Below are 137,381 nucleotides of genomic sequence, written 5' to 3'. Positions count from 1 at the left end.
GCCAGGAGCGGGCTCGGGCTCGGGCTCGGGAAGGGGCTGGCAGAGAAGGAGTGCACCAGCGTGGCCTTCTCGGAGCGGGTATCGCCAGAGACAGAGTTGGAGGATATTGATAATATTGCCGCAATCTTCGCAGAAGGGTCGCCGGAGCCGTTGTTCTGATAATGGCAATTCTCCAGCGGAGAGCTCAGGCGAAGAACTTTGGGGCAAAGTTCGAGATTGGGAAAGAGGTAGGTCGAGGGCATTTTGGTCATACCCGTTCGGCAAAGGGCAAGAAAGGAGAGCTCAAAGGGCAGGCCGTGGCATTTTCTACCATAGTTAAACTCATATGGGAAAATATAAATCCCAGCCGTAGAAAAAAGTACCGTAGATATGCGGATCCCCAATTTAATATTAGTATTAATATCGAAATATTCTTAGTCATCCTAAGAAATTCTTTGGGTATTATAGATAAGATCGTTTATAATTATTTGTCCGAATTTAAAAGAATTAGGGCAAGTGATTTGTGAAAGACCACTTATAGGACCCGCTTAACCAAATAAAAATTGTGTTGCTCAACAATTTATTTGGTCATGTGGCCCTCATAAGTGGTCTCTCACAATCATCTGCTCGAATTCTATCAAATTCGGACAAATAATTGTAGACGATCCTAATTCGCTTGGGAAAGTTGAGCCCCACAGTCTTCCTCTTTGTGGGAGCTCTCCAAATTGAGTGCAATTTGAACCGCCAATTGCAAGTTATACTTAACTTTATTTATTTTTATTTTTATTTTTTTGAATCTTGATCCTAGCTAGTTATTCAGTAACATATTCTTTTGAAAATGTAATTTTCAAGAAGAGAATATCAATATTAATTTCCAATATTAAAATATTATAATTTATGTTTGTTCCCTTCTTTATTTAGTTTGGGTTTATTTTCACATTTCCTTGCATTTCTATAAATACATACCATTGTAGTACATGTTATCGCACTTCTATATATTCAAGATATGGTACTTGATCCTAACGGTTTCATCAATTTCTTTCTTCTCTTTCTCTTTCTCTTCCTCTTCTTCTTCCGTTTTTTCTCTTTCATATTATATATATATACACAGACACCAAGCACGTACACTACATGACATTAATGGTACGTTTGAGTGTTTAATTTTTAAAATTTGAATCCAATTATTATTTAGTTTGCAAAATTATAGGCAAATAAAGATGTTTGGATGACTAGTAGAATTTAAATTGTATTTTTTGAAATCATGTTTGGGTGACAGTTGTATGAGATTATTTTTTCACAAAAAACCATGGTAGGAAATAATTGGAAGTAAGAAAAGTTGTGTGGAATAATGATTGAAATAATTATTGTTTAATATAAATAAATATGAATAATTATAAATAAGTAATTATTTATTAATATAAATAAATATGAATCAGCTATCCAACAATATCTGGATTTTTTTTTTTTGGCATTTTCGCACTATTTCTTTGCTATTCCGTCGTCGTTTTTCAAACACAACTGACAACATATGGATCCGGCTTTTCAAAGTTTCTAAAGAATTTCTTTAAAAAGACATCCATAAAATCTCAACCACAACAATTTTCAAAATCACCCAATCCATAACCCAAACCAAAATCATAGACTAATCTCATCTTCCAAAATTAAAAATCCAAACCAAGCTATGAAATCAACCTCAAAATTTTTAAATAGAAATTCATCAAAACCTTCACCCAAAAACAATCCCAAATCTCAACAGAAACATACCCAATTTTTCACAACTCCATGAATCTCTCCAACCATCGGGAACCATTTCAAGCCAAACCCAAATCAAACTAAAAGAGATTAAAGCCTAAGGATTTCACTTACCCAAAAAAATGGACTCCAACTGTTTGGGTACCGAGAAAATACTGGAAAAAATGTGCTCATTGGCTTCACCAGCGTTGAGTCGTGACCCACTGGCTCTAGCGTCGTCGTCTTCCCCGAATGGTGGCTAGCCCACCGGCTGGGTCTCTCTCTTGGTCTCTCTTTCTTTTTCTCTCTGTGGTCTCTCTCTCACCCTTTCTCTTGATGGTCGATGAAAAAAAAAGAAAGGGGAAGAATGAAAAGGAAGGAAGAAAGGCAGGGGGGAAAAAGAAAAAGGAGATGTGCAACGAGTAAAAAGCAGACGTAGACATGCGTTGGAATTCGGAAACTCAGCTTGAAATTTGAAGTGAATTCGGGTTGAATGCGGGTTCGATTTTTTATCTGGATTTTCAAAAATATCCGAATATTGTAGCAAGTAATATATATATATATATATATATATATATATATATATATATATATATATATATATTTCCAAACATGCCATAAGAACCAAATTGAAATACTAAGGATGAATTCTTCTTTTTTTCTTTTTCTCAAATAATGGAAGAAACAGTAAGCTGTGCAACTTGAGCTATTATCTATTCTCTATATACAAGGACAAGAAGAGGATTTGTAAGTGTTAGAATACATTCAGAACATATTCTGAATATAATATTATTGATTTATATTTTTTAGTCTAGGTCGATTTGTGTTTTCTAGTATAAGTCAATTTAGATTTTATTACTTGTATAGGTCGACTTATTCAACTATAAATAGGAACCTATGTATTGTAAACAATCAAGTTATTAAGCGCAATGTAGCCCTTTGGGCTTTACCCTGTGGACGTAGGTCATAAACCGAACCACATAAATTCTTTGTCTCTTTTCTCTCTCTTGCTTCCACTATTATTCTACTTTTATTCTATTTAGATTTATACGTACACAAATCTCAACATGGTATCAAAGCCATTTTCATGTGGAATCCAGTGTTTTCGTTTCTTTTTTTCTTTTTTCTTTTTTCTTTTTTTTTTTTCTAGTTTTTTACATGGTGTAACTCCTCTGAAATTTCTGCTAAAAAAAAAGGTTTACTCTCTTTCCACAGCCATTCATCTGCTGTTCTGTTGGGCGTCCTTTCCTGCAACTCTAGTATCAAGCAATTCTGCTTTTGGGTTGTATTCCTCTTCTACAGATCCAGTTCATGTGCCATCTCTAGAATCTAGATACTCAAGCACTGATCAGTGACCTTCTAAAAAAGTCCACTGACGTTTTCCAGCCTGTTCAGTGCCTCCATGTGCCACCAAGCCTCATTGTCTATTTAGCCACGCGCCACCATAGTCCTCCAATTGGTGCGATAGCCATGCCATCAGAAAGATCTTTAACCAACGAGTCCAGATTAGCCCAAAACACAGCCGTCCAACCTTCAATGTGCTCATATGCGCCGCAAGTAGTTTCTGATAGCTACTCCACGCGCCATCCTAGGCCACCACGCGCCGCAAGTTTCTGATTGCTCCATCAGCCGTTTGAGGAAGAAAACCACATATCCATGATCGGAGGCTACCGATCTACCTGTTCATGGCCAACACGCTCCCATACAATGTTTTTATCAGTGGAGTTCTATATTATGAATATATTCTAACATAGGCATCCATTCTTAAAATTAGGAAATATGGTGAAAATACACAGTTCGTTAAGAGGGTTGTTTGGGTGAAAGAATCCTCCACTTCAAGTTGGAAAGAACATGCACCACAATACTTCCTTTCGAGTAGGAGAGACTGCAAATTAAACTCCACTCAAAGCGAGAGAATACTATAAATTCACAAATATTTTATCTGATTCTTTTATTGATCACAAATTAATCTTTAAATAAAACACACGCAATAAGAAGATAACACCTAAATTGATAAAAAGTCTTAATTAATCTTAATCTTAGTTTTAAATAACTAAATCCTAATGAGTTATAATTCTATTCCAACTCAACTACAAATTGTATCTCATCCATTAAGAAAAATATTGGAAGATGAAAAGTAAAGTTCAAAATAAAGGCCGTATTCTTCCACAGTACATCCTTAAAGTAATTAAGGTGGTTAAAAATGAAATGAAAGTCAAAAGATATTGCCTTTGAACAAGTTCTAAATATTTTATCACACCACTTGTAACTGGAACAACGTTATGTTAGGATGTTAAAAATTGGGTGCTCGACCAAATCCTTTAACCTTTTCAATTTTTAGCCCATGCTAGCTTGTATAAGATAATTGTTACGCTAGAGATTGGAGTAATGCTATATATCACACTAATACCTTAAAAATATTCTATTATGTTGATAGGATAGGGTCTAGTAGCAATTGATTTTTTTTTAACAATAACTAATTCAATAGATACTACACCCTGTCACATCAACATAATAGGATATTTGTAAGATATTGGTGTGATATATAACATTTACAGATATATAGCGTTTTATGTTTTAAACAGGAGTAAGCTTGTAAACCGATACCGTACAAACATCTCACAAAGTTAATGTGGAAAGTTCTAACCATTGGATATAAATATATTAACAAGGATGGATCCAAAAGCTACTAAACTTTGTCACGTCAACTTTGTGAGATATTTATGGAATGTTGTGTGGTATGTAGCATTACTTTCTAAACAATATTGTTAACAACTAACAACCTTATTTGTTTTGGTCTTCTTGGCGCTAACAATAAAAATCAATAGGTTTAAAAAATCGCTTGCCTAACAATCGTACCCAGAAGAAATCAAGATGAAAGCTTAATTTTAATTTGATATATACCGAGAGGTATGACCATCTTCAATAAGGTTGCCTCTGATTTCGTTTGTACGGTTAAGTCAGCTTAAAACCCTTTTCCAATTTGCCTGGCCTCGTTGTAGAATATATATATATTCTAAGTAAAACTATTATTTAGATGGTAAATATTGCATGTTATCACATTAATAACCAGATTGCAACCATATTTCTAGTGTCCTAAAACATGCAATAAGATCCAAAGTATAAATTATGAGTTCATGCATGCGTTAGAGGACATAATTTTACACAAGATAAAACCCCCCACTTGCCTCTCTGCATCAAATTTCTTTCTTTCTCTCTCCATCAAATTTCTTTGTGTGAAAATACCAAGAGAGGCAGACACCGGCATGGCAGAAAACAAAACCTTATTTGTTAATACAATTACCGGCATGATCACCATAAAAGAATGTACTGTATTACCCCCCACGATCCATTCACACGGATTGTGGAACTACATTCGCAGTGGGACTATGTCGTTTCTATTGCCATTGATTCAGCTAGAGATGGTTGTCATTTTCACCATCACCCAAGCGTCCCATTACGTTCTCAAGCATTATGGAGTCCCCAGGTTCACCACCCAACTTCTTGTGCGTGCACTCTTCCATTTCCTGATCTCCATCATGTTTCTCTTATTTGAACGTATTCACAACACTCACACACACACTTGATCAGATTGTCAAGTTGGAGACTCTTTTTATTTTAACTGAACAAGTGCCTTGATTTTATGGGAACCAGGCTGGCATGATCCTCGGTCCCTCTCTCCTAGGACGCTTCAGAATATTCAATAGTATTCTGTTTTCCATTAAAAGTCAGGAAATAATTGGTATGTTGTCTCAGTGGAGTTATGTACTCTTTTTATTTGTGATTGGGGTGAAAATGGATATAGCAATGATAAATAGAAGCGGAAGAAAAGAATTGTTTACTGGTGTTGTATGCATATTGGTGCCTTTACTAATTAGCTTGTTGGTCCAAGTAAAACTTAAAGGATATTATTGGCTAAATGAAGGTGAAGCATATGCACTTCCATATATAATAGCAGTGCATTGTCTAACTCCGTTTCTGGTCGTTGCTTGCCTTCTTGAGGACCTCAAGATCCTAAATTTTGAATTGGGTCGCTTAGGCCTATCTGTGGCAATGGTAAGTGATACGTTAAGCATGTTCCTACTCGTCGTTGTCACCTTGACTAGAATTAGCAGGGAGAAATCCAGTATGCTTGCCGCCGTAGATTTAGGAGTACTCATAATGTATCTTATCATCATTGTATTTATAATTCGACCATCAATGTTTTGGGTAATTAGGCAGACACCGAAAGGCAGGCCTATTAAAGATACATACATTCATATCATCATGCTAATGGTCCTTGGCTCCGGGTCACTTTTTCATTTGTTTGGTTTGAGTTTATACTTTGGACCTTTCTTTCTTGGTTTGGCAATACCAGATGGACCGCCTTTAGGATCAGCCATTGTCAACAAGTTCAACTGCTTCGTTTCGGGTGTGTTTTTGCCAATTTTCGTAACTACTTGTGGGATGAGGACGGATCTAAGTTTAATCAAATTCAATAGCACGTTCATGACAATCAATGGAGTCATCCTTGTCTTGACTTTTGTGACCAAACTGGCGGCTTGTTTGGTTCCTCCCTTGTACTCCAAAATGCCCATAAATGATGCTCTAGCACTCGCTCTCTTATTGAGTTGCAAAGGTGTAGTCCAACTTGCCTCTTACACAAGACAAAGAGATAATGAGGTGACTATCTTTCTTTTCTCCCTGGCTTTATTTATTTATTTATTGGTTATTATTATTATTATTATTATTATTATTATTATTATTATTCCTGAAAATTAAATGGAAGAGAAATGCTAAAAGCCATTTTTTTTTCCCATAATGATGATGTGACAAGGACTGATCAAATGATAGATTGAGATTGTCACATCAACATTGTTGAATAATTATAAGATAAAAATATAATTTCTAGTGTTACTCTAAATGGAATTACCTTTTTCTTTTTGGTTTTGTTTTAGGTGCCTCTAATTTATATATATTTGAAGGATAGGTGCCTTTAATATAGATTAAGATGAATGCCTTGTTTTTACATGGAGTGAACATAAATCCTTTTAACTCAAACCTACATTTCCCTCATTTCACATTGGTAGGATCGGCAAAATAAGAAGAAAAAAAATCCACTTACTCGAGATTAATAACTAGAATACATGGGTATTTATAAGATGCAATAAATTCTTCTAGTCTTCAAATTCACTATTTTACATCATATGTAACTCCCACCCGACAAATAAATTCCAAATATGCATGATAAATTCCATCTAACCCCCAAAATGATCATCTATATTTAATAGGAAAATGCTAGAGATACTATGATTTTATTACAATACCTCTACAAATTGATGTGGCATTCTACATGATAATTGCTACATCAACAACTTAAAAATTTCATTTCCACGTTAGGTTTTTATTAACAAAAATATTTATAAAAAAAAGATCATGAGAAAAAAACAAATACCCAAGCGCTCAATTCTCTTTCATCTTCATCTTCCCAAACAGGGGCAGAGCCAGCTTTTAGCTTTTGGGGGGGCCAAATTGAAAAAAAAATAATTTGGAGGGGCCAAAACTACAAATTTTTTAAAGAATAGGGGTAAAAATTATTATTATTATTATTTTTTTTTTTTAGATTTTTTTTTTTTTTTGAGGGGAGCCCTTTGGCTTGGGGGGGCCCAAGCCCCCCCAAGCCATAGTGTGGCTCTGCCCCTGTTCCCAAACCTAAACTCCCAACAAATCAAATCCTACACCCACAGCCATTTGCAGTGCCATTGCAGTGTCAACGACGCCGTTGCTCTGCACGCTACAAGAGCGCTCCAAACATGATCGATGATCTATCGAAGAAGATGCTTGTGGCTCCTATTTTCTGTATGGAAAATGCCAATGGTCATCTCTGTGTCTTGTCCTAGCTAAAGATCTTTATTTAAGATGTCAAGTTTGGTATTCCATTTACTTAGTAGTCTTGAATCTCAGGTATTCTATCATATGTCCAGAATTTTGATATCTTTCTTTTTTGTTAGATGGATGGTAACCAGCCCATTCTTCTCTTCCTCTTCCACATCCATTTCCATGTTTCGACCTGGTTCCCTCCATACTGATCTTTTTCTCATTCAAAGAGACATTTGTTTGTAGCATAAGGCTCTTGCTTATTCTTTTCCTTCTTCTATTCATGAGCTTGTAATGATCCCATGAGTTGATCAATTGTTATAGAAAACTTTGGGTAGAGCTTACCCTTGAAAATCGACTTGCAGGGAAAGGTGTCCAAGAGCTTATATACACATGCATGGTTAAGATTGTATTTAAGCCATGTGAGACACTTAGGATAGTAATATACCACCATGTCCTAGAGCTAATGTCGATGGCAGCCCACTTTATCGACACTAACCCGATGGTATCAATTTCTCTTTTGGCGACTCCACTCACCTATAGTATTCAATGGCTTAACACTATGCCCATATATAGTACCAAGACATTTTAATCCAACCTATATGTCACCAATTATGTGACTCGACTACAAAGCCACAATCCCCTCGATCCCATACTTGACGAGCTGCATCAAATCTCATACTTGAAGTGATGGCTGACTCTGATACCCAATGATACAACCCTTCAGTATAACTCACTCTTGAAAATCAGCATGCATGGGGAGGGTTTCCAAGAGCTTATATATATAATGAATGAAAGATTTTTCTACAACCCTCGTATCATTTAAATCCTTACCATACCTCTTTATTTGATCCACAATGCCTAACATGTGAAAATAATATGAAACTGGTTCAAAGTCCTTCATACACAAGGCTAGCTTCAAACTTAATTACTTTGCAAAGTTTAGATGCCAAAATTTCTTTACTTTATCAACTCCTTGATAAGAGTTTGAAGAATCTCCAAAGTTTTCTTGGAAATAGTTGCATTAGCAATTCTTTGTAACATGCCATCATCCAAGCATTGATGGATGACATGATGGCCTTTCCATCTGTAACAACTCACCTCCAATGACACAATATTGTCCGCTTTTGGCTCCCCAAACTAGACTTCTCAGGAGGTCACCCATCTTGGGATTGCTCTCACAGAAACACGCTTAACTGCGGAGTTCTGATAGGTTCATAACCATCACGGCTTTAATATGCGTTGTGTCATAAATAGTGCATTTATACATATAAGCACTGTAATGTCCGGGACATTATTTAATAATTAAAGTATAAATTTGGATAAATAATTGATTAAACTTAATTAGGTATATTTAAATGCAAGAGGATATTTTTAGAGACCAAAATTTATAAAATGAATTTATTATGATTAAATAAAAATAAATTTATTTAATGTGGTTAAACAAAGTGTTTTATTTTTATTTTATGAATTTGTAAATGGTAGTCCTAAAAAGAATAGTTTTGAAGTCCAAAGAAATAGAAAAATAAAATAAAATAGAAATTAGAAATATAAAGAAAAAAAGAAAAACAAGAATCAATTAAAGTAAAGAAAAATCAAATGTTTATTAAAAAGAAGAAAAGAAACAGGTGGGCTTGGGGCGTGAGATTGAAATGAAAAGAAAAGAAAATTGAAAAGAAGAATAAAATAAGTAAAGATGGAAAATCAAACAATAAAGAAACAAGAAGCATTGTTCGGATAACTGCAGACCATGTGCGCGTCTTAAGAAAGAAAAGGACACAAACGGCATTTAAAAAAAAGAGACACGGACTGCGTCATTTTAAAAGTGGCAGGAAACTCTTTCCACGCCATTTGTCCGGATCCTCTACACAATCTCTCCTTTTCCCTTTAGTTTTCCATAGAAAAATCGTGATCTAAAAAGATCTAACCGTCTAAACTCAAATCCGACTTCGGTAACGTGATTTGCGAAGCCCGATCTACGTTTTCACCGATCGTTTTGAGGTAAAACACTAAACTCGTGTTCTTGAAATTTTGGGTTAAAATCTTAAAATGTGAGTTTAATCTAGTGTTTTCTTTAGGTAATGGGTTACTTGGAATTTGCTTGAGGCTGCCAAAACCATGGGTTTTGGTTTGGGGAAATTTGGTAAGTTCTCTAAAGCCTAACTTTCGGGTATTTAATTTTAGCGGTATTTTTATTTGATTAACCCTTAGTAAATGCTATTGGGTTAATAATATTGTGTTTAGGGTAGTATTTTATAATTTTGGGTTTAAGTTTGAAACCCTAATTTGATGGGTTAAAATAATTTAGAGTTTTTAGTGTTTAAAACCTAGATTATTAATTTGTGGATTAATTGTAGTTATTGTGATGATTAATTACAAATTAGTTATGGGTTTTGTAAAAATAAGTATTTATGAGTTAGGTCCTAGTGTTAGTAAAAATAAATAATAATGGGTATTTAGTTTAAATAGTATGTGCGAGGTTAACCCTAAAACTTTCTTATGGGTTAATGTTATGTTAAATGTGTTAATGAATTATGTTAATAAGTTAATAATTATTGTAAAAGATTAATGAAAATAATTTTAGGGTTAATAATATTGAGAAAATGTTAGTGAAAAATAATCTAGAAATTAATGAATATAATTTTAGGGCTAATATTATTATAAGTATTAGTGAAAATAATTTATGGGTTAGTGAAATTAATTACAAGTTAGTAATTAATATTATGAGTAAATAGTTAAGTAGTTATGTTAATATTTAACCCTTAGTAAATACTTTGGGTTAGTATTGTTTGAGTTTTAGTTAGTATCTAGGACTAATGGGTAGACATTTGGGACTCTTAAAAATATTATGGGTTTTCCAACGGTTTAGCCTTGAGCGATTCAAGTGCTAATTAGGGTGTTAATTATTTAAAGTGCTAAATAGTGCAATGTGTTATTTCATAGTGATACATTGCAAGGTGGTGTCTAGGAGACCTAGTGATTAAATCCGCGCAGCCAAGGTGAGTATTCTACTCACTGAGAGTATTATTTTCATAAATGATGAATTGCAAAATATATATTGTTTTACAAATCTGAACCAACTGTATGTTGATTATGAATTGTTTTGGATGATTTGAGTACTTTGGAGTATATTGAAATATTGATGATGTTTTGAACTATGAATATGATTGGTGAGTTTAGAGTGAGTATAAAGATTTAAGTTATGCAAATTGTTAAAGAAATGACATGTTGAATTGATTATGTTTTGTAAAGAAAGCATGTGTTAAAGTCATGATTATGAAATTAAATGTATAGTATTTGAGCACGAGCATTGAGCATGGCACAAACAAGACCGGGGTTCAATTCCCTTAGGCATACGATAAGAATAAGACCGGGGTTCAATTCCCTTAGGCAAACGTACGACACGCATGCACAGCATTTGTTTCATGATAATTGAATTGTTTTCATGTTTTTGATATATATGGTAGTTTTGCTAGACGTATTAGTATGCATAAGAGTCTCAATAGAAAAGAACTTATGTATATTTATATCGGATGGTTTCATGTTTTAAATGTCATTGTTTTCGATCTAAGTCTTACTAGATCAAAGGTAATATAGTAGGTGAGGATGTATGTAGTTGTATCCAACAATGGAACTTCTACGTATAAACTCAGCTGCGTAATATGGTTTAAATGTTTTCTATTAGTCAGTGTCTACTATATCAGCTATGGGGGTTTTCAAACAAAAGTTTATAAAATTGGTGGCTGTTATAGTATACGCATGACTAGAAAAGAAAGGTTGGTTCTTTGCGAAAACTCAGTGAATAGTATACGTCTGAGGTCTTAGTGTATTTATTTATGCTAAGGCGGTGGGCTCATAATTCCACCTGTACGGATGCGGCAACCCCCGCAACTGTGCAGACATTGATGCTTTGGTTGCAGGTTCTGCGGATATAGATATTGACTCGTCCACCTAGCTTATGGGATATTATGATTGGAGCACATCGCGACAGTCATAAGTCACGGACTCATGGGTAGTCCGCATTTTGGGTATTTTATCTATGGCTTGTGTCCTACGTGGCACATGTATTTGTTGAGCCTATATTTTAGAATGTAATTAGTGTAATGTGTTATATAAGCCTTAAATAGATAGACTTGTAAATGGCTCTTGTTTTAATTAACTGTTGTATATTAGATGTATTTCCGCTTATGATATGTGTTTCGCTGCACATTGATTATTATATTCCGCTGTTAAATGTAACTCTGATTATCAGATGCATGTTATAGGACATGTGTCATATGTTGGCTGAGCGACATGTTGTCGTGCCATTGTGAAGATCCATTTGTACGTTTTCAAAAAAAAAAAAAAAAAAACGGGTCATCACAAGCACATCCTCATTCCCAGGCGATGTGTGACGTTACAATCACCCCTCTTTGGACCCAGCGTCCCCGCTGGCGTCCCTCATTAGCTTGTGCACGCTCCCCTCATCTCAAGCTGGGCAATGGCTCTGATACCATTTGTAACGACTCACCCCCGATGACACAATATTGTCCGCTTTTAGCTCTCTAAACCAGACTTCCCAGGAGGTCACCCATCCTGCAATTGCTCTCGCAGAAGCACGCTTAATTGCGGAGTTTTGATAGGTTCATAACTATCACGGCTTTAAAACGCGTTGTGTCATAAATGGTGCATTTATACATATAAGCACATCCTCATTCCCAGGCGATGTGTGACGTCACACCATCCTTTTTTTTAGTGGATTGTAAGGAGTTATTTTGAGTTTGAGATAAGGATCTTTTGTTCACCAACTCCAAGTAATCTTTGTCAATGATCTCCCATAAATCTTCTAATCCCAAGCTTACTTTCATACAGATATATAGTTGCCTTTGAACTGAGGCATTTGAAATGGAATCATTCCATTTTCTATTTTCCATTTTCTTTTCGCATCACAAGCAGCTTTAATACCAATTTGTTGGAAATTAAGAGGGTTAAAACACACGATCAATATTCTAAGGAAATAAGTGGAGAATTGGATAAATAGACCAGAATAATTTTGTATTCCACTCACTTGAGAATAATGACTAGATCGTATATGAGTATTTATAAGATTAGTAATGCTATTTATAGACTAGTATACGGCTGTCATACACCTTGATAGTGTGGCAGTGCAAATCAGTCTTTGGATCAGCACTTATAAAAAAAAATGAAAGGTTGATTTTCACTGCCAAGTTATCTCAGTTGAATGATAGTTGTATAACGGTCTACTAAATAACTTTACTCTTAAAAGATACAACGATGCTTCTAATTTTCCAATATTCAACTTACTCATTTACATCATATGTAGCTCTAATATGACAAATATATTTCATATAACTCATATGCGAAATAAATCCCATGTAACTCCCAAAATGATTATTCCTATATTTAACAAATTTATTTTCCAAATACATGTAAGACCTTTTAAATATGTGAATCTAGAATAAATTAGAAACGACTATTGCCAAATAAAGTTTAGTAAGATAATTAATGATATTTTTTGCCAATTTGATGAAATGATATTTCATGGTTAAGAGTATTTCAAGCATAAGTCCTAGAATTAAGAATGAAAGAAAATATTGATCTTCTCGAAACATCATACTACATTTCAAAAGACATTTTCTAGCACATAATATTTAGTAGTAAAAAACTATTGTTTTCGTGAACAAGATCACCTAATGGGTTTCTCCTACATTTTTTATCCAAGTGCAGATCATTTCAAAAGAGGTGTACGCTTTGTCAAGTGTTAGCATCCTATTGAATGCAATTTTTGTGCCACTCTTGGTAAAGTACCTGTACCATCCTTCAAGGAAATATGCAGGTTACCAAAAAAGGGATATTATGCATTACAGACACAATGCGGAGCTCAGAGTCCTAGCATGCATTCATAGGCCAGATGCCATTTCTGCTATAACAAAACTACTTGAAGTCATGTGCCCAACTAGTGAAAGGCCTGTTGTTGTTTTTGTGCTTCACCTTATCGAGTTAATTGGTCGAGCCTCTCCTATTTTTATTTCCCACCAAATGCAAAAAAAGACTATGTCCAATAACAGCTCTTATTCGAAGAATATCATTCTCGCCTTAAATCACTTTAAACGACACAATTCAGGTGTTGTATCAGTAAACGTCTTCACAACAATCTGTCCACTCATGTTCATGCACGAGGACATATGCATCCTTGGATTAGACAAACTCACATCCCTCATAGTACTCCCGTTCTACCGAAAATGGTCCATTGACGGTCTTGTGGAATCAGATGACAATACCATTAGGACCTTAAATTGCAGTGTGCTTGAACTAGCCCCTTGCTCTGTTGGGATACTTGTTGATCGTGGTCATTTAGGCCGCTCAACGGTTTCATCAAAGTCATCCTATTCTGTTGCCATGATCTTCTTAGGAGGTAATGACGATCGAGAGGCATTGACTTTTGCCAAACGCATGGCCAATAATAGGAATATCACCTTGACTATGGTTCACTTTGTTGCCGTTAGCGATGACGTTGATTCCCATTGGGACAAATTACTTGACAATGAGATACTGAAGGATGTTAAACTTAATAACGTGGGTGATGAATATGTGATATACTTAGAGGAGATGGTGAAAGATGGGCCTCAGACGGCATTGATAGTTCGGTCTTTGGTGGACGAGTATGACCTTATTATTGTTGGTAGATGGCATAATGTAGAGTCTCCGCAGACATCAGGGCTTGCAGAATGGAGTGAATTTCCAGAGCTGGGGATTATTGGAGACTTGCTCACCTCATCTGATCTTGACAGTAAATCTTCTGTTTTGGTGGTCATGCAACAACAACAGATTGATAGTTAATTATGCAACAACAATAGAGGAAAGAGAAATGATTTTTGTACATTTTTATACATCTCTTTTCTAAATTAACCATTGGATCTGTAGGACCCACAATAACCCACATGTGAGTCCTACAGATCCAATAGTTGATTTAGAAAAGAGATATATAAAAGATGTACATGTAACATGTCTTTAGAGGAAATATGTATTTTATTGTTAGGTCTTTTAGGTAGTAATATGCATGAGAGACATGAGATCAATGGGGTTGGGAGGACTTCTATTTATATTGATGAGTATGAAAAGGGCTAGCTCTAACTGTGAAGCCTGTCATTATCAATTCTCTACCAATGGTCCATAATTCCAATTAATTGTTAGATACACTTTACCCCCAAAGTATTATCAATTTGGCATTTTAGCCTTAAATGTTTAAAAAGTGACATTCGAACCCCACAAACTACCAAACTGTGACAATTTAGCCCATCCATTAAGGTTTCATGTATGTTTGGACGGAATGTAAATCATGCATCGCACGTGATTTTTTAGTTCCTAAACTTCAAAAAATGTGGCAAATGTAAAGTGTTTAAAAAAAAATTAAAAAAAAAATAAATACAAAAGGGTCAAATACAAAATAAAAAGATAAAATAATAAAAGAAGCCACCCCGTTTGGCTGAGATGGGGGTGGTTCATCCATCCCAAAATGGCCAAATGGGGGTGGCCGATGACCCCCATTTTGGCCAAAGGGGTGGCTTGACCACCCCTATCGACTTTAATTTATTTTACAGTTGTTTTTCTTGGACACAAAATTCATCATTTTCAAATTTGAAAACATACTTTAAGTTATTTCTTGCTATTTCTAGGAATAAATTGTTTTCTTGGAGGAAGTTAGGGTTCTCTAAATTTTCCTACTATCTATTTATTTATCTTGTTTATTGAATTTTAAATCCTTGGTTATTATCCTATTATGATTATTTCGATTAAAAGCCTCTCAAAATCGCTCTGTCAACTGCATGCCTCCGTGGATGATGTGCCAGCCATTGTAGCCCCTACATCTATGGTAATTCATATTCTACTTTAACCATGGGCCATAAAGTCAAACACTTACAAATAGTATGCACATGTTCTAGATTCTTAAACATTTTTTCCTATGGTAGCCATGCCATATAAGTTCAAAAATTATTTTATCAATGCATGAATTTGGAAATCACACAGTCACCCATTTTACAAATATTTCATTTCTTTGCACAAAATGTAGAGTTTACAGCATCCATAATAAGCATTTTATGTTGATATAAAATATGCAAGTTTGATATCAAAATGGACATGCTAAAAATGTGGGTAAGTAGTTTCACATGAGTGTTTAGTCACCTTGATCGTAAAGGACCTCTTGAAACTCCTCTTCGTACACTCTGGCTCCTTCTACAAAATATTCTACTATTAGTTGTACTTCTAGACTAAAACCCTAACTGAAAACCTAAAACTTAGACTTACATGAATTTTGCCAATCACACTGTTGTGATGGATCTCAGGCCATTTGGACGGTTCTCGGACCGTTAGAATGGTCTCTTGACAGAACCTCATAATTTCAAAAAGATCATCTTACACATTCTAAGGCCTAAAAAGGCTTCCTTTCACTAACCTAAGCACTTAAACAAACCTAAAATTGAATTCAAATGCCAAAATCTAAAGCTTTATCCAAAATGAAACATTTCATTCCAAAACCAAAACTCCTTATAATATTACTTTGGAAATCACAAAACCATAAAACCATAAACATAAACATAAACACCACAAAACCATAAACAGTGAAAGATGTACTCTTAATCAATAAGGGAGATGAAATAGTGCATACCATCCACACAACTTCAACTTTCTAACTCTAACGTCATCAACTTCTACAATAAAAACCTCATCTTTAACCTTCACACACCCACACACACAATCACATCACAACACTGAGATCGAAATTAAAACGCAAAATAAGACTGAAATATAACAAGGCTAGTGTGATGTCCCACATTGCCTGGGAATGGGGATGTGCTTATATCTATAAATGCATTTGTCTTGACACAATGCATTTTAAAGCTATAATGGCCATAAACCTATCAGAACTCTGCATTTAAACATGCTTCTGCGAGAGTAGTACCAGGAGGGATGACCTCCTAGGAAGTCTGGTTCAGGGGAGCCAAAAGTGGACAATATTGTGTCATTGGGGGTGGGTCATTACAGATAGGGTTTAGAGGTTACATTTCTTGAAGCTAAAAGCTTAGGAATCCTCCAAAAACCTCTTATTTCTCCTTTCTCTTTTCTCCTCCTCCTCCTCCCTCTCTCTAGATCCTATATATAGGGTTTGGGTGGCTGAAAGGGATTGGATGAGGTGTCTAGGGTTCAACCTAGACCCTTAAACATGCATCCTTCACAATACTTGTCATTAAATGGCTCTATTTGATTCACATGCAGACTGTCACCGTTCAAACGTTTTTCTGAGGTGGACTATTGGGATAGTCCAAGGATCATTCGGACGATTCTCCTACTTTACCATCACCTACCATTCGAATAGCCTGCGTAGAATTTCACTCTGTAATTAGGGTAGTCTTAATTCTAACTTAATACAAGGTATTACATCATTGTCTCAAAAATTCTGCCCTAACATAGGATGGGCATTTGCTACAATTTGGTTGCCCAAACTAGAGAGAGCGAGGTTGTTGGGCTGGTGGGCCTCGCATTCCGAACTGCTCGGGCCAGTTGTGCAGACTGCCCAAATATTATGCAATTCAGACTACCAATTGCAAGGGATCTTTTTTTTTTTTGTTGTTTTTTTTAATCTTGATCCTTATTCAATAACAATCTTTTGAAAATGTTATTTTGTAGGAGAGAAATCTCAATATTTCTAAGCACGCATGATTCATGACATATAGTACCAAATTGAAATACGAACGATATTTTTTATTTTCTTTTTGGGAAAAATATAAAAAATGCCCCTGAACTAATAGCCAATTTTAGAATAACCTCTTGAAATTTTAAGTGCACTAATGTGAACCATCAAACTACCAAAGTATGCCAAAAATGTCTCTCTTGTTGAAATATTCCTATAATACCCTTATTCTCTTAAAAACTAAAATAAAAAATTAATAAAAACTATATATATTTTTTAAATAAATAAATTTTAAAAAACTTTTAATATAAAACTAAAAAGTTAAAGAAATTAAAAAATTGAAAATTTTTAATTAAAACAAGGAAAAAAAAAAGAAAAAAAGAAAAATGGGGGGCTCGATAGCCACTGCTACCTCTAGGGTGGCCTTCGAGGCTCCCTCAATGGTGGATCTGGGATGGCGCGTGCTACTGCCGACACATGGGGGCGGCTATGGGTCACCCTAGCTTCCTCTGGGGTCGCCTTCGGGCCACCTCAGATCCACCATTGGGGGTGGCCCACGAGCCACCCTAGAGGTAGCCAAGGGTGGCGCGCGGGCACCATAATGGGCTGGGGGTGGCTGCTTAGCCACCCCTTTCTTTTTTTTAACTAAAACAATTTTAATTTTTTAATTTCTTTAAATTTTTAGTTTTAATTACATATATTAACAGTGACACGTGTCGTCCTTTTATTAATGCTAATGTGGCACACTAACGAAATCCGTTAAGTGTTTTAATGGAATTTGACTCCATTGAGATATATATTAACAGTGACACATGTCATTCTTTTATTGATGTTAACGTGGCACACTAACGAAATCCATCAAGTGTTTTGACGGAATTTGACTACATTGAGTGATTTAGTTTTGTAAATGTATATTTTTTTAATATATTGATTTTTATTTTTTTAGTAAGAGTGACACATATTATCATTTTATTGGTGTTGACGTTAACACTAATCAAATCCGTCAATTATTTTGACGGAATTTGACTACAATGACTAAATTGTTATTTTTCACCTATCTTGAAGACCTTCAAATTATGTTTTAATTTGCAGTGAGCGATTTATAATTAAGGCCTACCACATGGATTGATTTTTCATATTTTTTTTTTTAAAAAATAAAAATAGTTTAGTTTAGTTTTTTTTTTTTTAAAAAAAAATAAAATAAAAAAAATTAAAGAGAATATGGGTATTATAGGAATATTTCGACAAAAGTAGCCTTTTTGGCACACTTTGGTACTTTGATGGGTCACATTAGTGCACTTGAAAATTAAATGGGCTATTATAAAATTGGTTGTTAGTTCAAAGGATTTTTTATATTTTTTCCTTTCTTTTTTTCTCCTTGAATTATCGAAGCAACAATGAGTTGTTCGAATTCAGTTGTCATCTATTCTCTATATATAAGGACATGAAGAAGACAGACACCCATTCTCAAAAGGAAAAATATTGGAAGATGAAAATAAAATGAAAAATAAAGTACGAATTACTTCCAAACATCCTTTTAAGCATGTCAGAAGATATCCTTTTGAACAAGTTCTAATTGTATCACACCACTTATAATTAGGGGTGTCAATTCATGTTCTCATGTTGGGTTTGGATTGTGTTAAGCATTGGTATGAAACTATATATATAGGTCAACCATAACTCGACTCATTTAATTAAACAGACCAAACCCATAAATCATAATCCATTAATTTTGTGTTTAGTTTATGTTGAGTTCGCGGGTTATGTAATAAATTGTCAGATCTATTTATAACTAGGGCAATCTTATGTTGAATTGTTAAAAGTTAGGCCGGACACAGGCCTAATCAAGGCGCTCAACAGTGGCCTCGACCCAACTCCTTCAACCTCTTGAACTTTTAGCCAGCGCTTGTATAACGTTGGTACGCTACAAATAGATAGCGTTTTATATTTCTGAAAAAAAGAATAATACTACACACACTCCCGCTTTCTCACATCCATATGTGGCTTTTAAAACCACCATTCGATTAAAAACCAATAAAGATTCATCATAAATTCAATTATAGTTTTAACAGTCACATATGGGTGTTGAGAAATTAGTATAAAGACGTAAGAATGTGTGTAGTATTACTCATCTAAACAATATTTTCAACAACTAACAACCTTATCTTTCCAGTCTTCTTGGCGCTAAAAATAACAATTGACAGGTTTAATAAACGCTGGCCTAAATCTAGATGAAAGGATTGATACCTTCCAGTAAGAGAAACAACTAAGAGGTATGACCATCTTCAACAATTGTTGCCTTTGATTTCGTTTGTACGGTTAAGTTAGCTCAAAACCCTTGTGGCTTCCCAACAACTTTTGGATTCGGTATACACTATACACCAACACCCACTCCCTTTTTCCGTTGTTTTGAGAAATAGAAGCCCAAACTCAAATAATAGTTTACGGTTTTAGAAAAAGGGAAACAATTTTATGGAAATTTTTTAAAAAATTCTGGTTAACTGAAAATGTTTTCAGTTTTACAATGATTTTTTTTCGTTGTATCAAACACTAGAAAATAGGAAAAACTATTTTCAGAAAATATTTTACGTCGAAACAAATAGAGCAAAGTAAAATCTATTATTAGATGATGAATGCATGTTAATTATCACATTAATAACCAGATTGCAACCATATTTCTAGTGTCCTAAAACAGGCATTAAGATCCTACAAATTCTTATTTCATGCATTAGTGGACAAAATTTTACAGAAGAAAAAAAACCCCACTTGTCTGGTCTTTCCTTATACATTTCTTTCTTTCTCTCTCTGCATTGAATTTCATTGTGTGAATATACCAAGAGAGGCAGACATCGGCATGGCAGAAAACAATGCCTTACTTGTTGATACAAGTGGCATGATCACCATAAATGAATGTACTCAGTTACCCCCCATGGTCAATTCGAAAGGCCTGTGGAACTACATTCATTATGGTACTATTCCGTATACGTTGCCAGTGATTCAGCTGCAGATGGTTCTCATTTTTGCTATCACCCAAGCCTCCCATTACGTTCTTAAGCGTTATGGAGTCCCCAAGTTCACCTCACAACTTTTTGTAAGTGCTCTCTTCCACTTCCTCTCCAGCCTGTTTCTCTTATTTGCGCATATTTACATATATTTCATCAATTGTTGACTTGGGAGACTCTTTTTATTTTAACTAAACAAGTGCCTTGATTTTATGCGGACCAGGTTGGCATGATCCTCAGTCCCTCTCTCCTGGGACGCTTCGAAATATTGAAACATGTCCTATTTCCCGTTAAAAGTCAAGAAATAATTGGTTTGTTGTCTCTTTGGAGTTATATACTCTTTATGTTTCTGAGTGGGGTGAAAATGGATATAGGAATGATAAATAGAACCGGAAGAAAAGCCTTGTATACTGGTGTTGTATGCATATTGTCGCCTTTACTAATTGGCTTGTTAGTCCAAGTAAAACTTAAAGGATATTATACGCTAAATACTGAAGAAGCAGAGATGCTTCCATATATAACAGCAATACATTGTCTAACTCCATTTCCGGTCGTTGCTTGCCTTCTTGAGGACCTCAAGATCTTGAATTCTGAACTGGGTCGATTAGCACTATCTGGGGCATTGGTAAGTGACACCTTAAGCATGTTTCTTATCATCATTTCTGCCTTGACTAGAATTAGACAGAATGAAAGTAGTATGATTGCCACTATAGATTTAGTAGCAATCATCATGTATCTTATCATCATTGTATTTGCAATTCGACCATCAATGTTTTGGGTAATCAGGCAGACACCGGAAGGCAGGCCTGTCAAAGACACTTACATTCATGCCATTTTAATAATGGTCCTTGGCTCTGGGTATCTTTCTCATTCGTTTGGTCAGACTTTAGTCGTTGGACCTTTCATTTTGGGTTTGGCAATACCAGATGGGCCGCCTTTAGGATCAGCCATTGTCAGCAAGTTCAATTGCTTCATTTGGGATGTGTTGCTGCCAATCTACGTGACTACCTGTGGGATGAGGACAGATCTGAGTTTAATCAAATTCGATGACAGTTTCACCACAATCAATGGAATCCTCATTGTTTTGACTTTTGTGTCCAAAATGGTGGCTTCTTTGGTTCCTCCCTTGTACTCCAAAATGCCCTTAAATGATGCTCTCACACTCGCTCTGTTATTGAGTTCCAAAGGTGTAGTCCAACTCACTTTCTATACATTGTTCAAAGATAACGAGGTGACTATCTTTCTTTTCTCTCTCTCCCCCCCCCCCCCCCCTCCACCCTTTTTTTTCTTCAAGAAAATGGAATTATCTTTTTCTTTTTGGTTCCGTTTTAGGTGCCCCTAATATAGATTAAGATGAATAACTTATTTTTACATGGAGTGAACATATATTCTTTTTTAATTCCAACCTACATTTCATTCCTTTCACATTGGTAGGATAAGTATTTTTGTTATTTTGGATGTGGAAGGGTATTTTTGTGATTTTGGACATTGCAACCCTAATAGTAGATGAGTATGGTACATTAACCAAATTGAAAGATTGTAGATTGAGTGGGGGGGGGGGGGGCGGGCGGTGGGGGAAGAGATTGTAGATTGAGTGGGAGATTGACGGGAGTAAGTGAAATTTTCCCTTTCTACATACAACATTTGAAATTTGTCATACCTTCTTCCATGTAGCCTTAAATTGGTTTTTTTTATTTTTAGCCACTTCCTCTTGTTTGATATGAATTTTGATCTCTTCCTTCTTTGTTGGACGGAATGTGGCCAGCTCATTCTTCTCTTCCTCTTCCATGTCCTCGACCTCTTTGGTTTCCACCATACCGATCTTTTATCTCCTTCAAAGAGAGCTTTGTTTGTAGCATTTTATCTACAAGCTCTTGCTTCTTTTTTTCCTCCTCTTCATGATCTTGTACTTACCCCATGAGTTGATCAATGATTATGGAATGTAGATCTTTTGACTCTTTGATGGCAACAGCAATATAGTTGAATCTTTACCATATCTCTTTAGTTGATCTTTTCAACAACATTTGTATCATTTAAATAATCTTTACCATGGCTCTTTAGTTGATTCACAATGACCAACACTCGTGAAAAAAATATGAAATTGGTTAAGAGGCCTTCTTGCGCAAGGCTAGGTTCAAACTTACTTTGCAAAGTTTAGATGCAAAACTTTCTTCACTTTATCAACTCATTGATAAGAGTTTTGAATAATCTCCAAAGTTTTCTTGGAAATAGTATAGCTCTTTGTAACAAGTCATCATCCAAGCATTGATGAATGATCATGATGGCCTTTCGATCCTTCTTTTTATCGCAAGACTTATTTTGAGTGAGATAAGGAACCTTTGTTCTCCAACTCCTTGTAACCTTTGCAATGATCTGCCATAAATCTTTTGATCCAAGATTACATTCATATGAATATATAGTTGCCTTTCATGAATCGATGAATGTGAAATGGAATCATTCTATTTTCCATTTTCTTTTCTCACCACATCTTGCTTTGATACCAATTTGTTGGAAATCAAGAGGGTTAAAACACATTATCAATATTCTAGGGAAGATAAATGGAGAGAAGGATAAACACCAAAATACTTTTTTATTCCACTCACTAGATTGTATATGAGTATTTATACGATGAGTAATGCTATTTAGTAGATTGCTATAGTACTGTCATACAATTTGATAATGTGCCAGTAAACATTAGGTTAATTTTCACTACTACGTCATTACAGTGATGCTTCTAATTTTTCAATATTCAACTTTAATTTTCACTACTACGTCATTACAATGATGCTTTTAATTTTCCAATATTCAATTCACTCATTTAGATCATATGTAACTCTCATGTGACAAATAAATCCCTAATAACTCATATGCATCATAAAATCCAATGTAACTCCCAAAATGATTATTTCCTATATTTAGCATATTTATTTTTTAAATCGACTTTCAAACCAATTAAATAGATGTAAGACCTTTTAACTATATGAATCTAGATTAATAAATTAGAAATGAATATTGCTAAATCAAGTTTAATAATGTAGTTAATGATTTTTTTTGCTAATTTTATGAGATGATATTTCATGGTTATGAGTATTTAAGCATAAGTCATAGAATTAAGAATAAAAGAAACATCATACTATATTGCAAAATATATTTTCTAGAACTTTAATCTTTAATAGTAAAAACTATTGCTTTCTTGAACAACATCACTTGATGGGTTTCTCCAACATTTTTCATTTGTGCAGACCATGGCAGATGAGTCGTATGCTTTGTCAAGTCTAAGCATCTTATTGACTGCATTTTTCGTGCCACTCTTGGTGAAGTACATGTACCATCCCTCAAGGAAATATGCAGGTTACCAGAAAAGAGATATTATGCATTGCAGACGTAATGTAGAGCTTAGAGTCCTAGCGTGCATTCACAGGCAAGATGACATTGCGGCTGTAATAAAGCTACTTGAAGTCGCATGCCCATCTAGTGAAAGGCCCCTTGCTGTTTATGTGCTTCACCTTATCGAGTTAATTGGACGAGCTTCTCCTATTTTTATTTCCCATCAAATGCAAAAAAAGACTGTGTCCAATAATAGTTCCTATTCGGAGAATATCATTCTTGCCTTCAATCTCTTTAAACGAGACAATGAGGGCGTTGTATCAGTAAATGTCTTCACATCAATCTCTCCACCCAAGTTCATGCACGAGGACATATGCATCCTTGGATTGGACAAACTCACATCTTTTATAGTACTCCCATTCCACCGAAAATGGTCGATTGGTGGTTCTATTGAATCAGAGGACAATACCGTAAGGACCTTAAATTGCAGTGTGCTTGAACTTGCCCCCTGCTCTGTTGGGATCCTTGTTGACCGTGGTCATTTAGGCCGCTCAATGGTTTCATCAGAGTCATCCTATTCTGTTGCCATGATCTTCTTAGGAGGGAATGACGATCGAGAGGCATTGACTTTTGCCAAACGCATGGCCAATGACTCGAATATCGCCCTAACAGTGGTTCAATTTGTTGCCACTGGCGGTGACGTTGATTCCCGTTGGGACAAATTGCTTGACAATGAGATACTTAAGGATGTTAAACTTAACAATGTGGGTGATGAATATGTGATATTCCTAGAGGAGATGGTGAAAGATGGCCCTCAGACAGCCTTAATAATTCGGTCTATGGTGGACGAGTATGACCTTATTATTGTTGGTAGACGGCATAAAGTAGAGTCTCCACAAACATCAGGGCTTGCAGAATGGAGTGAATTTCCAGAGCTGGGGATTATCGGAGACTTGCTCGCCTCATCAGATCTTAACAGCAAAACTTCTGTTTTGGTGATGCAACAACAACAGATTGACGGTTAAGTATGGGAAAAAAACCCATTCATCTTCGATCTCATGGTGTAAGTATAAAATTTTATGTGAGGGAAATACGTACGTAGGTTATTGTTAGGTCTTTTAGGTAGTAATATCCATGAGAGATCTGAGATCAATGAGGTTAGGAGGACTTTTGTTTGTATTGATGAGTATGAAAAGGGCTAGCCCTCATTGTGACACTTATTATTAATTATCAATTCTCTACAATTTGTTCCATAATTCCAATTAACGGTTAAATTTTATGTTATTCTAAAAGATACGTCCATGACAAATAAAAGAATCTATCAATTGGAATGAATTCAAAGTAGAAGAAGGTTAACTAATAATTTCTTGATAAAATAGAATTATAATTTGTAATTATCCCTAACCATATTGTTAGTATATATATTTATAATATTCTCCAAGTTAAGTCTTGATTTATTTTCCTTGTGCTTTTATTTTCCATTTCTAGTCTATCTCACCTATCGCAAACTTCCCTTTCTTTTTTTCTTCTTGGCCAAATGCGGACACAAAACCAAATCAGAAAAAATAACAAAAAGAAAGGAATAAAAGAGAGGGGGGACCGGAGACAAGGCTAAGGGGGATTGATGTCACTAATTATAGTTACATCCAACGGGGGAACGGAAGAAATGGGAATGCATCCACTAACTAGTAAAGGCAGCCCATTTAGCTAAATTATGCGCAGGCCTTTCGGCACTGCAATGGAGTTTCCAAATAAATCATACATGAATCAAACTCAAGAGCTGGTGAATTCAACAATATATGTTCGAATTGCGAGTCCATGTGATTTATCTGATTTACAATTAATTAACTTCATGTGGTATTAAAATGACTTAGAGGTTCCTGTGGTATGCCCAAAATATAAATCACTCAATGCACGCAGTCAAATTTTGTGAAAAGACTTGACGGATTCCTTTCAATTGGCTAGAATAAAAAATTGAGCAAATCCGCATTATAATATGAGAAGTGATATACTATACACATACATCCTCTACATATCTCATACCGATCTCCGTACGACCAAGTTTCAAATCTATCATTGAATTTGAGCCCCATAAATCTAATAGTGAATTTGAAAATGAGATCGACATGTATGAGATGTATTTATATCATTTCTCTTATAATATTTCCTTTCTTTCTTTCTTTCTTTTTTCTTTTTTTGAGGTTATAATATTACCAGGCCTCTTGAACCTGCTGATGACTTGTGCCAAACCCGTGGTAAATAGTGAGATTAGGGTTTGACCACTCCGCACCATCCTCATGTCCATAGCTTCTCCTCTCCAATCCTTCAGTCTCATCTCAGTCCATAGACATATTCTCCTCTCTCTCTCTCTCTCTCTCTCTCTCTCTCTCTCTCTCTCTCTCTTCTCTCTCTCTCTCTCTCTCAATTTTGATATTTCAGTGAGGCCGTGAACCGTAGCTAGCTAGCTTCTGCATGTTCGAACATGCATAGATCTGCAGCATACAATGGCAGCTGGGTCTGCCAGCCACAAAGGCATATAAGAAATAGAGGTGTCTTTTATGGTGATAATCCGTTCAATTTCGCATCTCTTATCCTTTATACACAGCTCTCCTTATCCGCCTTGCTCACAGCCTTCTTACAGTTGATTCTGACCCCACTCGGTGAAAGTGCTTTTATTTCACAAATGTTGGTAAGCTTTTGAATATTCTTGCTCTTGCAATTCAACACATACTAGATTTTCCATGCATCTTCCTCAATATTCAAAAGAGACAAGGAAGAAACATACAAATATATGCACCAAAGAAACAAACAAAGGAATTAATAATGAGAGTTAGTAGTTAATCCCAGAACCCCTTTCCACCTACACCAATGCTTTGCTAACTAGTATATATATTATGCAACGACATTGATCGACAATATATATATATATATATATATATAATATTGCAATCATATTATCCTTTACATGTTGCAATATATCATAAATAGATGTAGAAATATATATAAAATAAGGGAGAAATAGCGAAAGCAAAGAGGAAAAAAAAAAAAAAAAGATAAGACATTTTAGAGTGGTTTAGCGCCTTAAAGGCCTACGTTCATCACCTGTATAAAATTGTTTTACAATGTATGGTATTTATGGAGAAGCCAGGGGTTTGGTAAATAAGGTAAGGTAGGCTAAATTAATAAGATAGAGAATTTGTGATTGCTAACTAGACCTACAAGGAAACTAATTAAATCAAGATTTAAGATATATGGAAAATAGCCGAAAAAAAAAAAAAAATTCTAACAAGATAGACGTAAATAACATTACCGGGAGATCGAATAAACTAACTGCATGCTGAATTTTATCTCATTCTTTGTGATTTTAATCGTGATCGATCAGGCAGGTATTGCACTGGGACCTTCGTTTCTGGGAAAAGACAATTCATTCAGACGTACGGTGTTCCCCATGAAGAGTTTTTATGTAAGTGAAACGTTTGCGTTCTTTGGATGCATGCTCTTTATGTTCCTCGTTGGAGTTAAAATGGATTTGAGCATGGTAAAAAAATCAGGAAAAAGAGCACTGGTCATTGGCTTCTGTGCTTTCTTTGTGCCGCTAATGCTAAACATAACCTTTGCTTACCTTTTAGAGCACAAGATCACAATGGAACCCAATCTACGTAAGTCCTTAATTTTCATTGCAGCATTTCAGTCCTCGAGTTCCTTCCATGTCATTGCATGCCTTTTAGCTGATTTGAAGCTTCTGAATTCGGAGCTTGGCCGACTAGCCGTGTCTTCTTCCATGATCAGTGGGATATGCTCTTGGATTTGCTCAATTATCACATTCACGGCAAGGCAAAGCTCGCTAAGAAAGCAAGCTAGTTTCCCATGGATGGCATTAATGTCTTTAGGCGCCATGCTGATTATCATAATATTCATCTTCAGACCCATTTTTTCATGGATGATTGGAAAAACATCTGAAGAGAAAGAACTGAGAGAGAGTCACTTCTTCTCCATCTTTGTCATGATATTGGGGTGCGCGCTATTTGGTGAGGTGATTGGGCAGCATTTTATGTTGGGGCCTATGGTTTTAGGCTTGGCAGTACCAGATGGACCGCCGCTAGGATCAGCGTTAGTCGATAAGCTTGATTCCTATGTTTCGTCCATTCTCTTGCCATGCTATTTTATGTTCAGCTGCGCCAGGATAAATCTTTCTTTGATAAATATGAAGGCTGCTGGAATCGTGGAGATGTTGGCTTTGTGTAGCTTACTGGGAAAACTTATGGGAACCATGTTGCCTTCGCTCTATTACGATATGCCTGTCCAAGACTCCCTCATCTTAGGCCTAATCATGAGCGCCCAAGGCATCACTGATATTCTAATATTACAACAGGGGATGCTCCTCCTAGTAAGAAAAACAACTCATATATATGTTCATGCCATTAATTCCTAGAGGATCGAGATTTACATCCATTTATTTTGTTGTCTAAATTGCTAGTAATTCGAATAGTAAATATGAGAAAGCATCTAATTTACATTGGAACCACTTTTCTGAAGAAATTTGAGAAGTTCACCCACTTACTTCGACAGGTGAACCTTATAAAAACTCTCTTACTTTTATTATTCGAATTGCTAGCAAAATATTGTTGGAAATCCGGATCCCTTAGCTTCTAGAGCTACATAATTTGGTGCCCTTGATCTGCTGAAAGAACTAGCTAGGCATTGATGCCCTCGTTCTACAGCCCTGCTTGGGGTACGTAGTAGCTAGCTCCCAAAATTTTAAAAATTCCCACAAAATTTTAGGTTTTTATGGAATAAACCCTTTAAAATTATGTTTTTACTCTCTAAAAAGTTTTTGTTTTAATTTTGCTGTGCCTTAATTTGCTGATATTCCGGTTCCGCCCCTGCGGTCGGCTTCATATGATCTTGTGCTATCTTGAACGCATTAATTTGTGCTTTTGACTTGCAGCTTATTGACGAACAATCATATAGCATCATGGTCATATCCGCCGTTGTGATAACGGGAACCATCACTCCCATGGTGAAATTACTCTACAAACCATCCAGGGGAAACATGTCCTTCAGAAGGAGGAGGACCATCCAACACGCCACGCCTAATGCGGAGCTCCGTTTGCTGGCTTGCATCTACCATCAAGACATCACTCCTTCAATCATCAATCTTCTCGAAGTCTCTAATCCGACACCCAAAAGCCCCATCGGCATGTACGTCGTCCACCTCATCCAGCTATTGGGCAGGTCATCCCCACTCCTCATAATGCACAGACAGGGCCAAAGGAATTCCGTCCACTCCAACCAGTCCGACCACATAATAAAGGCTTTCCAACTGTACGAGGAAATGATCAACAGCGACACCGTTTCCGTGAACGCATTTACAGCCATTGCGCCGTACGCAACAATGCACGACGAGATATGCAGCCTAGCTATAGAGAAGAGAGTGTCTATGGTGATCATCCCTTTTCATAAGCAATGGAAACCGCATGGCGCAGAGGAGTCGGCGGACAAACCCGTAAGAAGCGTCAACCTCAAAATTCTTAACAACGCTCCATGCTCTGTCGGAATCTTTGTTGATAGAGGGACGTTAAGTGGGAATATTAAGACTATGAAAAGCAGGCCTTTCTATAGTATCGTGGTGATCTTCGTGGAAGGGGCAGATGATCGGGAAGCATTAGCATACGCTATGCGCATGGCTGAACACCCCGATGTAAGCCTTACAGTTATACAGTTTCTGATCGAGGCTAAAAGAAAGGGCAAGAATTTGGTAAGTAGGGAGCTCGATATTGATATGATCGACCAGTTTAAGATGGCTACCATGCACAAAATGCGTCATTTGTATAGAGAAGAGGTGGTGTCTGAAAGCATGGAAGTGATCAATGTGATTCGGTCGCTGCAAAATCTTTATGATCTAGTTTTGTTGGGAAGACGGCATGCAAGTAATTCACCATTGTTCATGGGACTGACAATGTGGAATGAGTTTCCTGAGCTGGGGTCCTTGGGGGACATGCTGGCGTCGTCGGACTCCAATTGGGAGGTTTCGTTGTTGGTGGTGCAACAACAGACTTGTGGAGGTGAAGACATGGCTAGCTTCAAGTGCCCCATGGAAGACTCATTTGCAGTCGATATGTCCCGAGCTGCGGGGAAAGTGCGGCCAGTTTCCTCCCCGGCAAAAAGTCAAAAATAAAATGAAAGACAATAATGTTATGGAAACTCCATTTTTGTTTTTTTTTTTTTTTACTTATGTGAGAGTTGATCAGAGAACTCACGAAATAATTTTGATGTCTTAAGTGCGTCTATTTATATGTTTAGAAGAAAGTTAAGTGACAAGATGTTGGCATGTTGCAAGTCATGTATGGCCAAGATGTAGTATGTGTGAGAAAAAATTTAGAACAAAATACTGTAAAGGAGAAGGAATGGAAAGAGTAATTTGGATAGAGAAACAAGAAACAACTCTGTCCTCCCCTGCGTTTACTCTGTTCGACACAGAAAAATACTGACTTAAACGATCTCTGCATGAACTTAGTTTGTCTTATGCTTAACATCTTACTTGATGCAGCGTTGCATAGTGGGAATTCTTTTTGTAGTCGAAGCTGAATCTACAAGTACAATAACTCATTAATCTTTTTCACGAATCTAAAAAAAAAAAAATCAAAAAGTTGCAGAAAACTGAAGAAAAATCACTTTTTAAGTGCTTCTATTGAGAAAATTGAAAAATACATCAACTCTACCAACCAATCCGTCCTGATTTAGCTTTAATAGAAGTAGAGTCGTAGCCCAGAAAAGAAAAATTACAAAACAGCCTTTATCGCAAGTTCGATCGATCAAACTATAACAAAATGTCTAATGCAATTTTGTCTATATATATATATACACCATAAAGGGGCGGAAGCTGAATGTGGGAGAACATGTAAGTGAGTGCGTAAAAATAACAATAACAATAACAGTAACAGTAACTACAATAATAGTAAATATGATGCAGGGGATATGGCAATCAGGCGGTAATCCGCCTTGTGGGAATGCACTGCAACAACAAAAAAAATTTAAGACTAAGCGCAAAAATGGAGCATATAACAGAGTATTGAAACAACAATTTTACATAATAACAGGAAATATTACAAATAGGATAATAGGATAACAGACAGGTAGTGAGAGCAACAGGCAGATAGTGAGAGTAACTTAAGTATATGATTATACTATTACATATAATTATAATTAATTCTGGAAAAGAAAATGTTGTGGGCATTGGTAGTTTAAAATCTATTACAAAGAAAATGTCTCCATGAATTAAAAATATTTCTAGATTGATGTTTTCGCATAAGCAAAATTTATGAAACATGCATCTGTTTTAAAATGAAAGTTTTTAACTTTGAAAACCAGCCTTCTAAGATAACAAAGAAAGGGAGAAGTTTTAAAAAAATGACTTATGTCTCAAACATAACTGAGTTAGGATTGTATTTATTTACTAAGTCGTGGACTCATCATTTTCATTTATATATAAAATTATTATATTTTAAAGATATGATTGCCGTGGAGGAAGAAGAGGAATGGTATCAATACTTAACACTACCACCCATAAGGACCCGCATGAGACCTTAGAGCTGGTGTAGGCTAAGTTTTAATTTGTAACAGCCAGTCATGGCTAGAGCGGCCCTATGTTGCTCTTTTGTGAAAATTATAGGCGGGATTTTGGCCCTAATTTATTTGCAATCACTACCAAAAAAAAAATAAAAAATAAAAAATTTGCATTTAGCCACTAGCAGGTTGCCACGTGTATGAGATCCACACACGTGGCAAACTGTTAGACACGTGTAAATGGCCACGTGTGCACAGCGTGGTAGATCCGGCTGTTGCGAAATGCACAACTTGCCACGTGTCCACCAAATACATGTTGCCATTGTGCCACATGTCTCATAAAATACGTTGCGACACGTCAAACACGTGTAATACACACGTGGCTGACGTTTCAGCTGCGTGAATTTAATACACGTGGCAGACTGTGGCCACGTGTATCGAAGTACACGTGGCTGCCTGTCGACCACGTGGGCTTCGATACACATGGTCACAGTCTGCCACGTGTATTATAGTCCACGTGTATTATAGGCTTCGATACACATGGTCGACTGTTGGCAATGTGGATTACAGTCCACGTTGCCGACTGTTGCCACGTGGATTATAATACACGTGGCTACAGTTGGATGCTGGCATTTTGCCATGTGACCAATTTTTTTTAAAAAAAAAAATTCCCTAAAAGTATCACAAAAATATTAGGACAACATTTAAAATTTACCATGAACACAAAATCAAAATACACAAATCAATAATTTGAAGATTATGTACTAATAAACGTGTTTGTACTAATAGATTATGTACACAAATCAAATTACAAAACAATAAATTATGTACTAATAAACGTGTTTGTTACTAACAAAACAAAATCACACAGAATATCTACAAATCTGAAAGCCGTCTCTACGGATCACGAGCTCCCGTAGCAGGCGTGTGCTCGTCAATGGGCGATTGTTGCGCGAGGGACGGTGTAGTGGGCAATGGTGTCCAGACGGGGGAGTGTTGGCTCAGCTATCGTCCAATAGGCGACAACGGACCAATCGTTGTCTCATTACCTGCAAGTAATGAAAACAATTAAAAAATATAGTAATTATATGCAAATTTAAACAAGTAATCAAAACAATTAAAAATAACAGTTTACACAATATTAATCATACATGTAGAAGCACTACTAACAAACGACATACTACCTCCGTTTGCAGGTGGAGACTGCTGAGCACCTGGGCTCACATGTGATACTCCCATGGAGGTGTGGACGGCCTCGGGTTGTCGCAGGCGCTGCTCCAAGGCATCATTCCTCTGGGTCTGAGCCTGTAGCAACGTCTCCATTGTCGCCATCCTCTTCTCATGTACAGACCAATCCCGAGATGTGTCCTTCGATGATCTCCCTTGTGAGCGAGCCCGGTATGAGAAACGTGTCCCACATACAGGAGTAACGTTCAGGCCAACCTACCAAACCCTCCCCGCGTACTCAGGCCTCTCCAACGCCTGTTCGTACGCATCGTTCGGTGCCCAACGTACCGTGTCTTCTGACATGCTCTAAGCAGCGGCAGGATCACTGAATAAATTCTGTGTCATCCTTTCCTACACGTCGTCAACATAAAATACACAAAAATTCAATATATACTTTATCACACGCATAACTTAGAAATATTAGTAAAATAGATCAGTTGCATAAGTGTGGGGGCGTGCCAGATGAAGATGCCTATCGCCATCCAATTGAAATAAATAACAAACAGTATTATTAATGACGTTTATGTTAACATATGAAGTGTGTTTCAATTTAGATGCTCTGGTGTTTACTTTAAAATTTGTGAAAAAGAGTTTGTGGTTTCAAAAAGGAAGAAAAAAAAGAAAGAAAAGAAGAATAAGCAGTTTTTTATGCTCTAATAATTAGAAGTAGTAATGTCACGTATAATATGAAAGTATTTTATTGGCCATCTCTTTGTAAAATCGGTTGGGGCATAACAATAGTTGTTCTTGTATTCCACTAGTTCATATCCTTTCTCCCTTAATCATTTATTCTTTTCCTCGTTTATTGAAATAATTAACGTGTATTATTCATCTAGATATGGATTAAAATGTCCGTAGTGTCTTTCTTTTCTTATGAATGTTGTATTGTTGCACCATTCACACATCAATGCATAGTATCCCGTTGAACACCTTCTTATATACTGTACACATTAATTTGGGCACTTTTTATTTCCTCTTCACCATGTGGATTCCCTCGTGTCTAGTTGCGAGAATCTGAGCCTACGATGGATCTAGTTGCAAGCCTTGTTGCCTTGGTATCTGTTGATTTGTAGGATTAACGTGAATATTGGACTTGATTCCCTCACCCATCAAATAACTCGGGCCCAAACTCAAGAAGGCCTGCAACATCCTTCCTTCACAGTTTTCTATGTGATTCAATGTACAATCTTATTTGTCATATGATATTAGAGTTCAGGTTCTAAATTACCTTTACCATCATTCTTCTTCCTCTTTTCTGGCGTTATACCTAACATTGTCTCCCTCCCGACTTTCTTTCTGGTTAATCCTCATAGATGTTCCAACACTGCCTCTTTCGAATCTCTATCTCCCAAGCGTTCACTCCAATAAATAATCACATCAATCGAGAGATCAAAAGCCAATCTATCTACAACCACTGGAATTAGTCCAATAAGAGCCGGCCTCCAAGCTCCCTAACGCACCACCTAAAGATTCTACCCGTGCAGGCACTCGCCCCACGTCCCGACACACGCCATTGGAGATCTTTACGTGGCGTCCACACACCTTTCTCACTTTCTCCACACATTGTATGCCACACATCACCACAAGAGAGTGCCATGTCATCAGCTACTTCAACACAACAATAATTCAATGCCACATCAATAGTGGTACATCGCTCAACGCGACGATACATGGATTTTTTGTTTACATATTGAACCACTCGTAATTAGGGGTGTGCAAAACCCGCAATCTCCGCCCCACCCAGCCCGGCAGAGGACCGGGTTTTCAGGTTTTTTTGCGGGTTAGGATCTTAATTTGAGAAATTTATGCGGGGCGGGGTGGGTTGCAGGTTTAACCTTTTAAAAAATGCAGGTCCCCGCACCGCACAAAGGAGAAAAAAAGAAAAATAAAAAATCATGTTTCTTAGAATTTTATCTATAATTAATAAGGTTTTTAGTTTAGTTTACAAGGCTAATTCCATGGAAAATATTCTTGTATGGAAATAGGAACGATTGAAAGATATGTGTCAACATGTCGAAGGACTAAATTTAAGAAGCTTTGAAATATAATTTTTTTTCTTTAATGAAACAGAGTTGATTTCCTAAAAATTTGACTTTGCATTCATAAGATTCTATGAAAAATTAATATGAATTTAATTTTTTTATTAAAAAAACTAGTATTTTTTCAAATTTTTATTTTTTACAAAATAAAATCAAAATTACATAAATGCCACTCAAAATACCCGCCCCGCAATCCCCGCCCCGTGCGAACTCACCCCGCACGATTAGTCTTTATCAAGTGCGGTTTGCGGGTTGAAAATTTCCAACCCGCAAAGGTGCGGGGCGGGGCCAAAGAAGGCGGAAACCTGCACCGCCCCGCCCCATGCACACCCCTACTCGTAATAGTACGAATCAATTGTACTATAGTAAAAGTTATCGAACCACAGAGATTGAGGGTTTGTTTTGTGTAACGGGATATTCAAAGGAATGTATTTAACTTAACTTTGAAATAAAAACAAAAGTGAAGTTGTAGAATTGAAACTACAACGAGTAAAGTGATAAACGAAAGCAAAAAATGAAACAAATTTAAAAGAAAACTTAGGGTAATGATCTTATCAAATCTTCAACCAATGGAATGGTTAAAGTCTATAGGAATTGATATGAGGGCGTAATAGGCGTCAACCATTACAACAACCTAGACATGAAAATACTTTAGTTAAGACGTAATGATAAAGCATCTAATTACACATCAAGCACTTACCAAGTAAAGATTTAAACAACAATGAAAAAGCAATTATACTACCAAAGGTGTGGGGGATTGATGCTCCCTAGCTTACTACTCTATAAAACATCCTAATAAGCATACACAATACATGAACACCCTAGTTAGGCCACAATGATAAGATATCTTAGTTTTACACCGATCTATTCCATGTAAATATTAAATTACAATGGAAAGACGTTTTACACTACTAAAGATATGAAATGATCGGTGCTCCCTGACATATCCTATAAGGTAACTCTAATAAATAAACACATATCGTGTCAAATAGAACCATTGCAAAAGACATCGTTCTCTCGAGAGAACATTGGTTTTATTCAAGAAATCAAGAAAACTTATAGACAAGTATAACTCATTTTCATGAACAAATGGATTAGAATGTTCAAGACAAAATTTTTAGCATGAGTTTTGAAATCATCTAGTCTTACACAATCATCAAACATATTAAGAAAAACTCAAGAACGTCAAGAACACTCCATAGTTTTCGGAAAAGATTTCGATCAAACCCTTAGAACGGATTTAGCTAGACATGAAATAAACTGATCTAAGCATGAATTCTATGAAAAACAGTAAAGAAACAAGATTAAGATGAACTAAAAACCACTATATTAATCTATGAAATTAATTCGGATTACAAAAAGAAATTGAAAGAAAATAAAATAAACTAAGCTAGAACAAAGAAGAAAAGGAAGAAGAAGTGCTCTCTGGATTTTGGCCCAGAGAACATGCATCAAAGGAAATCACTAAGCACGAAAATTAAGCTACTAATGCCCTTGGAAAATCAAAACCCCAAGTAATGCATAAAACTAAACCCTAATTCATCATCTCATATTTATAGAAATTAGGATTTACAAAATATCATCAAGAATTGATTCTAGCCGCACAAAGAGAGAGTGTCGATGTCCATTTTTGCCCACAAAAATGCAACTTTTGATTTGGATCGCACAATGAATTCGAAATATCTGAACCTTCTAGAAGACGCCGAAGTTAATCGATCGATTAATAAATAGATCGATAGCATTTAGCTCGAGCGCATTTAGGGCTGTCCTGATTCGATCGATCGCATCTTCACATGATCGATTTCTTCTCTGACTGATAAGTGTCAATCAATCGATTATAAAGTCGATCGATCGACTTGCCTTAGCCGATTCTTCAATTGGCAGGAACAATCTTTAACTCTAAAAATGACTAAAATACCTTTGATGTATTTTCAGGTCTAATTCAAGTGTTTTGAACTAGATTTCAACTAAAACCTAAAAATAAGACAAAACACAAAACTACAACAAAACGATATATATATACAACACAAACTAGATATTACAAATGCAAATTAAGGGATCTTGAATATAATATTTTAAAGACTTATCAAACAGCTGCCACATCATCCAAACTATTACATCAGTAGTGACACATCAATTACCATGTAAGTGTCATGCCAGAACCTCAACCATGCCATCAGTTCACATGAGGTTGGTTTTTCGCGTTGACCGCTGACCATTGATTTTGACTAGCTAATTGTTTTCTTTGACCAACATTGACCAGGTGTTTCCTACTCAATTTTTGCGTTGATTTCATATTTCTAGTTTGTTTTTGCATTTGATATCTATAAGAGCATCCCTAGTGAGTTTTTCATTTCAAAATTTTTACCAAAATTCGGTGAGAAACTCAAAAAAGCATACTTCAACAAACTCTCTATAATTTCTCTATTTTACCTCTTGTCAAAATTTCAGAGCAAATTTGGCTCACAAATTTTATGAGCAATATGGCTCACAAATTGTATACCATAAGATCCCAATTCATTGATGTGGTAATTCAATGTATCGGATCAAAACCTGTTTAATATAATTTTCATTTTGAAAAAGTCTTGCTTTGAAGTTCTAAACCAGATGTAATATTATAATTAACCATGAGGACATTTATCTCTGCAGACTGCAGTTGCAAGACAATTGCATCCTTAAAGATACACGTACGTGTGAGTGTGTCTAGGAATGCTAAGTTCAGTTGAGAGATCTATAGACTATAGTAGTTTAAAAACATACATTGTGAAACTTAGAAGACTTGCATTTGACTGACATTGAAACTCACCCCCACATACTCAGTCATCCAAATGACCGGATGTCTCCCAATCTAGAGAGATTCAGCCAACTTCTACTCCGTGAACTACCCTACCGAACCCCGTGAGCCAAGCGTCGCGATCCTTTTTGTCCTATCCACGCTGCGCGAGGCTCGATGCTAACTTAATTCATGGGGATCCCCCAGCTTATTATTTTAATCAACCACTAATGGAACGGCCGTATGCGATGGGGATATATATATATATATATATATATATATATATATATATATATATATATATATATATATATAGAGAGAGAGAGAGAGAGAGAGAGAGAGAGAGAGAGAGAGAGAGAGAGAGAGACCTCTTTGTCCGAGTACGGAATCCACTGCTCGAGCAACTTGTTCAGGCAAGGACTCTTTGCTTGAGCAAAAAGTCCTTATCGGAGTAGAGGGGAACTTCACAATCCCCTCATATGATTCATGCCTAAAAGGAGAGGGCATGGAGATTTTTTTAAATCTCTCAATTACAAGGGATCATGGCCCGTAATGGACTCGGCAATGTGATTGAATTTTGATCATATATACATGAGAACTATTCAAAGTGCATTTGGTATTGCAATTTCATACTAAAAGTACGATTTTAAATTAAATCGCAAAAAATACATAGTTTGAAAATGCATTTTTAAAAATTGCAATTTGAAAACTTAGAAGAATATACGTTTTCAATTCGCATGCAAAGGGGGTACGTTTTTATAGGCTAAATTGCAATTTTACAAAATGTTTAATTACGTTTTTATAACATGTGATTCTTACATGCATTTTTAATATAATTAACAGAGCATGTGACAGTCTCACGTGCCCAAAAAATATATGTCAACTTAATAGATCGAGAGAAAAACTTTATCCTTAAATTAACCAAATTAAATAGAATGGTGCCTCGTAACAGGCAGAACAAGCAGATGAATATATGTGATTGTTGCTATGTGACAAACAAAATCAACTCGAAAAATGCAAAGTCTCTGATCTACAAAACTAAAACGAAAGTAAGGTTGTGGTCCAATGATTAAAAAATAGTGGGGTTGGAGTTTGAGAAAGGGAAAGATGTGTAAGCATTGTCTAATGTATTATTTGGGAGAGAGAAGAGGGAATCCATGTGATCACTTGGTTTATACGATACTATGGTCATGAGGATTTGCCAGCTGAGCTACTTGTAGTTTGCATTTATTTTCTCTAGCGTGGAGTTGTCGCCATTTGACGACTAAACTTTGGATTTATGCTTATAACATAATATATACCAAGCTATATATCCAGCTGTGAACATGAAAGATCTTGCAACTATTAATTAATAATAATAATAATAATAATTAAAATATATATATAATTGTTTGATGATTAAAGTTATAAGCGAGCCATAATTGCCGAATCGATTATTATAAGAGAAATGCTTGGTTGTACACTCTCATCCCACTCCTATCCCACTCTTGTCTACTTGGACCAATAATGTAAGAGATAGTGGAGAGAGTGTAGTGGGACCCATTTTTTTAAACAATATTATTGGTCCAAGTAGGCAAAGGTGGGATAGGAGTGGGATGAGAGTGTACAACCAAGCATTTCTCTTATTATAAAGAACTTGTAATAAAAGTCACGAGTCTTCTCACAATCATTAACCTTACTGTATATATATTAATAATGTAGTGATTAATTACTTCTATTAATTATAAAAATGCCTACCCGATATTCCCTCTGCTTTGTTGGCAAGCCAAATGCTTAATTTCTTACATTTGACCTTATTATTCGTTAAACAGACACTAACTAGTATGTTGTCCAATTGCAATATTATTTATAGCACATAGTAATGTCTGGACCCTTAATCTCTGAGTGCCATGGCACTCCGTTAATTACGACAAGGTATATTGATAATTTAATGAAATTCTATCAAGGGTCGACCCTTGATCCATTGTATATTAATTGGCTTATTAGTTGGACAATTAAATTCGATCAGTTCGATCAAAGTCAAAATGAACAGAGAAATTAATTATTAGGCTTATGTACAATACTCATGCCAATCATTGAACTGGATCTGACCATAAAATTTCTTGACAAACCATGAATTAATGGATCGGAATTAGCTACAATTTGTTAATTGAATTGCAATATTCTCGATTTCTTTACGATAAATGATTCTAATTGAATTTATTTGTCTGAGCAAGTAAGTTTCATCTGATAATACGAAGAGACTAGAACATGCACAAGAGCAATAGCTAATAGTACTACTAGCGACTTACAAGTACTGTACTTTTCCTCGTATCAATGGTGAAGAACAGTACGTGCAAACTTTGCTACAAAATTATTTTAAATCGCAAAGATTAATTATCATATATAACGAATTGCATTTTCATCGATCTTGAGGAGAAAAAAAAAAGGGATAAAAGCTGATCGAAACCTCAAACACACAACAAACACATAGAAAATCAACTGTGGCCGGGCAATTAATAGCCCAGTTATTTTCTTCTAAAGCTCAAGAAAATAATTTTAGAAAGAGAAAAAAGAAACATATTTACTTACAACTTGATCAAGGCGTTACAATTTCAATATATTCGTACAACTATTTCTCTCTCTCTCTGTCATAATTTTTCTTGAGAACCAAACAGATCATGACCTCATGAATATAGTGGAATCTCGATCTGCCATCAATATTATACGCAGACCGAAAAAACAAAAAGGCAAAGAAAGTGAAACTTATCCACAAAACCAATAACCCCACGTACATTAAAAAATCGGCCCCATTGCATGATTGAACCACTTTGGTCATACCGGGCCGGACATGTCAGATTCCGGCACCGGAAAAAAAAATAGTGTTAGTCTTCGGATATGCTCTGGAGATGAGGTCGCCATACTCCAACCCGGCCAGCCCTACGATCCCTACGTGAGGATTTCTTTTCGGAGACGATATTTGCTAGGTAACGATCAGAGTCTGAGACATCGGTGTCACACTTTTTGCTCTTCTTGGAGGACTTATTAGCGCCCTTTTTCTTCTCCGGTAGCGAAGTCGCTGGGATCAAGAAGTATATGCTTCCTCTCTTGAGCTCAGAATCTGGCGAGAGTATCAAAATTTTACGTGCAACACCTTGAGAGCATGGTTTGCTAAGGATGTGATTTGGGTTGGCCTTGAGGATCTCACCGGCCGTGACTGGACCTGTAATCTCTTCTACGTAGCCGTTCAAATGGACGACGCGGATCAAGTCTAGGGCTCCACAGGGAAGAACACAAGCCAAGCAACACCTTAGACTGTTACCCATGCCTATGATTTCTCTCTTCTTTGTGTGTGTGAAAGATTGGAACTCTTTTTGTGACTCTCTTTTCCTCTGTTCTTAATTGGAATGAATGTGGCCAAAGGTGGACTGTGTTATATAGGAACAACCGTACTCATACGAACAATATAGAATGTATTATTATTATTATTATATATAATGGATTGCAAATGACTAAAGTGTCCTTTTGAGTGATTTTCAATGTTTTGGGGCTCCTAAGAGTCTCTTGCTTCTATGTGTAATTAACTTAAGCCGTCTCGTGATGTATTTTGAAAATTATGCATTAAAAATATACATGAGAATCTCATACTTTAAAAATAAATATGACGTTAATAGATTTAATTAAATGAATTTCCTCCACCGTTTCAAATTAAGAAAATGTTGCCCATTATAAATAACCTAATGAAAATTCCCACATGGCTATGGCAACTTAATTAGTCTATAATGGTAGGCTATATTGTTAATTTATTAACGTGTAGAACAAGTTTCTCAATTGGCCGGAAGAGACTTTTGATGTCATTTATTTGAATTGAAATCTAAATTGATGTCATCACATACTAATTAATTTTATTAATATGTAATAGACAGAAGGAAGTAGATATAGATATCGGTGAATTGGTGAAATTTTTTTGTTCTCTAACAAGTTATCAATGCCAAAGAGAGGGAAGTTAAGAAAAAAGAAAGGAGGATTTGACTAACTTATAATTGTAATTAGGATAAAGTTTTTCCTCCACTGTTTCAAATAGGATATGTTGTCAGCAAGAATAGAACCAGAAATTCTTTTCAAGAGGGCCAAATCATGAAGACAATAACTTTGTAGCCTGGATGTTAGAATATGGAAATTTTCCGTGTCAAGTTTGATTTGTTTTCTATTAAACTGATTACCTTTGTTGTGAGATGTAATCAAATCATTGGGATTTGAATAACAATTTTGTATTCTAGCTCTCCACCTACTCCAAATCTATAGTAAATAGAGACCATTTGTATTGTAAAAACTAAAAGTCATCAATGAATAAAAGTAAAATGTAGCCATATCGAAATCTTTCATAGTGATGAACGTAAGCATCTAACAACAAACCGCTCGAAAATCTTTTATGTTGCTTTTCTCTCTACTTCTGTTATTTTCTCTCATTTTGTATTTCGTTACAAAACTCGTTAACGTGTGTTAAGAGTATATATTAAGTTTATGTTTGTTAATGTGTTTTAAGAGTATTTTTGTATTTTTAAAAAAAAAAACAAAAAAATATTGTTTTAAGGTTATATAAAGGTATTTTTTTTTCTTTAAGAGTGTTTTGTATTTTGAGTTATTTGTTAATATTTCTGTTTTTTTTTTTTAAAAAAAATTAATGAAAGACAAAACAAAGAATTTAACAAAAGGAGTCTCACTCTTTTGTTAGGCATGAAAACTTTCGAGATCGATGGGGCTGCATATCATGCATTTAATTATTTGGCTAACAGTTAGCCACGTATATGACTCCATACGTGGCTAATTGCATATGGCTAAACACAAAATTTTTTTGTAATGATTTTATTCCTCGATTTCTTATTTCAGGTAATCAATTAACCTAGAGTTAATTTTTTAAAACAGTAAAAAACAAAACATCATTTCCTATAAACTGACAGTCTGACACCTTGATTTCTTAAAATGGACCCCAAATTTTGCCATTGGAACTGATCAATTAAGTATTGAAACTCCAGACCTTGGTTACCAAAACGAAGAAGATCGAATCTCGGGCCCTTTTCAATGCCCGTTAAATAACAGTAACAAACAGACGAAACAATCATAAATAAGGGCGAAACTATTCTGAGGAAATATAATTTATTTCGCTAATAAAGCAGCTACAAATATATTAGAGAGAAAATATAAATAATGCCCAGTTCATATATTATATTTTTTATATAAATCTTTATATTACTCAACATTTTTTGCCAACTCTTCATTAGGTTTTATGTAATTTTATATGAAATGATGAAATCTAATCAAAACGTATGATATTAACAAAGAAATTGAATTAAGAGACTTTTTCATTGTTTTAATCTATTCTCTCAATTGTCACATACTTCTCATCCAAAAATCGAAGAGCCTTTCTTCTCATCATTGGCTATTAGAATGATTCGACCACCTCTAAGTAGCCAAAATTATAGCCGACAACTCCGAGTGAGATTGGTGGCTACAAGTGAAAAGAGAGAGTTTTAAGTTTTTCACTAACGTGACAAATATTAGATAATTTATTTAAAATAAATAGTTCAAATTAAAAATAATACTATTTTATAAACTATTATACAACTTAAATACAACCGATTAAGTATGAAATGGAAATTAATAAAAGATCGAGTACATGCATGTAATTATTTATTTTTTTGGAAATACATGATATTTTATTAGCAGTAGTTATGGTACCTCCATCAAGGTGTGCGCCATCTAGCTCGTACGATTAGTCTAGCCGGCCTTTTTTTTTTTCTTTCTTTCTTTCTTTCTTTCTTTAAATATGACTAGCCTATAACGCTGGTTTTTTTTATTATTATTATTAAATTTACATAAAATTGTTGATTTAATTAGTTAATTAATATTCGAGTGGGCAGGCGTACGTACAAACCAGCCGCAGATCGTTCTTCTTCTTCTTTTTCACTCTAATTATCATTTTACATTGATCTCAAAATGGATAATAAATTATTAGTTTTGATTTAGACAATTTTAAATTAAACACTTTTTTTTTTCTTTTTTTTTTTGTTCTTTGGTATTGTGCTAGTTGAATAATGAATATCACACTCATTTGCGCGTTTTCTGAATAAGCCGAAACGTTTTTAATTCAAGCCCTATAGTTTATTGTTTGGCACCCTGGACTATGCAGGTCTATTGCATATCTCAACAAGAATTAAATGTGAAACAGTTTTACAAAATCTGTTTTTTACATTACTAGATAACGTTGTTGTTGGGCCTAATGACCGGAATACCCGGCCCATCGGTCATACTGAGTTAAGCAATAGAGTTATCTCATGTCCGCTTGCTCCAACAAACAAACTCTCGTACTTATCTTTCTTCCTTTTTTGTAAGTACCTCGAATCACTATTTTGGCCCCCAAGGTTAACTGTTTTAACAGTTGTAAAAGACGTCTAATTAATAACTAATTCTACAAGTATGATGAAAGAAAAATATTTGGGATAGTACTACAATTTCTTTTACATTAATGTTTTACAGACTCACGTGATAATCCACATTTTAGTGGTGACACCGTAAGTGACTATTACTTCAGTTTGTAAACGTGGTAAGTGCCATATAGAACATGATTATGAACATGATTACAGATCACATTTTAGTAACTGACATGATAATTGACACGTGAATTACTACGCCAGTTTGTAAGAATTTTATATAAAAAGCTTAAACACCCCTAACATCACTCCTTATGAAAATAACTTTTACCTCTTTCTTTTAGTTAATGGTTCGTATCCGTTAACAAATGTCTTAATGAACATTTACTATTATACATATATATTCTCTGATCGATCAATAATTTTATACAATTTTTTAAGAAAAACATATTATGTTTGCCTTAGTTTATATATGTAAATACATAAAAGTAACCTAGTGTGAGGAGTACGTACTGATGAGAGAATTGGCCGGCCTGCTCGTGTGCGTGGTTGTATCCAGTGAACTGCCACCGATGCACACTAGGGGACGAAGCTTCGTGGGTCGGAGGTTTCGGGCACCGACCGCAGCTGCAGAAAGAACAAAAAAATGACAATTATGGCGAAGGAAACGCACGAGGTGCGCCATAAGATTCTGATCACGTACTGTGAGATCGAATCTAAACAGAAGATGGAAACTAAATATGTCTATATCCATATATAATTGTACAACGTGGGTTTAGCCTGTCTTCACACTAAATCCAAGGTGAAAGCTTGATTAGTTTATGTATATATTGCTCATGGAATATCATCATTGGTACTTGGAGTATGATTGAAGCTCTAACCCCTATCTACCGTGGTACTTTTTTAATCCCCTACGCCTAATCTTCTCGTACTTGCTCCACCACCGTACCCCCTCCTAATTAAGGAATAACCATTCTTAACATTGACCATCATTTAAGTGCTCATTATCGATCTCTAGATACCCGTATTGGGATTTTAGATAATTTTATTATTTGAAAAAAAGTTTTTATGAAATTTATTTGTCCGTATAAGTCCCGAACAATTTGTTCATTTATTGAGGTAGCTAGGTTGATCTCATAAAGACATCTTTATATTTATTGTTCGGGTTACTAACAATTCAAATTAACAACAAATTACTAATCAAATCTACCTTAGAAATTGAAATTAGAATTGTTAGATTTGAGACACATGTCCTAATTATGTCTTGGTATGAGACGTGTTTCAATCTCAATAGGTCATTTCAACTGAAAACAAGATCCAAGCCAAAACCCAATAAAAAAATGTTCATACTTTGTCTTTAACCTTAGATTCGTCCTTATGGGTGGCACTATGAGACAGTAACTCAAATGTAATTAAATTAGACATACAACTCTTAGGGGTTAAACTGACACCAATTCAGTGTATCAACGTACGTGCGGCCCAATGAGGCGGTGCACGGAATCTGAAGTCAATTAATTAAGGAGTAACATGTGCATGTTCAATTAGGGGAACTAATTAAAATTTGCATGCACACGACAGTTTTAAGATCTTAGCAAATCATGTTTGGTTATGGATTAATAGATTTATATAGCTATAGCTGGTCTTCGCAAACTTCTATGTGATAGAAACTCAATATACTTAGATATTTTTATAGAACACTTGTCACCGGGGACGGAATCAACAGGGTGGCGATGGCCTCTTCCCGTTTTAAATTAAGTTTGATTTTTCATTCATATTTGGACCTCCCAATAAGAAATCTTGACAACAGGAACAATTCTTGGATTTTGGAAGAAAACATTTGGTGAATGTTGTCCAAGAGAGAATTAGGTGAAATGTCAAGCTCTTTAATTTGTACGTAGATAAACATGCAAGCTAGGCTTCATTTTTATATGAAGCATCTAATTAAAATCTAAATCATGCAGGTTGGTAAGATCAGTATCCTGGAATGGTCCCCTGATAAACCATCACGATGTGTGGCTCATCTTTCTCATGGAGTACCCTTCTAAGATTCGTGTTGTTCACAAGAATTTAAGTATTTGGTAAATTAATTAAAATCGTAATTTGACATTTAAAATTATAGTTTGGCCTTCAAAACCGCGTGTTTTAAAAATGGGTAACGTTAGAAACTACATTTTTACCTTGCAGCTTTCTTACAATACTGATGTGGCCGTCTCAACTATCCCTTGGATCAATTATTTTTTAAAAAAAAAAAATAAATAAAAAATTGTAAGTTCGGGGGTTGGGACTATCACGTGTGAGGTAGTTGTGAGATAAAAATTGTACTATATATATAGCATTACTTTTTAAAAATAGACCCAGCCACTTGCCTACGATTTGATAACATAAAATTTTTTTTCACATTTTCAAACCTCCATTTTTTAAAATTGCACTCCCAATCAAGATGTTTACCTCAATATTATTTAAAAACACATTTATAATCTGCAAAATCGTAATAACAAGCGAATTATGAGTCTAATAAGAATAGCAAAAGCACTAAGAAAATGGAGGAGGTAAAAATTAAATTGGAAATAAACAAGGCAATAAATCAGGATATGGACAAAGAGAGAAGAAGCAAAGCTGGAAAGTCGTGCCTTAATTGAACAGCATAAAGCGTTCATGAGAGCTCCACGAAGTCCTCCAAGACACTAATGCTCATGTCTTCTTTTCCTTTTGAGAAACCATTATAATTGGAACACCAAAACCGAGTTGGATGCTTAACCCATATGTTTCAACACTTTCTGTTATCTTTCAGAAAATAGAGATTTTCAATAAAATTCATGAAATCCTCTTGTTAACTGATATTTTGATATTGATAAGTTACATTTTACCCTCTAAACTATCACTCTAATTACAATACTTACGCCTCTTAAGTACAACTCATTACAATTCTGACCTATAAACTATCAAAATATTTCAAGTTATACCATAATTCGGATTTAATTCTTGGATTTGGGTCAATGAAAATATTAACAAGTGTGCATGAACTGTTTATCTTACCAAAAATACCCTCAATTTGAAGAGTACATTTTCTCACCAAGCTGGGGCTTGGATTGAATGGTTGTATTGTCTTCTTAATTATGGGATGGCTGCGTGGCCGCCCCTTATTTTCTCTTGGACTAGTCGTGCAGCCACCCATTATTTGTTCTCGGGGGATGGGCCAATTGGTGGTTGTTTTCTCGTGGGGTCTCTGTGTGGCCAACACCTATTTTCTCTTGGGCCACCCATTGTTTTCTCGATCTCCACTCCTCTCTTCTCTTGGCCTGATTGTGCGGCCATCCCTGACTATCTTCTAGGGTGACTGCAACCCCCCTATCTACTAGGAGAGATTGAGTCATTGAGATAGTTTTATTTAAAAAAAAAAAAAAAAATTCTTTCAAATTGAGGTATTTTTGGCCGAATAAATAGTTCATGTGTGCATGTGATTGGGACGTGTAAATTAAAAACTTTTCATCCAAACTCACGGCCAAATGATCTAAGTAAGGGTGTAACTTGAAATATTTTGATAGTTTATAGGTCCCGAGTTGCAATGAATTAATTATAGTTTAAACATGTAAGTGCCGTTGAGATGATAGTTGAAGGGGATAAAGTATATATAATATATACCTTTAATATAATCTTCCTACATAAAATGATCGAGATAGCTTAGAGGCCAATCATCAAAAAGTTGTGGTAGGTATTCATGTCTGAATTATTTCCAATTAATTACGTACCAGCAATCCATTGCACCGAAATTTGTCGTCTTCCTTGCTCGATCAGCCAAAATCTTCATAATCTTTTTAACAATAGGTGTAAGATATAATAGCATTAATTAGCTCATATATATATGTTTGTTAAATCAAGCTCCTGTAAGATTTTCTCAGATTTGCAGAAATTTTTTTTATAAGGCTTCAATAGGGAGAAAAATCTATAGTTGGTGAGATATACTGTCTCGTCTTCAATATTATATGCATGCATGGTTCTGCGTGTTTGAATAAAAAGTTAAGCTTGAAATCAAGCATGTCATCGCAACTACGTACCAGCCGGTTTAAAATTACAATTTTTTATTTTGCTTCATGTTTCTGGACATCAAATAGTAAGGGTGACAATTTTTGTTCGGGTGTTGAGTTTGAGTTGTGTCGAAACAAGAATACAAGATCGACTATATAGGTGACGGAGGACAAAAGGAATTTTTCAGAAAATATATAAAGATCAAAAAACAGGAAAAATGGATAAATCTTGCGTTAATTCAAAGTTTTATCAAAATAACTAATAGAATAGGTTGAACTAAAGTCTCGATCAGTGACCTTGACAGAGTGTCAACAACAAAAGAGAAGAGAATCATCTCAAACAAAACAAATATTTAATTTCATTAATCATCATAATCTAACCCCCATTGGAGTACAGAAGAGCATTTAAATAGACAGTACTTACAAAACCCTAATTCTAATTAGACTCATTGACTAAACCTAATCCTAATTTGAATTACTTTTGGGCCAAGCCCATTATATATTGAATTATAAAATAATACAACTCTTAAAAATAACCATAACTCTATTTTGACTGACTTTGGGCCAAGTCCATTATTAAATTACAAAATTCATTAACTCTTAAAATATAAAACCTAAATAATCTAAAGACCAAATATTCTTTTTTCATCCTGCATCAATTTATAGGTCAACTATAATCTGACTCATTTAATTAAACTGGGTTAGACACCTCAACTCTAACCCGCTAATTTTGTATTAAATTGAATTTCTTGAGAGCTTTTTCAAATTTATTTGTGGTTATATATATATATATATATATATATATATATATATATATATGTGATCAACTACATCAGTCTCAGAACAAATTAAGAGTAATGCTAAAAGTTACATTTTTTATCTCACAATTGTCCTATAATGCTGACAATCCTAGCCAACTTTTATATTAGTTCTTGTTTAAAAAAACGAAAACAAAAAAACAAAATCAAAGATTAATTGGGACACAACCTCAACATTATGGAATGGATATTGAATAAGAATGTAGTATATAGAATTACTCTAAAATCAAATATACACGTTCATATTTCTAGATAATTTGGGTTGGAATCAAATAAAATAGAAGATATTGAGCACAACTCATGCATGCTAGAAATCCAATACATATATATATATATATATATATGGGCGCTAAGCTCGAGTAAAGATTGTACAAAATTATATGATTTCTTTTTAAAATTTTGGATAGTTGTTGCAATTCTTTTAATTTTGTAGTCTCTATAGAACCTTTATATTAACTCTTACTAAAATATGTGATAATAGTGGGTTAGACGTACATTGACACTTACCCAACAGTAAGTGTAGATGAGTAAATAAGGATTCACTAGGCATATGTTAATTAATTTATTGCAATTAAATAATATTAAGAGGATTTATTGGTACGTACGTAGGCCCATTCTAGAGTAAGTTTAGTTTGATCTATTAATTTTTTCTTCTTCTTTTTTCGGATTTAGCACCTGCAAAAATCTCTATAAAATATAATATTTGAACCCCTTGGAATAATTTAGTTGGTCTCGTTGCCTGCATCACAAGGTTGAAAAATATTCCAACAACATATAAACAGTGATTGAACACGAGCGGATCTTATTATAATGATTGAGATTAGGGATCATTAATTATCCAAAGAGTGAAAAAGGATAGACATCCGTGTCAAAGGGAATAAGATCTTTTCCATTTTCAAATCAAATAAATAGTATATATTTCAAGATTTAAAAATTAATGATGCATCTAACGTTAGCATGTCTTTTTTTTAAAAAAAAAAATTAAATAATGTATAATTATGTGCATCGTTAAATGCACAAATTTTAAAATCATCATCATAAAATGGATAAAATGAAATGGATCGAAGAGAATCCTTGTCCATGAAAAGAAAGTTTCAATCCAATGTAAAACTTTTATTGAAGTCGATTAAGAATATTGAGTTTGTCAGATTCTATATTTGTTAACAATTTTTCTTGATGTTACATCACTTTTTCAATCGCATCTTCACACTTTAAAAAGTTGCAATGTTGTCATGCTTGAAAACTTTGCAATGTCACTTATCCGTTAAGATTTTTCTGTTATGCAATGTCACTTATCCGTTAAGATTTTTCTGTTAAATCCTTACGGAGGATGACAAAATACCAAAAGTATCTCTATTTTATTTTTATTTTAAAAAAATATATATATATATATATAAAAAAAAAAAATAAATAAAAATAAAAATAAAAATTGACATTTCTGTGACCCACGGCCAAGTTGGCTGTGGGACTTGGCCGTGGGTGCAAGTTTTTTTAAAAAATAATAATAATAATTATTATTATTATTTAATTAAGGTAATTTTGTAATTTTATAAATTTTACAAAAATATAAAGGACATTTCACCTATTAACGGTTAGATTTGGACCCTAAATCCTAATTGTAGAGGTGACATTGCAAGTTTTTCAAACATGGCGACTACTCGATATTTCAACTTTTTAAAGTTTAACGGTACAATTGCAAAAGTGATGAAGCATCAAGAGAATAAGTAAAGTTTTTCTTTGTGCTTTTTTTTTTTTTTTTTTTTTAATTAAAAAGGCAGCCAAACAAGATCAATTATAGCTATTCTAACTAGACATGACCATAGTAGCACCTACTCAAAGATTCTCCTTTTGGGAGCTTGAACTCCTAACCTTGTGCCCAATCACTTTAAAAATTTCTTTGACACGCTACTAAACCATCCTATTTATAAGTTTTTTTTATTATTGCAACAAAACAGCTAGATCACACCATCTTCCTCCTCTAGTGTGAGAGAGGAAAATAGAGAGGAAATGAGGATAGGCCCATGGCATGTTACAATGAGAAGCCCAATAGGTTAAGCTGTGCATTTATGCACATATATATAATTTGAAGCACACAATATTCGGCCATGCATTGATTTTAAAATGAACACGTACAAATAACTAGATATGATAACAAAATGATGTAGATGATGAAAGGTGTGTAAAAGTAATATACCAAACAGACGTATAAATAACGTTATCCATAAAGCTAGGTACGTATTAATATAAATTGGAAGATTTTCCCTCTCATCTCAAATATTTCGAGCTTCATTGTCTATTTGCTCGATAATGGAAAGGATCTCTTCCTTCTTAGCTCTTCTTTGTTATCTTACGTACTTATACATATATATATATATATATATATATATATATATATATATATTTTCATCTTATTTTGTTAACTTGAACGGTTGATCAACGTACTTAATTATCTAATATGTACTCTTTTGCTTTTTGTAAGGCGGTTGCGTCCTTTTATAATATGCCTTATCGACCAGAAAAAGACTTATCAGACTGGCCATGACTCTTCCTCGATTATTCTCATTATGTTCCTCGTGGATTTCTTACGTGTTGCCACCCTAATCGATCATATCAACAAAATCTCATTGCTGTTTCTTGTAGAACTCATCCTTTTATCTTCATGCCAAAACTGTCGTGGAACTCCTTAATTAGTACGTTTTTCTCGACAACCAAATACATGGTGGATAGATCAAGATTTTTTTATAGGGTTAATTACGTACACTTAACCATCTTCAACTATCGCTCATATAAGTACATGTTGCTCCTCACGAAATACCACATGTCACACTTAATCTCTTTCAACTACCAATCATTTAAAAAAAATTAAAAAATTAAAAAAAAAAAAAAAAAAATGTTTGCCCATATCATTAAAATAGACGAAATCTTGACTGCATGTCATGTATGTACATGCATTTTTTAGACCGAATCAGACTCTTTTTATACCTACTTCTAGCCGGATCTATCAAAATTTGATGGAAATCATGTGTGATCTCTACAAACTGTAAATGATTTTTCTCACGAGCATTTGAAGATGATAAACTTCTATTACAAGATCCAAATAGAGTTTCTTTTAACATCAAAAGGAAAAGGAAATGGATATTAAGAAGAAAGTTGGATCCAAACCCCTAATTAATGGAAAAGGAAATCCCATACCAGTTACAAAAAAATCCATACGAGGGCCAGCTAAAAAATCCAATTTGGTAGTTTCTGTTCAATATATGGGGTTTAGGGTGTTGAATGAGCAAGACAAACGAAAATGATTTGGTATTTTCATATAAATTGTATTTTGTGTTTTTTGTTGACTTGTCAATCTCTAAGTGAATACCGTACAATAAAGGCTTTACAGCCCATCTTAATAGAAGGTATCCTCGTTATTAATAGGAACCAATGGATACTGATATAGGAAAGTTCTATTGAAAACAATGGCTGAGAATTGAAAAAAATCTATCCATTACAATATCCTAATAATTTTAGAGAATCCCATAAAACACCAATTTAGAATATTGATAACAGTTTCAATTACCTTTTTATAGGGCAATAAAACTACTTGGCTTCCGGCTGATCATTGTTTTCCCTTTTTTCTTTTTCTTTTTTTCTTTTTTTTTTTGTTTTTGGAAAAATATACATAATTCCCTCAAACTATTACTTTATTGTCAATGTCCCCTCCAAACAACCAATTGTGTCAATCTCCTCTTCTAAACTACCAAAAAATGTTAGTGTCCCCCCTAATGACAAAAATACCCTTAATAAAATCATTCAATTTTTTTTAAAAAAAAAATATAAAATAACAAAAAGTTATACAAAAAATAAAAAATAAAAACAAAAAACAAAAAATAAAAATAAAAACAGGTTTTTCTCTTTTTTTCATTTGTTTTTTTAATTTTCGGTTATTTTTTCGTTTTATTTTTAAAAAAAAAACAAAAAAATCGTTCTTTTTTTTTTTGGTTTTTTCTTTAATTTTTTTAATTTGTTTTTAAAAAATATATTTCCTTATTTTTCATTTTTCATTTTTAGTTTTCGTTTTTTTCGAATTTATAAAGACATTTTTGTCTTATTGAAGAAAAAAAAATTATGGTTATTTTTGTCTTTTTATTGGCCTTACGGAAGACATTAACATATTTTGGAAGTTTGAAATGGGACATTGACATAATTGGTAGTTTGATGGTGGGACATTAATAATTAAATGATAGTTTGAGGGGATATGTATACTATCTCCCTCCCCTTTTTAATTTTTTTTTCGTTTATGGTTCTCTTTCAAGTCATACAGAAATGGGTACATTGACTACATTAATCCATTAGCATCGATCCCAAGCTTTCTATACTGGTATACATTGGTAGAATGGTTTAGGAATTTTAAGAAATCCTAATTCTCGATAAAACACCAATTTAGAATATTATTGATAGCTATTTAAATTACCTTTATATAGGAAATTTGGCATCCAGCTCACTGATTCGATCTTCTTCTTCTTCTTCTTCTTTTTTTTTTTTTTTTTTTTTTTTTGGTTCTTTCAAGTCATATATATAAATAGTACGTACATTCATTAGCATCTCCATGCTTATTGCTGTATGAACGTAGACCACCAATCCAGCATCCCCCTAACGGAATTCAATCAAAAATGGCCTCCCTTATCTTCTTCGTCGGTATATTGGTACACGTTTCTATGATATCCTTCAAAGCATGCAACGCCATAACATTAACGCCCAAAATTTCGCCAAAGTTTCCTGCCATTTTCATCTTTGGTGATTCAACAGTAGATTCCGGCAACAACAATTATTTTGAAACACTAGCTAAGGCCAACCACAAGCCATACGGTCAAGACTTTCCGGGTCATATTCCTACAGGGAGGTTTTCTAATGGAAAACTCGTTTCAGACTTCTTGGCCTCCATGCTGGGGATAAAAGAAACAGTTCCTCCTTTCTTGGATCCATATCTATCAGATCGTGAACTCCAAACGGGTGTCTGCTTTGCATCCTCCGGTTCCGGGTACGACGATATAACGCCGGAAGTATCCCGAGTAATTCCGGTGAGGAAGCAGGTTGAGCAGTTCGAGATGTATTTGGCGAGGCTTAAGGGAATTGTGGGAGAAGAAGAAGCTAAGAAGATAATCAACGGATCATTGGTTATTATTAGTGCAGGAACTAACGACTTTATTTTTAATTTCTACGGCGCGCCGACAAGGAGGTTAGAATTCGACGTTAGTGAATACCAAGATTTTCTTCAAAACAGGCTGCAAAACTTTGTTAAGGTAGCATGCATGCAATATTTCTCCCTCTGTGTCTTACTTTTCCATGCATGTTTTCACGACAGTCGACGTTAATTTTCTGGAATGTTTTTGATATGATCATACAAAGGCCTGCAACTATAACTTCTTCCTTAAATAGAGAGACGTAAATCAATCATTTTTTTGTCGAGAAATGCTATAACATTAATGGTTATAGGCTTATAGTGGCTTAATTTCATTGATTAATCTGTTAATATATATTGCTTAATTTTCATTTATATGTATACTTGCAGCAACTATACGAGCTGGGATGCCGTAAAATGCTTATAGCTGGGCTTGTTCCAATTGGTTGCTTGCCCATTCAGATGACCTTGAAGTTTCAGAATCCGGAGGATAGAAAGTGTATAGAGAATCAAAATTTAGATGCCAAAATTTATAACAGCAAGCTTGTTAATCTATTACCCCAAATACAGGCACAGCTTCCAGAGAGTCATATTGCCTATGCAGACGTGTATGGGCCATTGAGTGACATGATTAATAACCCAACGAAGTATGGTAAGTTGATCCACCTGATCTCAAATTTACATTGATCTGTTATTCATTCAAGACATCCAAGACATCTCTTGTTATTGAATATCGAGGATCAAGATAGACATTTTCGAGCATTAAATGGGTTTATACTAAAAGTAGTGGTTTTTTTAATTCTGACTACCCTTGATTATTCAATAATAGGAGATGTCGTGTTATTAAATAACAGGATGTAAGCAAAACTCCTAACTGAAACTCTCCCAGTAACAGTGTTTATATGGCCTTTAATTTTGTATGTGGGGGCAATTTCATATAGTTTTTCCTTCGGGGGGAAACTACGTACATTTTTATATATATCTCCTCAAACTATCATCAAATTTGCAATATTTTCTTAAACTACAAAAAGTTGTGATTGATCCCCCAAACTTCCTAGCCCTTTCACTTAACCCTTCATTAGGGTTTTAAGTTGATCAAATTCAATGGAAAATGGGTCACGTGCCATATCAAACGTGCAAAAATACTTAACTTCACTTGTCATGGCCGGAGAGCTAGCCATAGGTCTTTGTCAGGCCAGTTCAATTCGCACGTGCCCCGTTTTCCTATTAAATCTAATGGAAGGGCTAGATAGATTGGATAGTCGATTGCAATTTGTTTTTGTAATTTGAAGATGTTACAAATTAGAAGGTAGTTTGAGGAGTTATATATGCAGTTTTCCCTTTTATTTTTGAGTGTTTTATGCTGAGAGAAAATTAACTTAATAGAAAGTATATATGCATGTCTTGCCCAACAGGTTTTGTAGAAACTAAGAGAGGGTGTTGTGGCACCGGGTTGATAGAATTCGGACCCTTGTGTACTCCGGAGACTCCAACATGCGAGATGGCTTCAAAGTACTTATTTTGGGATGCCGCTCATCCAATTGAACTGGCCTATCGCTACATTGCTGCAATTCTTGTAAAGCAAGTCATTCCCAAGTTAGTATGAACACAGTCGTCATTGGTTAGTTCAATCGGATAAATAAGAACAGTTTAGATGGAAAATTACGTACGGTTCTTATTAGAATATTAATCAAGCAATTAACTTAAATCCTTCGGCTTAAACTTTTGAGAAAAGTTGTAATTTAACTTATTATCAATATAAAGGCTTTAAATTCGAACATTTTTTTCATCATTTTCACGTAATGGGTCTCATTTTTTAAGATTTTGGAGTGTGAGGTAATTTATCACTTCTTTATGTCTCAACCAATTGTGAATTGTCCATGTAACACTTCTTTATGTCTCAACCAATTGTCCATGTGATATATATATATATATATATATATATATATATATATATATATATATGCTAACTTGATTGATAATTTTGGGGGTGAGGTTATTTCTTTAGTCTCTATATAAGCCTTTATCAAGAATCTTTTTATTGTGAAAAAACAAATGAAATTGGATGCCATCTAATTATCATATTTGATATAAGTTTGGCTTATGAAAAATTAATGACTGAAGATCTCATGTGCAAAAATTAATGTTGGAGATTGCTAGCTCCACTGAAAAAAAAAAAAAAAAATTGGAATTCTTCTATAATCTTGTAATTTTTACTGTTTATTTTTGCACACAAAAATCTTAGTAATCTTTTTAACGGAAACAAGCCAATTAAACTAGTTTGATATTAATTTCAAAAGTAGAGAAATTAATATTAATAAAATCGTTTATTTTGTCAGACTTTGACTCTTTCTCTTCCATCTTATCTGCCTCTTACGATGATGAAGAAAATGATGATTTTAATCATTTAAATTAATATTAATATTTTTTTTTTTCACGTGTGGGTATAAACTCTCTCTTATTATGTGAAGTTTAAAACATGAAATATTTAATTTAAATAAGAAGTGAATGTTGGAGACATGGTTCAACTCAATCAAGATTTGATACCATGTTAAACAATCACTTATCCCAAAAGCTTAAGATAGGAATAGATAAATATTTTAATTATTTAATTTATATGCTAACAATGACTTAGCCATTTAAATTTATCGATATCATATTGTACGGAATTTGAATTTTTAAATTTATCAAATTTGACCATCTAATGTTTTATATATACTGTATTAGAAACAAAAATTGCATAAGCTAAATTATATTTTGTTTCTATTCTAAGAAAATATATATATATATGGTAGGGTGCATGGAATTATAACAATGGACAATTACTTATTTAGTCTCTAGAGTTTGCAAGTGTACCAAACTGATCTTTAGGTATCAAAAGTATCAAATTAATCTTCGAAATAAGCTTCCTGTCTAAAATAATTCTCCTGTCAGTTATTTGACAAAAACCATTAAATGCCCACGTGGATTCACACCACAACCAATTATCGATTGACATGTGACATGGCCAATATCGCAGCCTATTGAAAAATTCCAAGTTTACCCCTAAAATTAAAATTAAAAAATAAATAAACAATAAATAAATAAAAGCAACAACAATAACAACATACCTACGGTTTGAACACAACTTGACTCAAATTTAGAAACATATTGATGAATTAGTCTTTTTTATGTTACATTTTAAATTTTTCCTTGACATTTATTTCTAAGTTAAAAATGGGCAAAAATTAGATATTGAATTTAAACCAAAGACAAGAAAAAACATGGTAACCTACAACAAATCCAGGTGGGATGTCTTCTCCACCTCACTCAAAATTTAGAAGGATATTTGTCCGTACGTCTTCATTATTTTACTTGGGATAAATTAAAGAAGTTGACATCTAGATAGAACACCTTTTAAATATCTTGTTATTTTCCTGCTAGTTAAAATAGGCATATGTTGAATAATCCAGCTCATTGCACTCTAAATTAAGAATATTAACCAATCTAACTACATAACTTCAAAACAGGAAAAAAAAAAAAAAAAAAATACTAGTTCAAAGAAGTTAAAGATGGCAATTAACTCCAACTTTCTTCTTTTTTTTTTTCTTCTTCTTCTTTCTTTCTTTCTTTCTCGTTCTCTCTTTTTTGTTTAAAGGTAAAACTCTGTATTTGATACTTGGCTATGAGTAAGGTTATTTTTCACACTCATTTCACATATGTTGACATGAAAAAACATTCTATGTTTTAAGTGAGGTGGCTGAATTACCCCTAAAAATGGTGACTTTTTTATTTCTTTTTTTATTTTTCTTTATGTTTTTAATATTTATGTTTAAAAGATTTATATTAACATTCACTAAGTAATTATTTAAAAAGACAAAGGTATGAGATCAATGAGAAAAGAGCAAATTCATTTAGAGAGATTAGTAACAAGAAAGAAAAATAAAGAGAGATAATGGTAAGTGTAAGTGATGATGACTCACACATATTATAAGTTTAAGACCTCATTTGATTCGCGAAATAGACTCCTGGAATAGAATGACTATTCTTATGGAATAGCTATTATTTTGTTTGGTAGAGGTTTATTCCTTAGAATGGTTATTCCCATTGGAATAGCTATTCCCTTACGAAGAGAAACACCGATTCCTCTAAAAAATGAGAGAAATAGCTATCATAATGAGAATGAACTACAATTTCCAGAAAAAAAAAATACTCTTATTTTTTATTTTCTTTCATTTTTTTTTTCAAAAAAAAAAATGAAAAAAATAAAACCCTAACCCCGGTTGGCTGACCACCCCAATGGGTGGTCATCCAGCCACATAGGGTGCCGGGGTGGTCGCACCACCTTCGGAACGCCTCATGGTGGACCCCCGAGATATTCCAAAGGTGGTGCGACCAACCCCTGCGCAATGGGGGGTGGCCCAATTCTCATTGGGGGTGGTCGTCCATCCCCGATTCTCATCAAGGGTGGCCGGCCACCCCTGGTTCTTTGGTGGGTGGCCGACCATCCATTACCACCCACAATTTTTCAAAAAAAAAAAAAAATTGTTTTTTGTTTTTTTTTATATAATTTGAGTTTTTTAAAAAAAAATAATAATAATAATATATATATATATATATAATGTCTGGTTTTTTTAATAATTTTAATTGAATTCCAATTAAGGTGTATGAGTTGTTACCAAACTAAATATTATGAATAATCATTCCATTCCATTCTCTTTTATTCCTGAGAAGAACTATTTCATTTTCTAATGGAACACCCATTCGATCCGCAAACCAAACGAGGCTTGAGTAATGATATTTAGTATATTTTTAATATACGATTGTCTGATTTTTACTATTACATTACTAAGTTGTATGACAGTATAGTAAGAGTCTATTTGGGTTTGTGATTTCAAAAAATTCAATTTAAAAATAACAATTTTAAAATGTATAATATTTGAAAAAATAATTTTTAAAAATGCAGTTAAGCGTTTGACAAAATCACAGTTTGGCATTTAAAAATACAGTTTTCTGGGTTTTCAAATCGTAGTCAATAGGGTGTATTTTTAAAAACGCAAATCTCATACGATTCATTTTTTACAATTTAGTTTAAATTCGTATTTTTTGTCTACGAAATCATAATTTCAAACCCACCTTAATTAAATAGCATTACTTTATAAATTAACAAAGAGCACACGACTTATTATTTTAGTAAATAATCTTTCTAAATATGAGAGAGAAAGTAAAAGAGATATAAGATTTTGAAAAATAAAAAAATAAAGAAAGTTATTTCAGTTTTATATTAGCATTCACTAAGTATTTATTTTAAAAGACAAAGATATTCCTAAAGTGAGCGCTGCTTTCACCAAAATTATGCCAATCATCACACTTTGGCAATTAATGACGGTTCCCCAGGTTGTGCTAAATTTTGTGGAATATCTATTTTAGTAAGAGAAATTAGTTAAGAATAATGATTCAATGCCACTTAAATATATAACTTTTCACCACCTTGCCTATATGATAAGGTAGTCCCCACTACTTTTTGAGTTTTTTTATTTTTTAAAAATAAATTAAAGTGGGGAACCACCTTGCCACATAGATAGGATAGTGTAAAGTTGTATATTTAGGTGGTAGTGAATCATTACTCATTAGTTAATGAGAGTAATGCTGCACCCTACACTCATTTATCAAACCATGTTATATAATTGGGATGACGTGAAAATAAAAAATTATCTTTTATTTTATTTTATTTTTTTTAAGTGCTGATTTTCACTACCACGTCATCAAGTTGTATGATAATATTTTACTCTTTTTTTTTTCTTTTTTATAATTTTTGTCTGCATTGAATATCAAAATGATTGAAGTTATACATACATTACATTCGATCATATCATTGATAAGATATTAAACTAAAACAAATAAAGGAAATTGTTGTGATTTAACATGCATGTTTGCCAACTCCAAGTATTCTGGCAGTATCAATCAACCTTTTAACTTTTTTTTTACAAAAAAAATAATAATAATAATTAATCGGAGCTGATTCAATGAGTAATTGGCACTGTCACATTAGTAAAATATGATAAAAATATAATTTTTAGTGTTACTCTTCTCAAAATAATGGGCAACCGCTGTATAAGTCTAAGCAATAATAAGGCACCAAAATGGAAAGTTATAAAGAGTGATTTGTAATGAAATATGATGTGAACAAAAAAATGTGACGTTGAAAAGTCATTGATTGTGTAATTATATATGTAATCCACAACCTAAATAATGAGAATCTATATTTAATTGAGTAATGATTCACTACCATCTAAATATACAACTTTTCACCACCTTATTTATCTGGCAAGATGGTCCCTCACCTTAATTTATTTTTAAAAAATTAAAAAAAAAAAAACTCAAAAAGTAGTGGGGGACCACCTTGCCACATAGGCAAGGTGGTGAAAAATTGTATATTTGGGTGGCATTGAATCATTACTCTATTTAATTCTTCTAACCATTAAATTCTTCTAACCATTAATTCTTCTAAGCATTTAATTCTTCTAAGCATTTAATTCTTCTAACCATTAAATTGTTCTTCTTTTTAAAAACAAAAAAGAAAAATACTAATCCAATAATTGGTTGGAATTACCGTAGAATAATTGTGTGATAAAAATGTAGTTTCTAATTAATTAATACTTACTCTTTTCATGTGTTGAGTCTGCTCATACATGGAAGGTTGAGAGAGACTATATGTAATATCATAAACAGAATCACTGTTGGTAGAAATAATTAACTTGACATCATGAACAATTTTACAGTGAATCCTGACATGTTCTCCCACATTAAAAATGACCATATATTGAATGTTCTGTTGTTATTGCGTTCTATATATAGACTACTAAGACTAGGCTTTCCTGCAAGGGAATTCACAAATTAATTCAGACTCGTGAAGAAATGAAAATCTTACTACCACCTTTCTTCATCATATTCCTTCAGGTCTTAACCACCATTTCCCACACATGCAAAGCCTCTACAACCTTACCAAAATTCTCAGCTATGCTAGTCTTTGGTGATTCAACGGTAGATACTGGTAATAACAACCATGTTTTAACCCTTTTTCAGGCCAACCATAACCCATATGGTCAAGATTTTCCCGGCCAAATTCCTACAGGGAGGTTTTCTGATGGGAAACTCATTCCTGACATGATAGCAAGCTTTCTAGGGATCAAAGAGAGTGTTCCTCCCTTTCTAGATCCATATATATCGAACGATGAACTCCGAACCGGTGTTACTTTCGCATCGGCTGGATCCGGGTTCGACGATCTGACTGCTGCTGCAGCTGGGGTCATCCCATTTTCGAAGCAGATCCTGTACTTCAAAAGTTACATAGAAAGGCTTAAAGGGTTTGCAGGGGAACTCGAGGCCATGAAGATAATTAATGGTGCTTTGGTCATTATCAGTGCAGGAACTAATGACTTTGGTTTCAATTTCTATGATATACCCATAAGGAGGCACCGGTTCACTATTGGTGGATACCAAGATTTTCTACAGGATAGGATAAAAGACTTCGTTAAGGTAAAACATGCATCCTCTGCTTTTTGGCCTATAGTTATCAGAAAAATGCTAACCATACTTACGATTTATGTACAGCTAGTTTACGCGCCGATATGGCACTTTTTGTCAATCCAAAAAAAAAATTGCACAAATGAAGGAGCTTATACGTTCTTACTAAGGGTTGGCCGAACAACCACCTTCCCACTGCCATAGGGGTGAGGGGGTGGTCGATCACCCTTACCGGACCTCCAAGGTGATCACACCACCCCCAAAGCCATCAGGGTGGTCGCAACTACTCTAGAGCGAGATTTGGTTGTCGACCACCATATTCCTTTAGTGCAAATTTTTTTTTTGTTAACGTGACAGTGTCATAGTCAGCGCGTATGCAATAGCATAACTCTAATTATCACGCTGATGATGTTACATTGTGTGTAAATGTATAGGAACTTTACGATCTAGGATGCCGTACTATGATTATAGGAGGCCTTCCTCCGGTTGGTTGTCTGCCCATTCAGATGACTGCAAATTTTAAGAACCCGACGAATAGAACATGTGTGGAGCAACAGAATTTAGATGCACAATCTTATAATCAGAAGCTCGCAAACCTCTTACCTAAATTGCAGGAATCACTTCCAGGGAGCAAAATCATCTACTCTGATGCTTATGAGCCGCTGAATGACATGATCAACAATCCACAAAAATATGGTATGGCGTCCTAAGATAGTTGAGAAATGATGCTTCTCCTGCCCATTTTACATCAATTAACGTAACGTGTTTTAAGTGATTTTCGGTGTGAAATGGACGTGAAAAGCATCGTTACTCCCGATAGTAACTATCCCTATCAGTACTCTTTGTGTAATATTTTGGGACTCATGAATTTTTGTGGTGCAACTTCAGGGTTTGTGGAAACGAAGAGAGGGTGCTGCGGAACGGGGTTTTTTGAAACCGGTGAAGCATGTAATCACAAAACTCCAATGTGTGGAAACGCTTCCCAGTTCTTGTTTTGGGATTGCATTCATCCAAGCCAAGCAGCATACCAGCATCTTGCTAAGAACCTAGAGGAGAAAATCCTTCCCATCCTTACACCAGATCACAGCCGTTGATTTATCCAAATCTTCCTTTTCTTCCGTGTCAATAAGAATTAAAAGAAGAGCTTCTACACTTTGATTCAAAGTAATTTTATTTAGTTTAATAAATAAATATATATCCTCTCTTCTTTTTGTGGAGTGTGCGTATCTCTCAAATTAATTAGACACTAAATTGGGCTAAAACCAGGCAATAAACTATATTAATCAATAAATAACCCCAATCTAATTAACTTGAACAGCTCTAAAAAGAAAGATCCATAATGGAAGAATTCTTAATGCACATTCAATGAGACAAACGAACATTAATTCATGAGAAATCCCTCGTCTTTCATCTAAACAATGTTTTATATATATATATTCAAGATGAGACATGTTTTGATTTCGTTATCTTACATATTTTTTGTCCATTTTCGTACAACAAATGTACAAATTCACCATTAAATCTAAAGAAATGATAAAAACTCATTTTCCTTCCCATTTGTCACCCATTTCCGTACAGTGAATTCACTATTAAATTTGTGAGACGAGGTAAGTTAGACATCCATTCCCTACCCATCTCCATTCAATCAATTTTCAAATCTACTATTGAAATTGTAAAACCCAAAAATTCATTGATGAATTTAAAAATGAGATGAGTATGAGATCGATGGATTTCTATCATTTCATTCTCACATATTCAACGGTAAATTTACAAAATAGATGATTTGGAGAATGTGGTGTAACATCTCTCTTAAATCTATAGACAGAACCACGTGTTGGTTTCAAAGACTCAATAATAAATTTTTAAAAAAAAAAAAAAAAATACAAGAGAGTGGCATCGGACACGTACATCTCATTCAAGATAGGAAAGGAGTATATATATATATATATATATATATATATATATTATTGCAACAAAACAGCTAGATCACACCATCCTCCTCTAGTCGGGAGGAGAAAAGAGACAAAGAGGAAATGAGGATAGGCCCAACCTGTAATTACAATGAGAAGCCCAATAGGTTAAGCTGTGCACAGCACGTAATTATTGATAAATGATATCTACATAATTTAAGCACACATTCGTACGTGCCATTGATTTAAAAATAAATAAATAAAAACACTTGACATGGACCAAAAAGGTGTAAAAAAAAATGCCAAAAAGGCGTATAAATAACGTTACCCATAAATATTATATTAATGTTATATATTATATTTTTATCCTATAATTATTTTACTTGGTATAGCAGTCTCAATCAATCATTATTTTTTTTTTTAACAAAGACTAGTGGGGATCGATACGTTAACATTGTGAGATAAAAATATGGTATATAACATTATTCTTATATTAGAAAGTAATGCTACACATGGATTAGAAGATTACCCCCAATCATCTCAAATATTTTGAGCTTCATTCCTACTACATTCCTACCTCATCGTCATGAAAAGATAAAAAAAGTTTGCAAATTAAACTACGAGAGCTTCTACACATCCTCCCCTCATCCCCCTCTTATCACCCTTTTATAATAAAAAAATTGATTTTTAATAAAAAGTTGTCTCTGATGTGACATCAGAGACAACTTTTTAATAAAAATCAATTTTTTTAAGGAAAAGAGGGTGATAAGGGGAGGATGAGGGGAGGATCTTTAGCATTTCCCTTAAACTACTAACTTCAGCACCCACAATTTTACAAAATGGGTCACCTTTCAATCTTTTCCTGAAAGCATTTTCACCCTTTCATCATTTTTAGCTATAGATACTATAACTATATTTAACAATGCTGACATGACACTCTCAATCAAGTCAAATTTACGGAGCAATTATGTAAAAGTTGAGAGTGGTCAATATTGATGGCTAACCAAACAAATCTTATTTATAACAACCACTTTAAGGGCTAACAAGGTAAGATTAAGATTTAGTCCAATAGGGTAAGGGTATTGCACTAGATCTATATCTTAGTTATGAGCAGTGAGCACATGCAACTGCGTAACTACTAACTGTTAATAATAGTGTCTTATTGTCTTCCCTATAGATAATTTTTGGGGTGAGATTATTTTTTCTATAATCTCTAAGCCTTTATCCAAAATCTTATTATTGTGAGAAAGTATAAGATTTTGATATGATATGATATGATATTGTCTTCCCTATGATATGCCATTTACTTATTATATTTGATATGAGCTTGGCTTGTGAAGAAATGGCTGGAAATCTCAAAACTAACTAGATGCCACGGTCGTTCAATATTAATTTCAAAAGGATCTTCAATGATTTTTGACTGAAGACAAGCCAAGCCAAACTCGTTTGACATTAATTTCAAAAGTAGAAAAATATTAATAAAATCGTTTATTTAGTTAGACTAGGACAATTAAGAATTTAACTCTCAAGCCCCTTTCTCTTAACTCTTCCTTGTCTTCTAGATTGATGGTATTAGCAAAGGAAAATGGGACACCAAGAATCTCTTATGATGCCTTAGCCATTTAAATTTATTGTTATCATACTTTAAGGAATTTGAATTTATAAATTTTTCAAATTTGAGGATGATCTAATTAATGTTGTATATATATTGTATAGAAACAAAAATCGTATAAGCTAAGTTTTTTTTTTTTTTTTTGGAAAAGTACATAACTTTCTCAAACTACCACTTCATTGTCTATGTCCCCCCAAACTACCAATTGTATCAATGCCCCCTCCTAAATTACCAAAAAATATCAATGTTTTTCCTAATGACAAATACCCTTCATAAAATTATTAAAATTAAGAGAAAAAAAAATTATTAAAAATATATATACAAAAAAGTTATACAAAAAAATAACCAAAAAATAAAAAACAGTTTTTTTTCTTGTTTTTTTTTAATTTTTTTTATATAACTTTCAGTTTTTTTTTTTTCATTTTTTCTTTAATTTTTTAATTTGGTTTTTAAAAAAATAATTTTCTTTAGTTTTTAATTTTTTTTCGAATTCATAAAGACTTTTTGTCTTATTAAAAAAAATTAGGTTCATTTTTATCTTTTTGTTGATCTTAGGGATATATGTATTTTATTTTATTTTTCTATTCCGAGAAAAGAATGGTAGAGTGCACTGAATTGAAACAAGAGAAAACTTCTTGCCACCAACTATTTGACAAAAACTGAATTCACGTTACAGTCAATCATCGATTGAGAAGATTGACACGTGGCATGGCCGATGACTCAAATTTAGAAAGAAAAATATATATATATATTGATGAAAAAAAATAGTCGTCCTTAGGTTACATTTTAAAATTTTCCTTGACATTTATTTCAAAGTTAGAAAATTGACATTTATTAGATATTGAATTCAAACCGAAGACAAGAAAAAACATGGTAAGTTGGTAACCTACAAAAAATCCAGGTCGGATGACTTCTCCACCACATTCAAACTTGGAAGGATATTGTCCGCCTTATTTTACTCGGGATAAATTCAAGAAGTTGACATCTGTGCTCCAAGTTTACGATCTGGGATGCCGTACCATGATTATAGCTAAGCAGGGCTTCCTCGCAACCAACCCATTCAAATAACTGCGAATTTTAACAACCCGGAGAATAGAACATGTGTGCAGGAACAGAATTTAGATGCACAATCATATAATCAGAAGCTTGCAAACCTCTTACCTAAATTGCAGGAATCACTTCCAGAGAGCAAAATCGTCTACGCTGACATCTATGAGCCACTGAATGACATGATCAACAATCCACAGAAATATGGTATGCCACCTTCATATTGTTGGATAATGTTACTGTTCACACTCATTTTACGCCGGTTGACATAACGTGTTTTAAGTAATTTTCTATTTCAGCCACTCCAAAATATATATATATATATACTTAAAACACACTAATTCAGTCTGTGTAATTTGATCGAAATAGTTTTCTCTGCCACTATTTGTGTAATTTGAGACTCATAATTTTGTGGTGCAACTTCAGGCTTCGTGGAAAGCAACAGAGGGTGCTGCGGAACAGGGGTTTTTTGAAGCCGCTGAAGGCTGAAGCATGTAATCACAAAACTCCCAATGTGTGGAAACGCTTCCCAGTTCTTGTTTTGGGATTGCATTCATCCCAGCCTAGTAGCATACCAGAATCTTGCTAAGAACCTAGAGGAGAAAATCCTCCCCCATTCTTTCAACAGATCACAGCCGTTGATATTCAACGGAACAAATTGAAAATCTTCCTTTTTTTTCTTCCGTGTCAATCAGAATTAAAAGAAGAGCTTCTACACTTCGATTCAAAGTAATTTTATTTAGTTTAATAAATATCCACTTTTCTTTTTGTAGAGTAGTGTAGTGTGTGTATCAAATTAATTAGACACTAATTGGGCTATAACCAAGCAAGAAACTATATTTTAATCAATAAAAACATCCTCAGATAAATTGGGATCACACCCTAAACTACACAAACATCCAGTATCCTAACTCTTGGGGATATACAACGACTTTCTCCCTAAACATATACTAATTTCCTGATATGCTAACATCAGAGACAATTTTAAGTATCTAAATAGGTAAGGAATCAGATAATATCCAATATAGTAATTTAAACAGCAATTTCCAAATCTAATAGAGCATCCAGCAATTGTTTAAACTGATTTTTCCAATCAAAGCAGTATCCGATATACAATTTAGAACACTAACTAGCAACCTAATCTCCAAACACTAAATTCAATCCTGCAACCATTCATGATTTTCATTCACAAATGATACTAGAAACTTCTAGTATAGGCACAAATCATTCAAACTGAATTCAAACAGCATAAAAATTCGTAAAAACTTGCACTAAAAATTTATACATACATACAACACCTATCTGTGGCATCTTACCTTCACTTCCGGTGACCGGCCAATCCAGCATTTCCCTGAAACAGGCCATTAATCCGAGCCTCAATTTCCTCCGCACCGTACTTGATATGCCTCGCCACATGCTTCCCCAGCTCTGGAACATTTCGCAACCTTCCAATGAAGCTCTGGTACGCCGGCAACAAAAGCTTCATTATCGACATCCTCAAGTCCTCCCTCATCTGATCATTGTAAGCCACCCAACCAGATTGAGCCTCACAAATCTCCTCAAAGAATGTGTTGAACAACTTAATCTTGTCTTTTATGGTTTTTGCAGCAGCATTAGGAGCTAACGAGTTATTGTCTAGCTTCAACACTCCTAGAACCTTATTCCATGAGCTTCTTTGGAAACTCACATGCCATTGCCGGATTCTTGCGGTGTGTTTTCGAATCCAATCATCGCCTAAGAGCGAGGCAAGTTCGCTATCTTTGACCTTTTGGCCTATATACCTCCCATTGTTCATCATGAAAACAGCGGACAGAGCAGGGTCCTTGTAAATCTTCGCCTTCGCCTCCAAGTTACTCTCAAATAGCTCCATAATCCAAGCCATCTGAACCGACAATGACGTCGATGATCCTCCTCGATCATCGCCAAGCTTCGAAGGTGGAACCACATTCTCGTCGAAAACTTGCTCGAGAGTTTTGAGCGATCGGCAAGCAGCTCGGAGATAATTCATCACATAGCGGGTCATCGGGTGGAGCCCGCCGCCGGGCACCGGAGCTTTTGCGGGGTCCCGACGGATCAGATTTTCCAATTCCATCAAAATGCCTCTGATCGCTTCTCCTAACCTCTTCCAAATCGTTACGGCTTCGTTCCCAAGAACCATACAATACTGATCCGAGAACACCGAGTGGAACTCGGGCAAGAGTTCTCTCAGAGCCTCGAAAACATCGAGAACTTTGAACAGCCGCTCCGGCGACCGGCTCCCGATGGCAACGGCATCGGCAAAATTCAGGAGCTGAATCGTCGATCCTCGACAGACCTCCATGAAGGAGAGGTCGGCGGCAGAGGAGAGGCCGAAGAAGACGCGATCACAGAGGCGGCGCTCGCTGGGGAAGAGGATCCGGAGCGCGACGTTCGATGCCTTTACCCACCGTTCGATCTCCTCCTCGATGTCCGACCATGGCATCTTGTGGACCTCATCGATGCTCAGCTTCTGTAACCCTAGCCTGGACAGGCTCTCCTCCAGGAACTCGCGCCTGCAGCTGCTGTACACGTGCGAGCACTCCTTGCCGAACCCCGCGGCCACCATGCGCTTCGCTATCTCGTGGAGATCGTTGATCGTGCCGGAAGGGAGCGCGTCGATCACGACGTCGTAATCGGTGACTGGCTGTGCTACGGGGATTTCGTGGTCCTCTCCTTCTTCGTCTTCTTCCTCCGAGTCGAAGGAGAGATTTCCCGCTGACTCGCGACTCAGCTCATACGACTCGCCGCCACGCTCCATCAAGGACCTGAACTCTTCCTCGATGCGGAACATGGCCTGCTGCATCAGGTCCTCCGCGCGTCCCAGCAACGCGCAGACGGTCTTGTCCCTGGCCATGGGGCTCCAGTCCCTGATGGTGGCGATCAACTCGTCGACGGCGTCGAGGAAGGCCGCGGAATCGGCTGAGTCCGCCCAGATCGGGTTGTCAGCCGCCACGAACTGGGAAATCTGACGGTCCAGGGACTTGAGAGTGTGATCGAGAGCGGCGCAGCCTCTGGGATCGTCCTCGTCGATCCCGTTTTTCTCGGACAGCTTCTCTCGAGAAAACCTGCCGTCGAAGTTGGAGAAGATCTGCAAAATATCGTCCGCCATTGTCTCGTTGTGGCCCAGCGTCTTCGCGATGTGCCTCGCCACAGCCAATAGTTTCTCCTCACCGTTCTCAGCCATAAATTATCGAATTACTACTTCTAGTACTAGTCTACCCCCAGTTAATTAAGAGCTAAAAGGTTGCGTGAATTTGAGGAATTGTATGAGACTAGGGTTTTCAAAATGAATGGACGATGAAAAGAGATGAGAAGGATTGGGAGAGACTAGGGAGGGGGACATGTTGATAGTGATATTACGGAAAAGTCCTTGGGAAACGCGGTTCGTTGTCGTGGATGAGAAAGAAAAAAGTAAACGCGGATAAAGCAGGAAAAGGAACGTGGGGAGAAGAACGAAGTTGCAGACCGGGAGAAAGGAGAAGATGCACCGTCGGCAATACAGAAGAACGTGGAAAAAGCGTCAGGTGGGAGTGGCATTTCTTGGAATTCTTTTCATTACAGTGGGAATTTTGAAGGGAGACCAAGTCAAACCTCAGTCCATGATCTGGGCCCATTCCTTTTCTTTTTCTTTTTCTTTTTCTTTTTCTTTTTTTTTCCCGGTGGAATTCCTTTTATCATGCCTTCAACAAATAAGACAAATTTTTTTTAGATCCGTACCAATTCGACACGACGTAACGGTCAAATTTTAAGACAAGCCCAAATATAAACGACGTATCAATCAAGAAATTTGATATCAACTGAACACATATCTATATGTTTCAGTTTCAAGGTTGGTGCTAAAGGCCTTGCCGAAATTGTGAATGTTGTTTCAAGGTTTCTCTTATAACATTGACCCATACATCAACAAAAGGGTGGAGGATCTTCGCTTTGCTTTAAACAATAAACTTTTGAGACTAATTTCTAATAATGAGCTATATATTACACTATTATCTCATTTCTATTCTTTGGACTTAGGTGACAGTATTCATCAGCTAATCGGTCTTTATTAAGAAACAAAAATTAAAGATCAATGATCACTACTACATCGGCATAGTAGAATAAGATTACATTACTTATTTTTAATTGGTCAAAAGGGTATCCACACTCCAATATTTAGGATGAAAATCCTCTCCAAAAAAAAAATAATATAAACACAACTCATACATATCTCATTTTTAAATTCACCATTAATTTATAAAACTCAGAGTTCTACAAATTTAAAGAAGAATTTAAAACTATATTGTATGAAAATTGGTAAGAAATGTAAGTATATCATTTCTCCCTCTACAATTAGGTGTCTTTGTTATCCTTCCTCTTTGGCAAAGAATGATAGGAGATCCCAATCCCAATATTTCTAACGTTTCCAATAATGTTGGCAGACCTTGCCGCAACCCTAACATCTGTAGATTTTTTAGAATAGCTGAAATTCTTAAAATATTGACTACTAATTTTATTTAAATTATTTTTCTAAATATAATAAACATTAAAATGATAAGATCTAATCTATTTAATTAAGAAAAAAGAGAGAAAAAGAGAATGTAGTAGCGACCAGAGTCGTGCGATGAAAAAAATGATAGACGGGAACAAACAACAATCCATATCACCTTCTTTTGTTTTTTTTAATCAAAAAAAAATTATAAATTTATCCTTTTTGATATCACATTAAAGGACAGTTGTTTGTCCCATGTATCACTGCTCCGAGCCTATGATGCTTCGCACCCCCCCGTGGAAACTGACGAGGCAAGCAAACTTGGCAAAGGAATCTTTAAGATTTATATAGATTCTTTAAGATTTTTATTTCAATCGCCTAAGTACATCGCTCAAATCGTAAACCCAATCACCACCGTCTACCCTCACATCACGGGTTTCGTATCTCCAAAACTCGCTTCTCCACCGTTTCTTTACAAAGCCCAATATCATATACTTCGTCTCAGACTTGTCCACCATAGTCCACACTCCAATATGGCCTCTCCTCCCACGCTCCCAATCTCAAACCCCCAAACAACCGGCGAATCTCAACAGTCCACCACCACAACCCCAACCCCAACCCCAACCCCGTTTCTCAGAGTCCGAACCTTCATCACGCGCCTCTTCGGCTACACCCGCCGCGCTCTCTCCAACCGCCGCCCCTGGATCGAGCTCGTAGACCGCAACTCTTTCTCCAGACCGGACTCGCTCTCGGAAGCCACCTCGCGAGTGCGCAAGAACTTCTCCTACTTCCGCATCAACTACCTGACCTTACTCGCGCTCGTACTCGCAGTCTCCCTCCTCTACCACCCCTTCACCCTCCTCCTCCTCCTCTCCCTCCTCGCCGCGTGGCTCTTCCTCTACGCTTACCGACCGTCCGATCAGCCCCTCGTGATCCTGGGCCGCACGTTCTCCGATGGCGAAACCCTGATAGGGTTGATCTTGCTCACCGTGATCGTGGTCTTTCTCACGAGCGCGGGCTCGCTGCTCATATCGGCGGGGATGGTGGGGATGGCGATCGTGGCTGCACACGGTGCATTTAGGGTTCCTGAAGACTTATTTCTTGACGATCAAGACCCATCGGGTTCTTCTGGGCTCTTCTCGTACATTGGTGGTGTCGCTTCGTCAGCCGCTGCAACCGCCGGTCCCGCTGTGATGTCGCGTGTCTGAACAACGCCTTTCGGATCGGATCGTATCGTATCGGATCAGATCTAGACGCAAGCATTTTAACCTTAGGTCCTTTTGTAATTTCCTTGGCAATTTTGGTTGGTTATGTTTCTCTTCTTCCTTTTTTGTTAAGAGGAAAATTATTATTGAATACAAATTCTATTTTTTTTCTTTGGGCAAGTGTATTAAAGGATCTTCAAATTTTTGAATAAAAATGCTAAGTAGAATGTTTTCGACTACTCAGGTACCAAAAAAAAAAAATCATACAATAAACAGGCAAAATCCCTCACAATCGCCCAAAACAGTAATTAACCCAAAAAAATGGCTACCATGTTAAGTGGTCTTGGATCCCTGCAATAGCCAGAAATTCGGAAGGCATAAGAGAGGGGGTTGTGAATTCCAGACAAGTGAACCCAAAACTCTATGCTGTCCGGAGTAAGCTAGGCAGCCTAATTTCAGGAATTCTCATCAGCAATGTGATCCTAAGATCTCTCCCTGCCATCCCAATATCGCCAACTCAAGAGTTACCTCAAGATATCAGCCAGGTAACAAGCGATTTACAACATGAAATCTAGGTTTTTTTAAGGCGTGTAACAACCCTTCTAAAAGATACAAGAAGTCAAATTCTTTAAACCTACCAAGTGCTCTCTTCCCTTTATTGATATGAGCGTAATGCTATTTCCTGAAAGAGGACGTCAATTAAATATAAAAGAAAAGAGAAGTGAAGAAGCTGAAGATTCGAATTTACAGCCACACAGTTTTTCAAGAGCTCTCTTTTGCATACACGCTAGTCTCCTCCACGACCTTTGTCCACACGTTGGCAATTTTCTCGGTGTATCCGACCTATAAAATTCACAATGGGGCCTTATGCATAAGTAGGTGGGAGGATCACAGATCTTAAATGGAAATAGTAGCATATTGAAAGAGCGAATTGCATGTGAGAAGCCACTGGAAGAAAAGCATTAGAGAATACGCATTTTTTTAACTAATAGATTAACATTTTCATTGGAAGGAACAACTTTACGAGCCACCCTCAATAGAGAATGAATGGTTCAAGTAGTGATGTGTATTGTGATTGAGTTCATCTGGCTTAGACTCAACTGCGAGCTTCTTTAAAACTATAAGAGAAGTATCTATCTTCACAATTACCTGTTATTCAATCCCTATAAAACAGAATCTTAGTGAAAATTCTACAGAGAAATCTGCTTGCTAAAGCACTTGTATTTCCAACGAAAGTTCATCAACATGCTCCCTCAATTAAAAGCTTCACATTTAAGCATATCTTAGAGAGGCTATAATTGTTACACCCAAATACTAAAGTGTCCAACTGTGATGCAATGCACGTACTTTGCACCCCATGGCACCTTTTGTTGAGCTCTCATTTGGACTTCCTAACCTTACAGCACCCCATGGCATTTGCTCAAAAAGATCCATAAATTAAACCATATATGAAAGCTATCCTCTTGACAATTAACAGAGCATCCCTTGCAAACAACAGAGTTCTTGTGATTTACTCAACTGCCCAAGTTTAATGAGAAACTAAATGTATCGAGGAGTCTATGCGGACATGTAACCTGGTTACTAGCTATGAAATTAACATTTTTCAAGAAAAATAGTCAAATAAATAGGAAAAGAGAAAATAGACACACACACACAGTTTGTCCAAAAACTGGCTTGAATTTCTCTCAACTAGAGCCCATCATCTTTGTGCCTATGCAACCCAGATGAACTCAAGTAAGAACTGTACTAGTCCAAAAAGTGAAGCATAATGGAGGAAAGATAGAAATAATGGCTATGGTTAAGGAGGCATATGTTCCCAGATAGCTCATACATCCTATATGGACAGTAGAGAATGATTAAATTTACCTGATTGAGCACAAACCCCTTCATCATATTCAATAAGTCAGCCTTTCTCTCTCTGTCAAACCTTTCAAGTTCAATCCTGTTGTTTTCCTGCATTTATATAACCATTAAGCCACAGAAAAGGTGGTAATTAATGCTTTTAATCAACAACAGAGAATATGAATTTGCTCCATTCCAATATTATGTCATTCAAAATAGTAAGGCAACTAAATGTAGAGATTTAGAACACATTTGGAAAAAGCATATCCAATATAAACCAAAATAGAAGAGAACTATTAGGACACTACAGAATTGAAAAGCAAATATGCCAATAAAGTGAGCAATGGATTCAAAAAAAGACAAAATGTCACAAACAAAGGTACGATAAAGAGTACGTACTGCATAATTTTGTAATCACGTCACTTTCAAAACATCCATAATTACTTGCTCTTTCATATTTGGAATTTGATGACCAGTTGGAGTTATAGCAGCATAATCTATCACAATGCACGTCAAGGTACGCACACTCAAGTAGTTACTGGAGCTCTCAAGGAGTCACAAAGAACTCAAGGCTTCCAGAACCAAACTTTTTCATCCTGAAGACAGACTAACGACTTAAATCTAGGAGAGCTAATAAAAATCAATCTTGCCACAACTCACACCTTGCTAGAACAGGATACGATACAACCAAGCCTTCAGCTTAGATGCCTTGTTTGCTTGCCACAGCTTGAAAATCTTATTGGATGTAGTTTACAAGACAAAACAGTAGCCTTATGCAAGGGCAATTAGCTCAAATCTGGCTGCACTTTTACATTATTGCCCAAGTGATAACAATGCAAAAGATGGGAAACTAAGAAATTACTAAGTTAAAAATAACAAGAAGCAGATGAACTTGGGAAATTGAGGTACAGTACAGAGACACCACAATAATTGTCTGAAATAGTTACAAGGATTGTTCCACTCCCCTAGTTTCTTGATTGTAATTTTCAAAACCTTTATACTGGTAACATCAATGTTCAAAGCAAAACCATTGCACAACATGAATGCCCCGTTCAGGATAGTGGACAGTATTTCATACCACTTTTTGCCTGAAAATGTGATGGTTATATGACATCAATGATGCACATCATCTTTTGCACTGACCACGTAGCTCCAATCAATTGATAGCACCTGATGGATGATCTAGCGAAGGTAGCATAAATAGCCCTCCCTCCTTATCCAATTAGCCATATGTTATATTACTCCCAACATTAGCATTCAAGGAATGTCTCCACAACTCTTAAGGTTAAGCTCACCTAGTCATCAACTAGCACAATGTAACCTAATCTAATGAAAGAGAACTTGCTACATATGGGATATCATATTTGTCTACAGCAGCTAATAAAAAGGATAAAATAAGCTACAAAGTCATCAGGTTAAAGCCGTATCTTTTAAGATGTGCTTCCACTTTCCACAAGACTGATGCTGGGTTTACCCAAGAACAGTAAAAGTCATCACAGTTCAGTTTCCCCTTAATAGAAACAGGAAATACTAAATTAAATTTGTTGATGGATACATTAGAATTCAATACGTCACATCAGAAGGCCTAACATGATACGTGGAATGTACAGAACAGGAGTAAAAATGAACATCTTCTTAAGTTCCATAAAATTCAAAGAGACTAGCAACAATCCAGATATGTTGAAAAAGATACCTTGATCCGCTCGTATTCTCTAACCGCAACATTTTTAGCATCCTCAGTGTCTCTTATTGTTTCCTTTAGCTCCTCTGTCTTGCGAATCCTTGATTTGTCGCCACCAAATATTTTAGATGATGCAGCTTCAAGTTTTTCAGCCCTTGATTGCAATGAAGATAATTCTGATAAAAGAGTCTGCACTGTCAGTAAAGCACTTGAGCGATCTGAGAATGCACTGTGGACAGCTAACATTAGCCCTAGATATTCGTGAAGCGTATCCTGCAATACATACAAAACAAAATATCATTAAAACAGTGGAAGACTTCCTATAGAGCAAAAAGGACTCTAAACAAGAATGTTCAAAAGAACTCAAAAAGTCAGATGGCTTAGACTACTGCAAGCACAAGGACCAGCTTCCCATACAATTGGCAATCTAATCATTAGAAGAACATATAAGGACAATTGAACATAGTTGTTATATTTTTTTTTGATAAGTAAAAACATAGTTGTTATATTTGAAAGCATATCTATCAGAAAGGTTCTGAAATTTACCAAATGCTTGACAGTCTGAGCATTTAACTCCCGATAGAATCTGCTTGCTTTGACGGCAGCAGTTGCAAAACCTTTCATCTCATTGGCCCGCACTTTTTGAGAGTCAAACACCACCTCCTCATTCTCAAATTTCGTCAGCTTAATAAATGCTAGCCCCAATTCACCCATTGTTTCTCCCATTTCTTGCTGAGCCTTGACAAGTGATTCAGCCTAACATATTCACAACATGAGAAAACAACCCAATAATCACTTATACAGAAATAAATTGGACATGCATATATCATACTTGCATATTTTCACAACCCATGTAAATACTAACATAAATGGCATATACTATCCTACATGGAGATTCTGACATGACTTGGTCCATCAAGTCATGACTTAGTGGCCCCCAGTGTTTGTGCTTCTAATCTCCATGTAGGAGAGCTCTTGACCGACTTTTCCTCTTATATAATAGGGGTATTTGGCCCTTTTGGGATATGAAGTGAGAGAGAGCCTTGTGCCACAAAAGAGAAAAAAAACAAAGCTTGAGGGAGCCACACAATTTCAGCCACCAAAATTAGAGGGAGTTTTTTCTTTGGGGTAAGAGTGAGATTTAGGAGTATTAAGGCTTTGGTTTTAAGTGGTTTTCTATTTACTTCTATTTGTAAAGAGGGAGCCACACAATTTCAGCCACCAAAATTAGAGGGAGTCTTTTCTTTGGGGTAAGAGTGAGATTTAGGAGTATTGGGGCTTTGGTTTTAAGTGGTTTTCTCTTTACTTCTATTTGTACTCCATCTTTTGATAGTAGAATTTTTTTTGGTCATCTCTACCTGTAGATGTAAACTTGTTAAGCCAAACCACATAAATCTTGGCGTTCTGTGTGATTGCCTTATTTTATCTTGTTCTTTTCTACTTTTTTCTATAAGCATTGTGCTTTTCTACTTCTTTGCGATCCGAAAAATTAATTTGTCACAACAAATCGGTATAAAAGCTTGGGTTTTTTGCAAGATGCCAAGTGCAAAATTCAAAGTTAAAAATTTTAATGGCCAGAATAGTTTCAGTCTTTGGTGCATCAAGATGCATGCTTTGTTAGGACAACAAGGCTTGGCGAAGATTTTGGAGAACGAGGCGCCATCAACAACATCAAAGAAAATGCACTTGAAGAAAAAGTCCACAATGCAATTTTGTTGTCTTTTTCTGATGGAATTTTGAGAGAAGTCAACGATGAAGAAATTGTCACTGGTCTTTAAAGAAAGCTAGAAAGTTTGTACATTAAGAAGTCCCTCACTAACCGATTGTATCTGAAGCAACGATCATATACCCTACCCTCAACATGAAAAAAGGTACGCCTCTTTGTTATCGTCTTGATGAATATAATAAAATTATTATGAATCCGAAAAATATTAATATTAAAGTTGATAACTATCAAGCTCTTATTTTATTGAGTTTACTATTGGATTTCTTTGCTAATTTCACTAATTCAATGTTGTACGGTAGAGATACCATCTCCTTAGCGGACGTAAGTCTATTTTGAATTCTATGGAGTTAGAGACACTATTGAATGGGAAAGGTAGTGTTGATCAGGCTGAGAATTTATTTGTTAAGGGCCGTTACGAAAATTCCTCTAATTCTAGAGGTCGATCAAATGAGAGAGACTCAGGCAAAGGTAAGGGAAAATCAAGAGGTCGATCGCAATCCAAGTCTAAAAAGAAATTTAAGTATTACTATTGCAAAAAAAAAATGGGCATTACAAAACCAAGTGTCTGAAGCTAAAAAATAAAGGGAAGATGATAAGTTAAGTTCCTCTTATGCGGCCAGTGTTGTCGAAGAAAAATCTGATGGTTTAGAAATTGTCCTTGCAATTAGTACTTCTGATAGTCGCTTTAGCAACAAGTGGGTTCTTGATTCTACTCATAAATTTCATATGTTCCCTAAAAGAGATTGGTTTAGTACCTATAAGTCAATCAATGGTGGTTCAGTCTTAATGCGAGACAATGCAACCTGCAATATTGTTGTTATTGGTACAATCATAATAAGGTTGAATAATGGAATTGTTAGGATTTTGATGTTCGACATACCAATTTGAAGAAAAATCTTATTTATTTGGGCACTTTGGAGTTTGGACTCCCTTACCTACAAGTATTCCGATTAAGGTGGAGTCATTAAAGTTTTTAAAGGCTCCTTAGTTGTAAGGAAATGTAACAAAGTTGATGGCCTCTACTTTCTTCAGGGCAGTACAATGACATGTTCAGTTGTTGTGTCTTCTTCAGATGATCCAAATTCAGACACTATCCAGTTATGGCATATGTGATTAAGTCATATGAGCGAGAGGGGTATGACTATCTTGAGCAAATGGGGTTTGCTTTGTGACCTCAAAACGAGAAAGCTTGAGATTTGTGAGCATTTGTCTTTGGAAAACAGTGCTGAGTCAAGTTCAGTACAAGTATCCAGAGAACGAGTGGTACAGTGGATTATATTCATTCAGATCTTTGGGGTCCTTCTCAAATTCCATTGAAGGGTGGTGTTCGGTATTTTGTGACATTTATTGATAATTATTCAAGAAAAGTCTGAATATATTTTCTGAAAAAAGAAAAGTGACGTGTTTGTCACTTCCAAGTAATGAAAGGCTTTAACTGAGAATCGGACTAGAAAGAAAATTAAGCAACTCAGAACAGACAACAACATAGAATTTTGTGGTGGTGAATTTGATAAATTTTACATCGAAGAAGGCATCGACGGTTAGACAAACTTCACAGTAGAATGGGTTGTTGAACAAATGAATAGGACTCTTGTAGAGGGCGCGTTGCATCTTGTCAAATGTCAAGTTGTCAAATGATTTTTGGGCTGAGACAATCAATACAGCTTGCTATTTGATCAACCATTCTCCATCAACTACTATTGAATGTAAACTCCTTATGGGGCATGGTCTAGTACTCTTGCTAATTATTCAAATTTGAAAACATTTGGTTGCTTGGTCATTGTCATGTTAATGATAGTAAGCTTGAGCCTAGTACAAAGAAATGTATATTTATTGGCAGTGCTGATGAGGTGAAATGACATAGATTGTGGCATTTTGATTCTAAATCTCCTAAGTTTATAATCAGCAAAGACGTGTTTGATGAATCTGTCATGCTTCGCCCAAGAAAGGAGTCTGTTGTTTCTACATGAAATGAGTATTGTAATGGCAGGCAATGGAACTTCAAGTAGAAGCTTCACATAGGGTGCAAGATGACACTCGAGATCAACCTATTACAAACATGCATGGTTATAGTTCTAATAATGATGATCCACAAGAAAAAACTGAAGAAAGAGTGTAGTATTGCGACTGGTAGATAAAGGAGACAAATTTGGCCACCCCAATGATATGGCTATACATATTTGGAAGCGTATGCACTTGTTATGGGTGAGGAAACAAAAGTTCAGGAGCCTTCCACTTATTCAGAAGTTGTCACAAGTAATAAGTATATACAGTGGGTTGTCACTATGAATGAGACGATTGAATCTCCTTCATAAGACTCAGACTTTGAAATTGTGAAATTGACTAAGGGCACAAAGATTGTTGGGTGTTTCTCGAGTTGAAGAGGAGAAGTCTCTGTCATCCCCATCGCCATCCCAACATACAAAGTCCTCTTCACTATCCACCTCCGAAGATGGATAGTGAACAACGACAGGCGGGGCACTGACCTCACCAGAAGAAACAGGCAGGGCATTGAACGACGACATTGACTCTGCAATCAAGCTATCATCCATTTTCAAAAAAATATGTTGTCCCTCGATTTACGGCTATAACGTTGCAAGGGTTTAGAATTCAGCATAGACAAGGGCCTCAAATCAGAAGCCCAAAGCCCTACAACCGCATCCCCCAGCAAATCCTCCGGCCTAGAAAATCCTCAAAGCAGAAGGAGAAAGGGTCATACCTAAAGTTTCCTCACTCGGACCGAAAACAACCGGCGTCATAGGGTTAAGAAAATCACGCCAAAGAAGACTCTTCGCCGGTTTAGGAATCCCTCCATCAATATGCCGAGGCATCAGAGAAGGACCACCAGAGAACTCTGACCCAGAGCATGGAACAGCAACCATCGGTTTAGGAATCCCCCCGACATAAGCAAACCAAATCACCTTGGAAGAACCAGACCCAACTCGAGAAACACCCAAGGAGGAACCCATGATCGGAGAAGACTGGCCTAAGGGACCATCGGCATCTACCCTTACCGAAAGAGACTCAACACAAGCTGTTGTTGAGACGAGAACAACACACTCTTTTGGGGTATACCATTAGTTGGAATGCAACATTACAATTTAAGACAGACAGTTGCTTTGTCTAAAACGAAAGCAGAATATGTGGCAGCGACAGAAGCAGTGAAAGAAGTAATTTGGTCTAAAGGTTTGGTTAGCGACTTGGGTTGCAAAAGAACGTGACTACAATATTTTGTGATAGCCAAAGCACAATTCATTTGACTAAAAATCAAATGTATCATGAGAGGACCAAACATATTAATGTCAAATATCATTTTTTTCGAGAGGTTGTGACACAGGATGATATCACAATGAAGAAAATTGCCATAGAAGAAAATCCAGCAAATATGTTAACTAAACCAGTTCCAATTCTCAAGTTCAAGCATTAGGACTTGATTAGTGTTTGTAGCTTATAATTACCCAAGCTACCCTACCTCAGCTTTATGCCGCAAGCCACTTAGAGGTATTGGAGGAGACGTCATGAGGAGATTTGCATTGGGAACTTAATGGAATTCGAGTCAAGGTAGAGATTTGTGGCGTGACTTGATCCCTCAAGTCATGACTTGGTGGGTCCCAATGTTTGTGCTTTCATTCTCTAAGCGGAGAGCTCTTAACCGACTTTTCCTCTTATATTTTTTTTTTATAGAAAGCAAGTGCATTTTATAAAAAGTGTCTTTTCCTCTTAGATAATAAGGGTATTTGGCACTTTTGAGATATGAAGTGAGAGAGTTCCTCGTGCGACAAAAGAGAAAAAACAAAAGCTTGAGGGAGCCACCAGAAAAAAATCAATACGAGAATTAGAGAAAGTTTTTCCTTTGGTCAAAAGTCTATTTTTGTATGAGAGTGAGATTTGGGTGTATTGGAGTTTTAGGTTTTAGTAGTTTTCTCTTTATTACTATTTGTACTCCATCTTTTGATAGTTAAATTTTATCATGGTTGTTTCCGCCGGTGGATGTAGGCTTGTTAAATCGAACCACGTAAATTTTAGTGTTCTATGTGATTGGCTTATTTTATTTTATTCTTTTCTACTTCTTTGCGATCCAAAAAACTAATTTGTCACAACAAAGTTAACTCCACTTTCTAAAATTCTAATCATTATTTTTAAATTAAATGGTTCAGATTTTGTCATTCAGCATTTATCACCTAGAGAGGACTTTAATATATCTTTAATTCATAGTATCTCAATAAATCGTACACTAACATGGCAAAATATGAACAGTTTCTTAAAAACTCCATCGCAAAGCTTTAAAGGACCCTAATCCTACTTACATATATCTTTCCCAAAAGATATCAATACTATGATACTAAATCAACCCAAGAGAAACTCAAGTATATATATACACATATATTAACACACACACACACACACACATATATATATCACAATATTCCCAGAATATTTCAATTCTAAATCAGAAATCCAAGAATGAGCTTAAGATGATTATAACCTGCTGAGAAGCATTATTGAGTTGTTGCTCGAGATCATTAATCCTCTCTTTCTTTTCCAAAAAATCCTTATCTTCCTCGACCATAGGCGGTCTCGACCCTCCCCAATCATTGGCCATCGACTGCTTCAACTCCTTGAACAGCCTTAACAAGTCCCTTCCTCCCTTCGCAGGCTGCACCACCTCATGTGGTGCCACCACCGCGCTGCTCTCCCCTAGCAACTGCTTCGGTAGATTCACTGCCCCGTCGAGCATCCTCGATGCCACATCGGTCGTTGTTGGCAGCGGCAGCTTCCCCTGGACCTGCAGGAACACCCTCAGCTCGTCACTTCGCTTGAGAACCGGGTGCGCCGCGAGCCTCCGCAGGTACTTCTCCAATGCCACCCTCCTCTGCTCTACGAACTCCTGCTTCTGCATCACCTGGCTCTCGACCACGCTCTTGTCCGGCCTAGGCGGAATGAAGAGCCCTCTGTACGACTCGGCCAACCGATCCGCTAACGTCACCACGTCCCGGAACCGCCTCCTAACACTGAATTCGGATCCTCCGAACTCTGGCACATTCGTTCTCGTCGTGATCAGGTACGTCACGTACGTACCACCGCCCGGCACGATCGAATTTGAAGCCTCCTGCTCTTTTTGCGGATTCGACACCGTGATTTTTATGTACTCCGAGCTTGACGCCGCCGACGACGAGGACGAGGAGCCCAGCGATCTCGAAAACCTCCCGGAATTGTCCGAATTCGGGCTAGGGCTCTCGACGCCGTTGACGTCCCCGAAGTGATCACCGTCGAACGGGCTGAAGATCACGTCGGCATAAGCCGGCGGCTCGATATACGAGCTCTTCGTCTGGCCCCTAGGGTTTCTGAGATCCCGGTACGGCGGGGGAGAGAGCAGGGGATCGGATTCCGCAGGGGTCACGAGGATCGACGGCGAGAGAGGGTGGTGCGTTTCGGAGATCGCCGACGACGACATAGCACTTCGGTAATTCGAGTACGATTTGCTGTCGTTTAACGGGTCGTCGAGCACGAGATTTTCCATCTCTTCCTTGGACGCGTAGAGATGGCCCTCTTCGAAGCCCTGGGTCTCCGAGCCCATCATTTTAAGCAAATGAACAAACAAAACCAAAAACTAATAAAGCGCCAACGGTGTTTGATTTGTTTTGGTTGAAGACATTAGATTGGGACTTGGTGGAGGTTAACGTGCGCTGGGGGTGAGTGGCGCGCACCAGAGGGATAGCTTTGGAGTTGGGAGACAGACGATGAAGCAAGCGCGGCACGTGGGTTTGGATGCAGATTAGACAAGGAAGAGCTGAAACAGAGAAACGATGGGTGGGGTTCAGGGGTTGGAATTGGCGTTGGAGCGTGTGGGATTTTTAGCTGGGAGCTCTGTGACTCTGCAAGTCTTCGTGGGCCTTTGTTAGTTGGATAAATTTTATATATATAGGTAGTTTATTTAAAGGCAATTTTAGCCTTTTGGTTTTTTCTTGTGACACGTTTCACGCACGTTCATCTTTTGTGCGTGCTTGTTTCCATCAATTCTAATTGACGTGTCCATCTTTTTTTAAAAAAATAAATAATACAAAATCAGGGAGTTTGCAAAAAAATTAAATTTATGATTTATAAGGGTAAAACTAAAAGGGATTAACATGGAATACCAACATTATAAAAATCAAAATTTTAAGATTATGATCGTAAAACTGTTAGTATTTCAGAGTAAGTGAAGTTTTTTTGAATAATTCTACTCCTAATCGAATTGGAGTAATAGTTCTAATTCGAATCCAATAAAAACTCTTTAAAGAATCCGATCAACAATCCAACTTTCAAATGAATGGGGATAGGACTTCCAGACCAAATCAAACACGAGACACTTCTAGTTTAAGTGAGAGTAATAAATCCTATTCACACTGTACCATGAACTGTCCCAACAATATATAAAGTATTTTGTGCATCTTATCTAATGGAAAAAGGAGGTTTAAAGTGTCACGGCCCAATTTGAAGAAATATTTATCACATCATTTGGGTTCAACCCTTCTCTCAGATAATCTTTGGTTACTCTTAAAATCACCCTACTATCATATAGTTTTCAATTAGAATTTCAAACACATACCACAAATTTCTATTAACATTTTTTATACCACAATGAAACAAATTTATTTAAGAACATATCACCACCCACATCTGTCCTTGTTAACAATCGAAGCTCAAATTAACGCCTGTCCTTCACAATTTAGGCCAATTTGTTACATGCAAGGGAATGGGCTCACAGGTTTTTTCAATAGCCCAATCCGAAGTCATTCGAGTCCGCTATGTTCACTTGGGCCCATTTGACCCGAATTCACAAATTGATTATAAGTGGGCCAAAAAATCAAATTAATTAAGCCCTTCGTTAAATCCTCTTAGTGGGTAATAAGAGTTCGGGTATCACCTTTGGAATAAATTGAAAATCTTACTCTTAAAAAAACAAAATTAAGTACTTACACTAATTAAAGACATTTCTTGCAAACTTTTTGTTTTTCTTTTTTTAAAAAAAGTTTTTGTATTATAAAAAGTTTTCCGGAAAAATGAAAATTATTTGTTTTGGAGTGTCACATGAAAACTTGTTATAATTATGTCTGAAAAAAAAAAAAAAAAAAAAAATTAGCACACTTTTTGAAAGCGATTAGTATTATATCAAAGATGCAATATTACGGATCTACATCTTATGGCAGAATAAGTCTTGTAGTAGCAAAACTCTCTTAATTTAGAATAAGAATGTATAATTTTATTAGGAGTTTAAGACTATAATAAGTTATTTTTATTGATGACATTAGAATTAGGATTAAATTATGATTTAAATGTTATAGATAATCTGTTATCATTATTGATAACATTATAAGTGGTTCATTCTAGCCAGTCTTTTACTTATACTTTGCATTGTAAGTGTATATTTAAAGACACAATAAGTTCTTTAATATAATTAAGCAAATATTAATATTATTTGGCTATAGAGTTTGTTTAGGAGGCATTGGGCTTCCTTGAACTGTCTTTATTTTATCCGTTATGTGCTTTAAAAATTAAGCCCGTAACATGCAACGCGTATCAAAACTTATAACTATATTCCCTTATATTCGCATTGTTAAATAGATTTAGACATTTTCTTACACATTAGTACTAAAGAACATAAAATTATTTTAGATGGGTTGGGAGGAATTTTAATACAATCTATAAAATTGTTATGTATTTTATCAAAAAAGAATGTGAAAAATAAATAGATACATATATAGCAATTTTATGGACTAAATTGAAGAAAATATTTTCAACTCAATTTTGGAGAAATTTTTCGTCTGGAACTAAAACCCTTTTCCCAAAAAGAGATTAGCATTTTTTGTTAGGTTAAATACCTTACAAATACTTGTGGTTATGCTTTTAATCAAATCATCGCCTCGATTTCATAAAATGTCACAGGTGGTACATGTTGTTAATGAAAAAACACAATTGGTACTTCCGTCAATTTTTTAACGGACTTCTACGTCACTCACCTTAGAATGCTGACATATGTCTCTCCTTCCATGTGGCCTATGTATCACATGTAATACTTAGGATTTTAGTGTCACACAGGATGATAAAAATAATAAAAATGAAAAAAAAAAAAAAAAAAAAAAAAAAAAAGGAAAAGAAGAGGAGGGATGACCCTTATTGGTGGTTTGACCACAACCAATGGTCAACTATCCCATTTTTTTTGTCCCCTTATTATCATTTTAGGGGTGATTAAACGACCTCCAACGACTATAGGGTGGGTTTGACCACCCAAAACTGACTAATTTGGGCTTGGGGTGGTTTCAACCACCCAATTTTGACTTTGTGAGTGGTTTGGCCATCCTCTGGCTGGCCATAGGAGATGGCTCGAGTTTCCCCTTGACCAAAATGGGGTGACTGGCCACCCATAGGCCAAAAAGGGATGGCTGACCACTTCTTATTTTTTTCTTCATTTTTTTTAAAAAAAAAATTAAGGTATTTTTTATTTTGCTCCTCACATGTGGCATTGAAACCCTATGTATCACATGTGGTACGTGAGTCACGTGGAAGGAGGGACATGTTTTAGCATTTTAAGGCGGGTTATGTGGAGGTTTGTTAAAAAAATGAACACAGGACTAACAGAAGTATTAATTAGGTTTTTTTTATTAACAACATGTATTACTTGTGACACTTTTTGAAATCGAGGCAATGATTCGATTCAAGGTTTAACCATATGTACCTATGCGGTATTTAATATAATATATATTTTTCAATATAAGTAACTAAGTGATTAGCATTTTAACCAAGGTTAATTGAGATTGATAGAGACTTAAAGAGAGGTGTACCAAATGACAAAATGAGGACATGGTCAATTCAGGTCAGGTGTAGGATCGCTTTCCGACAGTGCTTCCACTATATCTGCTTCCAAACGCACTGAATTTTTATTTTTGCTGTGTTTAACGCAGATTAGGTCTTTCCCAAACGCTTCCCTAGCTTTCCCGTTCTGTTTCTTACATTCATCGTCACAGAAGAGCTACCAAACTCCACAAAAAGCCCGAGAGACAGAGAGACCATTTTCTCGATCTCGAACCCTAACGAAACCCGACACGGACCTCTAATGGCGTCCAAGTTCGGTTTGGCCGGAGGGATACCGGAGCGGCGGGTCCGACACGTTTGGGATGCCATCGATTCGCGGCAGTTCAAGAACGCTCTTAAGCTCTCCACCGCACTCCTCGCCAAATACCCCAACTCACCCTACGCTCTGGTAAGATCATTTCCTTTACGCCTTTTCAGTTTATCGGAAGGCATTTTCTTAAGCACTTCGAACCATATTGAAGCCTTTTTAGCATTTGTGAACATTTTCCTTTCTTGCATTTTCTCGAGGACTAAACGGAGCCTTATGGAGTATAAAAAGCTACTTTATCTTAGGGGTGTACAATTGTTTATGCACTTTGGTTGGAGTTGATTAGCAATGTGGATTATCGCGTGCTCTCACAAGAAATTTTGCTCTCAATGCCTTTCGGTGGCCTTATTAATGTTTGAATTTATTTTCACCGGCTCGACGACTGGTGCTCTTTTTTTTTTTGAAACAATGAGTAGAACTATATATAGACAAAAGAATCAACTTTACAAAATGTTCAACCAAACACAACATTACAACCAAAAAGAACTCTAGGCATACAACCAGAATTCAAAAACTAAGAAACAAGAAACAACACCAAAACACCCAACTGAACTAAATCAGCATATTGGTATCAACATTCCATTCATGGCATAGGCTGATGTTCTCCATATTCTTCTGAAATTTTCTTATCCCAGAAATCTTGCACCGAATTTCCCAAAAAATCTGCTTCAGGATCTGCTCTTCAGTACAAGGTTGCCCTCCAAACTTTATCTCATTTCTAGCTCTCCAAATGTTGTACACAGTAGCACTAAAGCTCAATCTACATAAGGACCCCTTCAAGCTCTTATCCTTCCATCTACGGCAACCTTCATCAATTACCTCATCCCAATTAGTAGTAGGGTTCAGAACATCATAACGCTTTAGACATTCTTTCCAGATTCTTGAACTGAAACCACATAGGAAAAAAAGGTGGTATCAGCTTTCAGTTCCAGCCCTACAAAATGCACAACTAGTATCGCCCGTAAATCCCCAAGCAAGCATACGGTCTCCAGTAAAAAGCCTGTTATTGACAGCTAACCAAAGGATGAAGGCTTGTTTTGGAATCGCAAGTTGATGCCATATTGGCTTCAACCAACTCACAATTGTTTTTCCCTTCCTAAGATAATTCTAGGTATCTGCACAAACATAAGTACCAGACCTAGCAATAGTCCATATAGGCTTATGAACAACTCCTATAGGTACATTTGGCAGCCTACTTTGAATAGCAACAAGCTCCTCAGAACGAGCAGGTCTCCAGCACCACTCTCCTTGCTTTAGGACCGCCTCCAATTTAGCCTCTAGCTTGCTATGTGAGTCATATATAACTCTATAGTCAAACTTGTCCACTAAAGCACCAAAAGGATGCCAAGCATCCACCCACAGATGAATATTGCTACCTGTGCCCACTTCAAATCTGAGAAAATCCCTTGCTAGGCCTCACAGTTTTAGCAATTTCCTCCAACACCATGAACTATTGTTAGGGACGCTTACACACCAGAATCTCTTCCCTTTCAGCAAGTATTTTTGAACCCAAGCCATCCATATAGAACCAGATTGAGCAAAAATACTCCAAATATGCCTCATCATGGAAGAAATATTCAAAATCTCCACATCTTTCAACCCCAAACCCCCTTCCTTCTTAGGAAAACAGATATCAGTCCAAGACACTTTAGCCTTAGCAGCATTGCCATAATTTCCATTCCATAAAAACCGACTGAATTTTTGATTAATATCCTTAAGAATTCTCTTAGGAAGGATAAAAATGCTAGACCAATATACTTGAATGCTGTAAAGAATAGAAGAAAGGAGCTGCAACCTTCCTGCAAAAGATAGCTTTCTGGAAGACCATGAATCTATGCGACCAGCAATTTTATCAAGGAGAACTTTGCAATCTACAACCGACAACTTAGAGGATATAAGAGGGACTCCAAGATAACGAACTGGAAGATGACCCTCCCCCACTTGCTGCTCAGACAAAAGAGAAATCTTCATCCTTTCCGAAACACCAAAGCAGAACAGAGAGCTCTTTGAAGGATTAGCTTTTAATCCTGACAACAATTCAAACTCTCTCAAAGTTGCTTTAATGATGGAGATGGAAGACAAATTTGCATCAGAAAAAAGCAACAAGTCATCCGCAAAACAGAGATGAGTTAAGTTCATTCGGGAGCACCTGTAATGGAACTTAAAACCTGATCCTTTTATAGTATACTCCTCCATCAGCCTAGAGAAAACCTCCATAGAAAGAACAAACAAATAAGGGGATAAAGGGTCACCTTGCCTTAAACCTTTTCCCCCTTTGAAGTACCCCACCAAAGTTCCATTAAGGGAGATAGTAAACCGAGGAGATGTTATGCGCATCTTGATCCAGTTAGTGAATCTGGTAGGAAACCCAAAACAAGAGAGACATTGAACTATAAAATCCCAATCTACAGAGTCATAAGCCTTCATGAGGTCCACCTTCATGGTACACCGAGGTCTACCACCAGATCTATGATAATTTTGAACTAGTTCTTGAGCCAATAAAATATTTTTCGATATGCATCTGCCCGGAACAAAAGCAGATTGATTTCTGCTTATCAAGGAATCCAGAAAAGGCAACATTCTGTTGGACAGAATTTTAGTTATGCATTTGTAAAGCACATTACAACATGCAATAGGTCTGAAATCCCCCATAACCGAGGCATTTGGCTTCTTAGGAACTAAGGTTAAAATTGTAGCATTAACCTCCTTAAGAAGAAGCCCAGTTCTGAAAAAATTCTGAATAGCTTCTATCACATCTCCACCCACAATATGCCAAGAAGACTTGTAAAATTCTGCTGTATAACCATCCGGGCCAGGGGCCTTATTAGATTTCATGCTGAAAATAGTCTTCTTAATCTCCTCTGCCGTAACATCTCTTTCCAAAAGAGTAGCTTCCTCAATCGGCACAATAGGAGAAATCAATTGCTTAACCCTCTCAGCAGAGGCATCAGTGAAATGAGTATTTTTGGAGCCTAAAAGATTCCTACAGAACTCCAAAGCCATACTTTTTAACTGAGCAATATCTTCCACCTTATTGCCTAGTTCATCATACAAGAAGGAAATAGAATTCCTGACCTGCCTACCCTTAAGGATACGATGAAAAACCGCATTATTTTGATCACCAAGTTGCAGCCATTGATTCCTTGCTTTCTGTTTCAAGAAAGCCTCCTCAGCTTTTGTGATAGACACATAAGCATGCAGACACTCCCTCTCCTTCAGCAAACAATCAGCCCTCCCCCGGGAATCCATCACAGCCTTTTGAGCCAAATCAAGGGATTCACGAGCTTGGATGATCTTATTTCTAAGATTACCAAAACAACTAGTGGTCTTAGACTTCAAAATAGCTTTAAACTCTTTCAACTTTCTGCAAAGTTTGTACATTGGCACCCCATTTATTTCCTGCATCCAGCAATTAGATAACCATTCCATATAATCTCCATGCTCCAACCAAAAGTTACAAAATTTGAATGGTTTAGGACCAAAGCTCACCAAACTACCAACTGTAATGAGGCCAGGAGAGTGGTCCGAAACACCTGCTGAAAGAAAATCAACATTGGTACCTCCAAACCTACCAAGCCATTATTAACCAAAACCCGATCCAGCTTCCTGGCTATAAAACCAGCCCCTTCACTCTTGTTATTCCAAGTAAAAAAAAACCACTAAACTTCAAATCAATCACTTCCAAATCATTAAGACATTCCCCAAACTCCAATTCATAAGAATTAAGGCTATCCGAGCCCCATTTCTCTGCCAGATGTTCTACAACATTAAAATCACCACTAAGCATTCATGGGTTAGGAAACAACCTATTCTTAATGGTACACAAATGCTGCCATAAAGACCTCCGAGCAAAAACAGATCACCAGAATCAAGATTCTCCGGCAACTCCCCGTCACGCGCTCCCACGCGCTGAAACCCAATCAATCCAGCAACCAAAACCCAAACTTCCTCTGAGCTTTCTAACTACCTTTGCCACGTTAGCAAAGATGACTGGTGCTCTTCATTTCGTTTATATTTCATTTATGCTTTTCTTGCCCTTTTGATTAAGATCAAGTCTGTATCTTAATATAAAAGACACCGGGTTTGATGCTCTTTGGGTTTGCTTTTTGCTTTTTTAGCAAAAAAAAAAAAAAATTAATAACAAACAACTTTAACACAAAATACTAGCATAACACTTCAAACTACTTTCAATTTATGTCACATCAAATCATTGTTTAAACTAAAAAGCAAAAAAAACCACGCAAAGAGCATCATCAGATTTGCCTAGCAACATCCAAGAGCTTCTTTATTGCTGGATAGTACAAGGGAAGGGACATCCCAAAGAGGCTATCCGGAAAGTTATTATTGTTCTCTTAATATGGAGCATTTGGAGTGAAAGGAATCGTCGTATTTTTGAGGATAGTGAGACACAAGTGCTCTTTCTAAAATCTTCTTTTTGAGATCTCTTGGGTTGGGTTCTTGTTAATGTTTCTAACTTTGTCTCTACAAATTTGGTTGATTTGATTTGCTTTTTACATTGAAGCAACTTATAGGGTTAAGTCCCTTTTGTATACTTTTCGTGTATAAGGGCTTAACCCTTTTTTTTTTCTCATTAAGATCTGAATTATTTATCAAAAAAGAAGAAGAAAAAAGAGCATTATCAAATGAACCCGTCCTTTTTGATAAATGAATTCTTGAGTATTGAAAACTAGCTATGGTGCATAATCCAGGTAATTGTATTTGAAGCACAAGAATTGGTTGAAGATCATGCGTGCTGGAAAAATAATTAGCCAAAAAGAGTTAAAAATAGAGGGCTAGAAGTTAGAAATTGAAAGATTATTCTTATCTTAATTAGTTGACATCCGGGTAGTTAAAATCTTATTGGCAATCAGTGGTTCTGTGGACCGTGGCATTAACATTCTAAAACAGTATCTATTTTTTCTTTTTTGTTCTAGTGGAAAGGCCAATAATGAAGAGAGCTAAATCCTAACTATGCCAGTAGTCTATATAGAGTTTTATCGGTAAATATTCTTATAAAGTACCTTTTTTTTTTTTAGAAAATCGCAATGTTTAAAACAATCTTATTTTCCTTCACATGTTCTGCAGGCACTCAAAGCTCTCATTTTAGAGAGAATGGGGAAACCAGATGAAGCATTATCTGTTTGCTTAAGTGCCAAAGAGCTGTTATATAAGAACGACTCCATTCTGATGGATGATCTCACTCTCAGCACACTGCAGATTGTTTTCCAACGACTTGATCACTGTCAGTATTTGTTTTGATGCTTTGAAGTAACCTGTTTATAGGAATGTCATTGTCAGACTTATCTCATGCTTCTGTGTGTAATCAGTGGACTTGGCTACAAGCTGTTATGAATATGCTTGTGGGAAATTTCCAACCAATTTGGAACTGATGATGGGGCTTTTCAACTGCTATGTTCGTGAATACTCTTTCGTGAAGCAGCAACAGGTTGATTTTTTTTTTGGGGGTATATATGAATAATATCTATTGTTATGTAGTGGCATTTGTTTGCACATGGTTGTGGGACAATAGATTGAAACTTTACTTACTCTGGTCGTATCTTCTGGCAGACAGCTATCAAAATGTATAAGCTTGTAGGTGAAGAAAGGTTTTTGCTCTGGGCAGTTTGTAGCATTCAATTACAGGTTCTGCCAGCTTTCTCTGTTGTTTGTTGTCCTGTTAATGTTATGTTTTCATGTTATGCTAGGAACCACTTCAAAGACAGTCGTTGGTACTGGGACCATATAATATCAAATATTGCCCCTCCCCACAATTCCCTTTTTTTTTAAAAGAAAATTATTGGGAAGTGCAAGAATTGATCTACTGTGTTTCATATAATTTGTTTATTCAACTCGTCTTTGTAAATAAGATCTTGTTTCCTGTTTATTGATTCTTTGGAGTCTGAACTTCTGGTAGGTGTTTTGTGGTAACGGGGGAGAGAAGTTATTACTCTTAGCTGAAGGTTTACTCAAGAAGCATGTTGCCTCCCATAGCTTGCATGAGCCTGAAGGTGACTTAATCTTTTCCTTCTTTAATCATCTTGGCAAACAATTAAGAGGTCTGTTGAGCTAAGAATGGTTGATTTCCTTACCAAATGTTTGGAATCTATTGCAGCTCTTATTGTCTACCTTTCCGTACTGGAGCAGCAAGCTAAGTATGGTGACGCTTTAGAAATTCTCTCTGGGAAATTAGGATCACTATTAATGATGGAAGTTGATAGGCTGCGCATACAGGTACTTTCTTAAGCTTTAATTTGCTTTAATTTCTTAGTGGCTAGCTTTATTGATAGTATATCGTGTATATCTATGCAATCAAATGTTTACATGTAAATACTTATGTTTTTGCTTTTGCTTCTGCTTCTACCTTTATTTTCTTTTGTTTGTGATTTTCTTGTCTGGGGCATGAGTGTGAGAAGCAGAACTTTGTCGAGAAAATAGGGAAGCTGGATATTTGAATATATATATATATATATTGTTTTATAGAAAACACCAAATGGCTAAGCAACTTTAGCTCCTAATTGTGCAAGGTTATAATCAGCTTTCTTAATCAGGTGGCTGTTGATGAGCTGATACGGTAGTTTGTTGCCTGGTTATGATTACCTTCAATACTAGCAATTTTTGCAGAAAGAGTTCCTTTGTTCTTGTTATACTGTTGGCTATGCCTTTACTTTCTCAATTTTTGGTTTTATTCCATGATGCTTCTGCCCTGGCGTTAATTCCATTGCATGAAATATGTTGCATATAATCATTAGTTTATGGAAACTTTTTCATTGTTCAAAGTTGCAAAGCTAATCATTGTGTGTCTGGGTTTACATGGATGGGGAAAACTCATTCAGCACTTGTTTGCTGTCCTTATCAACTTGTGCACTTTGACTTTAAGTTGACAGGGGAGGCTTCTTGCAAGGGCAGGTGACTATACTGCTGCTGCCAGTATATTTCAGAAAATCCTAGAATTGAGGTATGCTTGTTGAAATTTGCACAATCCAAAAATTATATTTTTAGCTGTTCAATGGGTAGTAGATGAAAGGGTCTTCATAGGAGCATGTATTTAGTGGCATAAATAGGGGTTAAAATTTTTTTGATAAGTAATAAATAGGGGTTAAAATTATGATTTAATTTTATTAGGCTAGAAATAAATATCACCAAGAGCTCTCTGTATGGCTTGTTGGCATCTGTTTATTAAGATATGGTAATATAAAATGATAGATATGTAGGAGTTATTATTATTTCTTTTTTAATTTCAAATTTGCAAATTAAGTATTTGAAAACTTAGTTGTAGTCTTTTAATTCGACTTAGATGAGGACCCCCTGCAGCTATCTTGTGGGACAAACATGAGGGATATATGAATTAGGATTGTACTTGAGCCTAATCTACAAGCTCATGATCTGCCCTTGAATTGTGGCCTATGATATGATGTGTTACAGTTGACTGCTGACAATTGGGTATTTTTTGTCCTTAACCTTGTATAGATTGACAGGATCTCAATGTACTCAAGGTCTCTCCTTTTTCTATCAAAATATTCTTATATATTACCGGCGTCAAATTGTTCTTAACTGTGCATGTTATGTACTAGTTACATTTCCATTTTCCTTTTTAATCCTTGCCTTCATACTCGTAGGTTTTTCTTTTGTTTGTTGCTATCAACCTAGCATCCACAATAGTCTGTTTTTTCCTTTTTCAGGGCATTGCTAATTGAGTTGAGACCTCTAGTACATCTAGTGCTAACTTCATTCTTCAAATATTTTTTAAATTTCTATATCCAGGAACATGAATTGTAATTCTATATTCTGTTTCTGATACATTGTATATTTGCTACTAGCTTTGCAACCCTTGATTTTGTTTCTTTCCTGTGACAGCCGTGATGATTGGGAGTGTTTTCTACATTATCTAGGCTGTTTGCTGGAGGATGATAGCAACTGGGTTAATGGGGTCCTCAAGGATTCAATTCCTCCACCAAAATTCATGGATTGCAAGCTTTCACACTTATCAGATGAAATGGTGCGTGTTTACACTTGGAATTCTGATTGCTGTTTCTGTATGTGTTAGGTCATTTTTGCATATTTTGAGTATCATTTTCTGTAATCTGTTGTGAAGAATTTGATTTTCCCAAATTGGTATGCAGTTTGACTCTCGTATATCAGATGCATCAGCTTTTATACAAAAATTACAAGCAGACACCAGTGACAATACTATAAGGTGTCCATACTTGGGAAACCTTGAAGTTGAAAGGAGGAAGCACCTGTATGGAAAGGGGGATGATGAGAAACTAATGGGGGCTCTGATGCAATATTTTTTTAGGTATATATTGCAACCTCAGTCTCTTCTCTGCAAAATTTCTAATATCGTGTGTAATTGTAAGGCCAAAATGAGTTGAGTTATCCTATCTTGTGGCCTGTTTCTGACATCCCTAGCTAGTTACAGGTTTCTTTTCTTAATGCATGTTTCTTTTAGGTTGAAATAGTTTTATTTTTATTTTTTAATTTATCCATCTTCCTTGTGCTGCTGATCGCAGTTGCTAGGATGATCAAGTTGATCTATTTGGATGGATTAAATTGTTGCGGCTACATTATAAATACTAGGAAGTTCCTAGTCAATATTTTTACAACTATAGGCTTGTATAACATGTAATGAACTTTTATTTTATTGACAAACAATATTCATATTGCTGCAGTTCTGATTCTATCTTTTGGAGTGTTTTTGCTTGTTAAATGCAGGTTTGGTCACTTGGCCTGCTTCACTTCTGATGTTGAGGTGTTTGTTGAAGTCTTGACTCCTGATAAGAAGAATGAGTTTTTGGAGAAGTTAATGAAAAGCTCCGAGTCCCCTTCAGCAGTGCCAGCTAAAGCGCTTGGGCAGTCAATTACCCTTTTAAAAGTTCAACAACTGATTAGCAAGATGTACAAGCTCCCTGAGAGCGGTAGGTCTTTGGCTTTAAATCTTAAATTTATGCAGTTTCATTTTCTTGGGTAATACCCTCGTACACCCTATTTGTCTTCCCTTTTCTTTCTTTTTGTTTTCTCCCTCTCTCTTTTTCCTTGGTGGGGGGCGGGGGGTGGTATTAGTGCCAGAGCTAAAATTTGACTATGATCGGACCACATAATTTTCTTGACCTCAAGATTGTCAATTCTTGAGGCTGGTGTTGACTCTGTAACATTGCCATCATTTTATCATAGTCAATGTTCTGACTCCTCTGATTCTTCTGTTGATATTTTCACTTCCACTAGGAGGTTCGCATAACAGTGAAAAACGTTGCAAGCAAGAAGCACTGAGCCACATATAAAAACGGAAGATAATTTCCTTAAATTTGTAAATATAAATGTAATATAAATGCCTGGGAAGCAACCATGTATGTTTATATTTACGGTTTACCCATAAAAAAAGTTTTCTATATGTAGTTCATTGCTTCTTGCCTGTAATGTTCTTTACTGTATTACTTATCAAAAAAAAAAATGCTCTTTACTGTGTGAACTCCACCATTGATTTTTCCACTTAACCTGGAGCTGTTCCTCTTCAGAACTTGAAGGCTCTGCTGTTCAGATGGTGGAGATGTATTGTAAAAACCTTCCACTATCAAAGGACTTGGATCCACAAGAGAGCATGCATGGAGAAGAATTACTATCTATGATGTGCAATGTGTTGGTTCAGGTATCTCATGTTACTTCTGTAAAGTCATCCTTCTGCTGTATCCAAAAATTTATACTAGAGCTGTTTTGCCAATTCTTTTTTTAATCACAGATGTGCACATCTGTTAGCATGTATTCATAGATTTCATGTATGACACTGTTCTTCTGTTATGTTTTATTTAACTCGGTTCATTAAGATTCCCAATATGTAAGTGCCATTTCTTTTCCTTCTGTGGTGAATGCTCATACTGACATGCATTTCTGTGGTTTAGTTATTCTGGCGTACTAGGCATATCGGCTATTTTGTAGAGGCAATTATGGTTTTGGAGTTTGGCTTGACCATCCGAAGGTCAGGAATTGTTTTAAGTTCTTGATTACTATTGGCATAATTTATTGTGTCGTTTATTTAAACTTGATGTAACATTGACCATGGCATCGAATTACTAAATTTCTTTATAACATAGATTTTTTTATGAGGCACACAATCTTTGCATTTTTTATTGTTACACTGTCACTTTCAGTATGAAAGCTATTTATTCTGTATTGTGTAGAGGAGTTCTCTATGAGAAAGATAACATTTGTGTCTCTTCACATGTGACAGATATGTATCGCAGTACAAGATCTTATTGTTGCATTTGTATTCTCACATGGGTGCCCTTTCATTAGCGTATGAATGGTAAAGTTGTTTAATTGATGCAAATTTACATGTTAATTGATGAAAGTACATTATTTTCCATCAAATGATGCCCCTCAAATGCTGATTTAGTTGCTATTGGTTGGGCTTGCTGTTTATGAGTCTTTTTTCTCTTCTTGGAGTATAATAGCAGCTTTTCCCCTGTTTAGGTATAAATCTCTGGATGTGAAGAATATCTTGATGGAAACTGTTTCACATCACATTTTACCCCAGATGTTGGTGTCTCCCCTTTGGGCAGATCTAAATAATCTGCTAAAAGATTATCTCAAGTTTATGGATGACCACTTCAGAGAATCTGCAGATCTTACATTTCTGGCGTATCGCCACAGAAATTACTCAAAAGTATGAACATATTTCTCAGTATGCTTATTTTCATTTATTCTGATGTACTTTTTTTTTACAGAAAATCACTTGCATTACATGGTTCTAAGATTTACTGGGGGTGCCTTACGCTTTTAATGATATTTCAATTAAGTATCACAAAAAGATTTACGAGGAATTATATGTTTATTTATTTTCATTTTATAGTTATTTTATGTAGGAAAAAAGATCTGATATCAAAATTGATGTGGAACAAAAGATGTGATGCTAAATCTGTTGGAGTAGAATCTGGACAGCAATTTGTTTCAGGGTTCAGGAAAAGCTATGTCTAGGATTTTGGTGGGAATAAACTGAAAAATATTAGGGAACATGGAGTTTGTAATAGTTGTGCGTTAGATCAAGCTACGGATTGAGTTGCGGTAGTGCGAAAACCGTTGTGTATAACAGAAGGTTAAGATTTGAAGATGAAATAAAGAGGAAAACTTGGGTTTGAATGGTTGTTTCTAGGCTGTGAACAATAACTCGGGAATATTATTTGGACATTTGTTTTTTGGTTGGTTGAGAGTTATTTGATAGATGGGCGGTTTGGGGTTTAGGATTAGATTTTACGAAAATAATATATGAAAAATCAAATTTAGGTTGGAATTCGAAACAAAATTGCTGCAAACTGAAAAGAAATTAGAAAAGGAATAAAAAAGGGGGGGGGGGGGGGGGGGAAGATAGGATGTTTTATGTGGTCTAATAATCGAGAGTCCCCTTCTTTATCTAGAATTGATAGGTTTTCTATTTCTCTAGAATGGGAAGCCAAGTTTCTTGATTTATCTCAGAAAAGGATGCATAGATTATGCTCAGACCACTTTCCTTTGAGGTGGATATTCAAGGGGGCAAATGATCCTTATGGGATGTTTGAGTGTTCGATTTTTTGAAATCTAAATTCAACTATAATTTACTGCGCGAATTCCAAGGCAAAATAAAGTAGAAAAAGATGTTTGGATGGTTTGACTTCCTGAAACAAAATTAGAAAAAATTGGATAAAATCTGATTTGTTATTGAAAAATTGCGAATACCAATAGAATTTGTTTTTGAAAAACAATGCACCCAAACATCCCATTAAAGTTTGAGAATATTTGGCTAAAGGCCGATGGCTTTGCGAATAGGGTGAGGCAGTGTTGGTCTTCTTATCTGTTTCAAGGCTTTCCTAGCTTATCCTGGCTCGTAAACTTAAGGCCTTGAAAGCTGATTTGAGATTCTATAATGAGCAGATGTTTGGTAACGTGGAGTCCCAAGAAAATTCTCTTTTGGAGGAGTTGCAAGTTCTTGGTGGTTTAGAGGAAAAGAGAGTATTAGGTATTGAAGACAAACTGAGGAATTCCATTGTCATTGGGGAATTGAAGAAAGCTACTTTATTGGAGGAGATTAGTTGGAGGAAAAAGTTTAGGGCTCTTTGATTAAAAGAGGGTGATAAATGCACAAAGTTTTTCTATCGGGTGGCCAACTCGAATAGGAGAAACAACTCCATTGAGTCCTTGTCAATCAATCGCTCAGTATCTTCTGATCAACTGACAATCAGGGAACACATTGTACAATTTTGTGACAACCTTTTTTCAGAACAATTTAGTTGACGTCCCAAGCTAGATGACCTTGATTTCGATTCCATTAATGTGGAGGAGGCTTCCTTGCTAGAGAGACCGTTTGAGGAGAGTGAAGTCCTTGAGGTGGTGAAAGGTATAAACAGTGAGAAGGCGCCAAACCCTGCTGGTTTTTCTATGGCGTTCTTCCAAGTAGGCTAGGAGGTGATCAAGGCAGATATTATGGGGGCTCTTTATGATTTTCATGCTAGTAGTAAGTTTGAGAAAAGTCTCGATGCCACTTTCATTGCCTTCATTCCAAAGAAGCTTGAGGCTATTGATCTTAAAGACTTTTGCCTTATTAGTCTTGTGAATGGAGTTCACAAAATTATTGCTAAAGTCCTAGCCAACACGTTAAGAAGGGTTTTGGAGAAGATTATCTCGAAGCCCCAGAACGCTTTTGTGAGAGTTAGGCAAATCCTTGGTTTAACGCTCATTGCTAATGAATGTCTGGATAGTTGGATCAAATCTTGTGAGCCAGGGGTTCTTTGCAAGCTAGATATTGAGAAGGCTTACAGTCATGTCAATTGAGATTTCTTACTTATTGAGGAGGTGTGGTTTTGGGGAAAAATGACGCTCTTGGATAGCGCATTGTATTTCTTCGGTGCGCTTTTCCCTTTTTGTGAATGGCAATCCGTCGGATTTCTTTAGTAGCTCCCGTGGTCTCAGATAGAGAGATCCTTTGTCGCCTTTACTATTTTTCATTATTAAGGAGGCATTAAGTAGAATGCTTTTTGCAACTGTTCATGGGGGTTTTCTCTCGGGCTTTTCTATGGATTCTAGGCACTCTGGTGTACTTAATATTTCATACTTGCCGTTTGTGGATGACACTTTGATTTGTTGTGGGGCCTAGTGTGACCACCTTTGCTATCTATGTGCTTTAGTTTTATGCTTTAAAGCTGTCTCCGGTTTGGAGATTAATTTGACTAATTTGGAATTGGTTCTTGTGGGTATTGATGATAATGTGGAAGGATTGACTAGTATTCTAGGTTGTGGGGTCTCTTCTTTGCCTTTAAAGTATCTTGTTCTTTCGTTGGGGACTTCCTATAAGGCCAAGTCTAAATGGCACAGTGTCATTGAAATGATAGAGCGTAGGTTGGCTGGTTGGAAAAAGAATATGTATTTGTCTAAGGGTGGTAGGGTTACCCTTATTAAGAGCACACTTTCCAATTTGCACATGTATATCATGTCCCTTTTTCCTCTCCCTGTGGGTGTTGCAAAACACATAAAGAAGATTCAACGAGATTTCTTATGGGGTGGGTAGGCAAAGAGTTAAAATTTCACGTGGTAAGTTGGCTCAATGTTTGTTCTCCGATCTCTAGGGGAGGGTTGGGGTTCGGAACTTGCTGATGTTCAATCATGCTATCTTAGGAAAATAGTTTTCGCGTTATGTGCATGAGAGAGAGGCTTAGGGGAGAGTTGTGGGGACTCTAAATTTGGCAGTTCATGGGGTGGGTGGAGTTCAAATGACCCTCTTGGGTCGTATGAGGTGGGGTTATGGAAGAATATCAGAAGGGGTTGGGGAAAGTTTTCAAGCCATACTAGATTTGAGGTGGGAGATGGCTCCTAGGTTAGATTCTAGAATGATCTGTGCTATTGCTTGTGCAAAGTATACCTTAGTAGCGGCTCACTTGGAACTTTCCGATGGCTCCAATCAATTGTGAATATAAGCTTTGTTAGAGCGGCCCATGATTGGAGGGTGGATGTTTTTGACTCGTTCTTCAATTTTTCCAAAAGATGGTTGTTCAACGTTAGATCTTTCTATAGTGTCCTTTTATAATGATGGCATTCCTTTCTCTTGGAAGAATATTTGGTGGACTAAGGTTCCTTTGAGGGTGTCTTTTTTTGCTTGGTCGGCGGATCTAAGAAAGATCCTTACCATGGATAATCTTAGGAAGCGACATATCATTGTAGTTGATAGGTGTTGTTGTGTAAGAAGAATGTGTAGTCTGTGGACCATCTTTTTCTCCACTTTGAGGTTGCTTGTGTCCTATGGAATGTCTGCTTCAGTCGCTTTGGGCTGTTTTAGGTTTTGCCTAGACGAGTTGTCAACTTATTTGCTTGTTAGTGGTCTGCTAGTAGCATTCAAAGTGTTGTTGTGCAGAAGATGGTGCCCTCATCTTTTGTGGTGTCTTTGGATGGAAAGATATGATATGAGTTTTGAGGATTGGGAGAAGATGTTGGAGGAGCTTAAGGCTTTTTTTTTTATTTAGTACTTTTTATCATTTGACAACTGCAATTGTATCTCCTTTGGAACTTAGTTTTCATGATTTTCTTGCTCTTTTTCTCATTCTAGCTAGGTGTTTCTTTTATATGCTTTCTGTGTACCTGGGTGAGTGGGTGCGCTTTACGCTTTTAATAATATCTCGGATATATATATATATATATATATATATATATATATATATATATATATATATATAAAAGAGGAGACAAACCTAGGCATCACACTTAACTTTCCTATGCATCACATTTAGGATTCCTCAGCATCATACTTCAGAGAAGGGTTGCACCACACAATCCTTGAGACCAATCTTTTGCTGGAAATTCCAAAGCCACTTTTTCATTCAATCATCATAAGAAAAACTATTAGATCCATATATAGGCATCTAATGCCTAATTCTAATGGAATTAGATGCATTGGGCTTTAACTACTTAAACCAAACCAAATAGTTAGTGAAACAAGTAAATAAAACCAAATAACATAATAAACCCAAAATAAGACCTAATGGATCAAAAGTATAGCTCATTCATGGAAGTATAAAATTACAAAAGTATTATTGACTCTTAAAATTAAATAAAACTAAAATAAAATAAAATTGACTTCTTGTTGCTTGCATAATTTTTCATCACTTAATATACTAGGCGAGGTGCGGCTTTTCTATCTGCATCTTTTTATTTTCACTATTGCTCTTAAAAAATGTTTGCAGATCTGTTAGCCACCCCCCGCTTGCGCACGACACACAGACTGGCTATTTTCTTCAGGCTTATGCTGTTTGTGTGTGTGCATTTTCAAGAAGTGAGAGTTCGGCATGTCAATATTAACTTCGATATTTTAGAAGTAACAAGAGTACTTCCTATGAATCTCCCACCTCACAGGACTCATCCAATATGTGTGTGTATATGTATATACATGTAGTACACATTTATGTGTGTTTTATGGGTTAACTGCTTCATTACTTCCAAACAATCTGAATCTTGAGGCCATTTGCCTCAGTCGCATCATCTCCCTCTCTCTCTCTCTCTCTATTGGCACTTATCATTGTAATTTGTGACACACATAAGGACATTTATGCTTTGTTTAAATTTTGCTTGTTGCTTTAGCATGTTATTTCCATTTTGTTGGCAAAATGCATTTTATGATTGGGACCATATAAAATGAAAGTATTTACACTGTATAATATCATATTTCAGGTAATTGAATTTGTTCAGTTTAAAGAACGATTGCAACACTCTAATCAATATTTAATGGCAAGGGTTGAAGCACCCATTCTACAGCTGAAGCAGAATGCGGATAACATTGAAGAAGAAGAGGTAATTTTTTTGCCACTTTATCATGTAATTGCCCACTCTCTGATAATGCATTTGATGGTGTGTGATATCATTTATGTACATGTTCTTTAGCGTGTTCTTGAAAGCTTGAAATGTGGGATCCACTTCATTGAGCTCTCTAATGAGATTGGATCTAAATCTTTGACCTTCAACGAAGAGTTGCAGTCACGTCCTTGGTGGACACCAACTTCAGAAAAAAATTATCTTTTAGGTCAGTATAGCTTCTGGTTGTAGTTGAAGTTGCAATTCTTAGGCATGAGAAAGTTTTGGCTTTCAGATCTCTACCCCGTTCTGCATTGATTGATATTTTTTGAACTAAATTGATAGCTGTTGTTATCAGGTCCATTTGAAGGAATCTCTTATTATCCTAGAGAAGACATGGTATGGAACTTCTGTCCTTTATGACCGTAGTTTGCGTATAATTTTTGGTGGTAAATAGGACTTGTGTTCAATCTAGTTTTGTTCATATCACAATCTCCCATTTGTTGTTTGACTTTCTTCCTTTGCCTGCATTAATTTTGAATTTTCATGCATCTGCTGACATGGAAACTAGACAAAGGAACGGGAAGCAAATGGACGGAGAGTTATTGAGAGGAAGTCTCTTCTTCCTCGAATGGTTTATTTGTCTATTCAAAGTGCTTCTGCATTACTCAAGGAGAATATTGAAGTGAATGGTTCTTTATCTGATCCTAAGATTTCCTCAGACCTGAAGTTTCTGCTTGAACGCTATGCCAAATTGTTGGGATTTTCTTTAAATGATGCAATAGAAGTGGTTGTGGGGGTTTCTGGTGGCCAAAAACCTTCTTCGGTATGATTTTATTTCCAGTCTAACTTCATTCTTATTTTGTTATCAGTTTCCTTTTTAGACGTTATATGAATTGTTCTCTACCCTTTGCAAGCACACTTTTTTGGTTTACTTTATACTATGCTGTGACTTGTTTGCACGTGCACAGACACCTATTAAATAAGTAAACTCTTGACTCATGTTTTTAGTTTGAGAAGTTATGCCTTTTCTTTTTCAAAAACCATTTCATTCTGTAAATACACGGACTTGAATAAGTTTAACTTAAACACGGCATTATCTATTATAATTTTTCATGTGAAAAACATGATTCTTTAAATTCTTAGTCCACGTTATCATGTCCCAATATTTGTGGTTTTGATGAACTGGAGGTACATGGATTGCAAGAAGGCAAAATTTAGGCACCACCAACTTGGGTTACCATTTCATATAAACTAAATTTTTGCACCTGCTGCAGACTATTGCTTCGGACTTGATCGATTGGTTGAATTTTGCTGTGTTTTTGAATGCATGGAACTTGAGTTCCCATGAAGTAGCACAGCCAGATGGAAATGGACATGGACATAGGCCTGGTACTTGGCACATTGTGGATTCTCTGCTGGAGAAGTACATTTCAGAGAAGGTCGGATCAATGGATCCCCAAATCTGCTCTCCTTGCGGAGATCTTCCAATTTTGGTGCGACTGGTTACGGAGCCATTGGCTTGGCACGGCCTTGTACTCCAGTCTTCTGTCCGGTCATCTCTTCCATCTGGGAAGAAGAAAAAGAAAGTCGGATCAGATCAGCCTACATCCCCTGTGTCTCATGCAATTCGTGACTCAATCCAATCTTTATGCGGTACAGTAGAACACGTAACGAAATGGTTAAGAGAACAGATCATCAACAGGCCTGAGGATGAAAATTTGGAAACCATACTCTCCTATGTTCAGAAGAAAGGACAGAATGAGGGGGGGCCTGGGCAGGTTTTTAAGATTCTAGAAACTTGGGTATCGTCCATAAATGAAACACAACTTGGCGAACGGATCTCCCAAGCAGTAAAGTCTTGGAGCCCTGTTGATGTTGCAAGGAAAATAGTGACTGGGAAGTGTAGAGTGGCATCCGAGTTTCTCAAAATTTGTGAATCAAAATTGAAGTCCTTACATGCAATGAAACAGCGGATAGCTCAAGTCTGAAGTTTGACTATTAATGGCGACACTAAAGTTTCGTTGTTCGACTTTGACCAATTGGCTCTCTACTCTGAAGTTATGGGTGCCTTCATCCTCTTCCTCTCCCACATTTTAACACTATCTTGGCATGAAGTTGCCGGAGAACTCCATGCCTGGTCCGTGTGCGGCGAAGGTGAAGTGTACACGAAATAAACTCCCAATTTTATTTTTATTTATTTTCTTTTTTCACAATGTTTCAGATTTCTACCAGCTTGTTGCTTTGTATCATGAAACGTAAATTTTGGCAATGTATCATCCATTTGTTGGCACTTCGTATTGTTGATTTTTTTTTTTGGATAAAACATTTTCGGTTACTTCACTCTTTCAGATTATGTGAAAATTGTTCGACCAATGAGATTTAGTTCAAATAGTATTTCTTCCTTTGTAGCAAGGTTGAGGTTGACGTCGTGGGTTCGAGTCTCGTAGGTGTGTGTAAATCACCAATAAAAAGAAAGTAAGAAAAATTGTATAATGATTATGAAATTGGTTGAGTGCTTTATGAAATGCCTCGTGCACGCTCAAACAAATGATCCTTTATTTCACGGTTAAGATTAAATTCTATAGTCGCAACTCTCGCATCTGGAATACTGTTATTTCATAAGATGATGAGAAACTCAGTGTGGCATATATGTCAAGATTTTGAGATCTGACTGACAATGAGAGAGAATAGTTCTCCAAGAACTTTCAAGCTTATCGGCATAAACAAGGGATTGACTCTCAGCTAAGTCAAGGGCTACTTTCAGCAATAAGTAGGCGGAGTTGGAAAGTGGTGCGCTCAAGCCTTTATGGATAAGATTTGAGCCTTTATGGATAAGACTTAATCTTTTACAAATGGAGTCTTACTAACTGATGTGGAACTTATTCATCGAAAATGATTAAAACAATTAATTAAAAAACTCTTCATTGTGGTGAGCAATACGTCTAATGATGTATATTTTAAATAACGTAACACCATGTATATTGGAGATTTAACAAAATAAAATTTTAACTATAAAATAGATTTGAAATGGACAGGATATATAGTAAGGTTGTGGAATATGAGATACAATGAGAACAGCACACAGATCTTAACTTAACTTGTGGCACGAAGTATTTTTTCAAATGGTTTTTTTTTAACTCAGTCTATTAAACTTACGTGTTCAAAATGCACTAACTTGTTCAAAATGCACGTGATTATCATGTCTATATTTTAAAAATTACATAGATTTTAGACACATCAGACTAAAAAATCGTAAAAAGTCCAATTTAAAGAAAATCTTGGTTGCATACGTAGTGCGAGTAAGAATCATTTGGGGGCCTCTGTCTGATAGTGTACGTTGTCGTTGTCTATAATCCCCAACGGTCTCGCGCGCGTACGTCATTGTTAACGAATCACATACAATGTTAACGGTTCCAACAACAGATGTACGGGTTGTATTAATGCATAGAAACACGTGGCAATCCAAGTAAAATTTTCATGTTGCGAGTCAGTTTGGGTGGCTACCTAATTCATCTTAAAGCAATAGAGTATACATAGTAGGTCTTCAGTACCACTCATCTCGCAGCTGTTAACGAAGAAAATCTGAGCAGTAGACCTAGCAAACCTGCTTCATTTCCCTTGTTTCGCACCTAATACAGCAGATGACCTGTGCTCATGATTAATCAATGCCTTGATTGATGTCTAAACAATCCTTCATTACGTTGCCAAACAACTAATATTAACCATTTTTTCTTTTTCTTTTTTTCTTTAAAAAAAAAAAAAATAAGGTGGGAGGAGAAAACTAGGGGGGAGGTAATCCTTTTCATTGGCTAGGCGTGATAGGCAAACGGAGGGGAGAGGCGTGCTAATATGGGCACATTGTGAGCGCAGAAGTTTATATTTTTGAAACTTTCTAACGATCTAGAATGAGGTATTAGATATGGATGGTCCTGTAGATGCCCTAGCCGTCATGAATACTAGATTGATAAGTACTGTCCAATAGGAAAGAAAGTCCTCGGACAAATGGACTGCTAAAGTCTTTAGTTGCAGAGAAATTTGGGGAGTAGACCCATCAAGCCTCTTCATTTCAGTAACAGTACCTGAAGACCTGGTTCATTGACAATTGCACGTAAAAATAATAGTAAAGAAACCTTTTGTTTCTAGGTCATGCTTTTGTGCTTAGAAAACGTCCATTGGAGATAATGGAGCTGATGACTTTCGTTTCTTTGTTTCGAGTTAACATTATCAATTGTCAAGGCCATGGACTTTGGCGTGGGACTTATTCTGTCATCATATATATATAAGCCATGTTCTTTCTTGGAATGACATAGAATGGTGACACGTACGTGGCATGAACTCATACTTTTTAGCGACTAAACCAATCATTTAAGTATTGAACCGGTCTTTTAAATAAAATTGAACCGGTCAATTTAATGTATCTCTCTCTCTATTAATGATACAAGTAGTATCTCTCTCTCAATTAATGATACAAATATGATTATTTTGTGGAGACGTGTTTCTTCAGTATTTTATATTTTTGGTTGAAATTTAAACATGTTTCCATTTATTTTGTGAAATTTTTGGTTGAGCAATTCTTCATTTGAATGTTTATGAGATTTATTTATTTATTTATTTATTTTCGTTCATTTGCTTTGTCGAATGTTCAGAATTATATAGGATTGAAATATAATAGGTATACATCGGCAATAAAAAAAAAAAATTATGCTAATTTTCTATTTTATGCTTGATAATCAAAATCATGGTTTTCTTCTTGCTATTTTTCTTCTTCATACTTATTTTCATTCTAAACTAGACCTATTGGAACAAAGATTTTAACATGTTTTAATTTATATGAATTAAAATAATAATAGGGTCTTATGTTTTATTTCATTTTGATGTTTTATGTGATATTTGTTTTTCTTTTATATGATTTACACGATTTTCACTTATTTTTTGAAAGTGCTATTCTCATTTTGAAAGCAGAAAAAGACAAAATTTTATTGATTATTGTGCACAAAAGGAATAAAAATGCTTTTAAAACACTAAAGAGTTAATTAAGCATTAAATTTGAAATGCTTTTTTTTTTTTTTAATGTTCAAAATTATATGGATTTTATTTTTATTGAAACATAAGATATAGGTACGTATTACACTAACAATATCATAGATTCCTACTATTAATGCTTTGATAATCAAAATCCAAGTTTTTCTCTTACTATTTTTTTTTTTCTTTACACTTCTTTCCATTTTAAACTACACATATGAAAATATTTTAAATGTTTTAATTTATATGGATTAAAACTAAAATTATGGTTCTTTTGCTAGTAAAATTTTAAGTGATTTATATATTCATGCAATGTTCTTTGTGCAATGGAAAATTATGACACGTGGCGTGAACCTATAATTTTTAAATACTAAACCGGTTTTTTAAATAAAAAAAACCGGTAAATTTTAAAGATTGAACCGTTTTTGCCATGATTTTAATAAATTTATTATACTTTAATGAAAAAGTTCATGGGTGTTAATTTTCATGAGACCAAAAAAATGATTTTTTTCTCATTATATCATTAAGTGTCATTATAGCTGCATTAAGTTGTGAGATTTTTTAAAAAAATTAAAATTAAAAACATGCATTAATTCAAAGTGGTCAGTTTTTTTTTTTCTCCAAAATTTTATTTCAAAAATTTTCCTTATATGAGATTTCATTAAGTTCAAAATTTTAATATACAAAATTATGGTTTCAGAATGTATGACTCTCCAAAATTATAAAGAGACAAAATTTAAAATTAAAAACGTACTACATTGACTACCCATAATTGACCATATAGATATTGCATGCATTAATTTTAAAGAAACTGTAAATGTAAGCTAAAAAGTCATATTACTTTTTTAGATTGGTTATTTATACCTAGCTCTCTCTTTTTAGGGTTTGAAACATTTTGAATTGTGAAATCAAGAGTATCCAGCAGTAACATTCAAGAGAAGAACAGAGTGTTAAAGTACATAATTTTATTTTGTTTTGTTTTTTTAAGGATTTGCATTTTTTTTATTTTTTTTTATTTTTACTTTTCGTTTTCAACCATGTCTACCTATGTGAATAGATTTTCATAAAAAAAATGTTTATTTTTCTCTGTATTTTTTCCCTAATGTTCAAAATTATTGGCGTTTTATTTGTATTGAAATATAATAGGTATCACACAAAGATTCGTACTAATTTTGTATTAATGTTTTGATATTTAGATTAAACTATGTATTCTTCTTTGTTTTATTTTTATTTTTTTAATTTTTTTTTTATACTTTTCATTTTAAACCGTGTATACCTATGATCGAGAATAAAGATTTAAACATTTTTTTAATGTATATGAATTAATATAAGATAAAGACTTATATATATATATATATATATATATATATATATATATATATATATATATATATATATATATATATATATATATATTGAAAGTGTTTTTATGCTTGTGAAAGCAAAACAAGACAAAAATTTATTTGATTATTGTGTATAAAAGGAATATAAATACTTTTGAAACACCAAAGAGATATTAAGCATTGTAATGAAATATTTTGTTTTATTTTGTATTCGTAAAAAAATATTTTGTTTAGTTTGTTCAGTATTTTTTTTAAGAATAATGATTCACTGCCACCTAAAGATACAACTTTTCACCACCTTGCCTATGTGGCAAGGTGGTCCCCCACTACTTTTTGAATTTTTTTATTTTTTAAAAATAAATTAAGGTGAGGGACCACCTTACCACATAGGCAAGATGGTGAAAAGTTGTATATTTAGGTGATAGTAAATCATTACTCTTTTTTTTAAATGTTTGTAATTATTTGGGTTTTATTTGTATTTAAATATAATAGGTATTACACTAACAATATCATAGATTCTTGTTAATTTTTTTTTTATTAATGGTTTGGTAATTAGATTAAACCATGTTTTCTTCTTGCTATTTTTTTTTTTTCCTTTATACTTCTTTTTCGTTATAAACTATTCATATGGGCACAAAGATTTTAACATATTTTAATTTATATGGATTAAACTAAAATTAAGTATCTTATTTTTTAGTTCATTTGAATGTTTTATGAAATATTTTTGTTTTCATTTATATAATTTACTCGATTTTCAGCCATTTTGTTTAGTTTGCTATGTATTTTTTCTAGAATTTTCATAATTATATGGATTTTATTTTGTATCGAAATGTAATATGTATCACACTAATAATATTAAAGACTCCTGCTAATTTTTTTTTATTAATGTTTTGATAATCATAATCTATAGCTTTTTTTCTTGCTTTTTTTTTTTATTTTTTTTTTTTATCATTTTAAACTATTGATATGGTAACAAAGATTTTAACATGTTTTAATTTATATGGATTAAAATAAACAATCCCGCGCATAGCGTGGGTTACAAGTTAGTTTAAATAACAGTAAAGTGGTCAGCTGAGACAAAAGACGATATACTTCTCCTTCCTTCCTCTTCCTACCTAATCAAGACAAGATTCAACCTTACCCCAACCGTTCCTTGATAATGATACCTAGCCATGTTCTGAAACATATTAAGAAAATCTATACTGAAAGTAAACAGAAAGTGGACGTCATGCTCGCATAAATGCTTCGATTATGAAATCCCATTCTTAATAAATGAACGATGTGTTTTAATATAAGCTTTAAGATCAATTAAGTATCGTGTGATTAAGTATTATACTGTACAGAAAACGGGAGGGAGGCAAATGATAACTAAGGCCCGGAACCGTGGCTTTTTATAAACAGAAAGATGAGGAGATCGATAACGGGCAAAGGATATTCATGATATTTTTTCCTCTCTCTCTCTCTCTCTCTCTCTCTCTCTCTATATATATATATATATATATATATATATACGGGGCTTAAAAAGAAGAGTTTCGTCCTGATTGAGAAGCACCCGAGTCTAATAGCATTTCTCTGGCAGTAATATGTGATTGGCAAATTCCATTTCAGCTTTAGCTAACATGCCTTGATTACAGAAGAAACTCTTTCTTCTTCTTCTTTTTTTTGTTGTTTAAAAAAGTGATGGGGCAAGTGGGTGCACCAAATACCCTTTATGGTTAGACTAGTTGTCCTACAAACAATCTTTAATATCACTGTTGACTCGAAACCTAATTTACCAAATAGTCTCTCTTACAACATTAAAAAACTAGTTTTTGTTGTCTCATTTCCCGCTTTTTGACAATATAAATAGTAGCTCTCTTATGGGGGTAACAAACACGTAAGTACTCAAAGCTTTATTCAAGAGCAGTTGAGAAAGCAATGGAGTGTTGCAATCTCAATGTCAAGCCATGGTGTGCTTTCTTCCTGCTTGGCTTCTTTGTCATGTTCGCTTTCCTTTCTTCTTTTGCAGATGCAGAAACTCACTACCATGAGTTTGTTGTAAGTCTTTTCTTCATTTCATGAACTTATTGTCATTATTTATCATTGTTCTCAAATGGGATGTAATCAACAAAGAAGGGTGATCTTAAAAGGATATATTTGGTTAAAATTTATCTTTCTTTTCTTTGAACTGATATAGATTGAAGCAAAACCAGTGAAGAGGCTGTGCAGAACCCACAGCACCATTACAGTAAATGGACAATTCCCAGGGCCAACCTTGGAAGTGAGAAATGGAGATTCCCTTGTGATCAAAGTCCTGAACAGTGCTCGATACAACATCAGCCTTCACTGGTATAATCATTAGAATTTATGCATACATCAAAATTAGGCATATAAGTTTATTCCTAGACAAATAACAGCAGCTACTATATGTTCTATAACTGTCTAGCTATTCTCCCTCCAGCTGGTTCTTGCAAAATTATAAAGGAAACGAAAATGCTTATAGAAGACTTCTTTCCAATCCTTCGAACATTGTCAAAAACCAGTCTTCAAGTTATGTAAACATGCAATTGACACTCGCATGGAAGGAAATTACTTAGGGTACTATAGTTTTTACCACAACCCCCTTATAAACTGACGTAATAGTTCACGTGACATTGCCATGTCAACAACAATCAAATTTAATTGTTTGATGATTAAGATGATAAATGTCACGTGGACTAACAAATTGACATAATAGTTCACATGGTATTGTCGCATCAGTGACAATCAATTTTTTTAATAAAAGTTGTAATACTTAACATCACTCCACATAGAAAATTAACCTTAATAAGCCGTCAAAAAATTTGCACCCTATTTCCTGCATACCTAAAATTCATGGTGCTTGAAATGTCGATGTCAATAACCTGCATTTTATCCATCAGGCATGGAGTACGACAGCTCAGAAATCCATGGGCAGATGGGCCTACTTATGTGACCCAGTGTCCCATCCAACCGGGAGCGACTTACACGTACCGTTTCACAATCACAAACCAGGAGGGTACTTTGTGGTGGCATGCTCATACGAATTGGCTCAGAGCCACTGTTTATGGAGCTCTCATCATCCATCCTAAATTGGGTTCTCCATATCCCTTCTCAATGCCCAAACGAGAATACACCATTCTTCTGGGTAACTTCAACTCTCTCTAGTTTTTCCTCGGTGGCTCTCGCCTCCAAATCCTTGATGCTCTAGCTCTTGTTCAATGTTCTCTATGAAGTATGAGAAAATGATAGAACTCTAACTGGTTGTGATGGTGATAAACAGGAGAATGGTTCGATAGAAATCCCATGGATGTCCTAAAGCTGGCACAGTTCACAGGAGCAGCTCCTAATGTTTCTGACGCATATACCATAAATGGTCAACCCGGTGATCTGTATAGATGCTCCAGTCAAGGTAAGGTGTAACCTTGTCCAAGCCAAAGACTAATATGTTGTTTCTATTAGATGGTAACAAGAAGTGGGTAACATACCTAAAATCACAATGCAGAAACTGTGAGATTTCCCATAGAATCGGGCGAGACAGTTCTTCTACGAATCATCAACTCTGCACTCAATCAGGAACTTTTCTTTGCCATCGCAAACCATAAAATGACTGTTGTTGGTGTTGATGCTGCATACACCAAGCCCTTCACAACCAACGTCGTCATGTCAGGACCTGGCCAGACAACCAATGTCCTCCTCACCGCTGATCAACCCCCAGCTCACTACTACATGGCAGCACGTGCCTATAACACTGCTATGAATGCAGCCTTTGACAACACCACCACCACAGCTATCCTTGAATACAAATCTGCTCCCTGCAGTGCCAAGAAGGGGCAATCTTCAAAATCAATCTTACCTCAACTACCAGGCTACAATGATACAGCCACTGCGACTGCTTTCAATGCTGGGATTAGGAGCCCTTCCCAGGTGAAAGTCCCTACAGACATCGACGAGAACCTATTTTTCACTGTTGGTTTGGGACTAAACAATTGCACACGTCCTAACAGCCCCCGTTGTCAAGGACCAAATGGAACCCGCTTTGCCGCCAGCATGAACAACGTTTCTTTTGTGCTCCCAAGAACCAACTCCATAATGCAAGCCTATTACCAAGGTGCACCTGGTGTCTTCACCACAGACTTTCCGCCTGTTCCGCCCATACAATTTGATTATACAGGCAATGTGAGCCGGGGGCTGTGGCAACCTGTTCCAGGAACTAAGCTCCACAAGTTGAAGTACGGTTCCAGAGTACAAATTGTCCTGCAGGATACCAGTATTGTCACAACAGAGGACCATCCAATGCATCTTCATGGATACCATTTCTACGTTGTTGGATCAGGTTTCGGCAACTTCAACCCAACCAAAGATACAGCCAATTTCAACCTCATTGACCCACCAAAAAGGAATACCATTGGATCGAACCCTGGTGGATGGGTAGCCATCCGATTTGTAGCTGATAATCCAGGTGATATACTAAATCTCCTATATGTATATATATATGCTAGCATCTCTCAAGCTGTTTCACCAACAATAGATCCACTAATATGATGTTTTTCTTGCACTTACCTGGTCCAAAACAGGAGTTTGGCTGATGCACTGTCACATAGACTCACACTTCGGTTTGGGTTTGGCAATGGCCTTCCTAGTTGAGAACGGAGTTGGGGAATCTCAGTCTGTAATACCTCCACCAGCAGACCTGCCCCCTTGTTAAGACCATCAACAGAGCATCAACATTCATTACATCAAATTTCCAAGTCAAAGGATTTTATGTTCTCGTGTCGTTTGATATATATGTTTGGCTGAATCCGATGTCATGGGTTTTCTAGTAGTGGGCCAAGAATTGATCAATGCTCCGCTGAGCAGCTGATTTGTCAAGCTTCTTGATTGAATAAATTATTTTCAAAATCGAAGAATTGGATTTCAGATTCATAATAAATTAGTTATATCTGTTTCATTCTAGTTTTCTAATGATAAGCTATAACAGATACCACAAACAAAACGGAAGTAAGTTCCCAACTATCTACCTATTGAAAGATAGTGCACACTGCAAGGAATTGGAAATAACCATTCAGGAAATCCAATTGAACAACCCATGAAGTAGATTTTGCTGCTAACATGTGACTACAACCATCTGCATTAATTCGAGCTTATTGGGATTGGCTGTAGTCATTTGATAACCATGTGAAAATTGCAAGACCCTGCCAAACAAGGTTCCAGCAACCTGTAATATGCACCAAGTATGTGGCATGAGTAAGGTGTGATTTCCAGTAATTGAAGAAATTTTTTGACAAAATCAGTAATCGAAGAAAATATAAATTAACAGCAATAATTCATTCATTTTTTTTTTTCAAACTAACTGCATGAAGGTAATAGCTCCAGCATATAACAATTAGTTAGCATTCAGTATCACAAATTTACAGATGTCGGCTAGTGAGAGTCTCCCACCATCTAGGCAACAAATTTCAGACAACGAGTATCATTGTGTATATTCTGGCAACGGCGTGCACAAAAACGCATCCCACACTTCACACATGTGTAGCTGGCAGCGTATCCACAAACAGTGCAGAAATGACGGCGAGAGGTGGAGCTTGGAGGTCCCACACCTGCCTTCAAATAGGAGGGAACATGCGGAGGCAATGATTCCAGGTTTGCCTGTAGTTGTTAAAAGAATGAGGACCATTAAAGCAATTTAAAAACAAAAAGCAGTACGAGCAGAATTTTCCTTGTTACCTCATGTAAAAGCTCAAGAAATGTTCTCGGGGCTTTCCTGGCATTCTCAAGTGCCTTTGCCTGCCGGGTTTTACGTTTTGTACCCTTGGCCTGCCTCTTTTGCGTGTATACTGAAACAAGACGTCCCAAAAACAAGAAATGTAAACTAAGCAACAAAAAAAACCATTGACAAGGTGAAATAGACACCGAGATTTAGAGAAGTAATTCTTCATTCTTTTTTTTTTTTTGGTAATCTAGATATTCTCCGTACAGGACTTCTTTTTTATGGATGCAGGTATAGGCTCTATGAATCATATAAAGCTTGGATTTACACATTCACTCTATCGATTAAAGTTACAGAGCAGCAGTATAAAAAGAGAAAAAATGAACAAAAAGAAAGAAGGAAAAAAAATAAAAGATTAGGAGGACTGATATGAATTAGACCTTGATCTTCATCGTCAAGAGAAGAGTCATCATCGTCATTAATTTCAACCATTTCCATTCCCGCATTGTCATTTTCTAAAGCTTCAAGGCGAGCAAGAGCGGCCTAAAACAGCAAGTTTCTAAGACCTTAAAACGAAGTTGAAATAAAGCTAATAAATATTCTATTTCATCAACATTCACAAACTTGTGCCCAAGTACAGAAACCAAAAACCCAAAAATCGATTTTCAATGACACGGTTACGACACACCTGTGTGCGGTTATCACTACTCGCAAGGGCAGCAACCATTCTTGGAGCAACCTTACGAGTTCGGCTCGACATGCGTCGAAAGGTGTTGGAATTTTCATCATCCATTGCTGCAAAGAGATACTAGAATTAGACAAAACATTCATTGACAGATAGAAAAAGAAAAACAACTTTTTTTTTTTTTTTATTGGGCAAAAGCTATGGATGAATACTAAAGACATAAAAACATCGAAAACTGTGTGATGAAGTAAAATTTGCTTTTGGGTAACCCGATTCTGAGTATATCAACACTGCATAGGCTAAAAACCTTGCTTGAGGGTGTTGCCACTTGATTCTAAAATCAAAGGCATTATCACTTAGAGGGCTTCTAATTCTTCATCTAATATTGAAGTTGAAAATGGGTCGTCTTCAAAATCATACATAAATACGCACACAAAACTTCAAATTGGAACAAAAGGAAGTCTGGGAAAAGCTCTTAGTCTCTACTCACCACAAAACTCTGCCTTGGACCAAAATTCAAAATGCTATTGATTATTTAAAGATTTACAGGCAAACCAAAAGCAAGAAAATCGGTTATTAAATTAATACAACTCAGAAACCTGAACTTCAAAATTCACCCAAATATTCATTAGATAAATCAAAACAAAGAAAAAAGAGAACCACAACCAAACAAAGAGAACAAGAAGAAGCACCATGTGACCATGGGGAATACAGAGACGAACCGAGAAACACGTGGCGGCCGACGACTGGAGGAGCAGGAGGACGGTGGTGCGAAGCAACTCGAGTCGGAACGCGATAGCGAGAGAGAAGCAAAAGGGAGCCTAGAAATGAAGTTGTAAAGAGAATAGAAACGGAGCGTTTTGACCAACACTTTCCCAGCATACAAAGGAGCCGTCGTCGTTTTAATTTTTCCAATTCTCATTCCCCGTATCATATCGTTTGAAAAATGCTACGTATACCACTCTTTCATAAGTTGTTAACATGGGTTAATATATGATTAAAAGGAATTAAAATTTGTTTAGTGATTGAATCGATCTCTTTTTAGTTTTCTATATATATATTTTTAGATTTATCAATAGAAAAATAAAAAAATAATGAGCCATGGGAGATTTTTTATCAATAAAAAATATTAGATTTTTCAAACGTAAAATAAAAAACTATTTCTTAGCCCAGCTCCGTTTGTTTCGACGTAAAATGGTTTCCGTCGTAAAATGATTTTAGGAAAGTCATTTTTCTGAAAAATATTTTTCTGTGAAAGCATTTTTCGGTATTTGGCGCGTACAGAAAATTACAAATTTTTTTTTTAATATTTTTATTCAATCATATATGCTATCGAATTTCGGAACCGGTAAGATTTCGGTGATGGTCGACTGCTTGAAGTGAAGGTCGACTGTGTCGTTTAATAGGAATCAAATGCGTATGGCGTCTTCGGAAAATGATTTACGCTTTTAAAAAACGTAAATCATTTTCCGAAATTTACTAAGGGTTTTTGGTCGAACAGAAATCATTTTCCGATTGACTATTATTTTCGCTTCTACCAAACACCGAAAAATGCCAAAATTATTTTTCAGAAATTATTTTACTCCGAAACAAACGGAGAATAAGATGAAATAATATTCTACGAAAATTGCTGCTTTCCGTAGGAACTTCCTTATATATTGATAGAATTTAACAAAACCTTCTGCTTTAATCATGTAACAATCTTGTTTGTTTGATAAATAAAAATTTATCGAAAGAACTCAACGTACAAGAATAAATTAAAAAGGATATATACACAAACAATCCCTGAAAAATAAAATGGCCTAAAGGCCATAGAGATCTATACATGAACATTACATGAACATTAAAAAAACTCCAAGACCCAGTTAGAGAGTGATTAGCAAAAGAATCGAGTCGCAGAAGTACGTATTTTGATGCTTACTACATTTCAAACACGTACACCTAATCACTAATTTAATTGCTTCAAAACAATAAATAATATTCCTTTTCACATCTATTTTATATTAACTAATTAATGTAGCGCATTTTGATATCAACCCGTAGAAGTAAGTGCGAAGAGTACTCAAAGAGAATTATCATGCATTAATTAATTGCTAGCAGAACCAGGACGTAAATTTACGTCCTCGTGATGAGGCAGCCTTAATCGTTCCCTGTCCTCTCATAATCTGCTGTTGTACCACGAGCAGAGAGGCAGAAGTACCAAACTCCATTGAGACAATATAGTCTCCGATGACTCCCAGTTCTGGATTGTCTCTCCAATCTATTAATCCGTCGAGGAGGAACGGATTTATCCCTTGCTCTCTTCCTACAATCCAAAGCTCAACGGAATCGTGATTCATGGCATGAATTGCCGACAGCGTTTCATATCCATTCCTCACCACCACCTCTCTGTAAGCCACCCGATTTTCTCGCTCGTTCTTTACCCAAAACCACGTCACCACCCCGTCATCGAGCTTTTTCTCCATCTCATCTTCTCCGACAGAGTTGTACGGAAGGAATCGTATTACGGAGAGTGACACGTCCCGGCTCTTGGCCATGCGATCTGCGTAAACAAGCGCTTCCCTGCTGTCTGCTCCTCCCAAAAATAGCACCGCAAAATGGTGGAGAGAACGGTGGAAGGAGAGCGCTAAAAGCGGATTTTGAAAGTGACCCTTGTCGACGAAAATTCCGACAGAACAAGGCGCATGAGTTAAGACATTGAGGTTCACGTATCGGACGCCCACTCGCGAGCCTCCGAGATTTTCCAAGCGGTCGTTGTGGTAGGGTAAGATGATAAGAGTAGCTTTGTTCGCGACGGCGAGCTTACAAATGTCTTGGTACATGGTTCGCTTTGGTGACACCGACGTGAATGAATAGAGCTTCATGAAATCCCTCCTACTTGCCTGTTAGGATATAAATTTCACACGATATCAGAATAACAAGTTATTCCACGTACATTACAGTTAAAGTATTTCATGCATCTTATTGAGCCTCACTTATAAGAAAAAGTTTGAGCCGACAGGCACGTAATCTTCCTGAATTATTGTTATCGCTTTTATAATTACCTTTTAAATTTCAAAATCTCTCAATATATTAGTGTATCCAACTTCAAGTTTTTTGCAATGTCATCCGTTCATTAGATTTTTTTGTTAAATTTTATCGAAGTTTTCAAAATACCGCTGTTTGTTTTTTAAAAAAATATTTTTTAAAAAAAAAATCAAAGATTCTGGTTTGAGTATTTTTACAAATTCCGTTAAATCCTAACCAACTAATTTTTTCTTTTCCTTTTCCTTAAAAAAGGGAGGGTATTTTGAAAATTTTGACACCCTCCTTTATGATTTAACGGAAAATCCTGACGAATTTGTGAAATTGAAAAAAAATGAAAGATATATATATATACATTAAAAATTTAGAGTTTTTTAAGTTTAGGAGAATAGTTGCAAATGTGATGAAAGTTCATGCGGATTAAGTGAAGTTTCTCGGGCAAAATATAAATTAAGTGATTAAATTCATTTATTTCTACTCGCTAAATAAGTGGTGATTTAACAATATTGCCTTGCCTGATAAAGCCGTAGGGCGTTGTGGATGGTGTCGTAGGCAGAGTATTGGGAAGGCACTTCCTGCAACTCGTGGTCTATAAAGACGGGGACAGCACGGGCGAGAAGCTCAATGAGGTGGAGGGCAAAGATGGAGAATGGGGTTGTAACGGTTGGATTGGAGGACTCAAGAAGATTGATGAACCCAGACACGCTTTCCTCATCGTGTATGCAAAGGAGTGTGCGAAGCTCTTTGCCTGGAGGGAGGTGTTGAATTGTTCTCCTGTTAGTCACCATGTATGGCCTTGCTGGATCATAGAGGATGCTGATCAGGGGTGCAGCAATTCCAGTCATCACTATTGTTGATAGCACCATCATGGTGAAAGCTGCCTGCCCTATTATCTGTATGCAATATATATATATATGTATGCATGCATACACACAAATTTAAACAGTCAGCCACGGATCGGATCGAGGAGACGGAATAAGAAAGAAATTCAGGAGGAAAATATATGTGTGAAAATATATCTCGTGATTGGTTGAAATGTGAGAACTTTTTTCACTCCGGCCTGTTTTTTGACGACAATAAAGACCTTTTTAATTTGTAACATTTTTTCCGATCCCCTTATCGAATAAAAAATAAAACAAGAAATAAGAAAAATTTAATTTACTTACACTGCCTTGATGTTTCAGCTAATTTTTTGCAACCATATCATTAAAAGTTGCAATGTAAGATTGTCATATTTTAAAATTTTGTAATATTACCGATCCGTTAAATCTTAACAAATGATGTCAAAATCTCCAAAGTACTCTCCGTTTGAAAAAATAAAAAATAAATAAAAACTAAAGGCTAGCCGAGTATCCTTATAATTTTTATTTTTATTTTGTTTTGATTTAATTTTTTTAATTGAGGATAGTTTGTATGCATGAGTATAAGAGACATTCTACCTTTAACCTTAAATCAAACTGTATGGATGATATTGTAAACTTTTAAAATATGGCAATTAATTCGATATTGCAACTTTTTAAAGTTTAATGGTAAAGAATATTGTAAAAAACATCATGGGACAAGCGAAGTTTTTTTTAAAAATAAAAATAAACAAATAAAAGAAGGAGGAGGAGGAGGAGGAAGAAGAAGAGGAAGACATGCATGATAAATATATATATATATATTGAGAAGAGAGAGAAAGAGAGCAAATATACATACCACTTTGTCCATCCAATGAATATATAAAATAAGCTCCACTTGGCCTCTCAAGCTCATAATGAGGCTCAAAGTGACACCATCTCTGAGTGGCACATCAAAGAACATAGCAGGCAGCAGGGTTCCAATCAGCTTGGACACGTACCCAACGAAAGCCATCGTAAAAATCGGCGCTAAGCTCGACCAGCCAGCAGCAATCATGACATTCACATCGGTGTAAAGCCCCACAAACGCAAACGAAAACGGCATCAGAATATCCATCACAATTGTCTCGCTCCTCTCCACAAGCGTCGTTCCCAGCGGAGGGCCGTCGGGGATCACCAGCCCCAGCCAGAGCGGCCCGTTGGCAATCGCAATGCCGAACAAATCGGTCAGAAATCCTATCACGCAGACACTCAACAAAATCGCAACCACAAAGCACTGATCGACTGGTTGCCCTGCCGGGGTTCTCTCAATAATCCACTCCATTACTCGCCGGACGCAGGTGACCATGAAAGCCAATATAACCACCAAAGATACCATATACCACACCGCACCTATTGTCTCTACTTCCCCCTGTTTCGCTGCCTCGAATGCAAGTATTGCGTTGATCCCAACCGCATCGCTGATTATCGACGTGGACAATGCCATCCGTCCGATCTCGGAGCTCAGGAGGTTTAGCTCTTCAAGGATAGGATAGAGAACTGGAAACGTTGTTATAGCTAAAGACGAAGAGACTGCTCCAATGGAGGAAATCTTTGCAAGGTCCTTGTCCATGGACTTCCTCATAATGAAGGCGACACTTGTGACTACTATTAAGGGAAGTGTCATCCCCACCAACGCGATATACCAATGCTTTTTTCCTGCTTTTTTTATCAGGCCGAGATCCATTTTCACACCCGTCACAAAAAGGAAATACATAAAACCTATTATTCCAATATTTTTCATCACGTATTCAGCATTGTCCGGGAACATGTACGAGGAGAACTTCTTGTTGCTGCCGAGAACAGAGGGTCCAATGAATATACCGCCCTTGAGAACATATTAAATCATCAAAAAACCAAAAAAAAAACCAAAACTTTAGTGCAGGCATGGCTAGAATTAATTAATGTTAGTTTCCCTTGTAACAAAGAACTTCAACGCAAGAAAAACTCCCATGCATGAAATAAAGTATATATGTATCACAACATTCACAAATGCATCATAAGGAATATTCATTAATGAATATAATTAAACATACAGATCAATCTCTAACATATTAATCACCCTTTAATTTATCATAAAAGTTTAAAATGATTGAAAACAAAAAACAAAACACTTACAATTATATCGGAGACAATCCTGGGCTGTTTGAGAGGCTTGAGAAGAAGACGAATGATACGACTGGTGACAAGGACAATGATGATCTCTAACAACACTAGCGTGAAAGAGTAATCCAATGGGTTTGCTCCATAGAAAATGCCGAAGGGGTGCGCCTTGTGGACTTGTCGGCAGATCATCGGAACTTGGGACGTTTCAACGCGGCTAACCGTGTGGGTCTCATCCAGCAGAACTCCCATGGTGGTCTGCAACCCAGCAATATTTGTGCGCCACCCAATAGCCGCGAGGGAACTGTATACTGTGGAAAACCTTACCATTTTGCATGCAAGAAAAAGCACATGAACACCCTAGCCATGCCAAAAGGGGAGAGAGTAAGAAAGAGAGAGAGCCTAAAAGAGCTCACAGGGGTGTGGACCCGCGTTAAAAGAGGTAGAAGATGTTCAGTCTGATTTCAATGGTTGACCATTTTCCATTGCCTCTGAATCTGATGTCAACCGAGTGCCCCCTGGCAAGGAGAAATATGTACCGCGACCGAAATAGAGGGGGGTGTTGGAATATATTAAAGGAAAAGGCAAAATTATTCAAGACTAGATTGTAAACAACGATTTCTTTAGGATATATGTTGTCCCATTTTTTAAGTAATAATAGGATTGGACAAAACTATTTCCAGAATACAACGTACGAAGCCCAATAGTTACTTAATTTAGAATAAAACCTAGCTTCTAAAGTAACAATATAATACCCTTAGAATGAAAAATTGCATAAAAAAAGGGTAATACTTGAGTGTAGCAAATTTTTCGGAAATCATCCGGAAATTTGGTTACTCAAAGGCATTTTTGTAATTATTTATAATTACAGAAATGCCATTGAGTAGCCAAATTTCCGGATGATTTCCAGATAATTTGCTACTCCGTAGCAGTGCTCATAAAAAAATTGGCATGGCACAAAAAAGGGTAATGCTCAGGAGAAAATATTGCTTGTCCATGGCATAGTTGTAATTATTATTAATTACAACTATGCCATGGACAAGCATTGCTTCTCCCTAGCACTGCTCCACAAAAAATCACTTATGTCGGAGAAATAAATACTACACGTACATATATACTCCCTAACGATCCACGGCAATTTTTAACAATTGCCAGATCCACAATAGTGACAATCCAAGCCGTCTGTTTAAATCAACGGATAAAACATAGCCACGTACAACGCCACCTCAGAGTTCTGCATGAATGAAATAAAAAATACTCAAAACTCCAAAATGCTTCAGGCTTTCCTCCATGCTTGAACAGACACTAGCTTCTTCCCTGGGTTTTGCCTCTTTAAATTGTTAATGAGTTTTAATTTGGATGCTTCAAATGGATTTGGTTCTTCCATGCTTTAACGGACACTTCCTTCCTGGGTTTTGTCTCTTTATGTTGTTAATGAGTTTTGGATGGTTTGAATGGGTTTTGTTCTGGTCATTCTCGTTGCAGATTTTATTGCATTGTTGATTTGTTCAAGACGAAAAGGTAGTAGTGTTTGTCCAGATTGAGCAGCTGCTCTCGCTGCCCAGCTTCTCGCCTGAATCTTCTGGTGTGCACGTACGGCATCGAAACCATATATAGGCATCATGAGATTCTTGCCAAAGTTTCCATATTTCAACTCGGATGGGAAAAAAAGAATTCCATAACTTCCAAACCCCATCAAATGCAAGTACACAAATGGGTGTCAAATTTGAAAGATATCAATAAAATCCACAACCCATTGCAAAGGGGTACGTTGTAGTGGGTACCGTAAGAGAGAGGCAAAGGGGAGAGACTACGCACAATATTGATTTCATAATAAATAAAAAATAAATTTTACCTCTAATTTTTTTTTTTCTTCTAATTTTGCTCCTCTAATTTTTTTTTTTTTTTTTCAATTTAACCCTCCAAGTTGGGAAGGTTGGCTCCGCCCCACCCTCAACCGGACAAGAACATGGTTTCTAGAGGTTGAAGAAAGGTCTTCCTGGAGAGGGAGAGGAGAACAAGGGGATAGAGTGGTTTTTGTTTGAAATAAAGAGTCGATTTTGTTAAATTTTGAAATTCAAAATTTTTTACACGTCATCTTTCAGGCCGTTGATGTAACAAATGGCCTAGATTGTCACTATTATGGATCTGGCAATAGTGATTGATCCAAAATCTAATGGTGATTTTCATTGCCACATCAAAAAGTATATACTTAAGAGTATGAAAATAGAAATATGGTAGCATTTTTCTTTATGTTGTGTCTTTGGATATTATTATTTGGTCATATTTATAGTGATATGGTCCGAAATAATTCAATCCAACGGTCACGGATTATAACCATATCCCAATTAATAATCACCTAAATAACCATTTTAATGTCTTCACATGACTAGGAAATAACTAGTTTTTCATTTATTTTTCATCTAAAGCGGCCAAAAGTGCAAAGTGTGCCTCATAGCGTTTAAAGCCCATTGTCTGAGGCTGGTGGCGTTGCCGCTAATAGGCAGCTAGCTAGCCCTCTTTTCCAGCACTCAAGTTATTGCTAAAGTGAGGAGATCGAATTTATTATAAAGTGCTTGACTTCTTTATATCTAGTTAATTTTTGATAACTTTTTCTTCATGCACTTCAAAATTTCAGTTTTTCCTATAAAAAAAAAAAAAAAATTGGATTAACTATAACAAAGTAAATCTTACCAATCAATGCACTTGTTTTTTTAGATAGGAAATATATGTTTCATAATTATTTGAATTACCAAAAATAATTTATTTATTTAATAAATTATAACAATGGGGAAAAAACACACACAAACTTATTCCTGTCTAAATTAATTTATTGTTTTACTCCTTTCTTGGTTCAAATGGAATTAAGCTTCAGCCTCACTACGTTATGCCTCAAAGGCTCAAAAAAAAAAAGTCTCAAATTGTATGGACAGCTTGAACTAACAACTCAAATATTATGTATATGTTTTTTAAGGACAAAATTTTTCTTAAAATTGAGTTGAAGAAATTTCTTTCGATCGAATCTATTAAATTGATATGTGTCAAAAATACATATGATTCTTAAATACATTTTAGACACATGTCAATTTAAACCGAAAGAAATTTCTCCGGCCCATTTGAAGAAAATATATATGTCCTTCGTAATCAAAATTAAAAATCACAATAATATTTCAATTAATGATCATTTGTCTTGGGTCATTTGATTTAATGGTTTTCCTTCTTTTCTTTTCTTTTTTTCTTTTTTCCAAGTTCAAAATTTTAGCAAAATCCAAAACATAAGTACCTATGAACTAATTACACTTATTATCTTTCTATATTTCCTAGGTAACTTTGTGGTGTAATTCTTAAAATCCTAATTAAATATCATTTTTAAATTAAACTGTTGAGATTTTACAACCTCAGCAATCATCTGTCATATTGACTTAAAGAAAAATTATGAATTCTCTGAAAATGATAAATATAAAGATGATAACATCCATCCAAACCATTATGCATGGGTACTACATACAGCTGTAAGTGTTGTTGTGGGTACTACATACAGCTGTAATTTTTTTTTTTTTTTTTTTTCTACAAATTAATGTGGCAATTCACATGCATATCACTTACATTATTGGTCACTATAAACAATTAAATTAACCTGTCAACTTTTGTTGATTACATTTTTTATCTTGTAATCTAAAGGATTTTATTCCAAATCGTATCATCATGTCTGATCAGTTTTTTCTTATTCCATTTTTATTTATTACCCAACATAAATTATCACCCAGAGAGTCAAGAATTAGCACTCTTATTTACTTAGCTACATAAAATGTTATAAATTATACTTTTATCCCACCTTACTGACGTAGTAGTGCTTATCAACTCTTAGATCAGTCCCTGTTAAAAATAATAAGAAGAAGAATAAAGATTGATATTGGACTCTTCATGAGCGTAACTAGATGAAGGCTTGAGGGGTCCATGCCCCCCCCCCTTTCAAGCCCCAATCTTTTTCCTAAAAATAAAATAAAATCTAGAAAAATAAAAGGAAAAATAATAGTTTTGGCCCTTTCAATTTTTTTTTTTTTAATTTAGCCCCCTCAAAGCCTAAAAGCGGGCTCCGTCCCGACTGTATATCAATAAAATGATATAAAAATATAAAACAGAAGTTCTGTTTGTCTCTTTAAATGGAAAGGGAATTATGTTAAAACATGACAATGCAATTAATGCCTATCACAAAATTATTCCAGACCAACAGGGTCCATTGAACTAAAACAAAGGACACGATTATGCCATCGGGGACCACTGACCCACGGGCCGGACAAGGCCCATTTGTCATTTATCTCATGGGGGCCCAAAACATCAGCATCACCAGCCACACTGCCATAAGTTAGTCGGCGGCTTTTGCGTTCCTGCTAGTCCAGAGAATTCAATTCTGTGCAGCTGGAAACATTAGAGCCACGATTGTGTCAGTGTCAGGGTACAAAATTAATGAACAGGAAAGGCAGCACTCGAGTGTTGGAGCCCATGCTCTTGGTTTTTTCTGAATAAAATCTGGTCAGTCAGTAGTTGTGCTATTTAATTATTATCAATACTGGACAGGTGAACTTTGTATTCACTAATTTTAATTTCAAGAGGAAAGATTTGAGCAGAATCTTGCTTTCGATCCGGCCGTGATTTTAAAAGTTATATTAATTTTGAGTGAATAAAAATAATTAAACGTCCTGCATATAGTATTATTCAACAGTCTCACCCTTCTTGAGAGAGTTTTCGAGGCAACCACCATCGACGTCCACAAAAGCAAAAGAAGAAGAAAAAAAAAAAAAAAAAAGGGAGAAGAAGGCCGGGGAAATTAATGTTACTAATGGGAGGTACATCCAACAAGGGAAGAGAAGAAATGGAAATGCATCGACTTAATTAGTTAGTAGAGACGGTATATTTAGCTAAATCATGTGCAGACCCATTGATATTGCGATGGACTTTGTAAATATATCAAGCAGGGATCAAATTCAAGAGCCGATAAGCTTCAACAATGTATGATTCCAATTGAGAGTGGTAAGGGCAATTCTAGTTAAGAAAGACTGAAAACATCTAGTGAGTCGATCTCCCTCAACTATGACTAATGTTCTTTAGTAGTAAAACCCTAGCTTCTCCCACAGAAGAGTCCTAGGAGAGAACTTTTCTACCTAAACATGCAGCTGCACCCAGAGAGAAAGAGCCACGGATCGCTACATCAAAGCTTATATCCATGCATGGACCACATGATTTGTAGAAAGCCATATGAGATCCAAGACAATTGGTGCAAACAACAAGATTGAAAGAGAATCAGTAGAATTAAAATTAAGCAAGGAATTAGATAGAGTGCAAGATGATTCTTAATTATCCAACGTACCCACTCTTGACTGGCAAAACCTCAAAAGGGACAGTTAAGATCATCTTCTTGGAGGTGGAGATCGAAACTCCCCCAATTTTGCTAGCTTCCAAATTATAAGCTTTTAATCTCTCATGAATTTTTGCCTTCCACATTATTTCGAACACTGATCACTTCTAACTTCTGGCTTGACATTAGTTAAAAGTGTCATAATTTGATATATATATTATGACTACCAATTTGATAGCTATCAAAAGAACAATGTTATACATCACATGTTTATTTTATTTTTATTTTAGTATGCTAACGTGATAGGATTTAGTAGTCATTATTTTTATTTTTATTTTTTATTTTTGTTTTAAACAAAGATTAATCCAAAAACTATTAGAATCTGTCATGTCAGCAGTTGCCCAGGTATTTGCATAGCCCGAACAAATATTCTATCAAATTTTATGTATAAGCAACATTCTAAACTTTTTTGTGGAGAATACATATGGTAATAAGTGTTATTAAGAATATTACAGCTTTAACAAGTCTTTTACAAAGTGACGTAATAATACGTAACACTTATTACTTCTGCACTAAAAAAATTAAATTTACCAATAAAATTTTGTTTGCTATTATTTTTTTAATCCATATAATAATACCACGTGACTCTCATGTAGACTATCATAGTAGTTTAAAGACAATTATAATAAATAAATAAAAAGAAAGAAAAAGTAATATCTCAAGCATTTTTCAATAGGAGGATGCCAGGCAAGTCGGTATCTCAACTCATTACTTACTAGAAACTAGAAAAAGTGGTCTCACAGCAAAGTGCATAAAATTCTTAAAAACTTAAAATTATCATGTGTTCTTTAAATGTATGCTTCTCAAATGTTAATTAAAGAAAAATATATTTTTCACATGTTAAGAAACACAAGATAGTTTTATAAACGCTACATAAAATTCCTCCCATCCAATTTGAAAGAAATTTATATTCCAAAGCAAATGCCTTGATTTATAGTGATTTGAAGAACTAATTAAATACATCTAAATAGAAGTAAAATATATTAATATCGCATACTCATTTTTAAACGTATTTGTTGAAGTAGGGCACCATAAGCATGCCAGCAATATTGTACTACAAGACCTGCAATAATACTATTTTCTCCTACAGTCTCAGCCCAATAACTGTTGCAATTGTACCCTTCGAGCATGGGGCTAATTATTGGGGATTTTTACATCTTATTTTCAAGTATCCTTTTAAAATTCCAAAGAGGTATACGAATATTTACTTGGGAAATATTTAAAAAAGAAGGTATGAATTAAATAGGGTTATAAATTTTAAATGAACAGCTTCGCTGGCAAATAAATTCGTGTTCGGATTATTTATTACACTGACGGAGTTTGAACAAAAATTTAAACTCATTTATTAAACGAGCTGAACTTGTATATGTATGCTCTTATAACTTTATTTTTATTTTTATTATTATTATTATTAACTTTGCTATTAAGTATTTAAAATGATAAAAGAAAATTTTCTTCATTTACAAGGCATACATGTTGAACAAGCCTTGCTTGAAACAGTATGAGTAGTTTTTTTCTTTGGTATTAGATATTTTTATCGACAGATAATATTTTTTTATATATATAGATAATCGACAGATAATTACAATTAGAAGGTATGAGCCTGGAAATACACATCACAATTTTTACATTTCAAAAACATAATTCACAGCTGAAAAAAGTTCGATGATGGATGGACGGCTTTCCTAAAGATGTTTCTCATATAAATACGTGTGATTTGTAATGTAAATATCATTAAAAAAAAAAAAGAATACAAAGATCATAATGTAGTCCTCAAGCTCTTCCCAGTGATAGTGATAAAGATAAAGCATCTAATACCGAACCACTCAAGAATTATTTGTTCCCATTCTCTCTTTTATTATTTTATTTATTTTTCATTTTAATTACAAGTTTCATTACTGAAAATATAATATCTTATTAAAATAATAAGACGGGATGATGTGAAAATAAAAATCAACCATTAATTAACACTTAGTTATTAATTTGTTATTATTTTGATTTTTAAAAGTGTTAATCCAAATTTTGATCTGTTAAAGGTCAAATTTTATTTTATTTTATAAAATAATAATACTGATAAAATATGTCTACCAGCACCACCCTATCGCAAAAAGATCGACTTTCTTGGAAGTTGATCACCCGCATTTCACGGCATGCAAGTGAATAGTCATGTAATCCTTTACAAGATTGAAAAACAGATGAAAATGGAGAAGCTTATGAATATATGAAATAGCTTTTGAAGGTAAAAGGAAGTGGGGTTACTGTTGAAGCACATTTATGAGGATAAAGATCAAAAATATATATAATGTATGCAATGATAACATCAAGAGGATTAATGATCTGGGTACAGCTAAGTTGGTTTCTGTGTCCCCAAACACTAAGACACACCCTGTACCCGAAAGCAAGATCAAACCTCTCAATACTTTGCAATAACAAGGCCCAGAAATCATGAACTTTCAACCGAAGACATGGCCTATAGTGGCCAACCACATTTTCCACGTATGCCATCTGCAACAGGGAATGGATAATATAACCTAATTTTAAAATATTCGATTTTATTACCATAGTCTTCAATCCAACTCGAAATCAACAAATTAATTTTCTTTTCTTTTTTTTCTTAATAAACTTTTAAAATATTATTAAAATTAATTGAACACAATCGTACGAAAATCGTCTTTTTGTTAGGTCATTTGGTGACCTTTTAAAATAAATAGAGGTTTAACATTATATCAAGTTGCTATTGTGTTCAATCGAATCGAATCTTGTCATCATTAACTCTTTTCTTATTTTAATTAAATATTTTATATGTTGAACCCACTTAACTTATTAATGAAAAAAATTGTGCTCAGCCATTAGAAAAAAAATAGAATGTTAAAATATTAATTAAAAATTAAATTTACCATTTTTAATCCGGCCGTTTAATCTCTAAACTTCTCAGAGAAGAGGTGTTTAACAATTACACGGAGCAACGATAAGAATACATAACTCATGATCAATCGTACTTAGGAGAAAAAAAAATTAATGATCAATTTATCGCAAATTACATAATTTTGCCTTTTATAGAGAGATTAATGATGATGATGATGATGGAGAAGAAGTAAATAAAGGAAAGAAAGTGAGGAGACCGTGATCTGAACGAAGTTGGAAAGGAGTCAACATCCACAGTTACGAACCCCTATTTACTGAAAAGCCTGTCAAAATTTCAGTCAAACATGAAACCCTAGCTTTGCTCCCATTACTCGAAAGGCTTCACCTAGGGTTTCAGCCTCGGCCAATAAAACCTTGCTGAAGCCATAAAAAAAATAATACTAATAATAATAATAATAATAGTAATATATATTAGACTTAAATAAGTTAACCAAAATTTTATTGAAGAGAAAGATCTGCATGAATTCAAGTAGAGGAGTCAGAAGCTGGATTCACAGGCAGGTTCTTCAGGAGGAGACAACGTACGCTTCAGACTTACCAGTAAAACTGAAATAAGGAACCAAAAAGAAATCAGTAACACCTGTGTTATGTACAAAGAAGCAAAGTTCAGAGAATAAATAAAAAGAGGGGGGGAAATAAATAAATAAAACCCAGTAAAAAGTAAAGATCGATCACTGAAAAAGAAAATCCAGCAGCAAAGTGAAAGATCCACTATAATCCGGCGAAGTTAGGTGGGAGGGTTTTGACATGAAGTGGATACAAGGATCAGAATCAGATCATTTTTGCTGCTATATATATACTGTTCCTGCTCAAATCATTATCAAGACCAAGTGCATGGCACTATATATATATATACCTGATTATATATCAAAAATAATCGCAGATTTAACTAATAGACAATACATAGTCATAAAGATCGAAGACACCCAGATACTCAAAACTATAGGTTGATCGTTTAAGATCACCCATCTTAAAAGCAGGTCACAATTTTCATATCATCAGAGACACAGAGAGAGAGAAAGAGAGAAAGAGAGAGAGAGAGAGAGAGAGAGAGAGAGAACATTTAGAAAACACAAAAACAGAAAATCAAAAAAAAAAAAAAAAAAAAGGGAAGAAGAAAGAAACCCAGAGCAATACGATTACACGAAGGAGGAGTTAAAAGAACAACCAAACCTGTTGTCTTTGTAAGGAAGCATATACATAATGTTAAGCATCAGAAAAAAGAAAAGAACAGAGAGTAAGAAGAACCAAAATATGTTCCTCAATCGGATAAAGCAAGAAGAAACCATGAAACTCAGGATAGATAGCGCCACTGATCACACAAATATGATGATGATCAACACTAAAATTCATGCCCTCATGGCGCTATCCCTCCTGAGCTTTACAGATTCTCCCCTACTGTTTGTAGTATCCATATATATCAGAGAGTGGGACAAGAAAAGGCCTAAAACAACTACAAGAAAAGCTCTCTAAGCTTTGGAGCTCACATGGTGGGGAATGAAAGGGGAGGGGAAGGAGCGTATTTATAAGACGAAGGGACGTACGACATCATCGACATGAGTCACTTTATTGGAGCACATATGAAAGACCTTAACAAGAAGTAAAATGGAGGGGGGTGGGTTTTGTGAACTTGTGTGGACGGACGGTTTCTTTTGTTATTGTTTAATAATAATAATAATAATAATAATAATATTGCATTATGCTTCCTTACTTTGTACGCTGCCGACTACGATATTCATTCTCAATCTTGGGATACGGAAAGGGAACTTCAACGGGAGTAACGTTATTCTACACATTATTTAGCCTCAATTTTCTCCACTTGTGCAGTTTCGCCGGATGGGAGACCCTGATTTTCTCCATTTTGTGCCTGGAAAAGCTTACAATCGGATAAGGACTTAATTCCATCTACTTAATTAATAAATTATTATACGAATTATATACAATTGCGACGAGAGGACGTGATAATAAAAAATAGTCTTGAATTTATTTTTTTTATATATTGCTTACATACTCAATTTTTATTTTATTTTTATTCAATTAAGTTGACGTAGCAGTGTTCATCAACTATTGGATCATCCTTTAATAGCATTGTTATATCATTCCAATAAAATGGGAGCAAGGGTGTAATTAGCCTTTGAAGTTTGATGGGTAAAACTAAAACAATTAATAAATAAAATGGGTGGGGTTTGGGAGTTAAACTCTAATAAACATGGTGGTTTGGGGGCTTCCACCCCTGAATGTGAGTAGGATAAAATTTAAGTATTTAGAATTACTCTTTCTTTCTTTTTTATAGTGACTGATTGTCACTGTGAAATTATCATATTGTATGGTCGTAGTATAACAAGCTACTATATTTAGTTCCCTATGAGCTATATATATTGAAAAATATTCGGTAATGCTGATTTTACTACAAATTTATGTTTACATAAATGTTACGGGCCAAAACTTGAATAAATAAAAGAGTAATACTAAAACAACACTTTTACCTTGCTCTATCTTGTAATGCCGGTAGTGTGGCAGTTTTAACTAATTCTTAGTTATCTCCTTGTTAAGAAAAATAAAAAATAAAAAGTTAATTGGGACAGTCATATTAATATTATAAAATAATTAAAAGATGAAAATTTTATATATAACATTACTAGTAATAAAAAATAAAAATAAAAACCAACAAAATGTGAGAGTTTTCGTAAGGGTACTACCGTATTAATTAGCACATTTTTAGAGCATTCTTAATAGCCTCACCAAAATAGTTTTTTGGTGAAACAATTTGATGAAAATACTAAAAAATCACTCCCAGCAGCCTTACCACTTTAACCAAAAAGTTTTGATACCAATTTTGATGAGTAATATTCACTCACCAATTTTGTTTCTCATTTCTCTCTCACATGATTAACACACTTTTTTTTTCATTTTTTCTCTCATTTTCTTCTCCCATCTCCCATCTCTCTCACACGATGATGCCTTTATTTCATGGACATTAAGGTTTTTTTGTCCCTGAGATAAATTTTGTGGTTATTTCATTTATCTTTTCTTTCTTGAATTTGGTTGAAAAACAAATGAAAACTTTTTGTGAATTTCTTAACAATGATCTAATCTCAAGATGAAAATATATGATAGCTTGTGGTATAAAAAGATTAAATAGAGAAAGAATAAACAATCTAAAAAAAGTATTATTTAAATGAAATAGTGATAGTGAATAGTTAAAATGGTGATGCTACTGTGAGAATTTTAAAAAAGTAACTCACCATAATTAAAAAATAATAATAATAATTTTTAGCTACTTTAATAAATAAAATTTGGTGAGACTAATAAAAATACTCTCGTTGTCGGCAAAAAATTTCAGATGCAATCTAACTTGTGATATTACGGCCAAGTGATTAGTCTCAACCAACGACTGTGTTACACGAAAAAGTTTTTAGAGTAAGGGAAAACCGACACCCAAGACAAAGTAATTAATATATTTTTACTGGAATAAATTGTTGCGACTCCTTTTTTTTTTTTTTTCTTTTTTTTTTTCTGGATAAATTGTGACTCTTGTTAAGTCTGATTCAAATATCTCAAATAACACTCTTTTAATTAATTAATAAAAATAGAAAAAAATTACGTCAACCTCCACCTTAATATTTTTTTTATATGACATAAGAGTGAAAATAGTTTTGAGTATTTTGTATTTTAAATTGTTTGTTAAAAAAAAAATGATTTAACAAACAAAGACAATTAGGTTCATTAGTAAATTTTGTTCATTCTCTGCATTTTCAAAATGATTAACGCATTTGTTCTTATCAATTAGATACATGTATTTCTTATATATGGCATTGTGCATTAATTGCTATTTCTAGTGGCACGAATCATTGTTTGTCTTGTGGTACATATTTAACAGTTAAAATATCAATTAAATAATCATATTTATTTTATTATTATTTTAAAAAATTTGGGAGATTAATAATAATTTAAATGGTATTAAAACAAAAGTATTTAATTTGAACCTCCATTATATAATTTACCCCTAATTTCACTTAAATATTTCACGCATTATGTTTTATTTATCGAGGGAGCGTTTTAACTAAAGAAGATTGTTACGGTATTAATTAAGTTGAGTTGGTAAAATAGCAGGAGATAGGGTTCAACTTCTCCCCTCATTTCTTTCTAGTGGTCACGGGTTCGAACCCCCTTGCGGTAGTAATCCGCGAACCAAATGCTACTAAGAAGGGGCTTTATCAACTTGCACTTTGAAGGGATTGTGGTGACAAATTCGCTTTTCAAGATAGTAATTTTGGTTCAAACCAAATATTCCACAATGGGTGGGAATCCCGATTAGGGTTGAGCATTGGGCGGGGATGCCCCTTTTTTGGCACCACCTCGCACCGCTGCTGGTTGCGAAAATCGCACCCGCAAACTGCACAAAATGGGGAAAACTAGTGCGGTGCGGAGTGCTGTAGGGTGGGGGTGATGCAGGGCGGGGGGTGAGGATTGTGCGGAAATATGCGGGTTTAATACCTAGATCTAGAAACATGAGAAACCAAATCAAAGCTCGATTTTATCAGGAACCAAACAAGAAAATCATATTCAAACTATACCGGATTCAAACAAAATCAGATTCAAACAAGAAAATCACAAAGCCAGATTCAAACAAATCACAAAAAAAAAGGGATGAGAGACCACTGACCACAGGATGGGCGACTCGGCGAGGCCTCTTGAAGCGAGTATTGACGATCTTCCCGCCATTCCCGGTCTCCTCGTCAACCCTAATTTGGAGCTTCATGACATCCCCACATAACTGGTGACTCGGTGAGGCCTATCAACTTCCATAATTCCATTGGAGCAGATGCAGGACAACGGAAATCGTGAAAAAGAAAAAGAAGAAGAGGCGAAGGGGTGCGGCGCTAGGGTTTAAGAAGAAAAGAAAGGAAAAAATATGAAGATGGGGGGTGCGGCACTGCTAGTTTTTTTTTTTCTTTTTAATTGTGCGGGGCGGGTCCATGGGTATTTGATCGGCCCTAATCCCAATGGTCACGTCCAAGAGGGATAATTACGTTGGTCGCCCCTTCCCGCCTTTTTAATTAGAAAAAAAAAAAATTAAACTATTATTTTATTTTATCTCACAATGCTGATGTGTTAGTCTTAACCAACTCTTAACTTTTATTTTATTTTTTTTACAAAGACAAATATAAAGATTAATTGAAACTGACACGTTAATTGTGTTACTCATACAGTAATAACCATGATTCTGAACAAACGTTGTGATCTTGGGTAAAAAAAAACAATAAAAGTTGCATGATCGTTATGAATAGTATGTCTAATTGATTTATTTATTTATTTATCTTTGTATTTTTTAATCAAAGGTTTAACTATATATACTTCGGGTGCGTCAACTATCATTACATCAACGGTCAATCAGTGAATCAGATGCCCTTCACCATCCCAACATCACTTGTGGGCTATACTATTGGACCCTGTTAGTTGTCAAAAGTAATCATCATTAGTTAATAATCTAAATTAGAGTCGATCGGCAACAAGATTCTTTATATTTCGCTTCAATTTCACTCGGAAACACTTATGATGATAACGCTAATGATTCAACAATCTCCAGCAATTAACTCAATTTTAAGTGCTTCAGTTCTTGTCTGATATATAGTTCCATGCCTTTTGAGGATTCGGATCCAGTGAAATGAGGTTGTTCATGTTAAAGGTCGGTCGGAATCTATTTGCTCGACCACATATTTAGGAAGTTTAAGTAGGTGTGATTTAGACAACCTACACACTTGTCCGAACAAAATAAGGCTTCGATACTGAGAGACTGTTCATTACACATTCAATAAACAATCCCATTGCATTCGATCCCCATTCGATGTATAAATATTAGAGAAATGCTATAAATTATATTTTTATCTCATAATACTAACGTGTCAATTCTAACCCACCTTTAAAACATTATTTGTTAAAAAAAAAAAAAAAAACAATAAATAATTGAGACTAATAGTAATAGAACCGAAATATAATTTTTACTGTTAATTTAAATATTATGATATCATATCGTTCGGGGCAGGCCTTTAATTTTCAATTCTTTCCATCTTTTTTATTTATTTTTTCCGGTGATTAGATGTGGAGGGGGTAGTTGCATTTAATTTGCAAGAACATATTGGAGTTTAGGAGGATTTCTAAATTTGATGAACGCTACACATTTAGTTTTTGAATCTTATGGTGATAATAACTTTTCAATGCTTTGCACATTAAATTGATGAAAGATAGATGTGGTTAATCATTTAGCAATTCTATTAGCTCGTAATTAGTTATAACAAAATCAATAGCATAACTATTGATTATTGATTATTGGGGAACTCGACACACCAATTCACAGCATAACTTATATTTAATGGAAAACCCAAATGACACTAGAAGGGGGAAGGAGGGAGATTTTCGTGCAATACCAAAATTTCATGTGAAACTATATTCGAACCTTCACTTGTTCGAACAAGTGATCGAAAAATTTAAACAGGTCAAATTCGAACAAACTCTCACATAAACTGTTGTTAAGATTAATTCTATTTCAAGTCAAATTAGGATAGTAGTCTCAATCCGAGTCCAATAAAGACATTTAAGTTTGACTCCACTTCTTTACCTATAAATATGCCAATATCCTAAGTATATACTACAAATTGAATATTTTATATGTAGAGCATACTTTTCTTTCAAAAACTGATTTAAGACATCGAAGTGAATCATTCTGAAAAAATATCTTGGCTTTATTTGCACTAGATCTAAATTCGGCATCTTTTCGTGTTAGTCTAATTTACTCTTATAAAACAAGAGTTTAAACTAAGATGGATTTTAAAAAAAAAAAAAAAAAAAAAAAAAAAAAAAAAAAAAAAAAAAAAAAAACTTATTATTACATCTAACCTCTGTTCAAAAGAAAAAGAAAGAGTCAACTCTATGATTGAGTCAAATTCTTCCCATGATCATGCGTTTATTGCACCCAAATTCATTCACCTCACTCCCCAACTCTCCTTGGACCACATTTTTAGGGTTTGAGTCCAAATTAATTTGAGCAGCATACCGTAAGGAAATTCATATGGAATTTATTTCTCCAAATCAATTTTGAATTGTTTAATCACTTATTTGAGCAATAAATCTCAAGTAAATTCTGTCATGCACTAATTAAATTATTAACAATTTAAACAACAAATTAATGTTAGACAGTCGGGTGACTTTCACCCATCAACATGTGTGAGGCCACTAGTCTTTTCCTTTTCACTTGCTGGTTTTAGAGATAAGTAATCCAAGTTGGATTTGAAAAGGAAGACCCACTTGTAGGAGGATTGGTTTGACCGACTTTCATGATTTATAAAATCATGTTTTCAGCCCTAGTTGATGTGTGCAAAATCGAGTTTGCATTAAAAGATCAGAGAGCACAGCACAGCACCGGATCTAATTTTTTCTTCTTGGTTTTGGAGTACCCAAATCAAGAGAGCAAAAGACAATGTGTGAAAGAGAAAAAGAAAGAGAGATTAGCCGCAATCTGTCTTGGGGAAAATATGAGTTTTTACTTATGTTTTTTTTATTCTCTTTTGTGAAATAATATCTATGGTGATAATGAGATTTGAGTGTATTATAACTTTGGGTTCTGAATGATTTTTTTTTTCTACTGTTTTGTACTATCTTTTTAGTCAATTTCTTTGTGATTGCCTCCGCCTATGAATATACCTCATATTAAAGAAATCACTTAAATTATAGTGTCGTGTAATTAATTTAATTTTATTATTATTATTTTATTTTTATTTTTTTTTTCATCTCACGAGTCTTGAAAAGATAAATTTTCTTACCATTATCCTTACCCCATTTTCAGAACCTAACATGCTTGATTTGCAAAATGGGGCACACTTTTGTTGACAATAATAACATAAGGAAAATGATACATGCACTTATAGTGCACTTGATATGCACTATGAGTATTTTGTACTCTATGTTTTTAGTCAATTTCTTCGTGATTGCTTTCGCCAGTGAATATACCTCATATTAAAGGAATCTCTTAAATTATAATATCGTGTGTAATTAATTTTATTAATATTATTATTATTTTTGCATCTCACAAGTCTTTGAAAAGATAAATTTTCTTACCATTATCCTTACCCAATTTTCAGAACTTAACATGCTTGATTTGAAAAATGGGGCACACTTTTGTTTGACAATAATAAGATAAGAGAAATGATACATGCACTATGAGTATTTTGAGCATTTCCCATCAAATAATTAGGACAGGACAATCTCGCAGTATCTTCATCGTGGGAAAAAAGAAGAAGATCTCTTATTAAAATAAGGACAAAAACTTTTTAGGTTCATTGGAGGAATTAAACTAACGTATACATCAAAATACATATTACTTTATTAAAAATACATACAATTTTAAACATATATATAAATCATGTTATCTATTAAAAATAAAGTAAGTTTTTCAACAGCTAATATTTAATTTAATTTATTTATTTTTTTATATAAAAAAATTATAATGTAACAAAACCTCAACATAAAGGCTTTAATTTTTTTTTAGACCACATATGCCAAATTTTAATTGAATTTAATAGGCTGAATTATTCTTGCAATCTGGTTAAACAAAAACTTTGTGCTTAGAATATTTTTTTTTTTTTTAAAAATAATAATAATAAATAATTGGGGAAGAGAAAAGGCAGCGATGTAAAT

The 137,381-nt window shown here is 35.3% G+C and overlaps 13 protein-coding genes and 1 long non-coding RNA gene across 15 annotated transcripts; 9 read left to right on the top strand and 5 right to left on the bottom strand.

Annotated features, from left to right (window-relative positions):
• Positions 1-9,382: 9,382 nt before the first annotated feature.
• LOC133878248 (uncharacterized) lies at positions 9,383-11,773 on the top strand. Its single transcript, XR_009901861.1, has 4 exons — positions 9,383-9,567; positions 9,645-9,709; positions 10,510-10,565; positions 11,466-11,773. It is a non-coding gene; the product is annotated as an uncharacterized LOC133878248 (long non-coding RNA).
• Positions 11,774-13,422: 1,649 nt separating this feature from the next.
• LOC133876949 (cation/H(+) antiporter 4-like) lies at positions 13,423-14,406 on the top strand. The gene has a single exon (XM_062315171.1). It carries the CDS (start codon positions 13,423-13,425, stop codon positions 14,404-14,406), a length of 984 nt encoding a protein of 327 aa, XP_062171155.1.
• A 5,705-nt stretch (positions 14,407-20,111) lies between these two features.
• LOC133876948 (cation/H(+) antiporter 3-like) lies at positions 20,112-24,611 on the top strand. Its single transcript, XM_062315170.1, has 3 exons — positions 20,112-20,348; positions 20,483-21,490; positions 23,502-24,611. The coding sequence occupies exons 1-3, from the start codon at positions 20,112-20,114 to the stop codon at positions 24,609-24,611; spliced, it is 2,355 nt and encodes a 784-aa protein (XP_062171154.1).
• Positions 24,612-26,068: 1,457 nt separating this feature from the next.
• LOC133876947 (cation/H(+) antiporter 15-like) lies at positions 26,069-29,764 on the top strand. The gene is made up of 3 exons (XM_062315169.1): positions 26,069-26,275; positions 26,969-27,973; positions 28,535-29,764. Exons 1-3 carry the CDS (start codon positions 26,069-26,071, stop codon positions 29,762-29,764), a joined length of 2,442 nt encoding a protein of 813 aa, XP_062171153.1.
• Positions 29,765-39,663: 9,899 nt separating this feature from the next.
• On the bottom strand, positions 39,664-40,587 carry LOC133878073 (uncharacterized). The gene has a single exon (XM_062316563.1). The coding sequence runs from the start codon at positions 40,494-40,496 to the stop codon at positions 40,056-40,058; it is 441 nt and encodes a 146-aa protein (XP_062172547.1). The 5' UTR covers positions 40,497-40,587; the 3' UTR covers positions 39,664-40,055.
• A 12,473-nt stretch (positions 40,588-53,060) lies between these two features.
• LOC133878648 (GDSL esterase/lipase At2g30220-like) lies at positions 53,061-55,298 on the top strand. The gene is made up of 3 exons (XM_062317224.1): positions 53,061-53,729; positions 53,999-54,260; positions 55,024-55,298. Exons 1-3 carry the CDS (start codon positions 53,100-53,102, stop codon positions 55,212-55,214), a joined length of 1,083 nt encoding a protein of 360 aa, XP_062173208.1. The 5' UTR covers positions 53,061-53,099; the 3' UTR covers positions 55,215-55,298.
• Positions 55,299-60,505: 5,207 nt separating this feature from the next.
• LOC133876946 (GDSL esterase/lipase At2g30310-like) lies at positions 60,506-62,208 on the top strand. The gene is made up of 3 exons (XM_062315168.1): positions 60,506-61,126; positions 61,549-61,810; positions 62,003-62,208. The coding sequence occupies exons 1-3, from the start codon at positions 60,506-60,508 to the stop codon at positions 62,206-62,208; spliced, it is 1,089 nt and encodes a 362-aa protein (XP_062171152.1).
• Positions 62,209-66,726: 4,518 nt separating this feature from the next.
• Positions 66,727-69,246, bottom strand: LOC133877242 (exocyst complex component EXO70B1-like). The gene has a single exon (XM_062315484.1). It carries the CDS (start codon positions 68,883-68,885, stop codon positions 67,002-67,004), a length of 1,884 nt encoding a protein of 627 aa, XP_062171468.1. The 5' UTR covers positions 68,886-69,246; the 3' UTR covers positions 66,727-67,001.
• Positions 69,247-70,544: 1,298 nt separating this feature from the next.
• On the top strand, positions 70,545-71,547 carry LOC133878563 (PRA1 family protein B3-like). The gene has a single exon (XM_062317123.1). It carries the CDS (start codon positions 70,703-70,705, stop codon positions 71,375-71,377), a length of 675 nt encoding a protein of 224 aa, XP_062173107.1. The 5' UTR covers positions 70,545-70,702; the 3' UTR covers positions 71,378-71,547.
• Positions 71,548-71,665: 118 nt separating this feature from the next.
• Positions 71,666-82,510, bottom strand: LOC133878562 (sorting nexin 2B-like). Its single transcript, XM_062317122.1, has 5 exons — positions 81,110-82,510; positions 75,444-75,653; positions 74,910-75,170; positions 73,241-73,327; positions 71,666-72,217 (listed from the first exon to the last, which is right to left on the bottom strand). Exons 1-5 carry the CDS (start codon positions 82,202-82,204, stop codon positions 72,137-72,139), a joined length of 1,734 nt encoding a protein of 577 aa, XP_062173106.1. The 5' UTR covers positions 82,205-82,510; the 3' UTR covers positions 71,666-72,136.
• A 3,039-nt stretch (positions 82,511-85,549) lies between these two features.
• LOC133877865 (N-terminal acetyltransferase B complex auxiliary subunit NAA25) lies at positions 85,550-103,877 on the top strand. Its single transcript, XM_062316308.1, has 19 exons — positions 85,550-85,864; positions 90,869-91,025; positions 91,111-91,229; positions 91,352-91,426; positions 91,698-91,791; positions 91,896-92,014; positions 92,668-92,738; positions 93,638-93,779; positions 93,904-94,079; positions 94,496-94,698; positions 95,296-95,426; positions 95,677-95,753; positions 96,006-96,080; positions 96,248-96,440; positions 101,462-101,581; positions 101,672-101,810; positions 101,940-101,980; positions 102,153-102,407; positions 102,859-103,877. The coding sequence occupies exons 1-19, from the start codon at positions 85,718-85,720 to the stop codon at positions 103,570-103,572; spliced, it is 3,048 nt and encodes a 1,015-aa protein (XP_062172292.1). The 5' UTR covers positions 85,550-85,717; the 3' UTR covers positions 103,573-103,877.
• A 5,934-nt stretch (positions 103,878-109,811) lies between these two features.
• Positions 109,812-112,856, top strand: LOC133877430 (laccase-13). The gene is made up of 6 exons (XM_062315722.1): positions 109,812-109,986; positions 110,126-110,277; positions 110,850-111,094; positions 111,230-111,358; positions 111,452-112,408; positions 112,524-112,856. Exons 1-6 carry the CDS (start codon positions 109,867-109,869, stop codon positions 112,652-112,654), a joined length of 1,734 nt encoding a protein of 577 aa, XP_062171706.1. The 5' UTR covers positions 109,812-109,866; the 3' UTR covers positions 112,655-112,856.
• Positions 112,857-112,999: 143 nt separating this feature from the next.
• Positions 113,000-115,220, bottom strand: LOC133877431 (SWR1 complex subunit 6). Of its 2 annotated transcripts, XM_062315725.1 has the most exons (6): positions 115,064-115,220; positions 114,345-114,451; positions 114,097-114,199; positions 113,674-113,783; positions 113,389-113,595; positions 113,000-113,164 (listed from the first exon to the last, which is right to left on the bottom strand). In XM_062315725.1, the coding sequence occupies exons 2-5, from the start codon at positions 114,447-114,449 to the stop codon at positions 113,392-113,394; spliced, it is 522 nt and encodes a 173-aa protein (XP_062171709.1). In that variant the 5' UTR covers positions 114,450-114,451; positions 115,064-115,220; the 3' UTR covers positions 113,000-113,164; positions 113,389-113,391. The 2 variants fall into 2 exon arrangements, with proteins under 2 accessions (XP_062171709.1, XP_062171707.1); XM_062315723.1 differs by lacking the exon at positions 113,000-113,164 and having other exon boundaries at positions 113,241-113,595.
• Positions 115,221-116,049: 829 nt separating this feature from the next.
• Positions 116,050-121,093, bottom strand: LOC133878414 (cation/H(+) antiporter 24-like). Its single transcript, XM_062316968.1, has 4 exons — positions 120,362-121,093; positions 119,064-120,071; positions 117,881-118,258; positions 116,050-117,223 (listed from the first exon to the last, which is right to left on the bottom strand). Exons 1-4 carry the CDS (start codon positions 120,674-120,676, stop codon positions 116,435-116,437), a joined length of 2,490 nt encoding a protein of 829 aa, XP_062172952.1. The 5' UTR covers positions 120,677-121,093; the 3' UTR covers positions 116,050-116,434.
• Positions 121,094-137,381: the final 16,288 nt, after the last annotated feature.

The sequence above is a fragment of the Alnus glutinosa genome, chromosome 9, assembly GCF_958979055.1.
Source record: "Alnus glutinosa chromosome 9, dhAlnGlut1.1, whole genome shotgun sequence".
Lineage (NCBI taxonomy): Eukaryota > Viridiplantae > Streptophyta > Magnoliopsida > Fagales > Betulaceae > Alnus > Alnus glutinosa.
This window is presented reverse-complemented; position numbering and strand designations above follow the sequence as displayed.

Coding starts and splice junctions, on each gene's coding strand:
- LOC133876949 (XM_062315171.1), top strand. CDS start 13,423: ATGCATTACAGACACAATGCGGAGCTCAGAGTCCTAGCATGCATTCAT.
- LOC133876948 (XM_062315170.1), top strand. CDS start 20,112: ATGGCAGAAAACAATGCCTTACTTGTTGATACAAGTGGCATGATCACC. Junction 20,349..20,482: donor AGTTCACCTCACAACTTTTT/GTAAGTGCTCTC, acceptor TATGCGGACCAG/GTTGGCATGATCCTCAGTCC. Junction 21,491..23,501: donor CATTGTTCAAAGATAACGAG/GTGACTATCTTT, acceptor TCATTTGTGCAG/ACCATGGCAGATGAGTCGTA.
- LOC133876947 (XM_062315169.1), top strand. CDS start 26,069: ATGCATAGATCTGCAGCATACAATGGCAGCTGGGTCTGCCAGCCACAA. Junction 26,276..26,968: donor CTTTTATTTCACAAATGTTG/GTAAGCTTTTGA, acceptor GTGATCGATCAG/GCAGGTATTGCACTGGGACC. Junction 27,974..28,534: donor AACAGGGGATGCTCCTCCTA/GTAAGAAAAACA, acceptor TTTGACTTGCAG/CTTATTGACGAACAATCATA.
- LOC133878073 (XM_062316563.1), bottom strand. CDS start 40,496: ATGGGTAACAGTCTAAGGTGTTGCTTGGCTTGTGTTCTTCCCTGTGGA.
- LOC133878648 (XM_062317224.1), top strand. CDS start 53,100: ATGGCCTCCCTTATCTTCTTCGTCGGTATATTGGTACACGTTTCTATG. Junction 53,730..53,998: donor GGCTGCAAAACTTTGTTAAG/GTAGCATGCATG, acceptor GTATACTTGCAG/CAACTATACGAGCTGGGATG. Junction 54,261..55,023: donor TAATAACCCAACGAAGTATG/GTAAGTTGATCC, acceptor CTTGCCCAACAG/GTTTTGTAGAAACTAAGAGA.
- LOC133876946 (XM_062315168.1), top strand. CDS start 60,506: ATGAAAATCTTACTACCACCTTTCTTCATCATATTCCTTCAGGTCTTA. Junction 61,127..61,548: donor GGATAAAAGACTTCGTTAAG/GTAAAACATGCA, acceptor GTAAATGTATAG/GAACTTTACGATCTAGGATG. Junction 61,811..62,002: donor CAACAATCCACAAAAATATG/GTATGGCGTCCT, acceptor GTGCAACTTCAG/GGTTTGTGGAAACGAAGAGA.
- LOC133877242 (XM_062315484.1), bottom strand. CDS start 68,885: ATGGCTGAGAACGGTGAGGAGAAACTATTGGCTGTGGCGAGGCACATC.
- LOC133878563 (XM_062317123.1), top strand. CDS start 70,703: ATGGCCTCTCCTCCCACGCTCCCAATCTCAAACCCCCAAACAACCGGC.
- LOC133878562 (XM_062317122.1), bottom strand. CDS start 82,204: ATGATGGGCTCGGAGACCCAGGGCTTCGAAGAGGGCCATCTCTACGCG. Junction 75,654..81,109: donor TCAATAATGCTTCTCAGCAG/GTTATAATCATC, acceptor TGAATATGTTAG/GCTGAATCACTTGTCAAGGC. Junction 73,328..74,909: donor GAGAATACGAGCGGATCAAG/GTATCTTTTTCA, acceptor ATATAAATGCAG/GAAAACAACAGGATTGAACT.
- LOC133877865 (XM_062316308.1), top strand. CDS start 85,718: ATGGCGTCCAAGTTCGGTTTGGCCGGAGGGATACCGGAGCGGCGGGTC. Junction 93,780..93,903: donor CACACTTATCAGATGAAATG/GTGCGTGTTTAC, acceptor ATTGGTATGCAG/TTTGACTCTCGTATATCAGA. Junction 101,981..102,152: donor ATTATCCTAGAGAAGACATG/GTATGGAACTTC, acceptor CATGGAAACTAG/ACAAAGGAACGGGAAGCAAA.
- LOC133877430 (XM_062315722.1), top strand. CDS start 109,867: ATGGAGTGTTGCAATCTCAATGTCAAGCCATGGTGTGCTTTCTTCCTG. Junction 110,278..110,849: donor TACAACATCAGCCTTCACTG/GTATAATCATTA, acceptor TTTATCCATCAG/GCATGGAGTACGACAGCTCA. Junction 111,359..111,451: donor GTATAGATGCTCCAGTCAAG/GTAAGGTGTAAC, acceptor ATCACAATGCAG/AAACTGTGAGATTTCCCATA.
- LOC133877431 (XM_062315725.1), bottom strand. CDS start 114,449: ATGGATGATGAAAATTCCAACACCTTTCGACGCATGTCGAGCCGAACT. Junction 114,200..114,344: donor GTAGTGATAACCGCACACAG/GTGTGTCGTAAC, acceptor TTGCTGTTTTAG/GCCGCTCTTGCTCGCCTTGA. Junction 113,596..113,673: donor TTCTTGAGCTTTTACATGAG/GTAACAAGGAAA, acceptor TAACAACTACAG/GCAAACCTGGAATCATTGCC.
- LOC133878414 (XM_062316968.1), bottom strand. CDS start 120,676: ATGGTAAGGTTTTCCACAGTATACAGTTCCCTCGCGGCTATTGGGTGG. Junction 118,259..119,063: donor TTCATTGGATGGACAAAGTG/GTATGTATATTT, acceptor TATTGCATACAG/ATAATAGGGCAGGCAGCTTT. Junction 117,224..117,880: donor ACGCCCTACGGCTTTATCAG/GCAAGGCAATAT, acceptor ATATCCTAACAG/GCAAGTAGGAGGGATTTCAT.